This window comes from Ambystoma mexicanum, chromosome 6q (assembly GCF_040938575.1).
Source record: "Ambystoma mexicanum isolate Mex_15411 chromosome 6q, UKY_AmexF1_1, whole genome shotgun sequence".
NCBI classification, from domain to species: Eukaryota; Metazoa; Chordata; class Amphibia; order Caudata; family Ambystomatidae; genus Ambystoma; species Ambystoma mexicanum.
This window is the reverse complement of record NC_090937.1, coordinates 956,650,446-956,794,624: the sequence shown is the minus strand read 5'-3', so window position 1 is coordinate 956,794,624 and position 144,179 is coordinate 956,650,446.

The following is a 144,179-nucleotide window of genomic DNA, read 5'->3' as shown; positions in this document are numbered from 1 at the left end:
TATTGGAGCCCACATTACCCCTCTGCTGAGGCAGCTCCACTTGCTTCCGGTGGACAAGAGAATATTGTTCAAATCCTTGTGTATGGTACATCGGGCTTTCAACGGCCTCGGGCCTCAGAATATATTCAAGTAAAGTTCCCCCATTACGTACCAACACGATGTCTCCGCTCCCACTCTGCTTTCTTGGTTAAGGTCCCCCGGTTTAAATTGATGCGTACTGGTGGCCGGGCCTTTTCTGTGGCTGCCGCCATGGCTTGGAATACTATTCCCCTGCCAATGCAGATGACAGCGGATCACCTTACCTTTCGTAGTATGCTAAAAACATCTGGGTTCTAATTATTGTTATATGGTAGATCTTTATTCATCCTAGCTCCAGGGTGCCTTTGGGTATTTGAGCAACCTATAAATGCTTATTACATAACATAACATAACAATGACATGGAGCTAATTGAAAACTAGCATTTTTTACTTGGTTAGATGTGCCCGGTAGGTAAATCTCTATCCAGTCAAGTGCATTTCCCCGAATTCCCATGCCACTTTGGAGTCTCTCAAAGAGATGGTGATGATTGGTGATTTCATAGGCTACAGTGAAATACAGCAAAAAGAGCACAGCATATCTATTTTGGTCTTATGCCTCTAGAATTTTCCCTCTCTCTAATAAATTACATGCAGCTTTCTGTATACTCCATGAATTGATTGGCAGTGGACTTTTTCAATTATTTTCCAACAAAGGTGATATTTCATATACAGAAAAAGATAGCATTTTCAGTAGGATCACTGTTATTTTGTTCTGTGATAGTTCCTGCTTTGAGTGAGTGCTTTAGGAAGTATGCTTCTTCACAGGCAAGCATTACAGAGTTATATTAAAGCAATAGAACTCAAGGAGGGGGGCATTATGGTTTGCTCAGGCTTTAAGGAACCCATAGGGTTCTATTGCTATTGGTGCCCTGGCATTTTGTACCAGGGTACCAATAGTATTTTTCTTGGGCTGAGAAACGGTGTGCAAACAGTTTCTGAACTCGAGAAAAAAATAAAAAAATAAAAAAATAAAAGGGATTGTGGAGAAGAGACTACACCCAGTCACTTCTCCCTTTCCATGGTGGCCATAAAAAAGATATTTTAAAAAAGTAAACAAAGAAAATTGCCACCATGGATCGGGGTGAAGGGACTATATGTAGTCCCATCTCCTGTTCCATGGCGGCCAGTCGCAGCAATGGAAGGAACTACAACGAATGCACCACATGGAACTGGAGCAGGTGAGCTTTTGTTGGGCTGTTAATGACCTGGCGAGGGCCGATCAGATTGACTGTCACAATCTGATTGTCCCACGCTGGTGTAACATCATTGAAGTTGGGGATATTATCATGAAGGTCAGGGAGGGAGCCGGAAGGCATGAGGAGCGGGTGGGTGGATAAGGAGGAGTCAGTGAGAAGTAAGCTAAGGATCAATAAAGATGTGTTCAAGCAATATGGTTGTCTGCATGTAATTGAGTGGCCTCTCAAGTAGCACTGTCAGCGTTATGCCTGCCATCATGAGTCAGATGCACATTTAGCACAGATCTAGCTACTGGGGAGAATTCTCAGAGGAGATATCTGCATCTCATAAAGAACAAAGCAACAGAAGGCATGTCTCACCAAGATAACCGTACAGTTCCTGTCACACCACAGGCTGCTTTACCCTCAAGGCTGCAGGATTCCCTGACAATGTAACTGCCGATCCACTTTGACCTATCAGAAACCAGCAACCTGGGGTGCAGTTGGAAATGGTGGGCTTGAGACTTTGATGTTTACATCAGGGCCATAAGACCTTTGGATGACAAAAAGAAGCATGACCTATTGACACTGGCCATTGATCCAAACATGAGGGACATCGTAGATGAATTCCTGACAGGCTTATCAGACTCTTATGTAGGTCTAAGAGCTACACTTACTGAATACTTAACGCCTCATTCCAACATAAACTATGAGTGCCACATGTTCCACACGGCGAAGCAACTTAAAGGTGTATTGATGGACACCTTTGTGATGTGCCTCTGCATCCGCATGAAATGCTGGAACTTGAACAACTTCTCCAACAAGGATGCCTTAAGGTCCTAAATTATCCCAGGGTGTGAGTGCACTGACTTCAGGAAGATACCACTGCAAAATCTGTGCATGCTAAAAGAGATTTTGTATTGGGCAAGGTTGGATGTGGCTTTGCCCTGACAGGTCGAAACAATGAGCATCGTAAAAGTAAGTGGAAGGCAGATGGTTACGGTTAATAAAATGGAATCTTTACTACCAAACAAGGACAATGGTGAACTGTTTTATTTTTGCTGTGGTTATGAATTCCCACATGAGGGTGCATGTCCTGCCACGGGACAGTAATGTGTGGCATGTGGTGAAGATAACCACTTTAAAGCCGTCTGTAGGTCACACCAGTTGATTCCATTGCAGTTGAAGAGAAGACCCCGGAGAATCAACAGCTATTTGGTTGGAAAGTCGCAGTGCGAGAGCGGATACAGTCAGTCATCAGTGGAAGTACTCAAAAACGAAGCGTTTCTCCACACACTAGGGAATCCTATGGCAAAAGAGCAAAGCCCAATACTGCAAAAAGAGGTCAATGACCTGTTGGCTGAATTTCTAGTGGACACAGGAGCATCCATCAACGTCATCAGTGAGGAGGTCTATGGTGAGATATCACAGGCTCCAAGACTGCTTCCGGCAGAGGTAAACATCTATCCATATGGATCTAAGACCCTGCTGCCATGTAAAGGGTATTTCATGGCAGAATGTAAATATAAGATCCTGTCAAGGAAGATTCTCATACATGTACTGGAGCTGCCACAGACAGTGGATGTATGCTAAGCTTTAGAGTAGCATTAGTAGCATATAGTAGCATAATACACGTATTATACCGGCTCATGGCTCACAAGTACATTGACACGTCAGCAAAAATATACCATGTATTCCTCACCCTATTCATAGGTCTAGGAAAATTAAAAGACAGACAGATCACCCTTCATAACAACCCAGAGGTGTGCCCCATAGCACAGTACTACCAAGGCATCCCTGTGAACATCCAAAGACAGGTGGAGGATGAACTGCACAAGCTACTGGAGCAGGACATCATAGAGCCTGCAACAGCACCTATCCCATGGGGTCACACCAATAGTACCTGTTCCCAAGAGAGACTTGGATGCCATCAGGCTATGTGCATACATGCGCCGCCCATAAGAGGCCATAATGGGAGAGAGACACCAAGCACCGAGGATTAACGACATGATCGATCTATTCATTGGAGCCACTGGGTTCTGCAAGCTGGATCTGAACAGAGGGTACCACCGGTTTGTGCTAAGTGAAGAGTCCAGGTATATAACAACATTTGTCACACACATGGGCTTGTATCGATACAAGCGATTCAATTTCGGGGTGTCTGCAACAGCTGAAATATTTCAGGTGGAAATACTCAACTTCAAAAAGCACATTTCCCAGTTTCTCAACTACAGTGACAACATCCTGGTATTTGGGAAAGACCAGGATCAGCAAGACAACACGCTGGCTAGAGTGTGCATGGCACTAGAAGCGGCCCACCTCACACACAACAGAGAGAAGTGTGAGTTCAGGAAAGGGACACTCTGCTTCTTTTGACACGTCTTTGCAGCCCAAGGGATGAGGCCTGACACCGAAAAGCTGCACTCCAAAACCGTCATCCAATGTTTTGGACATGCACTCCTTCCTATGGTTCACTAGCTACTGCACATATTACACTTAGGACTTTTCATCAGTGAGTGAGTGAGCAAGTGAGAGATCTCATGAAAAAACAAGCCATGTTTGTGTGGTTGGGGGTGTGCCAGCAAGCATTTGAGACCAACTGACAGCGCATCTCACAGAAATCATGGCATACTTCAACCCAGTGAGGGAGACCAATATCATTGAGGATGCCAGTCCAGTGGGACTAGGGGTCATTCAGACACAAGTGGACCCAGATAGTGTGGGAAAACAACACTAAGTGTCATATGCCAGCAGAAGTCTATCAAAAAATGGAGCAAACATATTCACATGCCGAGAAGGAGGGGTTGGCCGTAGTGTGTGGGAGCAAGGGGCCAGTAGGCCCCTCTGTGCCTTCACTTCTCAGTACAAAACTTGGACCAAGTTCCTCCAGTAGTGGGTTCGCCCCTTGCCCTTATGCAATGTTAACTTTAGTTGACTTTTGTGTAGATGGGACCACTGAGCAGGACACAGGGCATCAATGTTTTGTGCCCCCTTTCGACTCCATCTTGGTGACCAGTCCTCACTGTGATAGTATGAAATGCTTCTCTCCCTCTCCTCACTGCGGTCAGGCACACAGAGCACATGGCCCCCACCTTCGTTCCCACTCTGACTGGAAAACTCTGCGGCTCCATTTGCACGCTGAAGCCGGAGGTATTTGCAACAACTAATAAATGTATCACATTAGTCTTCCTCTGAGATCACTGTCCTGCATGTGAACTAGCATGAACTAAGCACATAGCTCGTTCATCTCCACAAACATGTCCTTGCCCCCGCACCCTCGCCGATGGAAACTTACTGCCATTCTGACCCTGTGCCCCCGCGAGATATTATATTCCTTTCATGTGCCAGACCACTGACCATGCTATGATGCCCACCTAGCAGACTCCCAAATAACATTAGACCCCTCCTGCAGTATATCGTGCCTAATACCAACAAATGCCACATACCTGAGATTCTTGTGAAACTAAACCTACAGTTCAATTAGTGTATTATAGTGGTCAAGACCCTTAAACTGTGACCTGTATAATCCAAATGTTATAGATGATATAAACACCTGTGTGATTTGTATAGTGACATGATATCTACTGAGAGTCTTTTGAACAATTGTTATTTAGTGCATGCATTATTTAGAATGTATTCATTAGTTTAGATAGTGACACCCTGCTTCACAGCGACCTGACCTTCACCCATTCGGAGCACAGCTATCTGACGTCCATCCTCCCACCAATCAAACAACCAACCAGGAGGAAGAGATAATGCCCACACCTAAGACGCCACCTTGGCTGACCAATCCGGGTCCAACGTAGCATCATATGTTAGACGTATCATTGTGCCTATATAATGTACTGTAATGTTAATTTTGCCAGAGCTCTCTCAGAGATCTAGATAAACTTTTCCTTGAACTCTCGCAGCCTGCTCTCTTTGCCTTATTCACCGTCCGGGGAGTGACCGTTTTATTCTCTTGCACATTGAAGATGGGGAGGGCACAAACAGTGGTATGGGCCTGCAAGCATTTTCACTTGTTCTTGTACGGCAAACCTTACACAGTGGTCACCAACCATCAAGCATTGTTGTTCATATATGGAAATCCACAGGCCTAAATGCCCCCAAGAATCGCATAATGGGGCCTGAGTCTTAAAGGCTATAACTTCTGGATTATTCATCGACCAGGGAAGAAGTAAAACCCAGCAGACTTCCTGCCCTGTCATCCAATCGCCTCAGCTGAATGTGGATTGACCTCCCAAACGTTGTGCAAGAGATAGAAAATGGCCAGGCAATTCAAATCATCATTTGGTGCCTTGCAATGGTCTGCTGGAAACAGGCTAAACATGCGGGAGAGGGTGCTTGTACCGAAGTACAAAAGGATATTGGAAGTTTGATGCTGGTTAAATAAGAACTAACCCTAACGGAGGAAGGCCTGCTGCTCAAAGGAAACAGGTTTGTCATCCCAAGAACACTGCAAAAAAGGGTACTAGATGTGGCCCATGAAAGTCACAAGGGGACAGCATCCACCAAAAGACTACTGAGGCAAAATGTGTGGTTTACCCAACTGGACACACAATTGGAAGTCCTCATGAACTGCCTCACATGCACTGTAAAAAACCTCACACCAGGCTTGAACCATTGTGCATGACTGAGCAGCCAGGAAAAGCATGGAACAAAATTGCCATTGACTTCTTTGGGTACATCAGTGGGGGGGAATACATTTTAGTAGCATTGGACGAGAAGTACTGTTTCCCAGAAGTCCAATTGGTGAGACCGACAGCTGCTTACCACACAATACGAGCGCTGGACAGAATGTTCCCCATGTATGGGGTATGAGAGACAGAACAAGGTTTTAAAACATTTTCAGAATACATGGGGTTCAAACACTGGAGGGTCACACCCCTACGGCAGCAAGCAAATGGGACGGTGGAATGTTTTATGAGCAACATAAAGCAAAACGCCCAGATTGCTTTTCTAACTGGGGATCCCATCAAAAAGATGTTGTACCAGCTGCTTCATGACTATTGGAATAACCCCTCACAGTGCTACCGGGAAAGCTCTGTCGGAAGTTATGTTTGACCGGAACATAAGAACACGGCTACCCCACATCACTCTCAAGAATGAGAGCTACACAGGTGACAAGCAAATGAGGGATCAAAATGCCCTCACAAAAAAGAACATGAAGCAACGGGAGAATGTGGTCAGGAAAGCCTGTGAGACCAACCTACTGCCAGGGGATACCATGATCGTCCAGCAACCCCACACTCACAAACATAGGGCAGCGTTTAGCAGTGATCACCTAACTGTCATCAAATTGAAGGGGTTCATCATCATGTCGAAAGTATAGCCTGGAAGGAGACCCGCAGCTCATCACATTTCAAGAAGATGCTTGGGGTCATCACAAGCAAGTGGAGTTAAAGAGACAGATCCTGAGTCATGGGACGCCCCATACGAAGGAGATAGTGAAAAGTCGTCTGAGGATCAAGCTGAATCTTCACGCAGACTGCTCCCCGACCGTGGACAGGTGAGCAGCCCTGGTCGGCCTCAGAGAGCCTGCAACAGACCCCATAGACTAATTGAGCATATGGACTAAAAGTGCATATTATATATAAAAAAGGGGAAGGTTGTGATGTCGTTGAAGTTCGGGACATTGACACGCGGGCAGAAGAGAGCTGGAAAGCATAGGGAGCGGGGTGTGTGGAAAAGGAGGATTCAGTGAGAAATAAGCTGATAAGCTACAGAGGAATAAGGATGTGTTGAAGCAAAATGATTGTCCACGCATAATTGAGTGGCCTCACAATTCGTGCCATTAGGGATGCTTGTGCTAAAGGTTGGTGGCCCAGTGGGATGTTTTTACCCATGCATCCAAGCCCTACAATAAAACTGTGCAGTACTGGCATGGAAAACATCATGATGGCCAGAACTCCCCAGAGAGTGCACAGGGAAAACATGAAGAATAGGCTGCCACCCATTTTTGCCTATGTTGTGAGCACAGGAGGGCACTGCCTAAAACCACCAGTGGGCTACACACACAGTAGCCTGAAACCATTGGGAATGGCAATGCTGATTGCCAAAAAAACAACTCAGAACTGTGGGGAATTCATTTTCTTAACCCCTAAATGGTTACATTACCAGTACTCACCACTATCAGAAAGCCGGCGTTTTAAAACCACCAGACTTTTGTGTAAAACTGCACAAATGAAACAAAACCAGACCAAGGAAAGACTTGCTAAGAGGTGGAAGAATGTAAAACTATATTCTGAAATGACTTGAAGGAAGTAATTATTTAATGTATATGTAAAAATTGTCAGTTTGATTTGAATGTAGAAAACTGGGAACAAAAAGTGACATTTAGCTGAAACCTGGCTTAATGAAACTGGATTCTGCCTGACAACTACCCCCGACAGGAGTTGAAACCTGCTCAGCCGCTCCCCTTGCCAAAAGGAGTTGTCACCTCTCTGATTAGATTAGGGGTGGAGCAGCTGGGGACTACAGGGAGTTGAACAAAGGCCTGTCCTGGACTCAGGCAAATGTTATATTGGGGGGCCGTAAAGTGGCTTCCTCTTAGGGGAAACTGGGAGGGGCAGTGCCTCTGCTAGCAGCTGAGCTTGGGCGAAGTGGATAAACCAGTTATTCCACCCTGTGATGTGGGAAGCCACACCCCTTTTTGACCAGGGCATAATTTTAAAAAGATAGATAACTCATAGTGCGGACTTGTCAGAATTATATAAGTAATATCATTATTTTTGTGATTTTTCTGTGAACATTTTGAGAGGCGTTAGGACCCTGTGGTGTATTCTGGGGGGTTGCTAGCGGAAAATAGGGTCTCCCTCCAAATGTCTGCATGTTAAAAATCTGACACTTCATCAATTAATGTCCAATCTCCTTGCGCACATGTGTGTAATTTTGGGTAAATGTCCGATATTGCAAAACCAGTTAAAAAGCGCAAAATGTTGTAATTTTTGAATGAAAGCCCCAAGGAAGATCAGAGGCGGACAAGCATGGACCATAAGGAATATATAATGTGCACATGTGATTTCAACAAATTGTATATCTGGGAAGGATGTATTTGAATCAAATATAGATTTGTGGGCAAACTGACCAGGGGAGGATCCTCTGACCCATAAACAGACTTCATCATGCTGACAATCCATTTCCTTCCCCCAATCATGGGAGAGGGAAGAATTGGGCCAATGAAAAGTAGAGAGGGGCAGGCTTAGCTAGGCCCAGGCACACACCCATTTTCAAAACACATAAAAAGAGACTGCTGGGACAGGTAGAGACATTCAATTCCATTTGCTGCAGAGCATGCTGACCGACGACTTCACATCCAGAGATCCAGACTTCAAATCCATCAATCTCCAAAGAACAGAACTTTACTTCCGAACTTAAAGCAAGGACCTAAACCCACAAACTGAGAACCTTTCTCAGCAGGCCTCAGCAACCTTAAAATCATTTGCAAACTATTCCACAGCCGGGCGAGCTGTTTGAATTCTTTGGCCAAGAACAATTGCCAGAGACCAACCAGAGATCCAGAGTGACCCAGACTGCTGTGAGCAGAACCAGAGAGCTGACCCAGATCACTGTGAAGTGCCGAGACCAGAACCGGAGTCCAGTCCAAAACCTGACCAGATCTGTGGCGAGGCCTATTTCAAATTTATATTATGAGTACCTAGCAGAACTGTGCAGAACCAATCTCTTAGTTAAAATAATCTAATCCAAACTATTTTAACCTAAGTAGAACTGCCTCCTAGAAATCGTATCATCTGTCATTTTTAAAGCTGCACAACTGTCACCTGTCAATTCTGCAGCTGCAAGCTGTCACCTGTCATTTTGAGTTTACTTTAAATCCGAAAAACTACCTTTATTTAATCACTGTATCTCTGGAACCGTTTGTGCTAGGAACGGAATTTAACTTTCATCTGAAAGCTTAGAATCTAGGCTTTCCAACGAGCCGACTTCCTACTCCTTAGACTTTTTCCGCAATCATGATTTACGCACTCGCGAAATTTACCGCGATTTGCGAATTTGGCTCAATTTCTCCCCTTTTCAAAATAGCAGCTCCATTCTTTCTTTTGTTAAAATCCGTTGCAACTTGGTAATAACTCATAGAGCATTGCTAAAGTGAGCCTGAACTAATACCAACACGCATCTCCCACTCACCCTGAATCTCTAGAGGGAATTAAAATCAGTTGGCACATTTTCCCATCCATTGCCATCACATTTAAAAAGCATTTTGGGCCTGTGTTTCAAACTCCTACCTGTTTTCTCTAAGCTTGCTGGGGGGGGGAACTGAATTTCGTATTGTATTTGATTGCATTCCTGAGAACTGTGTGCTTCTCTTTCCAGCTCCTTCCATTTCTTACATTGCATAGGGGAGGGGGGTGAATTGCCAGAGAAAAAGTGATTATCTTATCTTTTGCTAAAATCATATCAAGTATTTCTGTACTGCATTTTATTCCTCATTGTTTTTCCCTTGAAATCATAAAAGTACTTTTGCTACTTTATCCATCCTATACTAACTCATTATTGATTGTAAAGAAGGGTGCTAGTGCCAGATTACCCATTGTTGATCAACATCATATGTCTAAGAGTACTATCAGATATTAATTTATTATAAAGTGTGATATATATATATTGTTTAAATTCTCAAATAAACCTTTTAAGTTGCAAAACAAACCTACTTCTTGGCTCAGTGGGGTCAGGGGGATTCTCAGAGAGGGGTGTTATACAAGGGTTCATCATCCAGATTATAACTTGCCATAAAAATATATAAATAAGGGTTTCCATCAGCATTCCAGACTAGGCATTGACTTAGCTGTAGTGTTGATTGAATATCGCTTACAAAAGTGGGGGCTCGAGCCGGGGTCTTCTGGGTTAGATTTACCATTTGTGCAGATTAATACAGTGTGCCAACTGACCAGATACACATATCCAGTTAGATCACCACGCTGTTTTACACTGTGAAAGCACCCCTCAAAGGAACGCTCTAAGGAAACGGTCTGTTTTGCAAAATAAAATACAAACTTCTGTAAGTCAGGAAGGAACTCAAATTGCAGAATGACGAGCTTGGTAGATATAAAAATAGCCAGAGAGCACTTCTTACATAAGCTATTTGTGAGAGGTGAGTGGACTCATCAGGACCAAACGTTCTGGTTGCAGGCAATCGCGCAACAGGTCACTGAAACAGGGTCAGATATATGGAGAGATCACGGTCCCCTACATGTGGCCCTGAGTGAAATATATATGGCCCCTAAAGCCAAAGATGAACATAATAAGATTGCCAAGATAGCGACATATTTGCATCTATATATTGGAGCCATGCAGGACAAATGTGCTGAAGGCCAAGATCTGGCAAATAGGCAACAGATGGCGTTAGAGGAGACCCAATCTGATCTGGACTCTTCTGAGCAGAGGCTGCTCAGGAGCCAGGAGTCAGAAAAGGACAGCAGACAGTACATCACTAAAATAAAGGAGGATATTGATGTGCTGCAACAGGAAAAGGCGGACCAGGATACCAGATTTCTGGCCTTGCAGAAGGAGTACCAAGAAGGTTTGGACTCCCTACTGCAGATCCAGAAAAAGCTGGAGCAACAGTTAGACTTCAATAGGGCATGTGCTGAGCAGGTAGTCACCCTGCAAAGCCACCTAGATAGGGAGAAGGCAGAGAGCAATAAACTGATTTTGAAAGACCTGGATACCCAGGCAGAGTTTGACCAGGAGCGCCAGAAAGCTGGTGCCTTCCAAAGGCAAAAGGACGACCTGGCTGCACAGATGCAGGCTCTTAGTCAGGAAAGGGATACCGTAGGCCAGGAAGTCTGCCACTTAAAAAGGAAAATGGAAGAAAATCACCTGGCCCTCCAGGGACTGGGTGACCTCCAAAAAGAACACCAGAACTTGTTAGAGCACAACAGGAGGGTGGAGGATGCTCTGGAAAGAAAGGAGCAGGCCAATAGGGACACAGCTCAGGAGGTAACCCTCCTGCAGCAGAGACTGGCACAGTACTCCAGGACCAATCAGGAGGCACAGAGAGGAAATGATGCTCTCTGTCAGCACAATGATAGGCTCCAGCAACAAGTAGCCATGCAGGAGAGACTGATAGAGTTTAGTAAGGCATTAACTGAGGAACTGAAAGCGAATGCTCTTGCATTGCAACAAGAAGCAGGGGGGATAGAGATGAGGTTCGCTGGGAAAGAGAAACTCCTGAGCATAACCTCAGGAGCCCTAGTACCAGAGGCCTTCATCTCTCCCAGTCCCTGGACTCTGCCACCCCCATGTCCCCTCACGCACATGAGCCCAGGGCCACGGAGATGGCAGAGTACTATTCAGCTAGAAGTATGGGGCTCATAGGCCAGTACCTCCCAGGAATGGATGGGCGGGCATCCGGGTATGGGCACCAAAGCACAGTGCAATTTAGTGGGGAACCCCAGGAGAGTAGGCCCATTAAGGGCATCCTGAAAACCTCTGCCCAGTTAGGTCAGTGGGGGGGTACCCATCAAATCCTGGCAGCAAGGAGGGGTCTGAAGACTCCTCTGAGCATTACAGGACACAGGAGACCAGATCCCCACATACTGCCAGCCATTCCCAGGCTTGCAGAATCCGGGAAAACCTGGAAGATCAGACGGGCACCTCTGGGAACAGCGCTTCTGAGTCGGAGGATGAATGGACCAGGGTTACCCGAACCAAAAAGGCCAATAAGGCAAAAAGGGCCTTGCTTAAGGACCCATTGAAACAAATAAAGGCAATAAGGAGTGTCATCACGCCTTATCATAAGAACGCCAAGTATTCTGTTTGGGAACACTTGGAGCTCTATGAGCAAATGATGGAGACTTTCCATTTGAAGGACAGCCAAAACTGTATTCAATATGTAAAGTGGACCTTCTCACCAGAATACTCCAGTTTCTTTGCGGGGCTGGAGGATCAAAACCATTCAAGGTGGTCCACATACAGGGTGGCCATCTTAAAACATTTTTCTGTGCACAGAAATCCTCAAGAGGCTCGCAAGGCAGCCTACAATTTGCAATGTGGGGAGGATCAGGCCCCACAAGAGTTTGTGCAAGAATTAAAGCGTGCTTTTGCGCAGACCACCAGAAGGGTGCGCACGGATAGCAGAGAATTTATCAATACGTTTTTCCATGCCTTACCCAAATACATAATGACCCAGCTTGTGAGAGATTTTCATGAGAAAAGATCTTTAGACTGGGTCATTGAACAGGCTACCCGGATCTATGAGGTGCAGAAGCCCATCGAAAATAAAAATATCGCGCCGAAAAACCCCAAAACCAACAGCACCCCTGCTGCTGCAAAGGTAGCAGAAGTAAAGGTTGCCCCCGTTTTAGATTTGGAGATGGGGGGGCCTAAAAACCTGCCTGCACCAAATAATTCACAGCCCAGAAGGCCCTCAGGCCAGTCACAGACAGGGAGCCGAGAAGGTAGTCCCACAAATGGGGTCTCCTGCTCCCCTGACTATGTAAGTCACCGCTACAAGGGAAACCGACCCATCCTGGGTTATGTGTGGACTCCTCCAGCCCAAGGGGGGGGTCCGGCCAAGCGCCTAACCCGGGGAACTTCCCTCCTAACTTCCCCCAGGAGGGCAGAAATTCACCAAATGCTGGGCAGAACTTTTTTCCCAGGTATCCACCCAATTTCCAACCCCAAAACCATCCATCCTTCTTTCCCCAATTCCCTGAGCCCAGACAACCTAATCCGGGAGAGGGGAGGCCAAGGGTGGAGGGGTACCCAAATCTTCCCAATCCGGGGTATTATCAGAGAAGGGATAGCTACCCTTCCCGGGATCAGCCCAGGGGAGAAAATAGAGCCCCGTATCAGCCTGAGCAGGTTTCAGCATCTTGAGCGCCAGGTCCAAAATATGGCACGGGATCTGGGTCACATACTGAGGGCTCAACAGAACCCTCAGATGAGCATGCCACCGCAGAATGCCCCAAACTCTGGACCTGGTGCTCCAGAACAATGACGGGGAAGCACCCCGATATCCCACCGGTTCCCAGGAAGGAGGCACAAGGGGAAGGGGGGTGTAAAGCCTTGGAAGCTTCCTTCCCAACTTGTAAACAGCCCCTGGAAAACCAGGAACCGGAAACAAAATCTCCTACCCCTGAAAGTCTGCCACCCAAGGAGCAGAGAGGAGGTAGGAGAAACAAAGGACCCAAACAGACCCACTTTGTGGAGGAGGTACAGGTCTTCCAATTTGAGGGAGAGAGGATCCTCAGAAGATCCTGGGAAAGGATCCTGGGAAAGTATCTTCTCCTTCAGAGATGGGGGAACTCCTCCCAAGGAAAAATGGGTCCCAAGGGATGTCAATTCAGACTGGGGAGATGTGGAGACTGAGCTACCACCGCCCATCATCTCATCCCAGAACCGAAAATACCGAAATCCCCTGGTTCAAACCCATCCTGCTTACTGCCTCCAAAAAGGTGGGGGTGGCCCAGATCCGGAACCAGGGGAACCCACAATGGCTCTCCAGTTGCCAACTTTTTCTTTCAGATTCCCAAGACTCTCCACCGAATTCTGCCCAAATCTCTTCTCTTGCCATGTCCAAAACCAGAAAGTTAGCCCACCAGTTGTCCAAAAATGTGCATTATCTGTGCCCCCTTAAGGAGAAGGAGGGAAGATACTATGCCCTGGTACAAGTACAGGGCCAGGGTACAATTTTGGCACTGGTGGACACTGGATCCCAAGCTACCCTTCTGTCCAAAAGGGCCTTTGAGGAACTAAATGTAGGAAGGGGGAGAATTACCGAATTCCTCTCACCTCTCTTCCTGGACAACTGCAGAACTTTGACGGGAAGGAAATTCCCGTTGAGGGGACTGCAGACTTGGACATTAAAATTGGGCGACACAAGGTGAAACACCCGGTCATAGTAGTGACTCCAGAGGGCACCCCTTGTTTACTAGGGAATGACCTCCTGAGAAGGTTGTCACCCCTAATAGATTGTGTAAACAAGGTCCTCTGGACCCAGACTAGCCGACCAATAAAATTAAAACAGTGTCAACCATGTTAGTTTAAATGGCACCTGCCACATGGTTGAACAAAAATCTGACCAAATAGAATTTCACTTCCAGAACAACCAAATTCCAGACGTGACAGTAATAGCAGTAGGACAACAGACTGGTGATGGGGGGTCCTCTCTATTTCTGAAAATCAACCTTCCTTCCAGTTTAAGGTGGTATTCCACACTGGAAGGAAACACCCTGAAATTCTTTACTAATCCACAATCAGAAACTCCCACTCCTATAGTCCAGAAAGATGTGAAATCAGCTCAGAGCCTGGCTGATATTCAGCAAATTGGAGAGCAGTTGTTCATCCCTGTCCAGTTAAATGATTGGAAGGACTCTGTTCTCGCTCGAGTGTGTGTGAACAACGGTAAGAGCTTCATCAGCGAAGCCATGTTCCGCCAACTCCCAAAAGATCCAGCCATTCCCACATTCAAACTGATAGACAAATGGGAAATGGACCTGGAAGCACCTAATTCCAAACATCTCCTGCCAAGCAGGTGTAATCTCAAAATCTCCATTGGCAACAAGAGCATAGTCCATAATTGTTGGGTCGTGCGAGACGTCACTGCAGCCTTTTACTTAGGCAGTGACCTTCTCAATCGCTTTGCCATTAGTTTGGACCTAATACACTTCAAAGCTTGGTCCCGATTAGCGGATAATCCCATGGGCTTTGATGATCCAGAAAAAGCATTTAGGTCAGCTCAATTGCTACCTTATGCAGTTGAAATTCAGATCAAAGAGGAAGTCACCATCCCAGAAAGGACCCGACAATTCTCCCTGGAAGTGAAAGTTAAAAGAGGACAAAAATTGCAAAACCCTGATGCTTATATACATCTAAATGCTTCTCTCCAACAGCAAGGGTTGGGGGTAAACCCAACTCCATTAGTCAACATAGAACATGACACCATTCCAATAGAGGTGGATAACAGCGACTTAAAGAGTATTACTCTAGCCACAGGCACCATTATTGGAATGGCGGTTGATGACCGACATTTCTCCATTGATCTGGGAAATGAACTGTTAGGACCAATCCCCAAGGACTGTTTTGACAGTGACAGTGATGACAAAACAACACCAGACATGATCTTGACCCGGCATGGGGGGAACTTCCTGGTGTACACTTCTTGCCCTTACGGTAAGGAAGATGTGACTTGTGACTTCAGGAGGGATGAGGTGATTTTCCAGGTCCATGAGGGCTGCCTTTCCCACCTGAAGCCTCCAGTCCAAATCAGCACTCTGACCAGGGACTTCTCCACCCAGCTGGAGGAGGCCGCTGAGATAGCCAAACCAGAAGTCTTTCCAGGCTTCAGGCAGATGGTGGAAGAGAGAGTCAACCTAGCTGATGCCTGGATTTCCAAGATTTCTTTGCGGTAGACTCATATGACTGTGGTCCCACCGACATCCACACTACAACAATTCCCACGGACCCTGCAATGACTCCAGTGTTTGTGAAGCAATATCGCTTGCCTCTCGCATCCATGGAGTCCCTTACTGAAATAATTAAGAACCTAGAGTCCCGGGGAATAATCTGTCCAGTCCACAGCACTTTCAATAATCCGGTGCTGGGAATATTGAAGCCAAACGGCCAGTGGAGACTCTGCGCCGACCTTAGGGAGCTCAACAAACGGGTCCATACTTCCCGATGGCCTCTGCCCTACATTGACCAAGGGCTGTCCCAGATTCAGGGGTCACAGGTATTCACAGCAATAGACCTGACCAATGGATACTGGACCGTGCCTGTCAGTAGGGAGGACCAATACAAACTGGCTTTTACCTTTGGGGGCCAGCAGTACACATGGGCCTGGACTCCCTTCGGATACCTCAGCTCCGGCAATGAATTCGACATTTTCCTACATAAGGCCATGCCCGACCTGGGTGCGAGGGGTAACCTGGCTTATGTAGATGATGTCCTCATCAAAAGTTCATCTGTGGAGGAACACATAGCGGAGATCCATTATGTTCTGACACAGTTGAGGGCCGCCGGAGCAAAACTTTCCTTTCAGAAAGCACAGTGGTGTAGAACCCGTGTTAATTTCTTGGGGCATGAGATTACTCCTCAGGGTCTCTGTCCCCAAGAAAAGAAAGTGGAAGCACTCCAGAAACTGAAAGACCCCACAACTCTGCGGGAACTAAGGAGCCTCCTTGGACTGACTAATTACAGCAGAAAGTTCATTGAAGGCTACGCAGAGATCACTAGACCCCTGATTCATCTCTTGAAGGGGGGTCAAGTGGGAATGGGGTCCAGAACAATCCGAGGCGGTAAGACAACTCAAAAGAAGCCTCTCACAAGTGCCTTGCCTAGGTTACCCTGTCAGAAACAAGGAGTTCTTCCTGGAGACGGGGTTCTCTAATACGTGCTTGACGGCAGTATTATACCAAAAGCATGACAAGGTCAATAAAGTAATCTCCTATGTGAGCAAAACTTTATCCTCTGTGGAGGAAAAATGTAACGATTGTGAGAAGGCACTCCTGGCAACGGTGTGGGCATTGAAGAATTACCTCCCGTTTATCCAGGGGGAAAACATCATAGTGGAGACTCCACGCCAGCCTCTGCAATATCTCCAAAGTGACAGAATCCGGGCCGGAAATGTGAGTAATTCCCGAATTACTTCCTGGATTCTGTCAATGCAAGGCTTTCCTGTAGAGGTCAGATATGGCCAAAACAAGAAGAGTCTCCTCGCGCAAGGTCTGGCTGACTTGCATGATTGTGCCAGAGAAAACTGTCTCGAGGACGAAAGTCTAAAAATCAAGGACAACATGGAGGCATACCTTAATTCCCCCCACAAAGTCTTTGAAGAAGACAAGTGTGAGGGAATGCCCACTGTCTATGTGGATGGATGCTCGTACCATGTTGACGACAACGGGGAGAAAGAACTGGTGGCCGGCGTAGGGAATGCATGGGTGAATGAGTCACCAGAACCCTCCGCTGGATACAAAATTGGTCCCCGAAGTAGTCAGGTGGCAGAATTGATGGCTGTGCATCAGGCCATCCTCACTGCTGTCCAACATCAACTCCAGGAACTAGTCATAATCACAGATTCGGATTATGTACGCAACGGGTTCGTGGAGCACCTGGTCAACTGGAAAACCAGATGCATGTTATGCGCTAATAACAAACCCTTGAAACATGGGAAGTCAATCCAAAACATTGATGGTCTGGTCACATCGAATGGGATGACCATCTACTGGAAAAAGATCAAGGGTCATTCCAAAGTAGAGGGATCAGACAAAACTGGAAATGACTTAGCTGATCAGCTGGCTAAAACCGGGGCCATCCAAGGGGATCTACTAGAAATAGAGTCCCTATTGGGGGAAATCCAGGCCACTGCTATCACTAGGTCCCAGACAAATGCTCTCAATGATCTTTCAACTGCACAATGGAGTAAGGAGACCCCTGATGCTGATTTAATTACAGCTCAGAAGTGGATCCAATTATTGGTAAGTTTTACCAACACCTTGAGGACCCTGAGAACTTTCCCCTGACGGATACCGATTACATTGGGAAAGAGGACCTAAGAGTGTTGATGAAATGTCCAAAAATGTTCCGAATCCAAGACGGTTTGCTGGTAAGGAAATCCAAAGCTGGCCACGATCAGTGGGTGGTTCCTACCTCATTCCGAAGCCTGATGTTAAGTCACGCCCATGATGCGGCCACCGCCGGTCATAGGGGGTTTCACACAACACTGGAAATCTTAAGAGAGGTTGCATACTGGCCACACATGGGGCAGGACCTCGACCAATACTTACTTGAAGGGGTGTCTTGTGTGTGCACAATTTCAGCCATCATCCCTCACACACTGTGCGCCTCTCCAAAAGAGGGGGATGACACTGCCATGGTCAGATTTGCAAATCGACTTTTTAGGCCCTGTAATCCGCTCGTCTAGAGGAAACAAGTACATGTTGACCGTTACATGCTTGTTTACCAAGTGGGTGGAATGTCTCCCAGCCCCAAACTGCAAGGCAGAAACAGCAGCTGCCCTGATGATTAACCACATCTTTTCCCGTTTTGGTCTACCTCAAAGGATTGAGTCAGACAGGGGTAGCCACTTCACCAGTGAAGTAATGACAAAGATGTGGGAGATACTGGGGGTCAAAAGAAAGCTACATATTGCTTACCGGCCAGCTTCTTCTGGAGCAGTAGAGATATAACCGAACCATTATGAGCATCTTAAAAAAGTTTGTGGCAGATTCTGGGCCAAGTTGGGATATCCGATTACCGCTGGTCCTAATGGCCATCAGATCTACCCCTTCATCTGCAACCAAAATGTCACCATTTGAGTTGATGACTGGACGCAAGATGGTGCTTCCCCAGCATTTGCTCTACAGAACCCAAGAGCATACGTTGATAAATGCCTCCACAACTCACGAGTATGTGGAGAATTTAAGGAAACACCTTCAGCATGCTTTTGCCTATGCTCAGCGGAATCTAGAAAGATCAGCCAAGAGCATGAAGACCCACTTTGATTAAAAAACTTCCCGAAAGGAATATAAGGTGGGTGATCGGGTCTATCTATACAATTTCAAAAGGAACCAGGCCAAACAGAGAAAATTCTTGCCTAGATGGAAGGGACCGTTTGAAATTATAGACAAGATCTCCCCTGTTGCCTATAAGATCTGCATCCCCAAAGGCAGTCTGGCGGAAGGGGAAGACAAGTGGGTCCATATTAACCAGCTAAAGTGTTGCCATCCCAGGCACACTTTGCAGCAACTGGAGGAGCCCTCTGCAATACCAGAGGGGACCGCTCCAGATTAATTCAGTTCCAACCCTAAAATATCCCACATATAGTCTCTAAAATATTATACTCTTGTAAGCCACTGTCTTTGAATGATAACTTGTATCTCAAAAGTAAAATGTTAGGTATGTAAAATGTTAGGTATGTTAAAGAGTGACCCAGACCGCTGTGAGCAGAACCAGAGAGCTGACCCAGATCACTGTGAAGTGCCGAGACCCAGAACCGGAGTCCAGTCCAAAACCTGACCAGATCCGTGGCGAGGCCTATTTCAAATTTATATTGTGAGTACCTAGCAGAACTGTACAGAACCAATCTCTTAGTTAAAATAATCTAATCCAAACTATTTTAACCTAAGTAGAACTGCCTCCTAGAAATCATATCATCTGTCATTTTTAAAGCTGCACAACTGTCACCTGTCAATTCTGCAGCTGCAAGCTGTCACCTGTCATTTTGAGTTTACTTTAAATCCGAAAAACTTCCTTTATTTAATCATCCGTATCTCTGGAACCGTTTGGGCTAGGAACGAAATTTAACTTTCATCTGAAAGCTTAGAATCTAGGCTTTCCAACGATACTCCTTATACTTTTTCCGCAATCACGATTTACGCACTCACGAAATTTACCGCGATTTGCGATTTTGGCTCAATTTCTCCACTTTTCAAAATAGCAGCTCCATTCTTTCTTTTGTTAAAATCCGTTGCAACTTGGTAATAACTCATAGAGCATTGCTAAAGTGAGCCTGAACTAATACCAACACGCATCTCCCACTCACCCTGAATCTCTAGAGGGAATTAAAATCAGTTGGCACATTTTCCCATCCATTGCCATCACATTTAAAAAGCATTTTGGGCCTGTGTTTCAAACTCCTACCTGTTTCCTCTAAGCTTGCTGGGGGGGAACTGAATTTTGTATTGTATTTGATTGCATTCCTGAGAACTGTGTGCTCCTCTTTCCATCTCCTTCCATTTCTTACATCGCATAGGGGAGGGGGGTGAATTGCCAGAGAAAAAGTGATTATCTTATCTTTTGCTAAAATCATATCAAGTATTTCTGTACTGCATTTTATTCCTCATTGTTTTTCCCTTGAAATCATAAAAGTATTTTTGCTACTTTATCCATCCTATACTAACTCCTTATTGATTGTAAAGAAGGGTGCTAGTGCCAGATTACCCATTGTTGATCAACATCATATGTCTAAGTGTACTATCAGATATTAATTTATTATAAAGTGTGATATATATATATATATTGTTTACATTCTCAAATAAACCTTTTTAAGTTGCAAAACCAACCTACTTCTTGGCTCAGTGGGGTCAGGGGGATTCTCAGAGAGGGGTGTTATACAAGGGTTCATCATCCAGATTATAATTTGCCATTAAAATATATAAATAAGGGTTTCCATCAGCATCCCAGACTAGGCATTGACTTAGCTGTAGAGTTGATTGAATATTGCTTACAGCCCGCACCAAGAGCGCAACAGCCGTGTAATAATAAAGGATAGCTAATGTAAAAAATGGCTATTTTATTAGGATAGCTGTATATGGGTAACATTTTGCCGACACGACTTTGGGCTTGATTTAAAAAGTGTTTGTCAAAGCATTGAAAAGCGTTTTAGTAAATTAAGCCCACTGAGTTTCTTTGTCACAGTGATGAATTTATCTGAAGTCATTGGATTAAACTTGCCAAATTGTGCTGTTGTCTGACTGGTAGGGAAAGGAGTTGTGTTGATTATTATTCCAAGCACACCGCAAAATGCAAAGACATTTAACATATAGTTCCCTTGTTCTAGCATGTTTGTTGAGTAGCTAGCTAGGGTCCAGTGACCAAGAGGCATATTTCAGTCCTTAAACAATTTGAGTTTACAATTCCGTATTTGAATGTTATGATGCATTTGGTCTGAAAGTTTGTTTGCATACTTTCATAAGAGGACAGCAAAACATATGAAATAAGTACAAAGGAAGAACTCCAAACCTGTGCCCCACAAGCTACAAATTTGTGTTTTGTATTGGTTTTCTAAAAAAAAACGCCAACTGTACAATTGAATCCATTTCACTTTATCAAACGTAAACTTCATTTCAGAGTCAGTCTGTCATTTACATTGTAGACAACATAGTTACATTTTCCATTAGTCATATTTATCAGCAGGGTATTGAGGAGTACTGTTGATGTGGCAGGATCATAATGCTATGTTATGCAATGCAATGCAATGCTATGCTATGTTATGTGATGCTATGCTATGTTATGCAATGCAATGCTATGCTATGGTATACTACATTAGGCTCTACCATACAGCTAGTCCTCAGATGCTCCATGTCACCTCCCTCTCACTCCCTCTGCTTTCTCTGCACACAGCACCCCGGACATGCCCAAAATCCCCTCCTGTGGCAGATGACATGATAGACCTTCTCTTCTGCGTATTCTCTACAAGTATAATATTAGCACCATATATGGGAGATCACAGTAGGGTTTCTGTGAATACTGCTTATCCACAATACAACACAATGGGCCTCATTATGACCCAGGCGGTAAGGGGTTAACGGCACTGTAAAAGGTGGCGGTGCCGTTAACCCCTTACTGCCTAATTACGAGGTCCCTTTGCGGGTTCCGACCTTAACGGCTGGTTTTACCAGCCGTTAAGGATTGGACCCGCAAAGGGACCTTGGAGGTAATTACGGTACCGCAATTTGCGGTACCATAACTACTGCCTTCCCCATTTCCACTGAGCCACATGGGGGCAAAAATGGGAATGGGGAAGGGCCAATGGTGAATGGGGAATTACTGCCCCGCAAACCTTGGAATGGGGCGGTAATTCTGCCATTCACCATGGCGGAATCGGTAAAATACCGGCGGCCACCATGGTGCTACTAGCGACATGGTTACCGCACGGGTCGTAATGAGGCCCCATGTCCCTACAGGGCTACGTCACAAGGTCACAAGTGAGATGTCAACAGTTCTTGCCAAATGCAATATCATGCCAAGTATAACACCCATTGTGAAAGTGCTATAACATGTTAGTGTTTGCTTATGATATGCTATATAACCAGCACTCTATGGCCGGGCCCCTAGAGAGCTCTATGTGCTGACTGCATGAACACTTGTCCTGCTGTGTTCCCTGCTGATCAGCTGATCACTCTGCATGCTGTGTATTTGCCATATAATACAAGAAGCTTGGTTTACCACCAGTCTGTGTCTGATCTCCTTATTTGCTGCAAACTGAGGCTGGCCGAAGGTGAGGGGGAGCACCATCGGGAAGGGGCCTTATCTTGGCCACCACACTATGATATTGAAGCGATGTTCATAGTGGCAGAACAAGGTATTCTATATCAAAGGGTGCCACAAAACATTCTGTGCAGTAAGGCTGACTCTATATAAATCAATGATACATAAATATAAAAATCTACTCTGATAATGGACCAATAAATATTCCCTTTTCCTCAATGGGCATTGTCTACTTGACCATTTCCATCTTGAGATGTAATGCATCATCAGAGCATTTTGGTTGAACTGCAATATGTTTGATCAATGTAACTTGTCAGGTGTATGCAATGGGTCATCACAGCCATAGCATTGAGTCAATACATATAATGTAAAGGTGTCATTGAAATAAGGTCTGCACTATTAGAATATCTGCATTCATGGGCACTTTCAAAATAATACAAAGGACCGGTTTTACTTCCCACCTGCTCCATGTTCCAAAACTCTGCAATTCTCCTTGAGAGATCAACATAAATATCTGCGTATAAAATTAATGCACACTGGCCGACCCCAAGCAGAGTATGCCTTTTTGATGCATCTAATGTTTACCAGTTTTAAAACGAATGACCAAGGCTTATCAGTGTTTCCCATACGTTGACATTTGTCATCTCATGAATGAAGCTCCACCAGTAAAGAGCACGTTCGATGGGACATATTGCACTCATGCAAATACAGTAATTCATGTATGCTTTCGAGTAGTGATTGCCTGATGCAAAATCAGGGCAAAGGTCTTTAGGTAATGGGGCCTATGCACTCGGTCATAAGAAGACGACAATGGGACCTTTCTTCACTGACCTACAACAACCCCCTAGTCTCCTCTATCAAACGTATGCACCCTACTTTATTCACCCCTAGCACCATGTATTCAACTAATGTCACAATTACGAGTGGTGGAATTCCCTAGCAGAATACAGCATGCATTAATTTCCCTTATCATATGAGGAATGTTAAGGGCTCCGCCTGCATATGGCTTTACTACTACTATGGTGGCAACATTGTGCTTTTGTTTGCATCATGCTTTCGATTCTCTCAATTTCATTTCTACTCCCTCTAATTCCCTTCCTTCTCTTACTACTTGCTCTGCTTTTGATGTTGATCTGGCTGCTTCTACTGTCTCCTCTGCTAAATATCTGGCACCACTATCCCACTAAATACACTACAATGCACTCTCCCTCCTTCGAGACCTTTTCCTCCATCTGTTTAACCTCCTCAGCTTTGGCATACTCGATCCTTCCTCTCGTTGGTCTTCACATCACACAGAGCGCAAATGGAAATGATTGAAAACTGTTAAGCTAGCTCCCATGGTTTTCTCTTATATACCAATAAACAATACCATGGAAATCGCATTCTGATCTTTGTCAGCTGTTTCATAATGTCAATCAACTGTTGTCCCCTCCTTCTACTGATACTCTTTCTTCCTCTGTTTCTGCTACCGATGTTTCTTATTTTACCTCTATAGGTAACCCCCATGTGTTATTTTATGCTGCGACTCTATCTTCCTCTTCCCTCTTGTCATATATAGATAGTACTGCATTTCTAAAGTGTGCTCCCCTTACTTCTATTCCTTCTGATCCCCTCCCATCAGTGATTCTTTAACAAATGTCTAACTGTTTTTAATTACATATTTAACTATTCTTTGTCATCCTTGTATTAGTTCTGGTATCTTTCCCTCCCATAAGCATGACAAAAGCCCGCCCATACTAAATAAACCTCTTGATTCTGCAGTTGCTTCTACATGTCACCCTTTATCTTTGCTACTGTTTGTTACAGACTTCTAGAATGAGTAGGTTATTCTCAACGTGCATCCTTTCTTGACACTAACTCTCTTCTGCCCATGTTTCCATCAGGATTTCAACCTTTGCATTCTACTGAAACTGTTCTTCTGGATCTTATGGACCTGTGCTGTGCCCTAGAATGGTCAATGCTTTTTCTCTCTTGCTGTTTGTACTCACCTCTTTCTGCAACTATGTTCTCTTTTTATCTGTGTTATTGCTTTTATGCTGATGATTCTCAAGTCTTCTACACTTTTGTTGTTACTTTTTATGATTCTCTGCATTCTACTCATTCATCATGTCATTCTACAATCAAAAGCTGGATACTAACAAACTCACTCTAATCCCTCCAAAAAGCAAACTTAAATACTTCTCTGCATGAATTCCTTCTTCTTTCTCTTCTTTTGCTTTAATATTTGTCCTCCATCTAATCTCCATGGTCTCCTAATGCTTGTAACCGTGCTGTTGTATTTGATCCTTCACTCTCTTTCTCACTTCACATATTGCCTTCTTCATATGCAGCTTGCTTTTTCTTTTCAACGTTTCATGATTTCATATTTTTCTTATGCTGCATGCCACTCATCTCCTAATAACTACTCTTCATGATCTGAAACTTGATTATAGCTCTGCTCTTCTTGTCAAGTCTACTGTACTTTGTTGGTTAATCTTTAAACGTGTCTGCTGTCTCATCTGCCATCTCATTTATCTATATCGTCTTCTCTGGCTTCACTGCTTCCCTTTGATTCTCTTATACGTTTATATTTTCTTTGAATTGTTTTTAAATGTATGAATGTGCTGGCTCCCCCATATGATTATATATTGGTCTTCTGATATTCCCTGGCAAGTTCTTTTGCTTCGTTTAGTCTGCTTGCTCCTAAACATTGGAATGTACTGCTATTTCTTTAGCTATTTTTGTTGTGTGCCTTAAAAAACATCGCCTTTCCTCTCCTCCATCTTCTTCCTGATTGACATGTTTAAACACAGCTTTCTATGCTTCATTAAATTGCCGTATTCGTTTACAATTGTCTTCCTTTACACTTGTACATAGCTTTGGCAACATGCCTTTATACTTCCAATAAACTAAACTAATCCATCCATCATGGTAGCCGTGCATTTCTTTAAGCAATAGCATGGGCAGTATTTCTGCAATGCCCTAGATCCTGCTTAGATCAATAACCATTACTTTTTGAGGCGTGCACATGTGCCTAGGTCACCAGTGGTTCAACCATCTGCTTTTAAGAGAAGTGCACCGAGGGGTCAGCAATTACCCTCCTGTACAGAATGCAGTGGCAATGGGGACATCTGGGATGTAACCAGGTACCAAGTAACCACCGTCTGAATTTAATCTTGCCTGCTTACACTTACTTGTAAAAAGCGCCTCAATGCCTTTTGGCTGCAGTGCGCTCTACAAATGTAAAAAATAAAATAAAAAAAATATCACGCTTGTTGGAGGTTCTCAGGCTCAGTTTTATAATTCACAGTTGTCATTCATTTGCAGCCCAAAACCTTTCTAGCATCATGAAGAAAGTAAACATGTTTAACCTTCATCTAATTTTTTGAAGTACAACATGTTTATTTTTTAATTGATACTTGATATTTTCATCATAATGTTTTTACTTCATACACAACTATACCACACGGGGAAAATGCCTCACGCAGCCATATCAGAGTGATGGTTAATAAGGTGGTATTTGAAAGTCGAGCTGTTTTTAGAAGTGCCACAAGTCAAGATTTTTCTGTGAGATCTTTAAATCTGTGACATTTGCTACGAAGTATTTTTACTCGCTAACGTACTCATGCTTGATGCCATAAAAACGAATGAGATAAAAAAAAAAGCTAGACTAAGAAAAACAGAAAGAATACAAAGGATTGTCACTATTGTTAACATCTGCTAACTTAAGTAATGACAAAAAATGCTTCAGTTAAGAGCATGGCTTCTGTTTCTCTGCAGAAAACACACGATTTGCTTCTGAAAGAGATGCATTTTGCTTTAACATTCACCACGGTTACCCTGCCAGTGCTAGTTTTACATCCACGAGCTCTGTAGTAAACATCGAGGGTGACGTTTGATCTGCTTCAGGGTTCTAAGTCAAGTGTCTGTGCCAGATGGAGGCACGTACCGTTTAAGCAATCTTGAACTGGAATTGAGTATTGAGTGAAATGGCGTGCATACATTTCCTATAGGAATTAGTGAACATGGACATTTTGGTACGTTTCACATATGAATAACTTAATGAATCCACAGAGACGAGAGTAACTGCCTTGACTGCCGTCCACACACAATTTGGCTACAATCTGCCCAACGGTATTGGTTTAGTAGTTTCTGCCCTGGAAGTATTAAGTATCAAATACCTGTGATAGGCAGGCAATACATAATGCCCAATGCAAGTGAACAGATAGCCTGACCTGAAGAGTCTACAGCTCTGCGTGTGCCAGAGATTTACAGATGCTGGCTTGCATTTTACCAGTGACTTTAAGGGGGAGATGAAGTTTTTACAAACATAAAATATGTTGTTCCTATCTGTTAATGTTTTATCTTCTGCCTATGTTTGGGTGAATAGTTGTTTCCATTCTATTTTGTTTTACACATTTTTCTTCATGGTTTTCTAATTAGGTTCGTCCTTCATTTTGTAATCTGCTTCCAAGTCCTTATACAGAACGTGACATCACAGAGGGCTACTAATACAATGGCCAGTAGTAATAGTAAGACAACTATCAGCAGACGCGGCAGCACTAATAATAGTAGTAGCGATAGTAGTAGCAGTAGTAGTAGTGGCAGGAATAGTGGTGTTGGTCGTAGTAGTGGCAGTAATAGTGGTGTTGGTAGTACTAGTGGCAGTAATTTTGGTGGTGGTAGTAGTAGTAGTAGTTTTTGTACTAGTAAACAATGTAGCAGGAGCAACAGCAGTAGTGGAATTACTATCAGCACTAACACTGCCAGCAGCAGTGCTATTACCAGTACTAGGAATATGGACCACCATTAGCACCACTATTATTATTGTCAGTACTATGCCCACCAATATCAGCATTACAGCCACTATCAGCAGAAGTACCATTACTACTACTGCTACCACCAGCACAATACTGGTAGAAGTAGTACTATCAGAAACAGTACTACTGTTGCTATTACCACTACTGCTGCTGCTATTACTAACAGTACTACTACCACTTCCACTACTACTATTACCACTACTACCACTGCTACTATCACCACCACTTCTGTTATGATGATGTTAGGAGTAATACTATTAGACATAGTCCTTCAATTAGTATTACTATTACTATTATTCACATGGCAACAACTACTAATACTACTTACTTTTACTATCACTACTACCAATATGACCACTACTACTATAATATAGAGGTAGATACATCAGAACTAGTTATAATACTAGTGCTACTACTAATAATGCTACTACTACACCACTATATCTGCTGCAATTAGTAGCCATTAGTGATTTAGTAGCAGTTGTACTACTGGTAGTGCAAGTAGTAATTATACATGTGATGCTGTTAGTACTGCTACCACTGCTACTACAACCTCCACTACAGGCAGTACTATAACCACTCCAACTGGTAATAACTCTAGTAGTAATGGCACAATTAGTACTACTGGTTTCTGACCTACCACTGCTACAAGTACAGATGGGAGTAGTAGAGCTACTACAACTGCTGATAATAATTCTGCCCTGGTGTGTATTAAAGCTAATCATTTAATATATTAATATAAATGTAATTACTAGTAGTAGTAGAAGCAGAAGCAACAGTATTAGTATTACTTACAGCAAAATAACTAGCACTACTACTATCAGTAGTTTTACTACTGGTAGTAACATTACTGTGACAAATAATGGCAAATAAACTAGAGGTACCACTAATTATACTACTAATTTGACTGGTAGTGCGACTGGCAGTAGTACTAGTACATTTACTTACATAATATTTATTTGCTAGAAGTACCAAGTGGCATTGCTGTTGCTGCTAACTGTGCTGTTATTTCTAGTAGTATTGTGTCTGCTTTTGGTAATACTGAGTGCTACTACTAATAGTAGCACTACTGCAATTGGAAGTAAGAAAATGCATTGCAAAAGAACATGCAAACTTATACTTCGTCTCTTTACTGTGTTAATTGATTTTTAGAGACCTCACGTTCTCCCTTCCTGTGATATCACTTCCTGTTTACATGCTTTAAAGCAGCTCCCAAAACGAAGGACTACCACAACAAGAACAATTCATAAAAATATTGAAAATTAGATAGATGGAATTCATGTTTTCACATACGAGAACCAGAAAATAAAATACTAATGTTTATGATCAATAGATTAAAAAAATACTCTATGCCCCCAAACATCACAACGTTCACTATCCAACCATGTATGATATTCTTAAGGAAAGAAACAAGGATGTGCATCTGCCAACCACCCACCAAATGCTTCTTTTATGGGGCGGACCTTCAGGCAGAGTTGGCCTTTATTTAAATAACACTTCTGTGCAGACCTAAGGACCCAGACTGCCATGTGTCAGCACACAAGTACAAATATCCAATCAGGTTTTAGATGGACCAAAATAAATACACCAACAATGCATTGAAACTCATTCTATGCAAACAATCCCCATATACATATGCACACTGTGAAAAGCCTGAGGGTATCGTCACATCTGCTTCCCTGGATCCTCTGGTAAGGTCGCCAGGGAAGGGCCATTGTTCTTGGATCCTGACCCTGCGGGCGGACACGGGAGCGAGGATTACCTGGTGGGTCCTTTGGAAGTGGAAAGACGGTAACTGATGGCGAGACAATGTATCCACCCTTTCCTGAAAGTAACCTACCCCAACCCTAGTATTTATGGGCTATTGTCAGTACTATTCCCTTATCCCTTACAAAAACCACTTTAGCAATAAGAAGCAGAAAAGACAACTAGGAGTAATGCAGATTACCCACAGCAAAACCCATTTAGGTACTGTGATGAAGAAGAGAGGATTAGAGTGCTATAGCAACCAAAGACAGGCAGTTCACTTTAATAGGTATAGGTGAAGTCAGGGAATTGAGGGTGATTCGAGTCACCTGCAGCCCATTGATAATCAGGGAGTGTATACAAGGTGGGAGCATACGGGAAGGAAGAGGAAAGGGCAGGAGAACGACTGTGAGCAGCAGGAGACTCATAAGGAGAGGCAGTAATGGCGGTCTAGGAGGAGCCAAGACGTCAGCAAGAGACCCAGAGGATTTGGGGGACCCAGAGGAGCTGGGCGCAACAGTTTCTAGAGCCCGGAAACCTCTCAGATTTGGAACTGGTAGTAGGAGCTGCTGGTGAATGCAGAGTCCCGAGGATGAGTTCCATGTTTGAATGCCAGTGACAGAGGTGCTGGTGAAAGAAAGAGTGAGAATGAGAGAGAAAAGCCACACATATGGAGCAGGCACCTTTGTGAGCATTCCTGCTTCGAGAGAGAGAGAGAGAGAGAGAAAGAGAGAGAGACAGAGAGAGACAGAGAGAGAGAGAGAGAGAGAGAGAGAGAGAGAGAGTCCAGAAGCAGCTGATGAACTCCAGTGAGTTATGAACTGTAATGCAATATCCAAAACACATATATTGAATGCCGAAGTAAAAGGAAACAATGTATTGAACAAATTAACAACAAATGCACATTTATAGAATACCAAACTAAACAGAAGCAATACATTGAAAGTAACACAGCAACGTGAATAATGATCCACCATTTAAAACCCTGAATAAAGAATGTCAGAAAGAGTCTGAGGCTTTGACTTTAAGGTTGCATGTGACGAACAGGGCTAGTGAGTCCACCCTGTGAATCTTTTGGCAAGAAGGGCTGACATAGCCCACCCAATTGCTATTGAATCTTCCTATTTTCTTGCCAAAGGAACAGCTCAAGGAAGATTTTAACTTGTAAACCATTGAACATCAGCTGGGGGAACCTATGGTTGCGTGACCTTTGATGGGTGGACCGTGTGGTCTGACAACTGCTCTTAGACCTGAAGCCACAAGAGAGTTGACAAGTAGCGAGAGGTGTAATGTTTTGGTGATACTAACCAAAGGAGGGGTCAATCGGACCCTATGTTTTCTGAAAACCTGTGAAGCAACTACTGTGGGAGGGACTTTTGTGGAAGAGAACCATGAGAGGTAAAGTCTGGAGAATCTTTGCCTTGAGGAAGGGAGTCCCGAGACAACATCATGGTATGAACTTTTCTATTGCATTTGAACTTGGGGAAGGGAGACCCCTGAATCTTTCTTTTGATATGAACTGTGATATTTACGGGTCTACGAAAAGGTAACTTCAGAGTTGGTGCAGTCCTTGTCTAAACAAAGCTGCATTGGAACTGCATTAAACTTTAATTGAAGAAATTACAATTCACGGATATCTGAAATGACATTCTTTGAACATTTTGGTTTTGGAACACTGATTTTTGTTGAGAGCATTGCCCCACTAGATGTGTTATAGTTGTGAGGACAGCATAGGGTTTTGTCACACAGACAGAGGTTTACTTTTGGACTTCCTGACAAAGACTTTCCGTAGATTAGTTAGACAGGGAAATCCCGCCATAGGATAGGGTTAATTAGCCGTTACACCATCCTGAATCTTAATAAAGTTATTGAAACTACAGTTACGTTTTCTGTGTCATCTCTCTTGGTACCATGTATGTCTCAAAACACATAGTGGATGCCGAGAACTGTAACCTGTTTGTCATTTAACAGTCCACGGCTTCTTAACACATGTTGAGGACTACAGCGAAACAAAATATGCCAATGTTTGAATTTCCTTTTCAGATCTGCCAGAACACCTGCAGACCATGAAAATGGCAGCCGTGCACGGTATACATCACAATAACATAACATGTACGAATTACACTAGCTGGACATGGATGTTTCTTAAACCATATCTGCAGTTTTGTGGGAAAATATAAAGAACAGCAATGTAATAACGAAATGCAACTGTGTCGTCCTGAATCATAATTCTTTTTCGAATGAACAGCACAACAAAACGATACATGCCTCTAACATCTGCCAAAGAATGTAGTTAGGCAATGCATTTAGGCCTCTTCTCCTTAAAAGAAAATCAATTCGGAAGCAGAAAAGACGTTGTGCGCTGCCAACACCAAAGAGTCATGTAGCAAGCTCTCCTGTAGTAACATTTGGAAAGGTTTGATTACATATATGCTTTTGTTGAAAGCATATTTGCAATAATGCATGCAATACTGCCACCTCCGACCTCTCACACACTCATAACACGATGCAACGCTTTCATCGTTGCCTTGATCCATATTCGATAATCGTCATATGGAACCCAAAATCAAAATGCAAATGTGGGCATTGGTTACTACAAGAAAGAACTCTACTTCACAACAATATGCTGCAATCTTTAAATGAAAACATGCGAGGTTCCCGCCAGAGAGCAGGTTATTAAAACATCTGCCATGCTATCTGTTCTTCGCCATTCCACGTGTTCTTTTCTACTTCACTAGACAAAATTGCCCAATCTAAATTTCAGCTCAAGTGTTTGATGGCACCCATGCTGCGCTCAGACTATTAGCACTTCCCCGAGAGAATAGAATTGAAACAGGCTTTAATCTAAAACAACAAAATAGAATAAAGGTTTTACATATAAATAAGTAATGTGCTGTATACTCCTATGCAAGTTTCCCTTCACAACGGTTTTTCTCATGCAGAGAAGCTAAATTGTAAAATGTATTGTTGAGCAGAGCTGATTGCCTTGGGACACAGTGTAGTCTAGTCGCATGTGCCATTGAATGAATGGCTACATGTCAATGGGAAATCAAGCTCTAAGTATTAGCAGATCAGCTCGCGGCCCCTGGTTATGAACCAAACAGTGATTTCCCAACACACAGGACAGCTTTTTACTGTTACCTCTGATCTCAGCTGTTGCATCAGATACTTATCATAACTTGGGATATTTACTGTGTTCCATAATATCAGTAGTAATTCCCGATGCTGTGCATGACCTATTGTTTCAGCAGCAGTTTCGGATATCAGTGGTGCCCTTTCATAGGGGAGTCTGATATCCCTAACATGGCCCATTGTCCGTGACATTGGACAAGTCTCCTGATGTCAGCTGTAGCCTCTGATTCCAGTCAAGGCTCCGGGTCTTTGGTAATGATCCCCATCCTCCTGATACCAATCATGGGCTGCCCTATTGGTTGTGTCCTCTGACAAAGGACATGATCTCTGATATTGTTCCCACTTTGATGTCAATAGTTGTCAATTGTAAACAGTTATATGTTGTGGGTACTGTTATTCGTCATGCCCTCTGATATAAGTCAAAGGATTTTAACTGGGATGCCAAGCACAGATAAAATGGTGCCTTCCTTGTAGCTAGCGGGGATACATTTACTGATTATATATGTTGTTGAACACAGTTGACTGGGTTTGTTGTGAACACTCTTAGTGCCATAACGCTCAAGTGCTTGCCTTAGCATGAAGGTTAATGAGTCCACGTGAGCAGAGCTTCATAAAACGTTCTATTATTCCACTCAAGAGAGATGTGGTCTACCATTGACGTGGCTCTAAAAGGAATGGATTCTAATCCCAGCATCCCAAACGTTCTGCTTGGTCTGATCCAGGTTAATTGACTAATCTTTTCTTTTACCCAGTTCGTATATCAGAAAAAAAATATGAAAGCACTTGGGACTTATTAATATGGTGGTATGACCATCATACAGGTGTGGTGTTTGAATTACCTTACATTTTCAAGATACCTCCCAATTATAATTGTGATTACATGGGACATTTTCCACTTGAGGTTCATAAAACTTGCTGCAAAGGGATTATACTTAATATTTCCTGCATGCAGTACTTTCTACCTTCCCCAAGCAATGGATATCCCACACAATCGCAACTGACAAGCATATGGTAATGGATTGCAGGGGATATTTACCACCTGGGTAGAAAGAATGTATTGCATGGCACGACATTAGCCATATTTACCCCACAAATCACAATCTATGCACCTCAAGTAGTACATATTACTTGCAATCTAAACTCATAATGATGTAGTATTTTTAAAAATAGCAGGTATAGATAATTGTAGATATTGTTGTGTTTAACAATGCAATCATAATGATGCCCTTTCGAGCAGAATACATGGTGTTATGGAGCTTTGTGCATTGCTCATTCCTTTTTAACGTGATGGTGAATTCAATGAGAATGTTTTTTCTGGATCTTTGTCCCATTTGAGTGATATTCTGCATACATACTTAAACTTGTGAATGGTATGCACAGCGGGAGAGGACCAAGAGGACACACCACCTTTTGGGAGATATCAGGGCAACACTAATTCCATTTTGTTTCCTATCCACTGATGGTGCCACTAAGTTGCTGGAGGCCATTATTAAGGGTGTGGGTTAAGGCAGACACAGATATTTTGCCAGCTCACCTACGTGAGGCATGCATTGGGCAGTAGATATTATCCCGCACACAATGAATGTTTCAAGTATGTATTTAAGTAATAAAGCTCCTACCCCTAAACACTGTAACTTACACAAACAAATGTATGAGTAAAATAAAGTGCAGTAAACATAAACCAATATTAAGATTCTGAAGAGGAAAGATAGAGGCTCAACAAAGAGGAAAGGTAAAGTGATCCAAAGCATGGAAGAAAGGAACCAAGCAGAAATGGCCTTTGGGACAGAGTTGATATTAAAAATAAGGAAGAAGAGACCAAAGAGAGATCTTGGGTCCATATAGAAATGAGTGCCACGTCATAAGGGTGAGCCATCCCAGGCATACCTTTAAAGAAAATGCACACACAGTAATGCAAACCAATAGAAAAAGAGATCAAGCCCAAGGAGCCTAGTGAGGATGATATACAGGAACACGTTGGTTAAAATGGCAGATGAATTGCGAAATTGATAATAAAGGAGCAAGACCTTAAGTGAAAGACAAAGTAGAAGAGAAAAGCAATAGTCTAGTCAATAGACAATTGGAGTAAGAATCAGAATATTCATGGCTGAGAAAGTGGGAAAGTAAGAAAATGGAAATTAAAGAGTTTATAGCGGCAAGAACAAGGAAACACAGAGATGTGAAGACAAAAGAAGATGGAGGGATCAAAAATGAAACCAAGATTACATGCAGAGGACAAGAAATAATATCACGGCCAGTAGAGATGGCAGGCAAGGATAGCCATGATGCAGAGGGGGAGAACAGAGAGGAAGCTCAGTCAGTCCTGGACAGATTTAGATAGAGTGATCGTACAATCATTTAAAATATAACAATCAACAGATATCCAGAAACAGAAGAGTAAAGCTGCTTATTAAAATAAGTTATTGACATTAAAATCAAGTTTCATCAGCACCAAGAAAGACAGAGATGGCAAAACACGGGTTTATAGCGTACAGAGGATTTGTGTAGAGAGTGAATATAAACCCATGGACAGATTTTCCTGACAATACACACACATATCTCAACCTCATACAGTTGCTACTTATGGGGATTCCTTAAATTAATATTTTATCACAAGTAATTATATATATGATTTGTCTTCTCAACAGGCACGGCACATTCCAACATTCAACAATTGCAAAGTAAATGTGAATGTACTCTTAACATGGACAGAAAGAGGCACAGAGAACGTTAGAGAGAAAGAGAGAGAGAAGATAGAGGGAGAGACAGTATGATAGAGAGAGAGAGAGAGAGAGAGAGAGAGAGAGAGAGAGAGAGAGAGAGAGTCAAAGAGAGGGAGAGAGATAGCAGGCCTGATTTACAAAAGCATGTTCCAGTGGTGCAATCCCATTGGCAAGATTTCATTTTGCCCATTTTATTGTACGTCTAGAACCTCAAATGGAGACCTCCACATTTTAATAATTACTTGCCACAGATTTCCAAGAATTGTGGAGATCAACTTTAAGTTACACTGGGCCATAATCCCTTTCAATTCTAGTATTGACAGTTAGCCCAACACACACATGCCAACATTGCAAACCAATTGATGAAAAGTCAGTATGGGATGATGAATTACCCTTGCTATATGTTGACTTGGTTGGGAAATCCGCAGTTAAGTGCCAATTTTCAGGTCGTATGCCTAGCTTCACGATTTTACTAGCCAAATTAAAGGCATCCCTGTAATGTTGCTTACTCGCCATAGCTTTCATGACTGGGCTATTCCAATTTGCATCATCCTCACCTGCAAGATCTTTGATCTTTAATCCCTGATATATACCATAAGTTAAATGTGACATTGATAGCTTTTGCCTAAAAGTTGGCCATTAGGCATATAAATTGGCAGGTGGGCAATCCTGTGTCATATACTTACAGGGTAATTCATAGAATTTTGCAGAAAAGTGTCGCAAGCGGCTGGCGCAGAGTGTCCGCGTGCGATTGTCTGCGCCAGGCACGTGCGCCAAAACCGATTTCCGCGCACAGCGTATTCATGGATTTTAGGCTCCCAAACCAGCCGTGGCGCAGAGTATCGCAGCGACCCTGGAGCAGCGCCAGTAACGCCCCCAAGAACGCCCTCGCGCAGGGAAAAGCCATCAAAATCGCTAAATCATCGCAAAGGGCTGCGCTAACCCTGGACCAGTTTACAGGGCTGCCAAACAAGGAACGCAAAGCGGGTAACGTTCATATCAGGGGTACGCGGGAAGTTTTACATGCGATTAGCCAGGGAACGTGTATGACAGGGGTATGCGTGAAGTTTTACATGCGATTAGCCAGGGTACGTGTATTATAGGGGTACGCGGGAATTATCACACGCGATTTGGCTGGGTACGTGTATGACAGGGGTACGCATGAAGTTTTACACGCGATTAGCCAGGGTACGTGTATTACAGGGGTACGCGGGAATTATCACACGCGATTTGGCTGGGTACGTGTATGACAGGGGTACGTGTGAAGTTTTACACACGATTAGCCAGGGTACGTGTATTACATGGGTACGCGGGAATTGTCACACGCAATTTGGCTGGGTACGTGTATTAAAGGGGTGCGCGGGAATAATCACACGCGATTTGGCTGGGTACGTGTATTACAGGGGTGCGCAGGAATTATCACACGCGATTTGGCTGGGTACGTGTATTACAGGGGTGCGCGGGAAGTTACACACGCGATTAGGCTGGGTGGGTCCTCACAGGTGTTCCCTGTACACCCTCCACGGCCCCTGCAGGCAGCCCACAAAACAGGGGACTACCGTGCACACCTGCTCATGTCTCCCACACCCACCCCCCCCAGCAGTGTGGGGCACCCTCCACCAGGCCCCCACTCATGTCCCCTATCACCCCCACCCCCCAGCCACCATGGGCAGCCCCCACCAGGCTCCCACCCATGTCTACCACCACCCCCACCCCCCAGCACTGTGGGACTGCCTCCACCAGGCCCCCAACCATGTCTCCCACCACCCCCACCCCCCAGCCACCATGGGCAGCCCCCACCAGGCCCCCACACATGTCTCCCACCCACCCCCACCCCCCAGCCACCATGGGCAGCCCCCACCAGGCTCCCACCCATGTCTACCACCACCCCCACCCCCCAGCAGTGCAGGGGCAGCCTCCACCAGGCCCCCACTCATGTCTCCCACCACCCCCACCCCCCCAGCAGTGTGGGGCACCCTCCACCAGGCCCCCACCCATGTCTCCCACCACCCCCACCCCCCAGCCACCATGGGCAGCCTCCACCAGGCCCCCACTCATGTCCCCTATCACCCCAACCCCCAGCCACCATGGGCAGCCCCCACCAGGATCCCACCCATGTCTACCACCACCCCACCCCCCAGCACTGTGGGCCAACCTCCACCAGGCCTCCACTCATGTCTCCCACCACCCCCACCCCCAGCCACCATGGGCAGCCCCCACCAGGCCCCCACTCATGTCGACCACCACCCATCCCCCCAGCCACCATGGGCAGCCTCCACCAGGCCCCCACTCATGTCTCCCACCACCCCCACCCCCCAGCCACTATGGGCAGCCCCCACCAGGCCCCCACTCATGTCTCCCACCACCCCCACCCCCCAGCAGTGTGGGGCACCCTCCACGAGGCCCCCACCCATGTCTCCCACCACCCCCACCCCCCAGCCACCATGGGCAGCCCCCACCAGGCCCCCACTCATGTCTCCCCCCCCAGCCACCATGGGCAGCCCCCACCAGGCCTCCACTCATGTCTCCCACCCCCCCAGCAGTGTGGGGCACCCTCCAACAAGCCCCCACCCATGTCTCCCACCACCCCCACCCCCCAGCCACCATGGGCAGCCTCCACCAGGCCCCCACTAATGTCCCCTATCACTCACACCCCCCAGCCACCATGGGCAGCCCCCACCAGGCTCCCACTCATGTCGACCACCCACCCCCACCCCCCAGCCACCATGGGCAGCCCCCACCAGGCTCCCACCCATGTCTACCACCACCCCCACCCCCCAGCAGTGCAGGGGCAGCCTCCACCAGGCCCCCACTCATGTCTCCCACCCACCCCCACCCCCAGCCACCATGGGCAGCCCCCACCAGGCTCTCACCCATGTCTCCCACCACCCCTACCCCCCCAGCAGTGTGGGGCACCCTCCACCAGGCCCCCACCCATGTCTCCCACCACCCCCACCCCCAGCCACCATGGGCAGCCCCCACCAGGCCCCCACTCATGTCTCCCACCCACCCCCACCCCCCAGCCACCATGGGCAGCCCCCACCAGGCTCCCACCCATGTCTACCACCACCCCCACCCCCCAGCAGTGCAGGGGCAGCCTCCACCAGACCCCCACCCATGTCTCCCACCCATCCCCACCCCCCAGCCACCATGGGCAGCCTCCACCAGGCCCCCACTCATGTCTCCCTCCCACCCCCACCCCCCAGCAGTGCAGGGGCAGCCTCCACCAGGCCCCCACTCATGTCCCCCTGCACCCCCACCCCCCAGCATCCAGGGGCACCCTCCACCAGGCTCCCACCCATGTCTACCACCACCCCCACCTCCCAGCCACCATGGGCAGCCCCCACCAGGCCCCCACTCATGTCTCCCAGCCACCCCCACCCACCAGCCACCATGGGCAGCCCCCACCAGGCTCCCACCCATGTCTACCACCACCCCCACCCACCAGCAGTGCAGGGGCAGCCTCCACCAGGCCCCCACCCATGTCTAACACCACCCCCACCCCCCAGCCACCATGGGCAGCCTCCACCAGGCCCCCACTCATGTCCCCTATCAACCCCACCCCCCAGCCACCATGGGCAGCCCCCACCAGGCTCCCACCCATGTCTACCACCACCCCACCCCCGAGCACTGTGGGGCAGCCTCCACCAGGCCCCCACTCATGTCTCCCACCACCCCCACCCCCCAGCCACCATGGGCAGCCCCCACCAGGCTCCCACCCATGTCTACCACCACCCCCACCCCCCAGAAGTGCAGGGGCAGCCTCCACCAGGCCCCCACTCATGTCTCCCACCCACCCCCACCCCCCAGCCACCATGGGCAGCCCCCACCAGGCTCCCACCCATGTCTCCCACCACCCCACACCCCCAGCAGTGTGGGGCACCCTCCACCAGGCCCCCACTCATGTCCCCCTGCACCCCCACCCCCCAGCCACCATGGGCAGCCTCCACCAGGCCCCCACTCATGTCCCCCTGCCCACAGGCCCTGACAATCCTCAAGCATGGGCCTCATGGCCAGCCACCACAGCCCAAAGACACAACCAAGTATTACATGCGCCCATGATACTACTCCAATGGAAACAATGTAAATCAACACATGTGTCTCACACACACACAATGGTTACAAGTGAACCTGAAAACCCATATCATGACATGCATGAAAACAATGAGATGAAACCACACATTGAAGAATGAAAAAATCCAAATAATGTATTAAAAACAACAGTAATGGCAATCAAAATTAAACAAAATACACAAGTAAAAAAATAACAAAATTAAGCTGGCTGTCCCTTTTCAAATTAAAATCAATAAATGATAATCCAAAAAAAATGTCTTCCAAAGTTCAAGTCCATAAAAAGGAAATGAAGGGAAAAAAGAAATAGAAAACCATTGCTCCATGGGAAAAAATATTCATAGTAAAAAAAATATCCAAATCCAAAGTCCAACTATGTACAAAGTATTCAGGGTCCATCATCCCAACAGAAGAAATGAAACCTACCAAAAAACCTATCTAAAATGGAACTATATACAAAAGGTGGAGCAGTGTCCGTCGACTCCAAATAAAAATAAACTATAAAGGAAACCTATCACTAAATAACTATATACAATGGCGGCGGGCCAGTCCAGCGGCTCACTTAGTGGTGTTCCGGGCCAGGGCATCATCGAACTCCTCGTCTATGTCCCGGAGGCGGTCCTGTTCCATGGCCCGAGGGTCCGCAGGGACGCCGACATGTTCACCTCCAACTCCCTGCGGATTGCCTCGAGGCACTCGGCCCGCCTCAGGGCCCTCTGCATGGAGTTCTCCGCCCTGACCATCGTGAGCCGCGCCTCTTCCGCCCGCCGCCGCTCCGCATCTATGGCGTGGCCCAACCGCAGCCACACGGAAGACACTTCCCGTCCAGGGTCCTCCTGCCCTCCGGCCGATGCCTGCCCCTCCGATGTTGAAGGCCCCGAGCTATCGTGGCTCCCACCTACAGCCTCCTGCTGCTGCAGCTGCTGCTGTGTATGTGCCCTGTCTGATGGTGCCTGCACATCCTCCTCCATCTGGGGTGCAGTCGTTGATGTGGCCACCCCTGCTGGTCGTCCGACTCCCGACTGTGGCAGGGATCTGTTGTCCACCAGCCTGGCTGCACGGTCGGAGGCAGCTCCACAGGGCACCCAGGTGACACATGGGTGGGAAGATGGCATGGAGGACGACTGGGGCATTGGGGGTTCCGTGGAGGAGGGGGTCGGAACAAGGTCCAGGAAACCGAGGAATCCATCCCTGGTGAGCTGTCCCAGTGGGTCAACGCGGTCAACGAGCCATGCGAGAAGACGTGCAGACTCATCATGAAAAGACTGCAGGTCAGCTCGCATGGCCCGTTGACGCAACGCCACCCCACCCTGGACAGGCTCAACCTGGTGCAGGATAGCCACATCCGCAGGGAGAGGAAGGCCAGGTGTTGTAAGCCAATCCTCTCCCTGAGAACGGGTCTGGAGGTAGGCATCCCCGCTGGTGCAAGATGATGCAGTGACAGGAGCAGGGACAGGATTGCACACAGGCACCTCCGCAGCGGCCTGTGCTGCCTCCTGTCCCTGATCCTGCACTGCACCACCAGCACCAGTGGAATCCCCACCTCCAGACCCCGCCTCTGTCGCTTGCACGGCCTCCTCCTCCTCCAAACCCCCCACCAACCTGGATGACTCTGTGCCATCTTCCTCTGTTGGGCCCTGTGGGGTCCCAGCTGCCCCTTCTGCTGCCGAGGAGTCCAAATCCAACCTCCGCCTCTTGGACCTCCCCTCGGCAGCTGCGGCCTGGGACACGGCACTGGACTCCTCACTGCCCGACGAGATCACAACCTGGGAGGGGATCCGGGCCTTGCGTCTCCGGCTGGTGGTGCGACCCCTGCCGCTGTGCTCCACAGCACCTTCTCCGCCCTCTTCATCAGTTGACGCTACAGATAGGGAGAAAGAAAAAACAGGCATCAGGGCACTGTACAATGGACTCATACACACATGACAGTCATACATGAGTGGCATTGGTAAACCTCAGACATATTGCAACAGCCAGCACCATCCATTCACATACAACAGCATGAGCAGCCAAAGGTCATCCACACATCACATGCAACATAGGGAGTACACTACACATGCACACACACCACCAAACTTGCATGCATGTGTACACCTCCGCCAACTGTCGCAGTGTTCCGATCGACATCCATGTCACACCTGACAATCATTCCTCCACATCCTGTGCCATGCAAGCCCACACACACAAGCACCATCCATGTGTCACACATGAGACCCCTCGCATGTGTCACCCTCACAACCCTGCACACCCCCCCTACTTGCCCACATAAAAATACATGTTCAACCTGCACACTCCTGGCACACCACACGCACATCTTACAATCAGTATGCATGTACACTTACCGCTCGACTCCAGACGGGTCTGCCTCTCAAGGACCTGGACGTGGAGCGCTGGGGATATGCATTCCAGGACCCTCATCTGATCTTCCGACAAGTGGCCCCGGCGCCCCTTAGCATCCGCTGCCTTCAGGAGGCGCCGGGCCTTGTTGAGGGTCCTGGACCTGAAGTCCTACCAGCGCTTCCTGACACGTTTGTAGTCGCGGACTGCCACCTCCTCCGCGTTGATGGCAGTCACGATGTCCATCCAGATCCGAGTCCGTCCTTCCTTGTCGGCGCGCAACCTTCCGAAGAGGGCATCATACTGCCCCAGGATATGCTCCACCAGGACACCAACTTCGGTGGCAGTGAGGCTAGTGCCCCTCTGCCTCCTTGGCAGGGGGTTGCCACTGGTGCCAGATGTTGCAGTGCCCGACATGGCAACCCCAGAGGCAGGAGTGGGTGGGCAACTGGGTCCTGGCGCTGGACTGTGGGGCGATGGAAAAGCAGTCGGGAGTCTTCGGTTCCAGCAGGGGTGGTCACAGCAACAGCACCCCTGGCTGATGTGCAGGCAGCAAATGTCAGGGCACGTGGGCAGCAGGCAGTCAGGCAGCAGCAGATGGCAGGTGGGAGCGTGCTCAGGGCTCTGGGGGGCAGTAATTTGGCCTGGGCAGGAGCGTGGTCTTCCATGTGTGAACACGTGGCCAGCTTGATACGGAGTGATTTTGCACGTGAAAATCCAGCACGTCTGCGTGTAATTCGAGGAAAGGCCCTAAGCGCGTAAGCGCGTCAGCACACGTCTGTACATTCATTGGCCCAAAGGCCACCAGCGTATGCGCATCTATGAAGTCACGTGCACGTTGAATATGGCACACGTTTGAAATGTTGCGTGTTAAAGAAATGAAAGACACGTCCGAGTGTCAAAGCGTGTAATTGGTGGAAATGGCCCTAGCGCATACACGCGGAATTGACAAAGCGTGTAATTGGTGGAAATGGCCCTAGCGCATATACGCGGAAGTGACGCTGGACGTGTGGGCCTGCATAAAAGGTACATGTAGAACACCATTTCCTTGTACGTGCTTTTCGTGGAGAGCGAGTGGGTGAAATCTGTACTTCTTGTCGTTTCACACACGATTTACTTCACGGCGTTTCAAGTTCGTACTTCCTGTTACCTCTGACAGCTTTTTCTCTTTTTTCTCTTTTTCTGGTTTTCCTGGGCCTGTTCCCTCAAACAGCGTTCCCTTCTACTGTTGTCCTGTCTCCTCAGACAGCGTACAATTCTTCTTTTGGCGGGGGTGTTGCCAACGCGCACACGCGCTTCTTTTTCACGCTCTTTTTCCTGGCAGACGGTGAGTTACGCACGTATCTAACATCTGTGCTTGCCCCGTGTGGAGCCTACCCCTTCAGAGGTCATTCTAGGCTGCGTGTGACACGCATACGTTCATTCTTGTGTTACTGGGTGCCACAGCGTAGTGCAGGTTTTTTTTCCACACACGTGGTCTAGGAGGGGTTGCGTGCACGTCATCTCCCTTTTTTGGGCTTCCTGTGTGTTGCGTGACCCCTCATCTTTCCCCAGGGGTCACATTCAGCCTTGCTAGAGCACTAGGGTACAATTACCATCTGGTACCCAACCCCTTTGACCCCCAATTGCCCAGGACAATAGTTTATAGCCACTCCCATACGCACATTAACATCAGTGCCATGGTTGGGAGGCGAGGAATCCGTAAGGGTGGCAAAGGTGGACGAGCCACAAGTGGTGGCCGTGGTGGATCCGGTAGGGGACATGGTCGTTACTTGCAGGGTGACCCTGTCCCCCCATGTGTGGAGGACCAGTCAAGGGCACCCATAATCCCCCCTCCACCCCCCCCTGGTTGAGGGTGATGTGGCTGACACCATCCATGCTCAGCCCTTGTTGGACCAGCCCATTGTGGCACCAAACCTGGCTGACTCCATGGCTGACTTCCAGGTCAGCAGGCCTATGACACGTGCGCTGGTGCACGTTGATGTCATCAGGACACGTGGATCAGGGGCAGCAAGGTCATCTGCTGCCCCAAGTAGGCAGGGTGGAGAGGCTGCAGGGGCAGCTGCGGCTCCATCCACCCCAGCTCTCACACACCCAGCCAGGACAGTGTCGGTCCTAGTCCATCCTGCTGACATTCCCCCTGACACCATTACACTTGAGCCAATGCCTGCACCAACTCCCATGCTGAGTGTGCAATCCCACACTCCTGATACAGAGTCCACCAGGGCTCCTGCCCCTAGTGTCCAGAGTGGCGTAGGACACTCAGGATCACCACCACCTTCCAAGCGGAAGAGGAAGAGTGCTCGTCCGGCACAGGCTGATGCCCCAGACACGGCTACACAGTCCGGCCCTTCGAGGAAGACCAGCTTCACGGATGCCGAACTGAATGCACTTGTCGAGTATGTGTCCGCACATGATAACGAAATGGTCATTGTTGCAGGATCCAAGACCACACCTTCACAACGCCAGGCACACTGGCAGACTGTTGCAGACATCGTACGTGCCCTTGGAATCGTGAGGCGCACAGCCAATGATTGCTATAAGCGCTGGAATGACCTAAAGCGCACGGCAAAGAATAAGCTGGCCTCAAGTCATGCCGCAACTCTAGTGACTGGAGGTGGGTCTCCAGTAGAAGACATGGAACTCACTCCACATGAGTCAGTCGCTGGGACCTACGTCACGGAGGAACAGATCCAAGGCGTGGGAGATCTGCCTGATTATGAGGCATTGTCCGGTGAGTGCACATGCATGTGTGTGTCATCCATGTGCATGGTGTGTGTGTGAGGGCTTCTGTTTGTGTGCCAGGTGAGGGGGTGTGTGGGCCTGAGTCGTTTGGGTCACCCATGTGCTTCATGCAATACATTCTGCGCAGCAGCATTTGGCCATAGCAGTATCCCTTCTGCCAACAGTAGACATCTAGCCCAACAGCACGCCAGTTGCCCTTGAAGTGTCACCTTGCCACAACATTGTTGCTTATTTTTCTCTGTTCATTCAGGCAGATTGTTTGCATTCCACCACTTTTACTAGGCATTTCTCAGTCCTCTAGTCACATGTCTGACATGGCTATGGTAAAGTGGAGTGACTTTGTTACCTGGATATCATTTGTTTAGACATGTCCCTGTGCAATCGACCATTTTGGACTGGCAGCTCCAGGTGAAAAATCAGACCTGTTTGAATTAGAAAAGCTATTACATGAGGGAACTGGACTGAATGAATAAGTGCTGCCCTCCTCTCCATCTTCACTCAATAGCAATGGTACATGCCATCTGTGTGATGGCATGTGTATTTCACCTGGCAATCACAGGCCAATGTGTGATGCCACTGCTAGGCAGCATGCAGAAAATGTGTTCATCTTCCATCTTGGTGTCATCAGTGTGTGCCATTTGCCTACCCTTCATACGCAGTGAGGGTGCATGCATGGGAGGGTTTTAGTCATGTGGGACATGTGTCAATCACGTACTGGTTCTGTTGCTTCTCAGCCCTCATTGTGTGCCATGGTGCTAATGCATGTTTCCATTTGTTTGCTTTTATGTCTTTGCGGGGGAAGACGCACCTGATACTGCTGGGGTTGTGGAGATGGTGCAGACCCAGGAGGGGTCTGAGGGCCGACCGACGACCAGTGAGGGACGTGGTGTGGTGGTGGGTGAGAACCCACAACTGCTGCAGGTCGTGCTCTCAATGGGTGTCTCTGGCTGCACCTCCCCCGAGCTGTACTCAGGTGTTGATTCGGATGATGAGACCTATGTGCCGTCGCAGGTGAGTGTTCCTGGGAGGGATTCTGTTCTGTCCGACCCACCTGCACCAGGGTCAGAACCCTCAATGGGGATGTCAGTGTTGGCAGCTACGCCATTGGTGGTTACGGATGCAGGGTCACACTCCGCGACATCTGATCCTGTTCCTGGGCCAGCAGATCAGAGGGGGAATGCAGTCCTGCAGCCTCAGGCAGTGCCGGCACAGCAAGGCGCAGTTTGCCTTGACCCAGACAGGTGTGGTGACTGCCGACGTGGTGGCCGTACGCCACCTGGCAATACCGCATCGGAGCAATCCATTTACGGTATGGCAACCCAACAGGCAGCATCATCAGAAATGATGCTCAGGCCATGGATAGGGTGGCCACTTCCATTGTCCCCCCCGAAAGGCTGATGGAGCGACTACAGCAGGCAACCGACTCCATCTGCCAGTCACACAGGGAGGACATGTTGGCGTCCAACAGGGACAGGCGGCCGGCACTGGCGACTCTGCAGGAAGCCATCTCCATAGAGTCCCAGGGCCACAGGGAAGCCCTGAGGCTGGAACTCCTTCACCTCAGGATGACTCTTGTTGAGCTTGAGGCTTCAACAAACCGAAGGACAGAACAGCAGCTGGAGCGTCTCACCCGTACGCTCTCAGCTGAGATGCAGGCAACTAGGGCGGAGGTCCAGGCATCCCGTGAGTTGTTGCATGGGGACCTCCGCACACTCATCCTCCAGAACGAGACCTACCACACCCGCATGCTTGCAGCCATGGAGGAACAGACTAGGGCCTTGCGTGGGCTGCCTCCCATAGTGCCACCACCTCCGGAGCTGCACAGGGTGAGAATAGCGACAGCAGTGATACTCCCACAATAGGGTAGCCGTGTGGGCCATGAGCCCATGGAGGTGTTTTTTTTTCGCAAGATCCACACAGGTGGGTTTTGGTGTGCACCCTGTCCTCGGACATCCTGGGTGGCCTCCCCAACCCCCCCGGGCCCATTAATGGCCATTTTTGATTTTTTTTTTCTTTTTTTCCTTTTTTTTTTTTTTTGGGACAGTGTGTTGCCTTGTGTGGCTCCCGTGGGCATACGCTGCATTGTGGCTGGGCACATGCAGGCTTGTCATGTATTTGGTTCAGATGCTTGGGTTTTTGTCACACACACCCCTCCTGCTTCCCGTTTCCATGGGCTTGCAATGGGTGTGCCCAAGTGACATTGCCGTACATGGTGACATTGGACTCCCACTACATGTGTGGGTAGTCTAGTCAATACTGTGTATACATTCCTAGTGCATATTGCTGTTGTGTTGTACACTGCATGTTGCATTGATGTGTAACTCATCATCCATGTCTACCTCCTAATTTGCAGGTCCTTTCCTCATGTCTACACAAGGCCCTCTACTTTGGAGATGGGGTCCATGTTGGCAGCAGTGCACCTACAACTCTACATGGCGGCAACACTGTACAGTTGGAAGTGGTGGGAGTGCAGGCATTTCCAGGTGGTGAGACTACTAATTCCTTACATTCGTAATGTCATGTTAATGGTAGTTTTGAGGGTCAGTAGCTGATAAGTGTTATTGCTAAATACCTGCTCAAGTGTGTTGTTGGTCCTGCATTACTGTGAGCATTTCAGGTGTTGCGAGTTTCAATTAGGGACACTGTACTTTGTGACACTTGTGTCATGTTGTGGGGATTACTTTGTTTACCTGCACATAGCATGACATGGCATGGTGTGTCGTGTGGCGGTGCTGGGGATGGGTTGGGTGACATGGCACTGTCCTCATGTTGCATTTTGCAAGTGGGTATTCATTTTAGCTGCATGAATGTGTTTTTTTCACGAAACTGCATTGGTGGTGTCTGTGTAGGTAGGGATGCACACATTGTAACACTTCCAGGTGAACAATATCAGGCTGATATGGTTTTGACGGTTGATTCTCCAGACATTCAGGATCAGTGTCAGGTTGAGTCATCATTGATTGTCAGATGGTATGTGCCAGGGCAGTGTGCACTCCACAGGGGTGTGATTTCTATGTGAAGTAATTAGCCACTAGCTGTGTACAGGCTTCCTCCCCCCGTGCCCTTTCCCCTCCCATGCGCAGCGGGCGTGCATGTGGTTGGGGATGTGGGGGCACCACCATGTCCACGGCCAGGCCCCGGCGTGTTGCAACGTTGTGCAGGACACATGCTGCCACTATGATCCTGCACACTACTGGGGGAGCGTATAACAGCTGCCCGCCAGAACTGTCAAGGGAGTGAAAGCGTGACTTAAGCACTCCGAATGTGCGCTCCACTATGCCCCGGGTTGCTATGTGGGCTGTGTTATATCTTACCTCGGGTGGCGTGGTGGGGTTCCGAATTGGGGTCATCATGTGGGGGCTGAGAGGGTAGGCACTGTCCCCTGTGGAGGTGGTGATGGGTATCATTGGTGGGGTTGTGACCTTGCTCAGTATCTGACATGACATTCATACTCACCAAGCAGCCATGTATCGCCATGCCGCCCAGCTTCTAGGTCCCGGCTTAGGGTGGAAATTCGGTAAATGAAGCTGTCGTGGGTGGACCCGGGATAGTTGGCATATACTGAGGTGATGATTCCCTTGGCATTACATACTACCTGGACGTTGATGGAATGCCAGTGCTTGCGGTTCCTATAGATGTGCTCAGATGCCCTGGGGGGACGTAGAGCCAGATGGGTGCAGTCGATGGCACCTAGCACTTTGGGGAATCGTGCCACACCGTAAAAATCCAGGGCGGCCGCATGCCTTTCTGCAGGTGTTCTGGGCAGGTATATGTACCTGCGGACTGATGGGCGTGCAGTGATGATGTTCAAGACCTGGTGTAGGCAGCGTGACTGCGTGGCCTGTGACACCGCACCCACTATGGCACTTGTCCGCTGAAATGATCCAGTGGCTAAGAAGTGCAGTACATTGAGGACCTTCTCCAGGGGGCTGAGTGCTTGGGAGCACAGGGTGGGTGATGTGAGGTCATCCTCCCACTCACTCACCAGGTCCAGTATTATGTGTGGTGGAAACCTGTACCTCCCATACACCTGGTCATCAGGCATCCCGAAAAGGCTGGTTCTGGGTGTGAAAATTCTGGCCCTGACTATCCTCCTCCTCCTCCTTTGGTAGCCCACGGCCACTGCTGCTAGGAACGGTATATTCATCCTGGCGTCTGAGCTTGTTAGTTTTTTGCGCGCAAATTTATGCGTCGCAGGTCTACGTATGCCTGCTTCCTACTGGCGTACATGTTTCTTTGCGCATGTTGTAAGCGAGCGTGTGAAACTTCCCGCGCACCCCTGAAATCCAGTACCCAGGCCAATAGCGTGTGGAAATTCCCGCGCACCCCGGAATACATGTGCGCTGATGTACTCGCTTGTGTAAGTGCCCGCGCACCCCTGAAATACACGTACATAGGCCAATCGCGTGTACGCGCACTTTTGTCCAATTACACACGATGACACTCTGACGTGCAGTCTTTCCACGTGTGCTCCGTCATCACGTGCTATGAGGGAAACACCCGTGCGGGTCACGTCACAGACGCGCTTACGCGCTGAGGGCCTTTGGTCCAATAGAATCGCGTATGCGTGCTGACGCGCTTACGCGCTAAGGGCCTTTCCTCGAATTTTACACTGACGTGCAGGATTTTTACGTGACAAATCACTCCGTATCAAGCTGGCCACGCGAAAACACACAGAAGACCACGCTCCTGCCCAGAAGGCCGAATTACTGCCCCCCCAGTGCCCCGAGCAGCCTCCCATGTGCCATCTACTGCTGCCTGCCTGCCTGCCTGCTGCCACCGTGCCCTGCCATTTGGTGCCTGCACATCAGCCATCTGCAGGGGTCCAGTTGCTGTGTCCACCCCTGCTGGAACAGAAGACTCCCGACTGGGATAACATCGCTCCACAGCCCAGCCCCAGGACCCAGTTGCCCACCCACTCCTGCCTCTGGGGTTGCCATCTCGGGCACTTCGACATCTGGCACCAGCGGCAACCCCAGGCCAGAGGGGCAGAGGGGCACCAGCTTCACTGCCACCGAAGTTGGTGTCCTGGTGGAGCATGTCCTGGGGAAGTATGATGCCCTCTTTGGATCGTCCCGCGCCAGCAAGGAAGGACGGGAGAGGATCTGGGCCGACTGTGTGGTTGTCATCAACGCGGAGGGGGTGGCAACCCGGGACGTCCAGAAGATCAAGAAGCAATGGGAGGACTTGAGGTCCAGGACCCTCGTGAAGGCCCGGCGCCTTGTGGAGGGGGGCCGGGGCCGCATGAGTTCCATCCAGATGACGGTCCTGGAACGCATACGCCCAGTGCTCCACGCCCAGATCCTTGAGAGGGAGACCCGTCTGGAGTTGAGCGGTAAGTGACCAAGCATTGCTGTGTGAGACAGGGCATGTTGCGGTGTGCTGGTTGTCTGATACTTGCCTGTATGTGTGACATAGGCCATGTACGCATGTATGTGTGCAGGGACATCATGGTAATGCATGTGCGACCAGTGATGTGTGAACCACATGGTCATTGCATGTGTTTAAATGCGACATGAGGAGCCCTATGCAGATTTTACACATGAGAGCATGCCAGTCTCTGTTCCTGGACATGGGTGGGGGTGAGGGATGGGTGCTGATGCCAGGTACATATATGGTAGCCATGTCTGTGTGCTTGACCTGCGTGTCTGTGACTTGTGAATGCCATGGATGCATGACACATGTGTGTGACAATGCACAGATTCACTGATGCAGCCTAGTTACCCTTGTATCCGCTGTGTTTGGGGTGTATGAGGCCAGAAGGATGTGACTGAGGTGAAGTGTGTGCATGTGATAGGCATGACCCATGATGCATGTGAGTTCCATATCATTGTATGTTTCAAGAGTCCATTGGACATGTATGGAAATGTCCATGGCATGCACCATGCCTGTTACTGTGTGTGTTTTGCCTGGACTGACCCATGTGTTGTGGAGGGACATGATGGAAGTGTACTTTGACAGTGGTACTCATCTGCTATTGCTTCCTGTCTAGGGGACCATTGTACAGTACCCTGATGCTTGTGTTCTATGTCTCCCTTAACGCAGCGGCTAGTGAAGAAGAGGGCGGAGACGGCGCTGTGGAGCAAGGTGGCGGGGATGCCCCCACGGCTGTAGCGGAAGGGGTGGGTGAGCCCCCACAGGGGCCTGCTACGGCGGAAGACGGTGAGGAGCCATCCAGGTTGGTGGTTTCCACAGAGGAGGAGGAGGCCGCCACTGAGGCACATGGGGCCTGATGGGGGCATCCCTGCTGATGCAAGTGGTGCAGTCCAGAGGCAGGGGCAGGAGGCAGCACAGGTCACCGTGGAGGGGCCTGTGCATGTCGCTGTCCCTGACCCTGTGAGTGCACCACCATGCACCAGCAGGTATGCTCCATCCCAGGCCCGTACGCAGGTAGAGGGGATGTCCATGTCACCTGACTCCCCTCCACCTGTGGACAAGGGGACCCGTGGCCGTATGGAGAAGGTCCTGATTGGGGTCGAGGTGCAACGCAGGTGCAATTCGTGATGACGTGCGTGCTTCCCGGAAGGAGCATGCACGTCATCATGAAGAGCACCGTGCCGTTGTGGCCCAATTGGGATCTTCCATGTTCGGGGGTTTCCTGCATGTGTCGGCCAATCTGGCGGCCCTCTCCTCCTCTGTGGAGGCTATACCGCGGTCGTTCTCCTTGCCGTATTCCGGCCCAGATGCCACCAGGGCTCCCTGTGGACCTGCCCTGACCATTGCAGCCAGCTCGGTGGGGATCCCATCCCTGCCACAGTCGGGAGTCGGAGGTCCAGCAGGGGTGGACACCACAGCAACTGTACCCCAGCAGATGAAGGATGTGCCGGCATCATCAGGCAGGGCACGTGCACGACGGCGTCAGTGGATTCCATCAGCCTGGATGCCGTCGTGCTGGCAGAGGAAGTTGCGTCGGAGGCAGCAGCAGAGTCAACGTGGGAGGCATCATGGCTCGGGGCCATCAACATCGGAGGGGCAGGCATCGGCCGGAGGGCAGGAGGACCCAGGACGGGAAGTGTCTTCCGTGTGGCTGCGGTTGGGCCAGCAGATAGGTGCGGAGCGGCGGCGGGCGGAAGAGGCGCGGCTCACGATGGTCAGGGCGGAGAACTCCATGCGGAGGGCCCTGAGGCGGGCCGAGTGCCTCGAGGCAATCCGCAGGGGGTTGGAGGAGTAGATGGCGTCGTCCCTGCGGACCCTCGAGGCCATGGAACAGGACCGCCTCCGGGACATCGAAGAGGAGTTTGATGATGCCCTGGCCCAGAACACCACGGAGTGAGCCGCTGGACTTGCCCGCCGCCTTTGTATATAGTTCTTTAGTTTTAGGTTTCCTTTGTTTCTTCTTATGATTTGGAGTCGACGGACACTGCTCCACTTTTTGTATATAGTTGCATTTTAGTTAGGGTTTTTTGTAGGTTTCCTTTGTTCAGTTGGGCTCATTGACCCTTGGATGTTTTGTACATAGTTCTTCATTGGATTGTTTTATTTTTTTTGTTTTTATTTATTCACCATGGAGCAATTTATTTTTCTCTCTCGGATTGATTTTATTTTTAATATTTTTAATGTGACTTGGGACAACATTTTTTTTGAATTTGGATTTGTAGTTTTAATTTTTTTTGACGGACATGCAGTTTATCTTTTTTTCATTGCCATTGTAGTTTGTTTCATTTCATTTGCATTCAATTTTTTTTGTTTTCATACTTCACTGTGTGGTATTATATCATTGGTTTCATGCATGTCATGTTGGGTGTTTTCCCATTCAATTGCAACCATTGTGTGTGACGGACATGGGTTCATTTGCTTTATGAACATTGGGGGTGTAACATGTAATTTCCATTTCCATGTGGGTGAATGGGTTACTTGGTAGGGCCTTTTGGCTGTGGAGGCTGACCATAACGCACATGATTGGGGATTGTGAGGACCTGGGTGCAGGGGGACATGAGTGGGGGCCTGGTGGAGGGTGCCCGGCACTGCTGGGGGGTGGGGGTTCAGGGGGACATGTGTGGGGGCCTGGTGGAGGGTGCCCCTGGATGCTGGGGGCTGGGGACGCAGGGGGACATGAGTGGGCGCCTGGTGGAGGGTGCCCTGCAATGCTGGGGGGTGGGGGTGATGGGAGACATGAGTGGGGGCCTGGTGGAGGGTGCCCCTGCACTGCTGGGGGGTGGGGGTGATGGGAGGCTTGAGTGGGGGCCTGGTGGTGCTGCCCCTGCACTGCTGGGGGGTGGGGGTGATAGGGGCCATGAGTGGGGGCCTGGTGGAGGGTGCCCCACACTGCTGGGGGGGTGGGGGTGGTTGGAGACATGGATGGGAGCCTGGTGGGGGCTGCCCATGGTGGCTGGGGGGTGGGGGTGGGTGGGAGACATGAGTGGGGGCCTGGTGGAGGCTGCCCATGGTGGCTGTGGGGTGTGGGTGGTGGTAGACATGGGTGGGAGCCTGGTGGAGGGTGCCCCTGGATGCTGGGGTGTGGGGGTGCAGGGGGACATGAGTGGGGGCCTGGTGGAGGCTGCCCCTGGATGCTGGGGGGTGGGGGTGCAGGGGGACATGAGTGGGGGCCTGGTGGAGGGTGCCCCTGGATGCTGTGGGGTGGGGGTGATAGGGGACATGAGTGGGGGCCTGGCGGAGGGTGCCCCTGGATGCTGGGGGTGGGGGTGCAGGGGGACATAAGTGGGGGCCTGGTGGAGGGTGCCCCTGGATGCTGGGGGGTGGGGGTGCAGGGGGACATGAGTGGGGGCCTGGTGGAGGGTGCCCCTGCACTGCTGGGGGGTGGGGATGGTGGGAGACATGAGTTGGACATGAGTGGGGGCCTGGTGGAGGGTGCCCCTGGATGCTGGGGGGTGGGGGTGATGGGAGACATGAGTTGGACATGAGTGGGGGCCTGGTGGAGGGTGCCCTGCACTGCTGGGGGGTGGGAGTACAGGGGGACATGAGTGGGGGCCTGGTGGAGGGTGCCCCTGGATGCTGGGGATTGGGGGTGCATGGGGCCATGAGTGGGGGCCTGGTGGAGGGTGCCCCTGGATGCTGGGGGTGGGGGTGCAGGGGGACATGAGTGGGGGCCTGGTGGCGGGTGCCCTGCAATGCTGTGGGGTGGGGGTGATGGGAGACATGAGTGGGGGCCTGGTGGAGGGTGCCCCTGGATGCTGGGGGGTGGAGGTGATGGGAGACATGAGTGGGGGCCTGGTGGAGGCTGCCCATGGTGGCTGGGGTGTGGGGGTGGTGGAAGACATGAGTGGGGGCCTGGTGGAGGCTGCCCCTGCACTGCTGGGGGGTGGGGGTGGTGGGAGACATGAGTTGGACATGAGTGGGGGCCTGGTGGAGGGTGCCCTGCAATGCTGGGGGGTGGGGGTGATGGGAGACATGAGTGGGGGTCTGGTGGTGCTGCCCCTGCACTGCTGGGGGGTGGGGGTGATAGGGGCCATGAGTGGGTGCCTGGTGGAGGGTGCCCCTGGATGCTAGGGGGTGGGGGTGCAGGGGGACATGTGTGGGGGCCTGGTGGAGGGTGCCCTGCACTGCTGGGGGGTGTGGGTGGTGAGAGACATGAGTGGGGGCCTGGTGGAGGGTGCCCCTGGATGCTGGGGGGTGGGGGTGCAGGGGGACATGTGTTGGACATGAGTGGGGGCCTGGTGGAGGGTGCCCTGCACTGCTGGGGGGTGGGGGTGATGGGAGACATGAGTGGGGGCCTGGTGGAGGGTGCCCTGCAATGCTGGGGGTGGGGGTGATGGGGGACATGAGTGGGGGCCTGGTGGAGGGTGCCCCTGGATGCTGGGGTGTGGGGGTGCAGGGGGCCATGAGTGGGGGCCTGGTGGAGGGTGCCCCTGGATGCTGGGGGGTGAGGGTGCAGGGGGCCATGAGTGGGGGCCTGGTGGAGGGTGCCCCTGGATGCTGGGGGGTGGGGGTGCAGGGGGACATGAGTGGGGGCCTCGTGGAGGGTGCCCCTGGATGCTGGGGGGTGCAGGGTGATGGGAGACATGAGTTGGACATGAGTGGGGGCCTGGTGGAGGCTGCCCTTGCACTGCTGGGGGGTGGGGGTGATAGGGGACATGAGTGGGGGCCTGGTGGAGGCTGCCCCCGGTGGCTGGGGGGTGGGGGTGATAGGGGACATGAGTGGGGGCCTGGTGGAGGCTGCCCCCGGTGGCTGGGGAGTGGGGGTGGTGGGAGACATGAGTGGGGGCCTGGTGGAGGCTGCCCCTGCACTGCTGGGGGGTGGGGGTGATAGGGGACATGAGTGGGGGCCTGGTGGTGCTACCCCTGCACTGCTAGGGGGTGGTGGTGGTGTTAGACATGAGTGGGGGCCTGATGGAGGCTGCCCCTGAACTGCTGGGGGGTGGGGGTGATAGGGGACATGAGTGGGGGCCTGGTGGAGGGTGCCCCACAGTGCTGGGGGGTGGGGGTGCTGGGTGACATGAGCAGGTGTGCAGGGTAGTCCCCTGTGGTGTCTGCTGCCTGCAGGGGCCGTGGAGGGTGTACAGGGAATACCTGGGAGCACACAGCCAAATCGCGTGTAGAATTTCCCGCGTACCCCTGAAATACACGTACCCAGCCAAATCGCGTGTGGAAATTCCTGCGCACGTACCCAGCCAAATCGCGTGTGGAAATTCCTGCGCACGTACCCGGCCAAATCGCGTGTGGGACTTCCCGCGCACCCCTGAAATCCACATACCATGCCAAATCGCGTGTGAAACTTCCAGCGCACCCCTGAGATCCACGTGCCCAACCAAGTAGCGTGTGGAAATTCCCACGCACGTACCCGGCCAAATCGCGTGTGGAACTTCCCGCGCACCCCTGAAATCCACGTACCCTGCCAAATCGCGTGCGAGACTTCCCGCGCACCCCTGAAATCCACGTACCCAGCCAAATCGCGTGTGGAAAATCCCGCGCACGTACCCGGCCAAATCGCGTGTGGAACTTCCCGCGCACCCCTGAAATCCACGTACCCTGCCAAATCGCGTGTGAAACTTCCCGCGCACCCCTGTGATCCACGTACCCAGCCAAGTCGCGTGTGGAAATTCCCGCGCACGTACCCGGCCAAATCGCGTGTGGAACTTCCCGTGCACCGCTGAAATCCACGTACCCTGCCAAATCGCGTGTGAAACTTCCCGCGCACCCCTGAGATCCACATACCCAGCCAAGTCGCGTGTGGAAATTCCCGCGCACGTACCCGGCCAAATCGCGTCTAGGAACTCCTCGCGCACCCCTGAAATCCACGTACCCTGCCAAATCACGTGTGAAACTTCCTGCGCACCCCGGAATACACGCACACATTATTTTTCAGTCAGCGGGTGTCCGTGTTTGTGGGTACCCCTTTGCACGTCATTTGTCCTGGAGGGCCACAGTATAGGACATTCATCATAGCTGTATATAGGTGCTATTTGTTGGCGCACCTTTTGGCGCACATTTATTACAGGCGCAGAGACGCTACCGCCTGCTTTCTTGTGGCGATCGTGTTTGTGCCTGTGCGCTGGTTTGACCGTGCGCTTTTTTGCCCTATTCGATTCCATGAATACGTGTTGTAGGCGAGCGTGTGGGCGTTCCGTGCACTTGCACCCTGTACTTCCCCCATGACGCCCACATTTTGGCAAGTTGTTCCCCATTCTGAGTGTTACGCCCCGTGTTACGCCTACTTTTGTTGTGTGCGCCGCGCTATGTGCGATCTTCGCTGTGGCCTGTGCGATTTTCGCTGTGACCTTGCGCACGCCGTTAGATGGCCTGTGCGCCAACGTGCACCGCGCACTTTTTTAGCACACATCCAATGGTTTTCTCGCGCACGGCCTTCCATGAATCGGTGTGCGCTGCTTTTCATGCGATTTTCGCACTTGCACTGCGATTTTCGCTATTCCACTGCGAATCGCACGTTTTTGGCCACTTGCGCCGCGCTAATTATTCCATGAATCGGCCTGTTAGTTGTCACACATGGTTTTGGAATTTTTGTAACATTTTACATGTTTTGATTTTATTTTTATTTTGGGTATTTGTAACGCGCTCAAGGCAGACTTAATCGTATAAATGCGCAGTTGGATCTCTCGAAAGATGATAACACAGATGTAGTAAGGGGAAACAAACCACCAGATCAGCGAACATACCACTATTTAAACAGGACTGTTTTGAGTGCCTTTCGGATCTGGGCAAGAGTCTGACACCCCTTATCTCCAAAAGTAGATTGTTCCAAAGTCTGGGGCCAAAGACGTCAAATCTTCTGTCTCCTCTAGATACACGCTTTGAGCGAGGAGCACTCAGTAGCAGCTGATCACTTGAGCAGAGTGACCTAGCCCGTTTATACACTTAAAGATCAGGCATGCCAACTTGAAGTTAATACCATCCTCCATTGACAACCAATGCAGGGATCTGCGCAGTGGAGAGACATGACTATTATAAACCAGTGGTGGGATTCTGCATGCATCATTTTCTTTGTTATTAATAGTTACCTGATTTGTATGGGTCTCGATCTGTAGATTTAGATCACCTACCAATAAGAACAACACATTCTCTTTGAGCCCTAACCGCATGTTACTATTATTCAAGTAATCCCAAACCATTAATAATAGAATGTAAAATTCAGTAGCAAATGCAATCATCAAGGAACAGGGTGAATGACTATCTGACTACCAGGTAGTGTACACTAAGGATAAAAAAGGAATAGACTGAAGTACGTGACACCTCTGGAAGGGAAAGGCCTGATTTGGTTGTCTTTTTTGAATATTCAATGATTTACTTTAGTTCAACCTGATACCTTAGCATTTCTAAAATACAATTGAGACCCAGGCGATTGTTTTAACTGATATAATTCACAGAATAATGGACAGCGAGATAAAAAGCCCCCTCTAGGATTTCCCTAGTCTCTCAGAGGGATATTCACCCTAGTATGTGCATGCCCAAAAGAGAGACAATGCTGGCCCTTTAACCTGCAGACCTATACTTTCAATTAACGTTTTATCCATGGATGCGGCATAGTGGTAAACCAATTTCAAGAACATTGTCTTACAACTCGCCTGGGTTCTTCATCGTGTCAACGCCCATTAGTTACTTACGTGTGAATAATGTGGATTGTGGTTGACAACATTCATGCAACACTATCTTTTACACTGAAACTTTACACAGCAATGTTGGCTGCAACGGCAATGACTTTATGAATGAGCTACATTATGACATGTCCTAACTAAAGTTCCACTAGTTTTAGCATTTGATTTGCAACATAGGAAACAGCAGTGTTACATACGATTATTTGGGGTGTACACCACCTGTCCTGGCAAGATAAACACTTCATTTGGCACCAATAAGGTGCAAATATTTCACACATAGCAAACAAAATAGCAATGCAAAGGTATTTGTTATATGTAAATATGCATGGCCATACATCCCATAGGTTGGGAAAGCGACGTTACATTACTCAGGCAAAAAATAACTATACTTAAGAAACAATAGCAATGATACCATTTTTATTTTATGTTTCAAAACTTGCATTTAAACATGGCTATGATACTTTCAGAGGCCATTAGTTGTTGGCCCCTCTACAGGCCGTGTGATAGGCCCCCAAATAATCACACGGGAGCCAAGCATTCCATTACTTCACTTTATTATCTCCTTCTCGTGACTGCCTTCCTTCCTCCTGCCTCCTGCTCCCTCCCACTGTCCTGTGTCCTTTTCTCCTTAAAGGGGTTCTGCCCTTATTCACTCACAACACCCCCCCCCACTTAACATGAGACTTTCCAGGCTACATCTGTTCAATCAGCCGTTAGGGTCTCTTTATGGTTCGATGAGGCCTGTTCGGTGGCTCTCGTGGCTCGCCTGCATTTTTACGTTGCAGTGCTTCGTATCTCTCTCAGTGCTCTGCTTCTTCCATCTCGACCGTTCCCTCTTTAGTTGGTTCAGGTTCCTCCAGGTACAATTTGTCGAAGAGGGAGGCTTTTGGCGTTATCTCGCTGTGGTCCTTTATCATGGTTATCCCTGGTTCTTTGTCCCCTGTGGCTAGGAGGGGATCTGCACGGTATGTCCTTTCTTTGGCTTTCCTTATCTATCCCATATCTTGCTCAAGGCGTGTGGTCCATCATCTGGGTGATGTTGATGAGGGCGCGCTGTAGTGCCTTCCGATGGCTGGGATGGCAGTGCCCTCTAGCGGAACTCGGTATCATGTGGATGGTGGTGGGTACTCTGCAGTCTCCCTGGTTTGGGTCACAGTGTGACTGCCCTTTTGGCTGTACCATCTGCGCTGTTCTCCACTGCAATAGGTGGGCTTGGGATTTGTCCAGGGGGCATGCTTCCACTCCTGTTTGGTAACATTGTCCATTACTGACATTTACTGTGGCCTTCACGTTCCCCCCAGTACGACACCTCGTAGGGTCCTAGGTGTTTGCGTGACTCGCAATCGTTTCAAGGAACGGGTGGTGGTTTTGTGCTGTATTCCTGCCCCGGTCCGTATCTCCTTGGGCAATGTAATTCTGGGTAGAGTGGGTGTTGATAGCCGCGCGGCCTGGGTGGGTTAGTGTCCATGTCCTCGATGCTCTACCTGACGTCTGGCCGTGCTATCAGTTGTAATGGGTATGTTACTTGGGGCGGTGGTACCCGGATCCTCCAGTGCATTGGCCGGTCGTGGGCCCTCTTGATTGTCCAGGTTGTCTGGTCAGGCTCGGTGTTGGTGTAGGTCAGCGTGTACGGTTTGTAGGCTGTTCCTCTCTACACATTGCCTGGAAGCAGTCTGCTTGGTCAAAGCGCCGGCATCTCTGTCCTATGGCCGTGCATGGATGTCTGTGTGGAGCCTTAAATCCACACCTTTGGCATTGCATGTTGGCCAGGGTTTGGTGCCGTGGGCTTCGGGGTACCCGTTTCCTCCAGGATCCTATCGGCCTTGAGTGTCCCTGCTGTCTTGCTGCGAGGGCCGCGATGGAGTCACAATAGTTTTTTTTTTCAATGGCGGTTGCTTGTGCGTCTGTCTGCTCGTGCGTACTCACCAGGTTGAGTATTTCTTGTAGGGGCAAGGGCTTTCTGAGGAGGTGTTTCCTGAGTGTTGACGAGGTGCACCCTTCAATGATCCTCAGCTGTTTTGCCTCCTCCTCATTGAAGTTGTCGAAGTCGCAGCTGCTTATTTTCTGCTGCAGATGGATGACAAATTCACCAATGGACTCATGTGGAAGCTGCACGCGTTGATTGAATGTGTAGCGTTCATAGTCCTTGTTGGGATATATTATCAGTTTGTTGTTGAGTGCAGTGAGGAGGCATTGGTACGTGTCTCTTTCCTGTGTGGGGATCATTTTCATGATCCCTTTGATCTCTTTGCCTGCGAGGTTGGTGAATATGGCCATTTTGTTTGGTGGGTCATGGTCTCCTAGTTCCTGCATGAAGTCCTCAAATTCTTCGACCCATTCCTCCCATCTTTGTCCTTGGTTGTGGTGCGGGTGTAGGGCGAACGGGTTGGGTCTTCGTAGGATGAGGGCGTATGATTCCAAAGTAGCAGTTATGGGGGTCTGGGCACCGGCATCTGCTGCAATTTGCACATAGTCCGTCATGTTGATGGCCTGACATTGGTTTCCTCTGCCAGCGTGCTCTCACCTGTTTTCCTGTGCAGCTGTCAGCATGGGTGCTGCTTCAGCGTTCCCAGTCTGGGGTGGGTGAGGTTCTGGGTCTCACTTCGAGGCGCAGTGTGGGCCCAGCAATTGCAGGTTGTCTCCTGTGCCCCCCGCTGTGTGGCTGTGCTAGGAATGCACGTGACCCATCTGGATCTGTCTACGGCATGGCCTTTGGGCCTGTCCTAGTGGTGTCACTGATCTGTTTCATCTGGACAGATAGTGGTTTGTAACGTGGCAGGCCTTGTGTGGAATTGCGGGCCACCGGCAGAGGTGGGCACCATATGTGGTCTTGTGAACAGCCTTGTGTGGCCTTACAGGTCACTTGTGGGTGTGTTGCTGGCAGTGTTCAATTGTAGGGCTGTATGCAGCCTTATCAGGCCGAGGTAGCGCGGGCCCTGGAGGCCTCAGGCCAGGTAGTGAGGTGAGGGCAGCATATCTATGCGGTCTGTGTGGGCTGTTGGTGTTGCGGCCGAGGGTTTACCCTGTATGCAAAGCAGAGGGGCCTTGTCCCCTCCAGTAGCTGGTATGTCAGTGGCACCTGCAATTGTGTGGCAGCATTGCGAGTGGTGCGTAGGCTCTCCGGGGCCCATTGTACTGTGACGGGCCTCTGGTTTGTTGTCAGTAGGTGCTGCAGGTCAGCTGAGCAGTGGATCCCGATTCAGGAAACATTTCTTTGACCGAGCATCCCAGTAGGACGACTAATGGAACAGCTGGAAAGTGCACCCCGGAGATCTCCTTAATTAAAACCAATATAGTTATACAGAATGAATGAATCACAGGGCAAGACCAACACATGTGGAAGTTCCTCCCCCATATAAAGAGCAGGGTTCATTGTGTGTAAAGTAAGAGGGGGTAAACACCATCTGCATACATTCTCACTTAGTGATACATTTTGAAGACGTATGATTTCTGGCACAGATTTCCTGGCAATACCGTCTATGAAGGGCATTACAGCCAGTTTACACTGAGAATTGGCCTGTTCCAGGACAGCCCATTTGCAGAGGTGGCAGGTTCTCTCCAGGTCACAATACAGGAAATCTGGGTAGCTAAATTATACCTTATGAGTTCCAAGGCACCCATGCATCCCTTTTTAACATCAACCAGCACAACTGCCCTAGGGATCCTGGGTTTCTTGCCTGCCCTGATAAAGAATTGGACCCTGCATTGAAGCGTTAGCATTGTGGAAGTGGGAACCTTGACTGGAAGGGTTTGTCACAGATACAAAAATCTAGGCAAGAGATACATTTTCACTACAGTAATCCACCCTATCCAAGATGGCCATAGAATTGTTGTTTAAATATGGAATTGTATTATAATCATTTAGCTCTAGAAAGCTATATATCCATCCACTAATTACACGCAGTAGAACCATGATATGGACCTAGGGCTCCATTGCCAATCTATCTGTAATGGTGGCAAGAACTGATGAAGCCAATTGTCTTTCTTGGCTGTTGTATATAGAAAACATTTTCTACACACTAAGGCAGATGGGGAAATATGCCATGGGACATGTAGACGGAGTGGAGATATGGTGCATGAGGGGTGTGTGAATGCATAGAAATTGAGGGTATGGTGCTGGAGTGATGAACGATTTAGAAGATGAATGGATACGACTTTAAGGACATACAATATTGTGTGGATGGATGGACATATATATATACATAAGTCTGATATGAAAAATGGGTAATCAAATAACCATGTAGTAATAGATAAATATATGTGAGGATGGGTGAATAAATTAGTGTGATCGAAGTTCAGTGTCAGGAAGTTCCTTTTGTCACATAATAAATACGAACAACAGTGTCAGCTAAGATCAAATAAAAAAGTTTGAAAAGTTTGAGGGAGGGAGTTCCCACTGAAAACATCTTTAAAGTAATGGTTTTAAATGGAGCTTTTACTACACAATATTTGAAACAATTGGGTAAATTGTTATACAATGTATAAAATTTCTGTAAAGTATTACAGAAATAAATGCAATAGGTGGATGTCATCTCGACAAATGCACACAGGAACATTGTATAACATGTGCATGTTCTGTGTGCTCACAATATATGCCAGCACTGACCCTTTAAAGTATATGCTTACAATACATGTGTCTGTAATATTTGCCAGCAGTAACATGTAAAGTACTTGTCTATATAATATAAATTGGCTTAATGGAATACACTATAAGATAAATTTTGCCGCTTGTTTTCGCCTCACTGTGCTTGACTCTCTAAGAAGTAGGGGGTGTGTGGTAGCGGGATACAGGCAGGGGCAGATGAGAAACGTGTGGTGTTGACTGTTGAAGGTCGGAGATACCTAGTTTATGTGTGCCTATTTGCTTTTTTCGAAATGGGTGGAGACATACGAGAGTGAACGATCTGATAAGCCAGAGCACTATGGGCCTCATTACACGGAAGGCGGTAATGGTTAACGGCCACCGTTAATGGTAACGGTGACCGTTAACCATTATCGCCTTACTACGAGGTCCCTTAGCGGGTTGGTGCTTTAAAGCCTGCTTTTTGCAGGCGTTAAAAACCAACCCGCTAAGGGACCTCAGAGCTAATTACGGCACCGCAAAATTGCGGTGCCGTAATTAGCGCCTTCCCCATTCCCATAGAGCCCTATGGGGCAGAAATGGGAATGGGGAAGGGCAATGGCGGAAGGGGGATTTACCGCCCCACCAACCTTGGAATGGGGCGGTAAATCCCCTTTCCGCCAAGGCGGTGCCGGTAATTTACCGGCATGGTCCAGGGTACTAATAGCACCCTGGATCACCGCCTTCCGTGTAATGAGGCCCTATGTGTTGTATTAACTGCTCTGTGGGAGAGCATGGCAGGGTTAAGGAGGAAATGTTTAGCCATGCCTCCATACGTGTTGATGTTCTAAGAGCTAGGGCTGTAGCGGCTCTCTGTGGGGTATTTTTGGAGTATACTGTACGGTGGTATGAGATCTTAGAGTGGAGTTGGTAGTCTGGGTAAAAGTCAGTTACCTTACAAGGCAAACTAACCGGCGACTTTTCACTCCTGCCACTTGCCTATTCCAGATTCCCATTTTAGTTTCACACATTGCCACTGTCAACCCCCCTCTTTCTCTCTGTTCCTCTCTGTTTCTTTCTCTTTCTTTCGCTCTCTGTTTTTTTACTTTCTCTCTCCTTCTCTCTTTAAAAGCCGATGAGGAAATGGGGGCTGTCTGGAAGCTCCAGCAATTAGCATAAGCTACATTTTAAAACTTATGTGACACAAAAATATTTGATTCAGAGAAAGGGCTGCTAGAAATTTGAAAACCACAGGCACACATTACACCTTCTTTAATACAGTGTTGTGCAGGCAAAGAGATGCCTCAATCCTCTTTCTAACATGCCATGGTGCTTCACTCATTGGCTAGCTGGGACTTTTTCCCATCCGGGCAAGGCCTATCGGGGCAGGGAAGAGCACATATTCCTGAAAGATCCTTACAAAGCCTAAGGGGGTTATGGAAGTGTCAGGAAAGGCGCTGTACAACAATATATGCCTGTTTACTACTGCTTATTGAAAAGTACACTCTCATGGGTCCTCAAATCTCAAACTATTTGTGCATATTCTATACTATTGTTGATGCTGGTTGCTCCCAAATATATGCCAGGCTGCCACTATAACACGTTTGAATGCTGGTGCTCAACAAATATTACAGCATTTCACTGTAATCAATGCCTAATCTTCAAACTGTGGAACAGACGGGTTGCTATCAAGCCCCCATAAACACCCACACAGTCGTTGGGTATGTCTTTCAGCACATGGAAAACAGATGGCATGGCCTTCCCCAAACAGGTGACACTCTCATGTAAGCACCTCACATGGTGTGCAGTTTCATATTGATGTGCTGAATCCTACACTGTATTTCACTCAAACAGCCGTTCTATTGCCACACACTGGGGAGGCAGGCTTTGAGGATGAGGAGGACCCAGGTATCCAGTAGCAGAGAGCTCACTCACATCCTCTGTGAAACAGGTGCTAATTTGAGGTATGTGTCTTTTATCAATGGAATGCATTTCAATTTCTATTTCAGGCTCTGTTATGGAGAAATGTCACATGATATATAGATTATCACCACGAAAACCCCACCCCAAAAACTGAAAAGTACAGGCTGATGTTAATCTGAATATTCTGTTTGATTTAACATCATGAATGGAAATGAAAGGATGTCACTTAACTTTGAATGCACAAGACTTCACCCACCATATTCCACAACAAACAGGCAGCCTGTCTACGGGAACGAAACGCAACAAACATGATATTATCCTGCTAATATTTACATCCAAAATGCATACAAATAGCCATTCCTATGAAAGGAAATCTGAATATCTATTCTCGACACATATTTACAGTCTCCTCATAAATTAACATTCAATGTTCACTGGCATTGAATTTCAAGAAGACAAAAGTATTACGAGAATAACTTTTCAATATATAATTATTCTCTGACACCATTTTCAGTTTTGCCATTAGAGAAACTATTGGCCTCACATATGACTCCTATCATAGGACTGATTTAAAACGCAGCATATTATTTGTTTCAAGCTTGGGCATAGATACACAACTATGTGGTAGGGATGATGGTAGGGATGATTAGCCTACTTTGTTGACAGGCTTGGCTTTCAAATAGAATCTTCAATTCTAGAGAGCACAGTATCTTAATTTATGAAAGGGTATAACATTGACATAGACAAGGAATCAAAGCCCATTTGATTTGGCATTATGAGCCCATCTAATGCAGAATCTATCTATTGCTTTGCAATATGATTTGTCAAAATTGTGTTGGTTAATCAAATTGGCATTTTCTTGGGAATAAAGGGGAGGAATAAAGATTTTCCATAATAACTTACTAGAAATTCTTGATTCTATTAAAGACACGGAGGCGAGCATTATGCTTCTCTTTCTTTTATTAATATATAAATAGAAAGCTCAGCAGCAAGTGTTAATGCACCTTATTGAAAGCGCAGGAGTGCGTGGCAGACAAAAGGTGCATGAAAAAACACAAAGAACTTAGTAAATATTAACGAAAACAGTGTAAGTCCAAGAAAAAACTCCATTTCCCAAGATGCTTCAGGAAAAGGTCCAGCAAAGGGTCACTAACATGTGACTTAGCCCACCAATGAATAACTGGCTGTCCATATAAACAGTCATACAAATTATGTCACTTCCTCTTTCGAAAGCTGCGAACTTGAAAAAAACGGTGAAAAGAAGAACTGTAGCTGAGGTCATCTCGAGACTGAAGCCGAAGCAGAGCTGATTAGGCGATCAGGAGGGCTTGTCTGAAGCCGCTGTCAGAGAAGAGAAAGTAACTAGAATTAGTTTATGCATCAGAGAACCCTAGTTCCCCTTACGGGGGTGGGAGAGAAATTTCTAGTAAGTTATTATGGAAAATCTTTATTCTATGTCAAGACCGGAGGCTCCCATTATGCTTGTTTAAAGCTTACTAACCACGATAGATGCTGGTTGTTCTAGCGGTTTCAGGTAGAATTCCTTGAATATTGATTCACCTGACCAATCCGCCATTCTCATGATATCTTCCAGGCGTACTCCGACCTGAAATGCTTTGGATGCCATGGCTCCTCTAACGGAGTGGGCCCCGAAATGCAGGGTATCTATTCCTGCTTGAGTCAGAGTCCAGCGCACCCAGTGTGCTAGGGTTGGAGACGAAACTGCCTTGTGCGGTTTACGCAGGGCTATTAGCAATTGCCCGTTAGGGGAAGTCCTAAGCGGGGCAGTCTGATCCTCGTAAACTTTTAAGCATTTAACTAGGCAAAGCTTAGGATGATCTTTGAAAGCGGGGTACGAAATAACCCTCGAGTTACATTTCGTTCTCCTGTGCAAATGGAATACCACCCCATCAGGAGAAAAGGTCCTGCCCGCCAGATCGAGAGCTCTAACGTCAGAGACCCTCCTGCAGGAGACTAAGCAGAGCAGTGTAGTAAGTTTGCCTGACAAGGCAGTCCGAGACAGGTCCTTGTTATGCGGCCATGACAGAAAAAGATTCAGAACCTTGTTGACGTCCCAAAGCTTATCATAGCGAGACGGGGGCGGAATTGTAAGTCTTATTCCTTTAAGGAGTCTGCAGACGAGCTGATGCTCTCCAGCTTGAAGCCCCTGAATGAGATCATGCCCGGCGGAAATAGCTGAGCGGTAGGCGTTAACCGTCCTATAGGCGAGGCCTCTTTCCACTAATGAAGCCAGGAAATTTAGGATTTCCTCTATAGGTGCTGAAACTGGATGTGAACCGTTCCTACGGCACCAGTTATTCCAGGCGTTCCAGGAGTTAGAATATCTCTTGAGGGTAGCAGGGGCCCAGCTTTCCTCAATGAGGTTGATTGCCATGGCTGATATGCCGGGAATCCTCCACCTTGACCTGAAATCCTCCAGGCTGCTAGGTTCAGTGATCCGTTGAGGAGAAGAGGGTGACGCTGTCCTGACGGTTCCAGAAGGAGATCTGGAAATTGGGGTAGAAGGATTGGAAAATCCAAAGAAAGTTCCAGAAGAACTGGATACCAGGTCTGAGAGGTCCAGACCGGGGCTATGAGGACCAGGTCCGTATGCTCCTGACGGGCCTTCGGCAGGGTCCTCGCTATCATTGTAAATGGAGGAAAGGCATAGTGAATCCCCTGGGTCCACTGCTGTAGGAATGCATCGGTCGCAGCTGCTGCTGGGTCCGGCCTCCAACTGTAAAAGATGGGTAGCTGGGAGTTCAGACGGGATGCAAAGAGATCTACGGACATGGGGCCCCATGTTTGCTGGAGGCGGAGAAAGACTTCTGTCGAGCCTCCAGTCGCTGAAATCTGTGGAGTGACGGGAATGCCAGTCTGCCACTACGTTTGTGAGCCCTGGGAGATATTCCGCTGTCACCGAGATCTGGTGTTCCAGACAGAAATGCCAAAAATCTTTGGCTAATTCCGCTAGAGGTCTTGACTTGGTCCCTCCCAGGTGATTGATGTACCGTACTGCGGAGATGTTGTCCATCTTTAGTAAGATACAACAACTTGCTTTGCCTCTGGCAAAGGAGCGCACAGCGAAAGAGCCGGCGAGAAGCTCCAGACAGTTTATATGCATTTTCAGCTCCTGGGGTGACCAGAGCCCTCCTGTGGCTACAGAGCCGCATCTCGCTCCCCAACCAGAGCGACTGGCGTCTGATTCTATGATAATATCGGGGGTGGATCCGAAAATGGCTCTGCCATTCCAAGCTTCCATATGAGTGAGCCACCAATTGAGCTCCGTGCGCGCAGAGGTCGACAGTGTCAGACGTTGAGAGTAGGAGAGGCTCTGTCTCAGATGCTGACCCTTGAGCCTTTGCAATTCTCTGTAATGAAGAGGACCGGGAAAAATCGCTTGAATGGAAGACGACAGGAGACCGATTACTCTTGCCAACTCTCGAAGAGATATGAGGTCTCTCTGTAGAAGTCCGCGGATCTCCCTCCGTGTCGCATGTATCTTGGCCACGGGAAGATGAAGTTGCGAGTTCAAGGTGTCCACCAAGAATCCGAGAAATTCTAGATTCTGGGATGGACGGAGTACAGATTTCTCCCAGTTTATGAGGAAACCCAGACTGTGCAGTAGGTCGATGGCTATTCTGGCCTGATGCACTACTATGGCTTGAGAATGAGCCATGAAGATAATGTCGTCTAGATAGACTATTAATCTTACTCCCAGTTCTCTCAAGCGAGCTACTAGGGGTCGCAGAAGTTTGGTAAAGGCCCAAGGCGCTGAGGAGAGCCCGAAGGGTAAACTCGTGCACTCCCAGTCTTTGTTTTTCCAGGAAAATCTGAGATAGCTTATGTGGGCCTGGTGAATAGGAACTGCTAGGTAGGCGTCTTTCAAGTCCAGGCGCACAAGCCAATCGTTTGGCCTCAGGATGTCCCTGAGCATGTATATCCCTTCCATCTTGAAGTGATGGTAGACAATGAAGTCGTTGAGAGCTCTCAAATTTATAACTGGGCGTACTTTTTGCTTCCTGCGAACCAAGAATATGGGACTGAAGAACCCGCCTTGGCTTGAGCAGGGGCGAATCGCTTGTTTTAGATGTAGACTGCGTATTTCGCCATCTAACGCTTCCTCGTCTGCTGTGGACATAACTAATGGTGCAGGACGAGTGGTTTGATGAGGTTGAGCGAAAAACTCTAAGCGCAGGCCGCGCGCTGCGTCCCTGATCCATGCATCTCCTGATAAGGAGTCCCATGCCTGCGCAAAAAGAGCTAACCTCCCCCCTACGGGTTTCTGTGGCGCAGGCGCTGCTGTGGGTACACTGACCTGTAGTTTGCTGTTGGGCTGGATATCTTGCACTTCTTCTCCATCCACGACCTCTTCCCCGCCCTCTTGAGGGGAAGAAAGTGTCTGAGCGGTCCTGCCAAGAATTGTATTGGTCCCGGGATTGCTGAGGTCTTCGATCAAAGGCGAAGCGGCTGGAGGAGCGACCTCTGCCTCGTCCGGCCCTGGAGAAAACCTTAGTAGCAAAAACCCTTCTGATGGAGGCTTGAGCCTTATCCAAGGCTGTAAAGGTGCCGACGAATTTCGACATTTCTTTCATGAATGGGTCTCCGAAAAGCAGACCTTGGGCTGTTGCTCCTGATTCTGTATCTGCTAGCTCGGTTAGTTTGCCGTCAATTTTGTATAAAATACCTTTACGGCGTTCAGCCGAGATGGCGCAACTGGCATTACCCAGTAGACAGAGGGCTCTTTGCGCCCAACCTGAAAGGATTGTTGGATCGATGGGATCACTGGAATCAATGGCCGCCTCGGCCAGGTCCATAATCTTGGCTAGAGGACCAGTAATGTCCAGGACTCTGTCCTGACAGGACTTCCAAGCGCGATCGATAGTCTTTCTCGGGTATTTCACATTCTTGCCTAGAAAAGTGATCATCTTGGAGTCTAGCTCCGGGGTGAGGGCTACTTTTCCAGGAATATTGGGACGGGGGCATTCTGCCTTTAATCTGGCCCTTACTTCCTTATCTAGAGGCTTGCAGAGTCTGTTCATGATGTAATTGGTTGTTCTGGACGAAGGTTCCCAGTCAGAGGATCTGGGGTGCACAAGATCTTCTGGAGCTAACATCCCGCTGGAAGTGGGGGGTTCCTCCATTACCTTCTTGGGGATGGGGACTGCCACAATCCCAGAGGTAGAGGGTCGCGACCCTATAGTTTGAGAATCCTCATCAGAGGATGAAAGGGGATGGTAGTTATCATAGACCCCTCTATCTTCATCATCAGTGCCCTCTTGTTCTCCCTACGGGCTTGAGGGTCTAATACCCCTGTTGTCTTCCTCGGGGTAAGAGGGTCTTTCGAGGGAAGGGGTGTCCTTCCTGTCCATGAAGGCTTTTTTAAGCCTGGAGAAGGTGTCTGAGACGGCAGCGGTGGCAGGAGTAGGCTGGCTCGGGGGGGTCATGGAGTCTTTGCTCCTACGAGCCGGAGTACATCCCCCATCTATAAGGTGCTTTCTTTTGCGGGTTTTCTTTCTCCCTGTTGGGGAGGTCTCCTGAAGATGCTCCTCCATACTGTCTAGGCGCTGCTGGATAGGCAGGAGCATCTCAGATACTGCCTTCTTGATGGTGGTCTCCACTGAGGATCCCAGCACCTTTTTGAGGCTGTCTGCCATTGCCACCTCATCTATGTGATACTCTTCCTCCTCATGATCAGACCAATCCTGATCTGCCTGGGGAAAGTACTGAGCTGCCATAATGAATTTTAAATGCACCTTTTTTTTTTTTTTTAAATATAAATGCTCTTAGTGGGCAACAGACAGCCTTCTCTCAGCCCACTCAATTTCAGACAAGGAAGGTGTGGAGCACGATACCTTGCTGAAAAGAAAAAATTAATCTGTTTCTGTGAAGTTATATGTGATACTTCCTTCGATTTCGTTTTCTTTCTTTTTCCTTTTTATAACGTTGAATCAGAAGAAAGGAAAGGGGGCTCGTGATTGCAGCTGGCGCTCGCTTTCAAAATCCGTTGTAAAAGCAACGGAAATGACAAGCGAGCGCCAGCTGTTCGAGGAAAGGACTCAGGGAGCAGAGGCTCCCTCTAGTGGCCACGGAAGGCCATCGCAGCGAAATGCTCTCCGTGTGCTGCGTTCCCGGGCTCTGTGGGAGTGAAGAGCGAGCCGGAGGCCGCGCACGAAGGGGTGAATAAATTAACAGGGCCGCTCGCGAACGCGAGGGCTCCTGTCAGCTGCAGAGATCCTCCCGCGGCAGCGAAGCTGCTAACGCGGAGGATCGAGTGCAACTGACAGACAATGAAGCGCGTTACGCGCGCGTATCTAATTATAGATACGAACGCTAAATAAAGTATGCAAATATATCATTCACCTTATTAAAATATATTTAAATTTAAAATTCTAAAATTTTTTTTTTTTTTTAATGAACAAGGAGATAAAAAATGGGTACTTATCTTTGCTGTGAGCAGCAAGAAAGAGGAAGTGACATAATTTGTATGACTGTTTATATGGACAGCCAGTTATTCATTGGTGGGCTAAGTCACATGTTAGTGACCCTTTGCTGGACCTTTTCCTGAAGCATCTTGGGAAATGGAGTTTTTTCTTGGACTTACACTGTTTTCGTTAATATTTACTAAGTTCTTTGTGTTTTTTCATGCACCTTTTGTCTGCCACGCACTCCTGCGCTTTCAATAAGGTGCATTAACACTTGCTGCTGAGCTTTCTATTTATATATTAATAAAAGAAAGAGAAGCATAATGGGAGCCTCCGGTCTTGACATAGAATTAACCTCCTTCCTATTCCACTTTGAAGGGCAGAGAACTCTTTTCAATATGTTTAATTTTATGCAAAGCAAGGTTTTCACAGGTCCAGAAGTCTATCAATCCCTTAGATATGCTGTACATCATTCTCACAAACCCAGATATGAATTGCACCTCTGAAACCTTGGTAATTATCTAATAATTGGCTTACAGATATTTTCAGTTGCTATCTGGGTTTATTGTACTCACTTTTAGTCTGTCTTTTTAAGGCCCAAGACAGGTTGGCACAACATCTGCTCCAGGCAACTGCGCCAGCTGAGCACTTCCTTCCAGACTCTCCATTGCCTCCCAAAATCCCTCTCAGGCAATCTGGCTATCTCTTGTGAAAGGCTTCTGCATTTGGCTACCTATGGAAAAGGCCTTCTTAAAGAAAATGTACATTTGCTATATGCTGGTGGTACCACACACAGTTCTTCCATCGCATAAGCCAACTAACTCTGCAACTTTAACAAATGTTTCCCATGCAGCATCATTTGACACAGCTAGTTCACATCGCACAAGGCCTATGATAGATTCCCTTCACACAGTGACACTCCCAATGATCACCCCCTTTAGTTGTATGTGCCTAATATATTTTGTCTTTTTACAAGAGGATGCATTTCATGGTTATATGTCAGTTTGTCATTTTTTTACGAAAAAAAGGCATTGAAAAACCTCATTGATTTTCTTTTTTTTTCTTTTTGGGGGGTTCCCCCTCAAGCCCCTTTAACTATATGTTAAACCCTGACCTCTAACCAAGCCCTCTCCTTACCTCTTTTATCCCCTTACACCCTCTACATTTAAATTATTTGTCAGTAAAAATGCCATTAAACAACTCCTGTCGGCCAAGCGATGGTATAGTATTTCTCTTCTCCACTCGGAAATTGTGAACTAATTGGACTGACATATAACTTATCCCTATAATGTCTTATATGGACCTATGTCATTGTTGAGGCCTATATTGGCCTTGATTTTCGTTACTGAAATAAAATCCAGAATATGTAGGCATCTTTCAAGAATGTGTATTTGCAAGCATAGAAACGGTATTTAAGAATTTACATTTATTGATTATCTATTCTTGATTTTTTTAATCAAGCAAATTGTTCAAAAGTTAGAGTCAATAATGTGTTTTAATTATTTAATACCTTTAAATGCATTCCATTGGAGTTCCATAGTGAAATCTATATACATATATTGTTACAATTATTCTGAAACAAAGGTTGTGAAGTAGGCTCATAATGGATGATGGTTTATTGCTCTGTGTAGTTTACGAGCTTATGTTGGCAATTGTGCTTTTGAAGTGACCATCTACAGACTGATTTCCCTCACTAGCCAGTGGAGCAGTAGATCCACCTAGCTGCACCTGACCCTGCAGGAGCAGCGGGAACACAAGATGAAGGTTCCGTGTCAAGCCTTCATAAAGCGGCAAGCGTTGCAGGCACTGCGCTAAAAATAGCAAAATCAAATGCCGAGCCTCAGCTTTACTACATATAAGCACCCGGAGGATCAGTTAAGAAAAATCCTTCATTCTGGCACCATTCGAGTATTAGTGGCAAGTTCATGCTCACTATCTTCATTGAACTCCACGAGGTCCCAGCTCACTCCAAGATGGCCATCCGCCATTGATGCCTGACTCCCCTCTGCCGAACTAGACCCAGCTGACCTCACCGAACCCCGATTGGATTCTGGACCAACTTCCTTCACCCAATCGAGTGCTGGCAGGTGATGCCGGCCCACTTTCAACAAGGCCCAAGTGAATCTAGGCCAACGCCTGTCTCGAGCCTGTCTTAGCCGCATCTGCCATCTGCCACCCCCCCGGTTCACGTATCCCGGACACTTTAATAGGTAACTCACACTCTTTATGCAGCCGCCGCACTTTACTACGTATAATTGATGTTGCTCAGGTGCATACTGTCTCGCACGCCTAGTGAAATTGCTGATGGACTTTTTGTCGACCTGCCCACATGTACCCAGTTGCAAAAACTGTATAATATGGTTCAGCTTAAGCATATACCTTTTGACCTGCATCTAGTGTCCTACCCACCTCAATTTGTGCACACACTGCCCACAAATAATCTTGCTCAAGCGGCAGTAGCAATTATAAGTGCACCCACTTCTGATTGACTCATAACAACCCTACTTGAACGCTAGACGGCGGTGTCCTACCTTGTAAGCGTGTAAGCCCTAAGCAGTCCTGCTCCTGCCTTCTATGCGGCCTCTGCCCCGTCCAGTCAATGTTAAATGTAAACTAGCATACAGTAGGAAAGTGGCTTCTAATGTGTTTCCATTACTGTCATACTCCACTGCTAGGAAAGTCGTCCTAGCTTGTTTTAAAATCTGCTATATCTCACTGCCTCTGCAAATATGCTGTACCCTACAAAAGGAAAACAACTCCTAATCTGCTTAAATTGTTATTACATGCCACTATATGCCATGCAAATACGTTCTAGCTTACAAGAGGAGAGCTGCTCCTAGATTGTTTCATATTGTTGTACTTCACTGCTCTCTGCAAACCTGCTCTAGCCCATAGTAGAAAGTTCATCCTAATCTGCTTAAACTGTTATTATATGCCACTATATGCCATGCGAATACGTTCTAGCTTACAAGAGGAGAGCTGCTCCTAGATTGTTTCACACTGTTGTACTTCACTGCTCTCTGCAAACCTGCTCTAGCCCATAGTAGAAAGTTCAACCTAGTCTGTTTAAATTGCTTAGCTCCTTGCCAGTGCTATTATAGTCAAGCCTACAGTAACTGTACTATCCTAAACCCAGTTGTTACACTGTGCTGGCGTGAACCTTTGCTGACCCCCACTGTACTGCCCCAACCATTCCACAGGCTATGCCGGCTACCTACCTGCCCTCCATAGGCTAACTCTCTTACCAACACCATTATGACATCTCCTATGTCTGCCACACCCATGTGCTACCTAGCCATACTCTCAACATTTACTGCCTTATTGATTATGGCAATACCCCTCCTCAATCTACCCACTGAAAGGGAATTAACTAGAAATATGTACACACAACTGGCACCCCAACAGTCTGCTCCTCGTACCCAAACTCAAATGAATCTGGCCTGTCCCACTGAAGTAAGGAACTATAGACTAGGCACCAGACTTCCCAAGCCACCATGTGCCCACCGGCCTCATAGCCTTCCCAAGACAGAGCCAATTCACGCCAGGCATAACAAGCACAATAGGAAACCCAGCTGTAATCAAAAACCCTGGACCAAATCCTCTGAAACCCTCCCCAGCAATGCCCATACCACCGTTAGTCCAAAAGCAACACACAACCTCAAGAGAGGCCTCATTAACGTTAGATCTCTAATAGCCCACGCCTCTGAAATTGCTGTCATCATTACCTGCAACCAACTTGACTTCCTAGCAGTTACCGAAACTTGGCTGCACAAAGCTGCTGGCCCAGCCTTAATGCTAGCCAGGGGCGTTGCTAGGGGAGGGCTAGGGGGGCTATAGCCCCTGATCTTTTGATTGTAGCCCCGGATAGAATCTCAGGAGCTACAGCCAAAAGACTAGCTAGCCCCCAGTCCCAACAGTTCCGACATCAGCTTAGCCCCGGGTCTTTTCCAGACCTAGCAACTCCCCTGATGCTAGCCATACCCCCAAACTTTACCATCTTTAGAAAAGACAGAGAAACTTCCAAAGGAGATGGCATAGCCTTTATATGCAGAGATAACCTTACCATCAAAGAAATAGATAGCATTACCATGCCGTCAGCTGAATTATTCTCCCTAAAACTAGAAATCTAAGCTTCACGGACTATCATGGTGCACCTTATCTACAGACCTCCGGGTCCAGTAGGCACTTTCGAAGAAGACTTAACCACCCTCTTAAACAGTAATGCTAAACCAGGAACACAAATCATCCTATTAGGTGATTTCAATTTAGGCTACAATGACCTAAAAGACATTAATGCCCCCACCATAGCCAACACCATTTCGGAAGCAGGCCTCACCATACGGAATAACGGCCTTATGCATTCCAAAGGGCGTACACTGGACTGGGTCACAGACATTAACTGTGTGTCCCTCATAACGGCAATTGAACCGTGCATATGGACTGATCACTATCTGATCTCATTGACCATTTCAGATCTTCCCCAACCTAAATATACTAAATCACATGCTTCTCCTGCCTTCACAGGCTGTAAAATATAACACTATCAAACCTCCTCCCTCTGATTCAACCTATCACTAACCATTCCAACCTGATCACCAATCCTAATGATCTAGCTGACCTGTACAATAACACCATCTACTCAGCGATAGACGCCATTGAGTCGTTGAAGCTCACCAAATCCAAACCCTTCGCCTATCTCAACACCTGGTTCACCCCTATGCTAAAAGCCCTACGCAAAGAGAAACAACATGCAGAAGCCTGCTGGAGAAAAAAACCCTTCTCCCCACAATAAAAACCTCCTTACTGCCCTGACCAACAGTTAAAAAAGCAAATCATTCAGGCAAAAAAAGAGACCTCAATGACAGGATCAAAAAAGCGAATTCTAATACCAGGAACATCTTCTCCATCCTGAGATAACTAGAATGCCCAATTGCTCCCATAGACTCCTGCATCAAAGACAAAGCCTGGTGCACAAACATCATTCAAAATGCCTTATGCAACAAAATCACAATGTTACAAGACAAAATAGCAGCAAAAAAATCCTCCATCCACAACATTGCCCTCTCAACGCAAGAAACCATCCTTCAGGAACTTGCCGCTAACCAAACCAAACCTCTCAACCAATTCAGTTTTAGAGCCATTTCTATTCTGTAAACCAAGAATATCATTACGTCTCTTAAACCGTCTCAATGCCTTGGTGACACATGCCCAGCCCCTATCATCAAAGAGGCTGTACATGAACGAGCCCCCTTCATCACATCATTTATCAGCACATCATTCAAATCATGTTCTGTGCCAACAGACCTTAAAGGTGCTTGGATATTACCTCTCTTAAAAAAAGCAAACCTGGACACTAATATCCCAACAAACTATAGGCCCATAACAACTGTCCCGTTCCTCCTCAAAATCCAGCAAACTCAACAAATTATCCTATTTATACAATTCCATCACTATCGATGGCATCAAAATCAAGGTAGCTAAGGAAGTTAAAGCTTTAGGATTCTACATACATTCAGCTCTCACCCTCGACAAGCAAGTAAATGCTACAGCCTCAGCAACTAGCTACACCTGCAAACTTATTCATGCATGCAAACCATTCCTGTCCACCGACAGCTGCACCACCATATCGCGAGCCTTTATCCTCTCCAAACTAGACTACTGCAATACACTGTACCTAGGCACCAGCAAACACAACACCACAAACTCCAAACCTTGCAGAACAATGCACTCAGAACAGCAATAGGTATTCTTAAAAGGCCACACATATCTGACCAAAGAAGAGCCATCAACTGGCTTGCCATTAAAGACCCGATCAAACTCAAAACTCTCAATATTACACACAACTGTTTGAATAATAAAGCACCTGCATATCTTACAGAGAAATTCACAAAGCACACCTCTGAACGACCTATCAGAAAGGCCCAGGCAAATAGTATCAACATGCCCAACTTCAAACTGAAAAGAACTGGAGGGTCCAGCTTCCCAGTACTAGCAGCCTACCTCTGGAATTCCATCCCAGATTCACTTAGAGCTACCTCTTCCTTTCATGTGTTCAAAGCCAATGTTAATCTCTGACTTCATACCAATGGCTGCTAAAGCCTCAACTGTACGTACCTGAACACTCTGTATATTTAATGTAAAATATTTGAAACAGGAACTCCTCTCTTTGAAAACTATGTGACACTGTAACATAAAATATGCTGTATATGTCATCCTGTAACATAAGAAATGTATAATATTTATGTACTTGTAACCCAAGAATCTGCAAGCACCCAGTTGCTTAATGGCCCGGTGCGCTCTATAAATAAATAAACAATACAATACAATACAACCAGATATATCACCTGCAACCTGCCTCACCTTGTAAAATCTCCCACTCTATAGAAAATTCTGAATTTTGAATGTAATGGGATTATTTTCGTGTATCCTAAGTAAGCATTTTTGCTCTGAATACCCACAGCTATGTCTGTTGGTCTCTGTTGCTGGGTTAGTTACTAATAAATAGGATCTGTTTAAGAGAAAAGTGAACTCTGGTCCACCTGCTGTGAGAGCTGAGCTCTGGACAAACAGAAGAAGTTTAAACTATTTCAAAGTGGCATGCACACAATGGAAATAGATTAATTGGTTTAATTCTCACTGGTAGTGACCATTTAACAAATGTATACCTTATCAACAAATTTAATTCAATCTAAAGAATTCATAATGTGCATTCTGTCAACTTCTCAAAGAATAACACAATATCATGTATATAAATCTATAGATTTGTTTTGTTTATTTTATTGGAAATATGTATGGCACATATGCACAAGTGTTTCCAGGTGCCAAACATGGCGTAACAGGGATGCTTAAACTAAGTAAGTTTGCATAGGTTGTTTTGCAAGGAAAAGAAGCCCTTCTACCTTTTTACCTTTAACAGTATAGCTATGTAACAACATGCACAATGAATCTTGTTTAATGCAACATATTACATTTATTACAATAAGCATTTATTTTATTTTATTTACTTCTAATGCACAAGCAGCCAGCAGGCATTGGGGCACACAATTGAACTGTTGACAAACATAGAGGACAGATTCCAGATCCTAAAGAGGCCTATAAGTGGGTTAAATGATCTATTTACTAAAAGAGTTAGGTTGTAAAGCTCTGTTGAAAACCCTGTAGTTCTCTTCCAATCTAAGTTTGAGAGGAAGGGCATTCCAAAATGTTGCATCACAAACAGGTAAAGATCTTCCTAAGCCATTAGTACATTTGAATCCATAGGAGTTGATCTGTGCTAGGTTGGAGGAGTGTAATGATCTGGTTGGAGAGTACCGGAAGCCTATGGACTTTAGATAGAGTAGAGTAGCCCCAAAGAGGCATTGATGAACAAGGGTGCCTACTTTGAAATTAATACGGTCCTGTACTGACAACCAATGGAAGTCTCTCCTGTGCTTGAAGATTTGTTAATTCCTCTGAATTTTCTTAATGATACAGACCGCATCATTATGAATGACTTGAAATTTCTGTAAGCAGGTGGTATTTGCTCCCGTCAGCAGGGCATTGCAATAATCCAATCGCAATAGCATGGTTGCATGGGCAATAGTGGCACAGTTCTTTTCGGTAAGCAAACGGCAGATAGTCCTCAGCAACCGAAGATTGTAGTTGCAATTTCTACTAATCTGATTGACATAAGTGTTGGCACGCAAGGAGGATTCAAAGAGAGTGCCCAGAGTTGTTACTTTGTTCAGAAGTAGAATTGCACAGTTGTTAATTGTGAAGCTTTTGTAGTTTAGATTCAGTATGGCATGGGCCTGTGAAGAGCCACAGATCCAAAACTCAGCCTTGCCTCCATTGAGGAACATCCAAGTGTTTGTCATCCACAGCTATATTAAATTGTAGATGTGAATGAGATTGGATGAATCCTATGCATAGCCCCCATTGACAGATTTAGCTGTGTGTCGTCCGCTTAGTTTGTAAAAAATATACCTGATTCCTCCTCAAGCATTCAGAGGGGTCTTATGTACAGGTTGAATAGCACAGAAGACATGCAGGCTCCATGGGGCACGCCACATTGAATGGAGGCCGGAAATTAAAATCATTGCCCCAAGAAATTCTGGACACACAGTGGGACAGGAAAGATTGCATCCATTCCTAAGTGAATGAAAGTGTCTAGCAGGCGGTTATGGTCAAGCAAGTCGAAAGCCACTGACAGGTCAAGAAGGGCCAAGAGGCCAGCCTTTGATTTTTCGATGGTACCTAGCATGTTTGTTTGGACCAACACGAATTCCGTACTATGAGCTGATCTAAAACCGGATTGTCTGTTATGATGAACAACTCCATTAGTTTCCACAAAGGATTGAAACTGTGTTGTTACAATCCTATCGAGTATCTTCAAAAGAAAGTTACAGTTCGTGATGGGTCTGAGATTACCTGGGTCTTTGGGATCACTTCCAGGATTATTAAGAAGTTGGTTGACTGTAACCGCCTTGATTGATTTCGGGACATAGTTGTCCTAGAAGGAGGAATTCATCAGGCAGGTGACAAAAGGGTTGAAGAACACTCTGTGTTCCAGGAGAATTTTGGGCAGAAGAATGTTTTCAGGACATGACGTGGGATGCATGGTGGTCAGTAGATTCTCCATGTCTGAGATAAAAATTGGCAACAAATTAGATTTGGAAACATCCTGATTCCTAGCAACATGGACCAAAGGAATTACCCTTGATGAAATTGTGACTACAGCATGTTTTATTTTATCCCTGACCTTAGTTATTTTGGCTTTCAAGGCTGCCTGTATTTTTGTGCAGTTCTTCCGAGAGGGTGCAAATGAAATGGTTTGCGCTATCTGCTTCTCTAGATAGTTGAGGATCTCAAAGAGTTTCCCTGGACTATTTGTTGTCTCAATAATCTGGGTATTAAAAAGTAATATTTTTAGTTTCTATTATGTTTAATTTGTAAAGCTTTTCCTGTACTTTCCAATTCTTCTTATTCTCAACAGATGGACATTTCAGCCACCTGGCTTCCACAGTAGGTTTTTCCCCGTTTTAAGGGCATGAAGCTCGGCCGTGTGCCATTTTTAGTGCCCAATGTTTGCCCTGACGAGCTTTAGCTGCAGTGGTGGGACTCTGTTTAACATATCCAAGAACAAATTAGAGTAAGTGTTTACTAGAGTACACTAGAGATTCTGCAGAGTCACTTTCGGCTGCAGAAGGCATAATACCTTCCAGGCAAGTTTGAATATCAGCTAAGAGCATTTTTACGTTTTTAGACATTTTCAGGAGAGGTGCCTGAGGCTGGGATTCAAATTTGACTGCATGGTGGTCTGACCATATACACGGATTAGTATGATCAACAAGTGCTGTAAGATTTCTAGTCATGACCCAATCTAGCATGTTATTCTTGGCAGTGGTGGGTTCACTGGTAGTAACTAGGTGTTCGATGTTGATGAGGGCCTGTTGCAGGTCAATGGCTTCTTTGTCACTGGGGTTTTCCCATCAGCAATTCAAATCCCCTAAGAAGAGAATGGAACAGATTAGGCCACTAAATTTACTCAAAAACTGAGTGATTTCTTCATTGAAACCTGACACAACAGATGGGTGACATTAAAGCAATATGAAATTAACGCAACTCTGGTTATTAGGTGTAATTTTGATATGGAGAATCTCACACAGCCTTGACATTGACAAGTCTACTTTTTTTTTGTTGCAATGAAAGACAATGCTCCCCTCCGTGGCCCTGTTCCCTATTTTTACAAAAGATGGTGTATCCCTACAGGACGGCCATATTCATAATTGGACCATTGACATCCGTGATCTATGTTTCCGTGATGCACATAACAGGGGTGGCACAGATTTACTGCTGCAATCCCATACAGGAAATGCAAGGTTTACTGTTTATGGTTACACATGTATTGGGATGTGTCCTGCCTGCTTACACAACTTAGTATACTCATCTGACCTCTGTCAGCACATAATGTTGACATGGAGGGACTGGCAGTACCAATACTTCCTCCCACATTCCCATTCACCAGGTTGTTGTGACCTATGACTCCCCATGTGCCCATATTTAGCCATTTATCCATGTGCCTCTTTATTCGGGTCACTGGAAATTGTGGAATGACAGTGGGTGACCCCTTGAATTTGCATACAAAACATCTGAAAATATGCTTCATAGCATTGTACACCAAAGTAGCCCAATAGAAACAAGGTACTTCAAGAGATTCTAGGTCACGTCGACCCCCTTGCTGCTTGATTTTCACTCAACAGGGGCAGGGTACTGCATGACATCCCAGGGCAGATGTGCTCATGGCTGCCGAAATCCCTGTCTCCCTTACACGTGATTAATCAGTGGCATATAGGTGAATCTTGCACTGACTGTAATTATGCAATTTCTCCTTCATTTAGGCAGTGGCTGTATTTCAGATGTGCCACCTGGTGGTGGTATGCGTGTTGCACAGCTCCTCCTGTATGGTGTTGACCTCTCCCAAGATGTCAGACTTGCCACATTTGATGATGATGGAGCCTGCTGTAAATGTTACACTGATTAATTCTATTAGTCCAGCACTCTAACACCCCTGTCCAGTACACAATTAGTGGCCTCCAAAGGCCATATAAAGGATTCTAATGGCACAAATGGCTTGCAGGAAAAACCTTTTTGATGAGTAACATTATGGAAACACTACCTCCTCTATTTCAAAGATTGCCCATGGTCTTTCCATGATTGCTCCAGAATGGTCATGAGTGCCACAGCGTTAAACAGGGAAAGGTTGTGTTGTGCTCACATCAGTCCTGTTGTTTTTCTTCTCTTGGTCCACAGAATGTGTTTAAACGTCTAAAATGAAGATGTTCCCCTCCTCACCGCAATTGAACAGTATTTGTATTGGCAAAACTGATGTTGTTGAGTCTCACATTGGTTAATTTCAGCCTTGTGAATAGATTTGAGGTACATCATAGACCTCTTTTCTCTTTTTCTCTCCTTTTCTGTTTCTCCGGCTCTTTACCTTCTTCCCCTCCCTGATTTAGCGGGTTGCATACACTAAATGTCCTCATCTTGGAAGCAACCTGGACTTTGAGACATACTTCCGCTTCCGTGAAAGTTTTTCAACGTATCTTGGATTATGTTGTACTACTGTGTATAGTGGGAGTAGTTTTGGATCCCCTGATGAAGTTCTCACAATTTGTTTTCATATGTATTGTGAACAAAACATGTTGGGCATATAAGCACCCGAAAGTGTAGGGTGCGTGTTTTATTTGCCAATTTAGTTGCTACGGTCACCCTAATAGCAGTTCTTAAATATAGGGTAGACAATCAACAGGTATGTGATTTATTACACACCTCCAAGAAACAAAGATTAGTGGTTGTTTTTCTGGAGTTGCTACCTACGAAAACGTTACTATACACTAGGGATACATTTTTTTGTGTGTTGCTCCGTTTAGATTTGTATAGGCAGGAGCTTTTTTTGTTGAGTGTATAGGTGACACTTAGGCAGGTTGATGTTGTTTTTTATCAGTTTTTTATCATTAATTTAAAACTGATTTTGAGTATGTATTGTGTTTTTGTACTTGATGTTTTAGTAAAAGTGCACTATGTTTTACACTTTTTTACAATGTTTTTTTATTTCATTTTAAAAGAAAGTTGCACATTGTATTTAAATAAAATAGTATTTTGTTACATTTATCTTTTCAAAAAACCTCAGACTCAGTCCTTATTTGGTCCATGGACCGAGAGTGGGATGATAGGTTGAGCTTTATGAGGAGAGAGACGGCTGGTTCCTTTTTTGTTTGATATTGTCCACAAGGCTTCCATAGGAGTGTGGAACAGGCGTCTTTAAACTACTCTGCTTGTCTCTTGTTGTTGTTAGTTACTACAGTGTGATGGTCATGATGCTACTTGATTTAAGCTTGGATCCCATTGTATCTACTACGCAGTTTACTCTGTTTATCATGACATTGGAGAATTCCATCCTGCAACTGCACCTGATGTTCGGCTGCCAAGGCTTGATGAGATACCTCATGTTGGCTCTCCAACAACATGTCAATGTGATTACAGATGCCACCTTTGTCTAGTGGCTTTGGTGTGTTATCGGGTGCACATTGTTGGCAGTTTGGTATGGCAAGGGTAACTTGAGTCAGGAAGGTATAGCAGTTTTATAGGTTGAGGTGTCTAGTGTCCCTTTTGCTCCTGGCCTACCAACTGATGGTGTTCCCATGTCAGCTGTTGCACGCCCAGCTCTGTTCACATGTGTGGTGTAATGAGCTGTCTAACTTGGTTGTTAGAATGTGCCGGCAGAAGTCCTCACCGGAATATGGTGTGTGGCTCCCCTGGCCTGAGACCGACTTGTATATCCACCAGGACTGTTATCGGTTTCCTGTGAACGGTGCGTGGCATTAATAGTGGTGGTGTTGTCTGGGCCAGCTGCCCTCTTGTCAGCCTTTTAACCCAGTGTCTCCCTTTCTTAGATACACACAATGTGCCAGATAAATCCTGAGAGATCATGCCTTCCAGAATGGAGATTTAGACACAGTTGCCATCATTTGTGTAAGGCATACATCTCTGTGTCCCCAGCACCATTCGCTACCAAAAATGGTATGGGTTCTGTGCATGCAATGGTACGTGAACATATTGTGGCATGTGCCTGCATGAATGTGTGTGAGTGGAGGCGCTTCTCCTTGTCATGTGTGTGAGTGTACATGTGCTGTACAGCTTCAGAGCCAGAGTCTGTTATATGTTTGTCTGATTTGGTCTGCATGCATGGTCATTGTTGAATTAATCGTTGCGTGTCCACATATGCTGTAACTGGATGTGGCCTGTGTACCATGTATGCGGTTAATGGCTATAACGTGCTTGTCACATTTACCTAAATGTCCCCCCCTCCAATCCTTTCGCACACTTCAGTATCTTGGGAGGATAGCTCAGGGGCAACGCGCAAGCCTTGGAAGCTAGATGACACAAAGCAACGCAGGTTCGAGCCCCTAGTCCACGCTTAGAAACCTCTGGGTATAAAGCACATTATAAACGTATAATTATAATTATAATAATGATGGGGAACACTTTTGCTCACAGGCTCTCCCAATGATGGTGTCTGTTCCCCCTTTGCCCATTCTGCCTTTGCTTCTGGCCCTTACAAGCACTTTGTGTGTGGCATACTTTGGATGAGTCCAACACTTGCATGGCCCATCCTTGTCTCGTGGCATAGTGGACACCTCTGACAGCCTCTACAATTGTGGCTCAAATGTGCCTCGTTTAAGGGGATGTGGGTGTATGAGCTTTAGGTCCTTGAAGCCTTGCCACCACAGCCTTCATCTTCTCCATAGGCCTGTTGAATCTGAGTCTGTGAAGTGGGGGGCATGGCCACCTGACACGTTTCCTACTTCTAGCTGTGTGCAACTTGTTCCGATGCTGGCTTTCTAATGACATGCCTGGTATAATGCCCTGATCCCAGTGTATTTAGTGGTGTGTAGCTTGTTTGCCTGTGCACACTCTGATGGCAGGAATAGGTCGGATGTAGCCTTTGACGGCATACACATCAATGCTGGAAGCGGTCCGAAGTAATTTGTGCGAGCAGAGCACGGAATGGCATCTGTGAATCCGGCGGCATACGGTACGACGTCCTTTCATCGCCTACCTTTTCATCCCCAGGCTTTTCAAAGTGCACATTCCATTTTTAGGGGGGGTGGGAAAGGGCAGACAAGGGTTTGGGCGGGTGGGCAATTGCAAAAAATAAGAGTTGGAGGTGGGAAAATGACGATGAGCACATTTGATGGAATGTGCACTTTAAAAAGCCTGGGGATGAAAAGGCGGCGATGAAATGACATGGAACCCAGCATACATGTGTCTGCTGTCTTATTGCACATTGGCGTTGCTCCTCTGTGTATACATGCTGTTATTTGGCAAATGTTCTGGCATGCCATGGGAATGGATGGTGGTTGGTTTTGTTGGTGGTGGTCTAACAGTGCAACCGCCACTCTCATGCTGAGGTCCCTTGTGATTTGAGAAGTAGGGAATGTTTTACAAACACCATCAACATTTTGAAGGGTTTAAAACATGCTAGAATAAAACATTCTCCCATCTAATGTAAGAGTAGAAAATGTAATTCTGGTTAGCAAGCCACCCATATCATAGCAATGCTTAGCAACCATCTTTCCAGGACAGAGATAAAAAAAACTATGCATTCAGGGTATGTGCCTTAAATGAAATGCTTGACTTTTCTGTTGTTGATGCATATGAGATCTGCGTGACTGTCTTTTAGGACAGTGCTATTAGATTCATAGCTTAGTCAGCACAACACAAACTCCTTGCATGGATGCAATCACCATGTTACCTCAAAAAAGGTAATCTCCCAATATGTTTTATATAACGGGGGATCAATTTCTCGAAACGGGAGAGCAATAATAGACTAACTATAACAAGGTGAGAAAAAGATTACCCCTCTCTATGCCGATAGAGGTCGGGCTTGGTGATGTTCTTCTATACTATAACAGGGGCCGTGTTTGTCTCATTAGATCAACACACGATTTTTACACAATTTGGTTTGAGCTTCTACACAAAATCGGACACACTATTTTTGAACCATATATCTATTAACCAGTCTTATATTTAAAGTACACATTTTATTAAATACAAAAAAATTCATATATGCATAAAAGCAATACACAATATTTTAAACACATTGAGGGTATGCAAATATGTAAGGTTCATGCAGGAACCTCCCTTTACGAATATTATGAAGGAAGGAAACAGCAAATTAAACTACTCTCTGTCTTCCCACGAAGACAACAGGGCATGTGTGTCAGACATTGCAATTGCCAATTTTCAGCCAAAGCTAAAACTATAAATAGCCAATATTTCAAATGCCTCCTATTTTTCCCATCTGATCATTTATGGGAAGGAGATTTTTAGGAACACTGCCTACAGCAAATAACCCCGATGGTGACGTTCAATATCTCCAAATAATAGCTGCCAACATTTACGTAGAGTTAATCCATTAAACATTCTTGTAGTATTTTTTTCCTCTATGGAGGACATTTTTCGAAAGTTATACAAATATGCCATCCTAAAATACTTAAATATTGCAGGCATTATTTGAGTATATCTACCACCTGTGCAGTCTGTATTCTAGTACCTAGGTTAAGATGCTTAAATTGCCACATGTGGTAATGGTAATTACCGTAATGTTTTAATCCATGATTAAAATCCACCAAACATATAATGGTCCCTTGTTTCTTACAAAAAAGGTTCTTATTCTTGAAAACAAGCATAGATAAAAAATGTGAATGCAGAGGTTTCACCTTTTTTATTTGTACATGTTTGGGAAACACATAAATCACCTTATTCTTAAAGGTGACCTGCACATTTCTGTGGGGTTGGACATTCGATGTGCTGCCCCGTCGCTTTACATATATTAGTGTTGGGAACGCCTCCCGACATTAATTTATGACATGCTCCCAGATTCCTTGAGCTTGCTGGGAGCACATTTCAGAGTGACAGGCCCTTAAAGGACTTGTCATAGTGAAATGTAAACGAAAAAAGATCATGTCTATCCCTATTTGAAGGATAGAAATGCAAGTTTGATAGCAGCAGTTTAAGAAGCTGTATGTCAAACTTTAAAACTAATACATGATAGGTTCTGATATGACCTGTCATGTGGCGTGCATCCCTTTGCACCTGTAACAATCAGGCACAGCGAAATGTGAATATGTTCTACACATATCAAATTGCATCACGTTTGTGGATTTGGAACACACATCGAAATGCACAGAAATATTCCCTTATTTGTGCACATTTTCAAAGGGTTTGGAAAAGGCCATCTGAATGGGCGCACCCAGGAATAATCCATTGCTATGCTTTTTGTTTTATTAGGGTGCACCTTGTTTTGGCTCTAGTGATGAGCTGCATTAGCACATCTCTATACCTGCACCTGAAACTATCCAGAATCTAGCCTGATGTATATGGTGCATATGTATCAACAGATCTCCTTTGCAAAATCGTGTACTATTCAATTGTTTCTATTAGAAATAATACATACTGTTTAGTGCACTTTGTTCTTCTATATTCTCTATTGTTTGCAATTTGACCATAGCAGTATTTTTGTCAGAATGGTGCATATATGTTCAAATATTGTGTTGTTTGTTGGGTTCTTGAATGCTAGAGTCATTTGAGTTGTAGGCCTTTTACTGTAAGTGGGTACTTCGTGCTTTGGAATCTTGTTTTAGCAACTTTTGAGTTATCAATAGTTGCCCTTAGATTTTGTATTAGCAGGCACTTGGCACTTTATTCCATGTGTTTCTTGAACATGTTTACTATTCTTGTGCACTTGAATATTGCCGTAGGCACTGCATACGCTGCTATTTAGATCATTATGCACCGGGCACTTTATCCGACGCTCGTCGACTTACAGGTTTTATGTTGCTGGCAATTTTGCACATTGGCCCTCATTACGACCCTGGCGGAAAGTGACTGACCGGAGCGCCACAGCGTAAATAGCGTTTCCGCCATTGCACGAAGGAGCAAAGTGCGGCCCATTCCGACCCATCGGGCACGAGCACCACGCCACGGCGGAAGTGCAAAGTCCGCGATGGCGGAAATGACCCCAAAACGGCCCACACCGCCGCCGTACGGCGCCCTAGGTGCAATACCGCCACCCCTCTTAGCGGTCACCGCAGTGTGCGCCTACCGGAAAGTACGGTGACCGGAAATATACGGAAACGGAAGTAAAAACATGGGCCCGGAACGGGAAACATCCCGGCGTACACCTATAAAACCACTAAAACCACACAACCACTAAAATCACTACCCTGAAACACACCCCAACCCGTCACCCACCCTAGCGAAACCAGGACAAATGGGAAAAGTAGCGAAGAAAGCGTGCGACCGCAAGCGGCAGGTCCACTTCTCCCGCGAGGAACTCACCGTGCTAACAGAGACCCTCCAGGAGAATGCTGCCGTCGTCTTCTCCACGCAAATGACCAGAACGGCACTTGCAAACAAGAAGACCATATGGGCTCTGGTGGCACAGCGGGTAAGTGCGGTGGGGACCGCACCCCGCACCCCACAGCAATGCCGCAAGCGATGGGACGACCTGCGGATACGCGTCCGCAGCATACTCTCTGCCAACCGCAACATTGCCACAGCCACCGGGGGAGGTCCTGAATCACCCATCAAGTTGACCCCCTGGGAAGAAATCTGTGCCTCCACCATCGGAATGGAGAGCATAGAGGGAGTCGGAGGGATGGAGAAAGGAGTGCAGACATCCGAAGATTCAGGTAGGTGTACCAGATAAAACAATGCCAAATCCACACAGTCCATCCATGTGAAGTACCATGCGTCCACATAGTGCAACAGAAACACATGTCCAGGAGAACGGCCACACACATCGGCCTGATAGCGCACGTTAAAACCCACAATAAATACATAAATAATTAAAAACCCCTAATACACGCACTACACGTGCAGCAGGCACACCCTAACTGCAGGCTGCCAAACAACTGCACCCTCACTCCACACACAAATCAAAGCACCTCCAAGGACCCGACCCAAATCACCCTCAGGTACCACCCCAAAGCATGTGATACAATGCCATTCCAATTCCCACAGACCCATCATTAACCCTCGCCCTCCTTTACTCCACCACAGGGTCCGATCCAAACGACGAGCTACAGGACACCCCTACCAGCACACCTGCAAAGAGGGCCAAGACCAACGGCCAGAGACCCTCCACCTCAGCTGCACGCATCAAGACACGGCAGCAGCACAAATCAGGTGGCAGCACAGAGGAGGGAACATCAACAGGCACCCCAGCAGCCAGCATGCCCACAACACCACCACCACAGGTCCCCCCAATGGATGCCACAGAAGGCACTGCCTCTGGTGGCAGCAGCACCATAGGTGACACCCCATTGATGGCAGCATGCTCGGACACAGAAAACGGGGATGTCGAAGTCAGATCCATCCATGACCTGTCCCAATCCCCCTGTCTGTCCCATCCCGTACAACATGAGGATACCACGCAGGGGCACCCACAAGACGACGACTGGCCATCCCCCACAAGCCCTGTGGCAAGGCAACATGAGGACAACAGCCCCTCTGTGACACCCCCGCAAATGGCCATGGCCCAGCAGAGGCAACAGTCCCTCGACCAGTTAATCGTGCAACAGCAGCAAATGGCCACGCTCCTCAAGGACCATGCCGATGAATGTGGGGGCACTAAGGCAGACATAGAAACATCAACTGAGACACTTAGGGCAGAAATGGAGAGAGGTACAGAGACGCTAAGGGCACAAATGGAGAGTAGCACCGAGAGCCTGAGAGTCCAAATGGAGAGTAGCACCGAGAGCCTGAGAGTCCAAATGGAGAGTAGCACCGAGAGCCTGAGAGTCCAAATGGAGAGTAGCACCGAGAGCCTGATAGTCCAAATGGAGAGAAGTACCGAGAGCCTGAGGGGGGAACTGCATGCGACGTCCAAAGACGTATGTGCCGAACTTGCCGCAGTGCGCCGTGTGCTCACTGAGCTCTCGCAAACCCTTAGGGACATGCATGGACGTGAGCAGGCAGACACATCATCCGTTGCAAGTTCCGTCCAGGGCAGCCCCCAACGTAGATCTGGAAGGAACCTGCGCTCCACAGGCAGGGGTGCCCCTGATACCCGCAGAGGGGGCTTGCAATAGCGACAGCCCACTGACAATGAGCATCTTTGGACACTGGTGTTCGGGGGGGAGGTAGGAGGGTGGAGGGGGTGTGTTGGGCTCACTTGGGTGGCGGGTCGATAGGGTGTTCAACATGACATCACATATGCCATAAAAAGTGCACGATCAACCAATGAGATGTGTGGACATTGATTTTTGTGTACTAGGCCATCATAGGCGTACAGTCCATATTGTGCATGTCCCAGACACACGCAGTGCCACGAGTCCCGTGTCCATGTATCAGCCACCAGGCGTGAGTGCTAGAAGCATACATCAATGAGATGCTGACGAATGTCACGGGCCTCCGGTGCCTCGCAGACTCCATGAGGTGCTGCCACATCCCCACCCTCATCATGACCATCATCAGGTGCTTGCAGTTCTGCGTCAGGGGGCATGGGCACATTTCTACGTACGCACATGTTGTGGAGCATGACACATGCCATGACCATCTTTGCAACCTTCTCATGGCGGTACAGGAGTGCCCCGCCAGACCTGCTGAGGCAGCGGAAACGAGTCTTCAGTAGGCCGAATGCCTGTTCAATGACTACACGGGTACGTGAGTGGGCATGGTTGTAGTCCTCCTCATGCTGGTCCCGTGGGTTCCGGACTGGTGTGAGGAGCCATCTCTTCAGTGGATATCCAGCATCACCTGTATGTGGACGAGAAACGTATGATGTGGAATGCCATTGCTACGTACGCACACCCCCCCCCCTTCCTGCCAGGTCATTGCCAAATCACATACCCCACATAATCATGCATGTAATGAGACTCACCGAGTAGCCAGGATCTGTTCCCTGCGTGTCGCTCCATGTAGCGTGGTATTGTAGAGTTCCTCAAGACCATAGAATCATGGGTTGATCCAGGGAATCGGGCACAACAATGTGTAATGATCCTGTTGGAGTCACACACCATTTGTACATTCAGGGAATGAAATTGTTTTCGGTTGCGGTACTGGGCCTCCATGGCATGTGGGACGACCAATTCCACATGGGTGCAGTCGATGGCACCAATGCAACCCGGTATGCCGGCAAGTGCATGGAATCCCACTTTTGTGTTGGTAATTTCCTGCTCCGAGCGTGGTAGAGAGATGTAGTCGTCTGCGTGCTGCAGGAGGGCATCGAGCACTTGAAATAGTGTCCGTGAGAACAGTGGCTGAGAAATGCCATGCAACTGTCCGACTGTGTGCTGGTAGGTGCCTGTGGCCAGGAAGTGGAGTACAGACACCACCTTCAGTAGGGGTGGGATGGCGGTTGGGCTATCTATCATGCTGACAAGGTCAGCCTGTGTCATGTCCACAATGGCGGCTATGGTGTCCCGGTCCAGACGGTAGAGGGTGTGGATCTGCTCATCAGTGAGGTTGAACGGATGTGCTCGGAGGCGTGGGATTGCGGGCTGCCTGCGTGGTGGTAGTGGCTGTGCTGGCGGCCCTTGCTGGCCCTGCCTTGGCCTCCTCCTCCTCCTGCGTCTCCTTCGTGCGGCCGGTTGCAGTTGGTGTTCGTCTTCTTCTTGGAGTTGGAGTAGTTGCAGTGCTATCAGGTCCCCCAGGGCCAACATCGCGAGTCCTGCCGGTAGCATTTCGGTGTGGTTGTGGGAGGAGACTGGCTGTGCAATTTATGTGTTTTCAGGCTGTATGGCCTCCACCTGTGGTGATTAATTCCACCTGTGCAAACTGCTCTCCCCTTTGGCCGAGCACGTCCCGCGCACAACGCTGCAAATCGGGGAATGGCATCTTGCTATTGCAATCATGTATTTGTACCCGATGGCCGTGTAACATTGGTTGACATGTTCATTCTGCTGTGGTCCCATTGTTGCACATACTATCTGTGCAGTCGCGAACAGACTTGTGAAGGGTCAGTGGAACGTAGTACTCGAGTAACGGTGGGCCCTCATGCATCACTGTACCGAGTTGCAACGACGGGCGGGGCGTCCCATTTGTGGGTGAAGGCAGTTGCCATTTTCACACACAGCCGCACTCGATGGAATAATTAGTGATTTCAAACGTCCACAGATGCCTTTTCGGCGTGATGTTGCAAATGTGGAATTCAAAGGGCGGCGCTTTCGGTTTCCAGCTAGCGGCGAGGAGATGCCCACAGGTCTGACTGCAAATATAACGTTCTATTGTTCAATGTCCTTGAGACAGGGCCCATGGCGAGGAAGCAATGATTGATATGAATAGTTTGGGATGCGCAATTGCTACGTGGGCGATGAGGCCGGCCGTTCCCAAATACATGTTACTTCACAACACTGGAATTACGGGCTGGGGCACTGTGGATTTTGCAGGCTGCATAACGCACAGACTCAATGGATGTTTCTAATGTTATGTGAGTAATTATTCAGGCGTTTTGATTCCGGGATGAGGGAATGATGAATGGATGCATGGGCAGGTGATTTGATACAGAGTTTGCCATGTACAGGGCTTCTTGGGATCTATCCGCCTCCCCTACGCTATGTGATGCAGGGCTGCCATGGTGGGACCATCGTCTATCTGGCCTTGTTGAGCCCTCCCTGTCTCGACACGCCCTCAGACACTTGTGTCCATGCACGTTAACATTCCCATCTGATGGATTCTGTTTTGACAGACGCATGCACAGGTACACTCGTTTGTGATGGTGTTTGCACCTCGATATAGATGGTTAGGAGTCGCAAGTGGTTTTGGGGTGGTGATGATCCTTTGGAGTGGGCTAGCATGCATATGGCTGTGGATTTCGTGTGATCATTGAAGTGAGTTGTTGGAATGTAGTTCTGATGGCCATTCTGTTCTTTTTCTTTTCTTTTGGTTGACAGGTATCTCCTCCCCTTTTGCCACTGCCATCTGTATGCCACTCCTGCAGATGGGTTTTACTCCCGACACCTGCTGCTTCGTGTTAATCAGTGGAGCAGCATTACGATCTTATGGGACGATCGCCAATGGCCCACATGCCCTTACGCAGTACTGGTGGCTCGGAGCAACATTTCGGCCTTTCAGCTGGACTAGTGCCTCCCCATTGGGACGGCCCTGCGGTTCTGTGCGCTTCCATGTTGCCTTTTCGTACGTGAATGTGGCTCTGTGTACCATGAGGGAACAGGGCGACACACAAGTAGTGGCTGGTCATTTCTTGCGGATGCAGCCCACAATGGTGATTAGTGTTTAGGAGTTCATGGCCTGATGGCTGTATGGGCTTGGTGACTTTGATGTGCATTAAATTTCTATTCTGATTTGGCCCGTGTAGCGTTTTTCTTTGCAAGTGATGTGGCATATGCCTATTTGGGGGGCGATGTATTGTGAGGAGATCTGCATTGGGTTCCAGCTTCGGAGTTTAGTTGCGTGGTACTGTACTGGGCGCGTTTGCCTACTAAGCCCGTGAGGTCAGGGATGGGGGCTGCCAATATGACAGTTTGAATGTTGTCATGCTCAGGGGCGGGGGATTGGGTTTTGTGTAACAGATGCCGGTCAGCCAGGTGGACTGGTGGAATGATGTGATTCTCGGAATATTGCTGGTCACAGGTGCCTGTGTTTGCGTGCGTTTCTTGGTGGGGGACTGTGGTCATGTCCATTGGGATGGCTTCTGTATTCGTGCCATCTGTGCCCTGCAGCTCCCATTGGCCCCTCTTGTGTTTCTTTTGTTCGTTGCCATGCATGGGTGACTTGTACATTTCAATGGTTGCATTGTGACTTCATTGCACCTACGGGGAGTTGTACTTTGTGGGCAGGGAGCGGTGTACAGGCACTCAGTGGGGCCGTTTACGGTTGATTCGCGATGCCGTACTTCTCACCATGGCGGAATGGTACATTACGCCATGCCTGATGGCGTTAGGTACATGTCCGCTAGGGTCGGAATTGGCGTACCGTTGCGCCATGGTGGTGTTTGCGGTTTCGCATGGCGCGCGCGCGCGTGCTTGGTGCAGTTAGCGTTGGCGTTCACTACGGTGTCGCTAATGGCTTCGTACTTTGCGGTGACGGGTCATAGTCGCACCGAGCGCTATTCGATGGCGGTATTGCATTTCCGCCATCGTTTTCCGATTTCCGCAAGGGTCGTAATGAGGGCCATTGTGTGTAGCACCTTATTCCATGTGATTTTGCACACATTGATCATTCTTATGTGCTTGAACATTGTTACATGCTATGGTTATGCTGCTTTCTTCAAGATCATGTGCTATGCACTTTATTTGATGCTATGTTTTTGTGTGCTATGTTGCTGGCGATTTTTTACAATGTGAGCATTCTTGGTATGCTCTATCATGATCTGGCATTTTGCCAAATGTTGTTAGACGTATGTGGTAATCGCTGCTTTTTTTTGTATCTTGAATGTATTGCTTGTTTTTGTTTGAATATTTATATATACATATATATGTGTTATGTTATTAATTTGGTTTGCAATAGTCAGTTTATCAGATTAATTTATAATCTCTTATCGTTGGACTTTGGGTTGTTTGTGTCATTGTGGATTGCTGATGATATGTTTGCAATATCATCTCATTGGTATCCACAATCGTATCACTAACCACCGTTTATACCCTGGCATTTTAACATCTGCTGACAACCTTGTTTTTGATTGTCATTCTTTCGCTTTGAGATTGCAGTCTAGGGTAGTAGATGTTTTATTTACAAGAGGTTTCATATTGTAAGTAGACCATTTTAGTGGCTGTGTTTTAGCTTATTTGTGGAAAAGCACCTTTCAGCACTGTGCACTTTATTTTAGGATTGGCTATTTATTGATGTCTATGTCCTTTTTATTCGGGTCACTAAACCATTGCATTTGCATTTAGATATTTTACTTGAAACATTTGTCTGCAGCAGTGGAGCATTGTGCATTAGAGCGCGTACCACTGTGTACACTTCAAAATGGCTGCCACAAGTTCCCTTCCCTTTAAAGTTTGGGTGAAAGGAACATTCCATAGAGTTTTATATATGTGTGTGGGGAACTCTCTTGTTCTTTGAGTGAACACACACCAGGTTTTGGTTTGTGGTTGTTCTAGTGCCTGCAGGGATTTCCCTATTAAAGATGTGGACTTTACATCTTTTGTCCCTGTGCTGTTATTTTCGATGCTGCTGTTTGCGATCCTGACACTTTTTGTGCCTTTTGATCGTCAATATATGTTCCAATGGCTGTTTTGTTTTCCCCTTGTAATTATGTGTGGATTTCTTTGGATGTTTTAATTATACTGTGCACAGATGTTGGTTCTGGGAAATGCTGTTCATGGCCCATTGATAATCCTTTAAGTGAACCATCCTTGAAATTCTCATCAACACTTTACTGCAAAATAAAATGCGTTGTTTCAATTAAGGTAACCCTTGGTATGTGTCCGTCATTTGCATGTAAACCAAGGGTGTCCTGTGTTGAAATGGATGTATCTAGCTAATTGCATTACAGGAGAAAACAGGCAATTTAAAGGGCCTTGTGATGCGGTGACAAAGTGAAGCAAGGAATAAGGGGTTACTGCATAATATACCCGCTGATCCGAATAGTCAGTGAGGGTGGATTACACTCTAAGGTATTGCAAAGATGGATCATGAAAATAAGGGGAATTGGTCACTCACCCCATGAAATCTGTCTATCAAATATACTAATACAACATTCCTATTATCCATATAAAATGCAGAGGAAGCAAAGGGGCTATTTCAAATTGAATACATATGTTATACTTGCAAATATGACATACACGCAAAACCCCTGTCACAATCGCTTAGGACGGTGAATGGCAGAATGTTTGGTAGCCGAGTGACCTTGGTTTTCTTAAATTAATGTGTCTTCTAAGTTCAACTACCTGAATTCCTTTGTATATGTGCTCTATGCTGCTATATTGCCAGCCTGTGATATTTGTGAGTGTACAGTCTGTACCTTTAGAGTTTTCCTAGTTTTGTACAGCCAGCCATATTTTATGATGTTAAAACTCGCTTTCCCTGCCCTTACTCAACATCTCATGAAGTCTCGGTATACGTCTGCAGACAGCATCCTTCTGTGGAAACCAATGTCATTTTACTCTGAGTCTGTGGACATATATAAGCCTCGGATGGTGCAGAGCAAGCCGCCATCCTTGTGGCAGGATCATAGAGACCGCATCCATGCTAAAGGGTATTGGTGCTTGAGGATTGCCTATTTGCCGGCAAGTGCATGAGTGCCCAAAAGGCTATGTGAGGATGAAGTGAGCTACTCTTGAAGCCCAGGTACACCTACTAATAGACCCTGCATTAGACCATGATAGCAGATTTTAGCTGCCTGAGATCCAGAATAGCAATGATTTCACTGCTAAGTCTGCAACTTTTCTACCATTGGGTACGATCGAAAGCCCCCGGAGAGTAGGTCATCTGCGTCATGTGGATGGACTGAGCAGTATTACATTGAGGTTGGATGGTCCTGTAAATTCATTCCCCCAGGATGTACTGTTCGGAAGTCCATTGTTCATTTAACTGACTAAATGTATCATACTGATTTATTTTTCTGTATGGGATTCTGACGTTTTTCTGTTCTGGGGCCTCAATATTGAGGCAGGGATACTATGAAAGTTTCCTAACCAATTTCAGCACAGATGTATGGAATGCAAATCCGTTTTTGCCTTTTCTGCCTTTTTCTCTTTTGGATTAATTGCTATTGAGCAGTTACATATGGAGTACACATACTCAGTGTCTCACAAGCACCGGTGGGTACTAACATGCATGTGGTTATTTTTATGTGCACCGCCGTCTATCGTTCTTTCAAGGACTTCCAATTCTAACCATTACCCAGCAGACTACTCTGCACCTCGATTAGCCTCCCAATGCACTGACGCCAAATCTGCACCGCCTTCGGGCCAATTGATGCACGCAAGGAACCAAGCAGGATTAGAAACACATGGGGTTCTCCTCTGGCATCGCAACCACATATGTCCTAACCCAACTCACTTAGAATCCTATTAGCACAAGGGGTGCTTATATTTGGCTTGCATCAACACAACAGACTTTGCATTTTGACTTTCCCCCTTTCCACACTTACTCTAACCATGCCCTAGCTCTTACAGTATGTAACCAAAATAGGGCACCCTAACCTTAAGCATCCTACTGTACAAAACCCAGTAACATTTAATGACACCACATCCTATCCTATTCACAAGCTACAAAGAAATATATTGCCCATAGTCATTTTTGCCTAGATTGTAAGAGGTTATTTTGATGCCACCCACGACTTTAACAGAATGGTATGGTTAATTGACAGTTTCTGTGCTTTTCAGGCAGACAGCACTTAATAGTTACAGAAAGACAGACAGATAAATATAATCGTTTTCTAAAGCCTCAAAATGCCATTTGCAGCCACTTTGGAGGTCCTAATGTCGCCAGCCCTACAGCATTATGTCCCTCATTCCGAGTTTGGTGAAGCAATAAAAAATACCACAATTTGTATTGCTATGTCATGTTTACCGTTGAAGTGGAGAATATACTTCCAGCATCATGCTGGTGGTAAATCCTATCATTTAATGGCAAAAATCATCAGAATTACTGCAGCAGAATAACTGCTTCTAGTAATTCTGCCACAATCCCCATGTAAACCTATCGACTCCAAAAACTGGGAACCAACACCACCTTACCCTCACTTGTAAACACATAGCAAATCTGCAGGACCAGGCAGCAGTTACGGTTACCGATTTTGGTGGTAATTCAACAAAATTGCCACCAAATTACCACCAAACTTTGACTGAGTCCTTGTATGTACACAAATATGGATCTTCTTGTTCATGTTAGCATCTTGACATCAGAACATATGCCTGGTCCCTTCTTGGAGAAGCAGCTGGCTTTCTAGCTAGACACGATTTACGGCCAAAGGCATCCTTAAAAAAGGCATGTTGCAGTGTTTTCTTGAAAAATGACAAGATTGGTGGGGCTTGGTAAAATCCAGTGCATTTCATTGGAGAGAACCCAGAACTCTGATGATTTGGCCAATGTATTTCATGTAGATTAGTTTGGTTAGACTGACAGATATCAGAGAATAAATCATGTGTATACATTGGTGTATAGGCGGGTTATGAATGCCATATCATATCATGTCATGTGTGCAGTCCATTGAAAGATTCAACGGTTGGGCTCCTGGTTTGGAGCCTATTCTACCCAGGAGGGTTACTTAGGAAACAAAAATTACAGTTGAATAGGTGCAAGGACAATATGCTCAAAGTATACTCCTAATCCTTGTCACCCTCTGCATATATAAAGAAAAATCGCTTTTTCATACGCTTTTTGTGAAACCAATCTCGTTTTTTATATTTAGAGTTGTGTGAATCAACATAAAATCGACATTTAAGAGATATGACATCAAACGGTATTTAACCGGAAATACAGACAAAAATATTTACAGCACACAGAACCAAACATTTTTTGGCAAAACAGCCAATTTGTGTGTGTAAGACAAACTTAATCTCAATAGTGGTTAGAAACGGAATTCACATATTGTTGTATACACATAAACAATTCAACATTGTAACATCACATAGACAATTTAAAGACAAAAAGAAAATATTTTCTTTGTGTTTGGCAGTGTCAATGCACTGCGGTTGGGGGTAGTGCGTCTACACCAAGGGTTTTCAGCCATTTTAGGTGGGCTTGACGTGCCTCATCTTGTACATGGCCTTCATCAGGATGGGAATCTGTACAATATGACATCTGTGTTGCAGGGGAAGGGAGGCTATTATCAGGGGAGTATTTGAGCACATATTATTTAAAACTGACTGAATCATGCACTGTGTTGTTTTAAGTAAATATCAAAAACACGCAGCTTACCTATGGGTAAACTGATTTCACAGGCACTTCTTTGGAGATCCACTGGCCTCGAGGGCTGATGTCTACGTGGTCCTGTTGTGAAAGACAGAAAATAAAGGGTCGCTAAATAATTTAGGTATCCCCCTACAATTGTCACAGTAAACCAGAAACACGCGGTCAGTACGTGAATGTAAAAAGTCTTACCTCTCACTGGAGGTTGTTATCTATATATTTACAGCCTGTTCGAGTAATTTCTCTTTTTCTCAAGGGGCCCAGCAGGAAAATCCTAAAGTGAAGGAGGGCGTTCACCCGTGTGATGACTCCACCAGAACTAAGACTCCTCGGCAAGGGTCTATCCTTCGTCCCTGCACAGAGGGCACGACCCTTTGAAATCGAGTTAGAGCTACGAAAATTTTACCGGAACATACGTTTGAAACATTTCTTTGAAGTATACTTACCTTCATGTAGAGAAATCGAACAAGAACAACCACAGAACAAATCGGACAACACCACAGGACTAAAAGAAAAATCAAATTTTTATCCCCCACCATGCTCCACCCTGGGCGAGATTATAACTTTTGAGAAAGTGGTTACCAAGACCATAATGGCTGGCTTTAAAAAGGATAACTTCTATAGGGATAACCTAGACCAATAAGAAAGGACTGCTATGAGAAACTTGGAAACCGATAGATCAATAACTATAAAACCCGCGGACAAAGGGGGTGGGATAGTTGTCTGGGACACTTCCGACTACAACACAGATTGTCTACTACTATTGAGTGATCGGGAAGCATATCGACCCCTGGACCACAACCCCACGAAGGACCTCCAAGAAGAAATTGCAAGCCTCACACAACATGCCCTCATGCAGTGTTGGATATGTGATGAAGAGAAGATGTTCTTAAACAAAACCAACCCACGCATCCCGGCTTTTTATATTCTGCTGAAAATGCATAAAGACTCGGAAAGACCACCGGGCAGACTGATAGTATCGGCATGTGAATCCCTTCTGGAACCACTATCCCTTTACCCGGACCATTTTTTAAAACCTTTTGTAATCAAAATGCCATCTTACTTAAAGGACACTACGAGCACTTTACATTTACTTGACAACATTGCCCTTACTACTGACAGTCTCCTTGCAATAATGGATGTAGAGGCGTTATATACATCGATACTGCAACAGGAAGGGCTAGAAGCCATACAAGATATTCTGAATACCAGAGAAGACATAAACTCCACTCCAACCAATTTCATTCTTGAGTGCACGAGACTGGCTATGTCTGAAAATGTCCTTTTGTTTCAGAACCAGATCTACAAGCAGACTAAGGGTGTGAGCATGGGGGCCACATTTGCTCCGGACATTGCAAATCTATATATGTCTAGTTACGAAAAGAACAATGTATTCACAACCGAGAACCCTTTCCTGGAGAACATCTCATTGTGGAAGCGGTTCATTGACGATATCATCATCGTATGGAAGGGACACCTCTTGAACTACAAAATTTCCACAGCTGGATAAACTCAAGGAACACGCACATCAAGTTTACAATACATTGGGACCATCACCAAATAGACTTCTTGGTTCTCCGTATCTACAAGACAGGCGATCGACTCAAGACTGAGCTATTTCAAAAACCTACCGACCGCAACAGTCTATTACATTTTCAAAGTTATCACCCGATGGGGTTGAAATACAATTTACCCTATGGGCAATTTCTGCGTATACGAAGAAACTGCACAGATTTTGACAAATTCCAACAACATGCAGACAGATTGACAAAATGACTAACGGAGAGAGGCTACCCTCAAAAATCGATAAGCCAAGCTAAAAAGAGGGCCAGACATACACCAAGAGAAATCTGCCTGGAGAACATACCCAAGAAGGACCTGGGGAGGATAGTTTGTGTCACAACCTTTGGACCTCTAAGCCAATTGATTCAGAAAACCATTATGAAGAACTGGCACCTTGTAAAATATCCTGGCACATTAAACAGTGTGCCCTGTTTCGCTTTAAAAAAAGAACAAGAATCTAAAAGATGCATTGGTACACACGTTTATAGAGCCATCTCCACAAGTACCTAACACACTATGGGATCTACCTCCGATAGTTGGACACCACAAATGTGGTCATTGTGTTGCCTGCCCTTTGACCTTACAAAAAAATCTTTCGAACATGACAAAGTGAAATGGACAATGAAGGATTTTACCAATTGTAACACAAAGGGTGTTATATTTGTAATACAATGCCCCTGCGATCTCATCTATGTGGGAAAAACGATACGTGCAATTAAAATGCGTATTTCAGAACATCGCTACTGTATCAGGAACAAGGTAGCTGACAAGCCCCTATTAGAACACTTCACCAACAAGAACCACAGAGACACTGACCTAAGATGGTTAGTTCTCCAAAAGGTAAAACCAGCAAAGCGTGGTGGTGATTTGAACAAAACATTAACAAAACTAGAACAACGCTGTGTTCATAAACTTAACACTGCACAAGCTGCGCTGAACATTTCGGTTGAGTGTACATTTTTCCTGTGAAACCAACTAAAAGCCACTGTTTGGGTATCTTTGATTACTTCACTAACATCTGTATATATATTGCCTTTTTGTAACAGCTATGTAAAAACGAAAAATTTGGTCTTCAAATATTGAATGTTGCCCACAATACCAAGTTCATCCAACCACCACAACTGAATGTTCATTGTTGGCAATACATGCAAAGCCTAAATACTCCATTTGTATAACGATATACAACCCTGACTTGACCTGTTGTGAGGTATAACTATATCCCGTTGTTCGGGACTGTATATGTATAACCATAACCATATGCAACTATGGTCTGACACATCAAGAAATGTAATTATGTCTGCTATTCAGTCACATTACCTAAAAACACGACTCAGACACTTAAGATTTGGTTGACTAGGCACACGTGAGCCTTCTAAGTCTCCCCGTGTGTCTCTTTAGCCTCCATTTAAAAAAATATGATTAGGGCAGCACATTGATCAGTTAAATCATTTTGCCCAACTGCGCCCCGAAGGCGTCACCCACACAAGTGTTGCCTCGACAACCAAACATATACTCTGGATCTTAAATTATATCTCCAGATCCATTAAAATCGTGGATTACAATGGAATTAGTTTTTCTCAAACCTGATCCTGAATATGTCTACAATACGATTGGTTGCCATAGCAACAATATAAAAACAATGGGTTCTAAATTATATATTTAGATCCACATAGTCGTGGATTATAACGTAAATTGGTTCATTTTCAGTTTTGATCCATTATTGAGCAGACAGCATCGCTCTTTCCTCACCCGACGGCCCGGGATCCCCACCCAAGATGGCTGCCATATAAATAGCCGCGGGGACCTAGCAACAGCGTTACCAATGCTTTGCAGCCAAGCCCCCACCAACTCCTCAGTGACTCAGCATTTTGAGGCAAACCTGCTAGCTCGAGCGGCAGACGGTGTGCGAGCTCCGCAGCCGTACAGGTATTACTGCGCAGCTCGCGCACACTCCGCATATCTTTGGGATTGTGAATCTCTTTCGCCTTAGTATTAACTAAATGCCCTCCTTCACTTTAGGATTTTCCTGCTGGGCCCCTTGAGAAAAAGAGAAATTACTCGAACAGGCTGTAAATATATAGATATCAACCTCCAGTGAGAGGTAAAACATTTTACATTCACGCACTGACCGCGTGTTTCTGGTTTACTGTGACAATTGTAGGGGGATACCTAAATTATTTAGCAACCCTTTATTTTCACATAGAGATCAGCCCTTGAGGCCAGTGGATCTCCAAAGCAGTGCCTGTGAAATTAGTTTACCCATAGGTAAGCTGTGTGTTTTTTGATATTTACTTAAAACAACACAGTGCATGATTCAGTCAGTTTTAAATAATATGTGCTCAAATACTCCCCTGATAATAGCCTCCCTTCCCCTGCAGCACAGACGTCATATTGTACAGATTCCCGTCCTGATGAAGGCCGTGTACAAGATGAGGCACATCAAGCCCACCTAAAACGGCTGAAACACCTTGGTGTAGACGCACTACGCCCAACCGCAGTGCATCGACACTGCCAAACACAAAGAAAACATTTTTTTTATCTTTACATTTTCTATGTGATGTTACAATGTTGAATTGTTTATGTGTATACTACAATATGTGAATTCCATGTCAAACCACTATTGAGATTGAGTTTGTCTGACACACACAAATTGGCTGTTTTGCCAAAAAATGTTTGGTTCTGTGTGCTGTAAATATTTTTGTCTGTATTTCCGGTTAAATACCGTTTGATGTCATATCTCTTAAATGTCGATTTTATGTTGATTCACACAACTCTAGATATAAAAAACGAGATTGGTTTCACAAAAAGAGTATGAAAAAGCGATTCTTTCTTTATATAAGCAGAGGGTGACAAGGATTAGGAGTATACTTTGGGCATATTGTCCTTGGACCTATTCAACAGTCCATTGAAAGAACATTTTATTTTCGATAGCTATGATAAACATTTTGGCCTACCCTACTATTCACTGGATGGGTGGGGGCACCTCCGCGTCACCTTCACCCGATATACGGCAATCTGTGAGGAAATGGAGTCAGTGTTTAAACAATAATTCCAAATTCCCTCATATCTATGGACCAAACCTCCCAAAGCACACATTTAGGTGAGGCCCATGTCTGCACACTGTGTCAAAAACATGTTTGGCAGGGTCCCCTTTTTCTGGGTTTTTTCAGATACAGCAACAGCGTGCTTTTAAGGCAAGTTTAGGTGGAGTGGCTCTGAGTGGCAGTGACTCCAGGAGAGAATTCTGCTGGTCTGTTTACTGTGGTAACTGTTTGGAGGAGGAGCATCATGTTAAAACCCCCTACATTCCACGGAGCGACGCAGAGTGGCTCTGAGTGGCAGTCACTGCAGTCTGTGTGGCCACGTGGTGGGGAACATTTATACATCTGTCCAACAGTGTCTATTTATGTTTAGACTGGCTGGTATTCACACCGGAGCACAACAGAGCAAATTGGTGTAATTGATCCATTACCTTCGACTGATTGTTCAAAGTGGTGCTATCAAGTGAGTAAGTGAACTGTCGTGGTCTGTTGGAGGTGAGGAGGACTTTTTTTCTCCTCTTTCATTGTGCTTTAGCAGAAACATTATCCATCGAAGTAAGCACCAGCCAGGTGATCAACTCTCCAGAAGCAAGGTGAGACTAGTGGAGATTGTGTTTTCTAGCCTGCTTTCCTCTACATAACCCTGTGTAAGTTGCTAATGTTTAAACCTGTCAAGAAAAAGCAGATGAAATCCCAAGGGCACTCTAACCCGACACCTTGTCTGAAATCCAAGGTTTATGCCCTCAGATCTGGAAAAGGCACCCTCCCTCACTCTTGAATACCAGTGAAAAGGGGAACATCCCACTGGAAGCTGACATGTTGAGGAATAATGGCTACCCGGAAACTGTACCAGTGAATACAGGAGGTGGGAGGGGAACAATAAATGCTTATTTCCCACCAAAGACTGGGGGTGGAGGGCTGGAAAAACCGTCAAATGTGTCTATTGTAGAGGAGGATGTGGTCATCAATCAGCCAGAGCTTATCGCTCCATGAAATTGACAACTCATTATGGAAGTTATGCTATGCTTAACATGAAAGCTTAGAAAAGATCTGCACCAAGGAAGCAGTTTCTTTAAATACACCTTCCTTGGAGAGGGAGGTGACTAGTACTGACTATCAGGAGGCCTTGAGTGAGGGGGGATGTGATGATGGTACTGATGCTTTCCATGTTGAAAGCCTTCAAGAGAGAATATCTGGACGGCCCAAAATGGTCTATGAAACAAACACGAATGTTGTAATGTCTCCAGTCAGCAAGGCCTGCAAGTTACTTTGGGAGATGACCCCAATAGTGGGTTTGTGGTCAAAATTCTGCTGAAACTTTTTGGGGCTATCCATGAGGAGCTAAAAATCGAAGGGGGCATTTTGTCATTACTTTTTGATCCGACTTGTACAAACAAACAGCACCCCATCAACCCTACACCTCACACTGATCCTTATGAGTCTAAAGCACAACCGTGCTCTAACATTACGCCTGCTGTGCTTAAAAATATAAATGAAGCGAAAAAAGTGAGCCAAGCTACGCAATCTAGCCTACTCACCCATAAACAGCTTTGGGGGAAATAGCACCTACATATCTTATTAGCAAAGGCAAAAAAGGGCCATATGTCCCAAATGGTTATCATCGACACCCAGCCCCTTAATTCTACGGTGAGACCGGATAACATTGCAGACACTAAAAAGGCAAGGAAACTAGTGGCCCGCCATAAAAGGAGAACCGCTGAAGGAGCCGGTACCTTGACCAGATGAACGAAGAAGGCCCAGAACGGGCAACCATTAATGCTGTGCCTCCTATTCTTATTAGCCACCTTACAGGTCCGCAGGAGAGAGTGACCAAGCCTGTAGGACCTGAAAAAGAGGATCTAATCTCCGTGAATTACGTGTCATACAGTGTACCTGCAGTGAAGACACAAGAGGTATGAGTACTTGACTCTAAAGTTCTCACAATTGGCCCAAAGTCAGTCAGGAAGGGAAGTCAGAACCTGAATAGGTCGACCCAAATGGCGCTACTTTGTAAAGTCCCTTCTCTGTAATTCTTTAAATCTTGCGACTTTGAGTTCATTGAACCCCTCACTTTGACAGTGGGCAAGTCCACCAGCATCCACCATTGCCTGCCTGAAACAGCATCCATGATTCGACAACATCAGGCATCACTGAAGTACCTGGGTTTTGAGCTGGGTAAAAAGGAACACACAGACACCGTAGTTGTGTGCTGCCCACAGTGCAAGGCTTAAGCCTTATGGCTGCATTTAAGAAACAAATGGCAAAGTAGGGGACTGTGTGCTTCAAATTGCGTGCATTAAAGAGTCATACTGTTCATGGTTAAGAAACCATAAAGATATTATCAAAAGGTCGAAATGGGAACAGTTTGGCCAATTATATGCAAGAACTTATTCGGGATCCATGTTGAAACTACTAGCAAAAGCTAGGGCAGCTAAAGATAAGTACTGTGTTAACCCGATTTCTGGAGCAGAATGGTGTGCCCACATTAACAATACATATTTTGACCCCTTGGGCACATGCTAATTCCCACGGGCTGATTTTTGCTGGCCTCTGGTAAGTAAGTCTCTTGTTTTAGATATAAATAAATTCAAGATCTCCCAGGCCCAAGGGCCTTGCTAATGTGGTTTTAAAAGGGAACCCAGAAAACTGGGCACATGTTATACTTATCTTGTTTGCCCATTTGTTCAGAGAGTGTAGGCAAGTCCATCCTCATGGCAGCGGTCTGTTTTTATACCCATCTATAATAAAGGGGAGCGTAAGGATGTTAATAACTATAGTCTGCTGTCCATGCTGGATGTTACTGGCAAATTGTTTGCGACCATGATCCTAAAAGCATTGCAGAAATGGGTTGAGGTGAATAATATCCTTTACCCTTTTCAGACAGGATTTCACCCAGGGTTAGGGACTACCCATAACATCACAACATTTGATTTCCTTATTCAATATACTTGTGGAAATAGTTCAGCGTCACTGTATGTGGCCTTTGTGGATTTTAAAACTGCTTTCGACCAGGTAAATTGAGAGATCCTCTGGACCAAACTTGCCAATTTGGGCTGCCCGCCATGGCTGTTGACAATATTAATTCAGCTCACCAGTAATAAGAGGGCCTGTGTTAGGTTGGATAATGGAGGGTCAGTAACATCTTTGATTGGAGTCAACAAGGGTGTCAAGCAAGGTTGTACTTTGGCTCCCCTGTTGTTCAATGTGTACATATTCAATTTTATCAAGTGTTTGTAAGAAAAAGCCAATTACCCCATTAAGATTGGTAGGCTGTCAGTAGTTGCAATATTATACGCTGAGGACCTGGTCATCTGCGATATTACTTTAGTGGGCATGACGAACTTGCTCAATCAATTGACAATATATGGTAACAAGCATTACTTGGCCATTAACCTGGACAATACAAAAAACTTGCTAATTTAAGGAAGGAATGTCCACAAGTTTAGGATGGAAACAACTCTGGGTACTATAGGCTATGTTCCTTCTTACCCCTGTCTGGGTCTGGAATTGAATGGCTTGTCTGGGTGTGATCAACTAATTGCAAACAAAGTCAGGAGGGCCAAACAACTGATCCTACAAGTACGAAAGTTTGCACATGAATATGCTGGATACTCTATTAAGGGTATAATAACATTGTACTAGCAATGATTCTGCCCCACTGTCCAGTATTGTCTTGACGCCTTTACCATGCAAGACTTTGCCTGCTTAAACAAAATAGAGGGCTTCGTTTGGTGCACAGTTTTGAACCTTAGTTCCTCTTGCCCATTGAACACCTACAACTTGAATTAGGTTTAACATCACTCAGGGTTATTGCCCTCAGGGCTCGTGGCTGTATTTTTCTTAAAGGCCAAGGCCAACCCGCACTGTGCTCCATTGGCTCTGCTGGGAATCGGTGGTGACAAAGAAGTGGTCTTTAGGGGCAGCAATTTTACGAATTTAAATCTCAACATATTTGGAAAGATCGATTGGGCTCCTAATTATGACCTGGAAACCCTATTTGACTCACTGAAGGAGGCTTTTGTTAGGCGTCTCAATAGATGGGATTGGTGTGGTAATCATACTAAAGGGATACAAGACATTTGTTAATGTGATGCACAGGAATAGGAAAACCCAGCCTTACTTCTTATTATGCCCAGATAGAGAAATTAGTTGGTTCATCTTATTCTTAAGAATGAACCAACTTTAAGAATGAACCAACTTCCTGTCTTGGATGTGCTTGCCCCACGTATACAACGTGCCTTAGAAGCATGCTATTGGCGTATCTGTAAAAACCCTGAAAAAAGGGAGACTGTCAGACATGTTTTGGCACAGTGTGCAGACATGGACCCCCCATATATGTGTGCCTATAGAAGTTTGGTACATAGATATGAGGCCTTGTCTGGGTATGATCAAATAATTGCAAACAAAGTCAGGAGGGTCATAAATCCAGCAAAGCCTACATTTTAGTGGTGCATGTTAAATGGTTGCAATTTCATTAAGACCCAAAAAAGAATCTGCAACAGATTTACCAAAACTTGAAATGAGGCCCCAAGAGCCTATAAGAGTTACTAGTATGCTTTTTCTTTGATTTTTAAAATGTGTATTCAATACAACATTGTATATTAGACTGTATGGTTGAATTGTGCGTCACAGGAAAGTGGTTTTAACACTGTGTACGTTGCAGGATATTGGTAAATTGACTTAAACTGCTCTGCTCTAAATTGGGTTGCACTGTGCCATGGGTTCATAAGAAAGAGTCTAGTGGTTTTGGGACCTTTTTTCAAGTTATTTGTGGTCTGCTTCAGTGTATGATCCAAACATCCATAACTACCCTCAGCCTCTTTTGAGTTGTTATTGTTGATTACTTTGAACAAACAGATGACATCTATTGGACAAGGAGGGGTCAAAATCCCTAAAGAAAGTCCATGATGGACGGATGCCTCTTTTCCTCCTTTTGGAGGGCAACAAATTGTTGGTCAAAGTGCATGTATTCCACTGAGACAATTGAGTGGGGAACCCCAAGTTGAATACATTTAAATAAGTATTTACATTGATTCAGTTGCCTGTATTCATTATAGTTACCGAAAGTGGTGCATTTTTGTTAACCATACTTATTAAAAGGAAGTTATTCATTATTGATATTTGACACACTGGTAGGTACTAAGTGAAGAGTATTAAGGAAAAATTGCACTTTGAGTGTAAAGTCTAAAATGAATTGTAAGCCACCAGCGACAGAACCTGGTATGAAATGAAATGTCACAAAAAGTGTGGGTTTATGTAATGAGTTTGGCAATGTGTGCGTGGACCCTGGACAAGTTGCAGATATGGTGAATATAGGGATAGTGTTGGTTCTGCAACACCTGCTCGAGATTTCAGCTATGAAGACTCAGTGCTGTCAGAATAGGCACCTTTGCATGAAATACATATAAAGGCAGCATGACAAGGTATTTTCCCCCTGAAAAGGTTACAGTAATGATAACTTTACATTGCCCCAGAAGTGTGCACCAGTGCACTGGCATTAATTAGTTCAGAGGGACCTATGGCAGAAAAGAGGAGCATTGGGCTCCAAATATACAGTTAAGAAGAGCGAAATAGAGCACAATGCAGGAAAACACCAGGGAATTAGAACATTCAAAATTGAAGAGGCAAAGCACAGGCATGTGAACACAGAGTATGGCAATGATACACTCAGGGGTGTTGCTAGGTCTGGAAAAGATCCGGGGCTGCGCTAATGTCGGGTCTGTCGGGTCTCGCGGCTAGGTAGCCTTTTGGTTGTAGCACCTGAGCTTCTATTCAGGGCTAAAACCAAAAGACCCGGGTCTATAGCCCCGTGAGTCCCTTGCTAACAATGACTCTGATACACCTTAAGGTGATTTAAAGAAACCAGGTTTCAATAAAGTCCCTGATGAGATTTGAAAAAGCATGATTCAAATGTGAAGGACAGGCATATCATGTGTAGAAGGGGATTAATAAAATGTTGTATCTAACAATGAGGAGAGGTTTCAGTACATTTCGAAAAACGTATTTGTAGTTGTAAAGCAACAGTAACATAGAACAACTATGTCAAACATTGGGCGGTGTATGGTCGGCAAAAAGTACAATAAAGCTCAATTGGTTTCAGCACCTGAGAGATAGGGATAATTGAGTGTTCAGCAGGGTAAAAGAAGGATGAGTAGCTGTATGCCATCCATGGGAGTATGAGGAACTATGTGTAGTGCGTGAAGTAGAGATATTAGGAGGGAGAGAAAGGTAAAGGTGAACATTTTGGAAAATGAGCATATATTATGTTAAGTTATGTTATGTTAGGATTTTTCAATAACGAGGTACAGTGCAACCAACACTAATAAAGGCAACCATTGCTCTAAAGTCTGAAGATAATTTAGCAGAGCAAGAGAAAGAGGGAGCTAAAAATGTAGGGTTTTCACAGCTTTCCTAAAAAGAATGTGGCCCTCATTCCGAGTTGGGCGGTAAGGGTTAACGGTCACTGGTAAGGAGACCGGTGCCGTTAAACCCTTACTGCCCAATTCCGAGGTCCCTTAGTGGGACCCGCAAAGGACGTGTGGTCTGACCACATGTCCTTTGCGAGTCCCGCTAAGGGACAAGGGTGCTAATAACGGGGCCGCTATTTGCGGGCCGGTAATTAGCGCCTTCCCCATTCCCATTGAGCCCTATCAGGGCTCAATGGGAATGGGGAATGGTCTACAGAATGGGGACTTACCAGGTCCTCCAAGGTCGGAATGACCCGATAAGTCCCCATTCTGCAGACCGGACCCGGACTCGGGTTTGGAGGCAGCCATGGTGCTAATAGCGCCATGGCTACCTCCAAACTCGGAATTGGGCCCTATGACTCTGACAGGTCCGAAGGGCAATCGGCAAGGCATTCCAGAGCATGGCCGCTCAAACCGAAAAAGCACCCTCCCATTCTTGCACGCTCGACTCTAGGGATGACCAGAAGGGTGGGGTCATCTAAACGTAGTGCATAAACAGGAATATAAGATCGAAATTTCAACTGTAAATACTGCGGGCCAGCCGCATAGAAAGCCTTATGCACTAGGCAAAGGGATTTAAAAGACACATGCTTAGCCACTGGAAGCCAATGGAGAGACCTAAGGACCTGTGAAATATGCTCCCGATAAGGAGTACCAGTAGCAAGACCAGCAGCAGAATTTTGTAACACCTGCAAACAATGGATTAAATAATCAGGTTGAGCCAGATATAGAGAGTTGCAGTAGTCAATCTGACTGACAACCAGAGCGGAAACTACTGGGGCACGCAGACGGGGCAGAATATAAGGCAAACCTTCCTAAGTAGTTTGAGCTGGAAATAAGCAACCTGGCAAACCGAGCCAATCTGAAAAGCCATGGAAAGGGAAGCCAATATTTTTACACCCAGATTTTTAACAGTAGGAACTGCCACTGGAAAAGTACCCAGCACAAATGGCCACAGGGATGGTGCCCAAAGTGAAGAGGCAGTATTGGCTGCCACAATCAGCACCTCTGTTTTATCTCTGTTGAATTTCAGCCAATGTTCACTCAGCCAGAATCCTACGGCAGCAAGGCATCTGAGTGGCATTAGGTGGATTGAGTAAATCAAGCCAGTCCAAGATCTGTGTATCATCAGCAAATGAATAGCATCTAAAGCCGTGGGATCAGATTAGAGCAATCGGAGGCTGAATGTAGATGCTGAACAGTTTGGGGGACTGGGCAGCCCTGGGGAACCCCACACAGCAAAACCACAACTGCAGAGAGAAAAGGTCAAAGTAACAATTGCTGATACTGGTCAGACAGAAAAGAGCGAAACCATGAAAGAACAGCAACCGACATGCCAGCAGCTGACAGCCGACTGATCGGGATGGCCTGATCGATAGTATCAAAAGCGGCCAAGAGATCCATAAGGATCAGGGCCGCCACTCCACCCTGATCAGCAATAAGCGTCAGGTCATCAAGCACAGACAACAACGCTGTCTCAGTGCCCCGGCCTGGCCGCCAGATTGGAACATGTCGAGCACAGCCATGGAATTTGTTCAATAAAGGGGATACCAAGTTCTCAAGCAACTTCATGAAGAAGAGTAGAAGAAAGATCGGACAAAAATTAGCATGAAGAAGTGGATCAAGAGTAGGCTTCTTCAGCAGGGGAATGACTGTAGCACACTTCAACACCGAAGTAATGGTCCCAGAGGAGCATGAGAGATTCACTGCAGCAGTAACCCGAGGCAGGAGAAGTGGAAAAATATCTTTTACCACAGATAATGGAATAGCACTGAAGGGGGATGCCAACTTCATGCCGGCCACCGCCAAAATCAAATCAGCCGGAGTGAACAGAGGAAAAGAGTCCCAACAGGTAACCGTATATGCAATGTGGAAGGTACAGGGCTCACCATGCAAATTCACTCTCTTATTAGGTTCCTTCTACTCGTCTATGCATCCATCATGAACCGATCAGTTCACTGCACTCCTCTACCTCCTCCCACTTTCTATTTCTGTATGTGCACTACTCTACTGACATGCTCTCACCCTGGACAGCCATGGCAGCAGTGAATGAAACCCCACCTAGCCTCTGCACCCTCCTATCAAACTAACCACTATCCACCTCTCCTGCTTTCTGCCCTCAGGATTGCCCTACACTGTGTGTAGATATGCAAATACTGGCCTAAATGTTCAAAATGGTGTTATGAATGTTACTTCCTCCATTCGTTGTCCCTGGTATGTGTTCCTATACATACCCCTTCACCACCTGGTGCACATCATTCAATACAGCAATGCTCTTGTATAAAACACATGTTATCCTAGGCCTGTCTCTGCTCTCTGTTATTGCATATTTTACAAGTCATTTCTCTTTCAACTGTAAGTCTTCACTAGTTGTTATTGTACTTGTCAGTTTAAAGTCATACCAGACTTTGAAAGAGAAACAATTAATATTGGCTCTACATTCAAAAAGGCATAACATGAACTTACATGCATACACGCAAAGTCAATAGGCATTCAATTTAAATGTCTGGATGTATTGTCTAATCAATGCAAATACGGAACCAGGCTCCAATGTGACTGCTATTGCCCTAATTCCTCTTAATACAGTCACACATGTACAGGAACACTGGCTTGACCCTACTAGACATTTTTGAGCATATATCCCAACATGGATACACCCTTTAAAGGTGCAGTCTGCTCAGGTGCAGTCTGGTCAGGTTCCTGTCTGGTGTTCTCTTTTTTTTTTATGGGGTTCTCATTTTATTCTATTAGAAAGCATACGTGGCTGCGCCTAAAAGCTCCAAACATGTATGTTCATGCTTTTAGAAAGCTTTCCCCTGTACCCTTATTTCCATTCTTGCCCATTAGTGATCCTCAAATAAATAGTCGTGAATTAATTTCAGTTAAATGTTACATTGCTGCCGTGAATGTAATCCCTTACACCAAAACCAAATTGAGCTTTTTGGTTTTCAGAATAATTACAGGAGAATGTCGTGTAGTTTGGATTGATGAACACAGTGTTCAGCTTCTACAGGTTCAGAAAATGGCATTGAGCTGCAATTAAGGATGATATGCACAATGTCTATTTGAAAAACAAATATAAATATTGTTTGGATTATCTTATTATTTTAGTGACTTAATTTACTCTAATTTATCAACATGGGTGTTGTATGTTGTCTTATTTTTCAGCTTGCAACTCCACTTTCATAGTGCCATTTTTTGTTATGTTCCAAATACTAACTTGCAGGGCTATGGTTTAATATGAAAAGCATCTACACTCAATGATGTTTCCTGTTTAATTACACCCTCTAATTGCTAATGCTCTATTCCAGTTCACTGCAATCTGAATCAATTTGTGAAGGTTATTGGTATGAATTATCCTTTTTTAACAATTAACAAATACAATATCCTCTTGTTTTTAAAGGAAAAAGATTAATAGTTTGCTTGTGCCGTTGTTACAAATACATGAAAACGATGTTCATATACAACCACTGAAGAAGCCATTGCTTGTGTAATTCTTTGTTTGACTGAGCGTATTCTTCGACTTTTTAGTATCTCTATCTTTGTGAGATTCTAGAAATAGAGGATGCTAGCCAAGTCAAATATTATGCAGAAGGGCAATGAGGTAATTCTGTCAGCATGCTTATAGCGCAACTGAGATAATTCTGATGAAATTGACCAATGCCGGAGGTGCAGCACTGCTGATATGACTGGATGCTCAGTCACCGTCAACACAGTAGGTCATCATTAGCATCTTTACCGTGGGATTTCATGACACTATGCTTGCTTGGATGTAGTTCAGGTCGGTCAGCTTCCCATTCCCATTATCTTGCATCTATTCAACCACTGGTCCATATAGATCTTCACTGGTCAGTTGTGTCTCCTCTTTAATTCATATGACTTTACTGGTATCTCTCATTAAATTTCTATAATCGTATTGGTGTCACCCAAATACCTCAAACTCATCATCACTGACTGACTTCGCGAGTGGCCGGTTGAAGAACTGCCACACTCATGACCTTGAGGAATATTTGAAAGGGGAGTGGTATTTGCTCTCCGTGGCTGTTTTATCCATTGTGTACAATGAGGCTCTTTGTACCCTCCTCCTCTACCTCTGTCCACAACTTCTCCTCAGGCAGGTCTGGCACCTGCTGGATCACCACCATAGGCTGGTATGCATTGGGGCTCCTCCCTAAAAAGATGCTACTCATGGGCACTGCCTCCCCTGATTTCATTGCTACCTCCACTACAGATCCTGTCTGCTTTACTTACCCTGCTTCTGTGATCAAGACTTCCCCAATAACCTGACCATTTCGCAAACCCCTTCATCTTCTCTTTAGGCAAAATAAATGTCTTCTTTCCACTTTTTCACAGGCCCAGTGTTGCAACATAGCTCATAGCAGCGAGTGATTACCAACGAACAACACAAGGTTCTCACCTACCAACTGTAAACGTTGTGTTAGGCTCTTACAGTTTCTTTCAGGTCAAACAAAAGGCAAAGGACTTAGAAGAAAAATGCAGATTTTGTTTTGTTTTCTTTTTTTAAAGTTGGACCTTACACAACTGAACAAGCATTAAACAATTAACAGATTAATAGTCCAAAAACAAACTCTAAACAGGAAATAATCCCGCACAAACAACCACAAGCAAGCACCCAAACCCCACATTTATCAAAACGTGTACAATGTTCAGAAAACTCTCAAATTGTGAGCCTGCACTGTGTCAGTCCTTCACTCACACACTAACAAAACACATAAAAAGATGTCAAAGTTGGAGGGAACTAAAGGGCAAGACGTCTCCTTCGTTCTCTGTGAAATCCGCCTTAGTTCCCTTACTTTATGTGACTTGGTGTACTGTTCCAGGACGGTAGGAAAGGGGCACTTGTTTTTCTAAATGTAATACATTTTCACCTGCTGGGGATTTAAACCTAGGTTATGTGTTGTAATGTTATTCGTCGTGTCATGGGCAGCAAGGTATTTGGAAGGTACCTATGTCAGTGTGTAATGTTGATGTGTGTGTGGCTCTTAGAGTTCCAAGTGTATGAGTTAAGATCTTTAAGCTGGCTGGATGGGATGTGCCAGTGTCTCTGTACCAAGTTACATACTTGGAACAAACTGACCTATGAAACGTACCTGCTGGCTCCGACATGGTGTCTTACAACCTTGCTACTTCTTTCTGCCTGTAATAACCCTGTATCAAACCTCATTGTGCTATCTCGAAAGTCGTTTATAATCTGTGTTTATTTCAATGGACTGCTAGCACATGATGCCCATTCCAAAACAGTCAGGCAAACTGTGAATTGCTTTAGGTGTAGGGGAGCCTGTATAGACACAGAGGTATTTGCAGGTAATGGTATGGGGTGTGTCAGTGGCTATGATCCTGGACATGTCCCTTGAGAGTTGCAAATGGAGGGTGATTTCAAGATGAGACTGCATAAAACTACATTCTGAGGGAGACAATGGCACACAAATAGTAGTAATTTAAAAGCAAATTCGTTTTTCTTCAGTCTTCAGTCTTGTAAGAAGTGTTTTTGTAAAACACAGCATTGTGGGTTGCAGGGAAAGGAAGGACACATGGACAGGATTTGAAACAGTGGGGTGGAGATGATAATGAGTGAATGGATCATTAAAAGGGGCAGAGCAAAAAGGGGGCTGAAACAGGGAACATTGTCCTACTGCTTTTTTTTGTACACTACAACGACTGCACACAAAGCACAAGGAACGGTCATTTCTTTTTTCATTTGAAAAAAAAAATAGATGTACCAACTCCCCTTATAAGAATCAAGGATACTGATTGTATTGTATTGTAGTTGTCATTTATATAGCGTCTTTTCCCATTTGTACAACCTCAACACACTTTGTGGTAGGGACGCCCTCAGGGACCGAAGGTATGGGAACATTCTCTCGTTTGGACAAGATTAGGAATTGGGGGGCTGGCCAGACTCCAATAAGCAACCCAAGATGTCAGGCATGTAGATGGGTGCGGGGGGAGTCACGACAGAGCGCTAGTGCCAGAGACTTGTTATGTGTCCAGCTAGACCAGGTTTTCATAGATTGTCACTGTGTTCTAATGGCAGACATGCTGAGGCAAGTCTGGTGTAAGGAGGCAAAGACGTAAGATCCAGCTAGACCGACTTTGTCATAATCGTAGCTGCATTCTAATTTGTGTGGATGGATAGCCATGCCTGCGACAGATGTCCACCGAAATGATGCCTTATACATACTTTAAGCTCAGATGGAGTTTATCTGTGATCTCTCTGTTTGTTCAGATGGTCTGTGTGAAAATCTCCTAGGCTCTTCTAGGCACTATAGACAGGCTATTCTCAAAGTCTTCTAAGTGCACTAGACCAGCTAACTTAGTAAATCTTTTAGGCATGACAGACTGGCTACAATAAGATCTTGGAATCATAGGATTCTCTAAATGCAGCAGACAGGCTAGTCTTATACTCTTGCTATACATCTTCTAGGTTCTATAATAGGACATCTTTGGCATCTTCTAAGTTCAATGTCAAGGATATGTGCATATATTGTTGTGTGTTACAATGGCTATTTTATAGATCTTCTAAGTGCAATGGATAGGTTATAGTTATCTAACTTTGAGAGCGATGGACATGCTAACATTATAAAGTGCAACACAAGTGCCCTCTCCCAAGTCCATCTAAGTCCAGCACACTGCCTACCCTCAAATCGTCTAACCTTCACTGCTCTTCTGAGTGTGATAAATGTGCTACCTTCCCAATTTCTTCTAGAGCAGTACTTGTGCTAGACTTCATATTTCTTCACATACAATACATTTGTTAACTTACACAATTTCTTCTAAGTGCAACACATGTGTTAACCTACCCCCAAATCCATCTAAGTGTGACACCTCTCCTATCCCGAAATGTGAGTGTGACACGATTCCTACCCACAAAATAAAGCTTAGTGCAATACATTTCCTACCCCCAAACTTAAGTGTAATACATTTCCTACACCGCAAAATACATCCAAGTTCGTCACCTTTCCCATTCCCAAACTTCATCTAAGTGCAACACATTTCCTAGCCTCAAAATATAGCTGTGTGGCACCTTTCCAACTCCCAAAACTCAATCCGAGTGTGACACATTCCCTACCCCAAACTACAGCTAAGTGCAGTGTTTTTGCCCCTTCAAAAACTCCATCTAAATGGAATACATTTCCTACACCCCAAAATCCATCCATGTGAAGCACCTTTCCTACATCCAACTCCATCTAAGTGCAATACATTTCCTACCCACAAATGCAGCGACCAACATAGGCCATCCAATCATATGGAAGGGAGGTGGGCGGAGGGCGAGACAAGCACAGTGGAGGGTCTGGGAGGGAACAGGCACTGGGAGCAGGTCCGGGGAAGCAGGGGAGAAAGCAGAAGAGAGCGAGAAGAAGGAACTAAATGATAATGGAGGGGGCAAGGAGGGGAGCACTTACCTAAGGCTGGTACCATGAACGGAAGCAGCAGGACCTGCTTGCAAAAAATCAAGCGGCAACATTCACATTATGAACAGGAATGCACACCCCCAGTGTGATAAATCATTAATGAGTCTGGTCCAGTAACAGTCATGAGTCTTTGCTTGGACGTGCCTGGGCTTGGACATGACTATGTCTTCTAGCCCCACATACTGATAATGTATGTCACCATCCTTAGCACCATGTTCTCAGAAACATGCTCAAAAAGTGGTTAACAGAATAGCGTTGTCGCAGCACAGTTAAAGGAGCAACTCGTAGGGTAACAAATTCACATTGTAAAATGATGTACTTTCAAGAATTGTCAGCACAGGAATAAGTTGTAACTAAGCCCACCATTGCTGCATGCAATTTCTCGGCAGTCAAAATGAAAATTAGTGTTTAAGTCACTTAATAATTCACATACTCAGCACTGGAAAAGTAGTGCCACACATTAGGGGTGGTTAAATGACAATGGGCCTCATCACAAGTTGTTTGGTATCCCTGCGGTAAATGTGATGGGATACCGACCAACGCAAAAAGGGTTAACACAACTCGGTCCGGCGCTATTAGTGCCGGATCCTGAGTTGCAGTGTGGCCATAATTCCCCATTCCCATTGGGTTCATTAGACCCACTGAGGCTTTCTCAGTGCTATTGGCACCGGTGCAATTAGTGCTGCGCTAATAGCGATGTAAATGGACGGAATGTGGTGGTTTTGACCTCCAGAAAAAACTGGAGGTAAACCTCCCACTTTCCACCCAAACTCAGGATTGGGTGGATCGGTAATGCAGCAGTAATAGCGCTACTGCCACATTTTTACTGCTCTGCCCAAGCCGTGATGAGGCCCAATATCCAATACATACCCGTTCCATCTCTTCCATAGCATATTGCTCCCATTCCAAACCAGACACACCAAGGCCTGCACTTGCAGTTGAATTTAGGAAAAGTTCAATATAACAATGTTGCATGTTACCTTGGCTGAACAAAATTGACAAGTCAACACACATTTCCATCTGAGACTGGATTCTTCAGAAAGGACCCCAGAATGAATGCAGCACTCGGGAACCTGTAGCAGTATTTGACCTGGGATGCAACAGCGCCGAAGCTCAACAGTATTCAAGTTAGATAGGACAAAAGAGCCTCATAGCATCCAAGGATCGCACCAGCCTCATTTTACTAAGCTATGACCTTGGAAGGTATTAATGGCTCGCTATTTGAAGGAGTGTTGCTTTTTCGTGCTTTTTATCTGGAGTAACACTTGAAGGCATTATAAGGTATGATGTAGCGCACACCAACAGATTTTCACAAGTATGACTGCAAGTCTATTGTCAAGTCTGCATGTGCTGCTTTGTCAAGGCATTAACATCTTATAATTGAAGGCCTCCATGCCTTGCCATAAAATGAAGATTGCCCCTGGTATGAAAGAGATTCAGGATTCCAGCTATGCAACACAGGTGAACAGTATTACTCTGTTCTTATCCTCACTGATTTAATAATCTACCCAAAGCAGTAACAGAGAATTTCACTGGACAACAATGTTTCTAATACAAAAGCCTGATGTTCTGGGGTTTGGATCCTGTGCATTGTGGTATTTCTGTCCCTTCTCCTAAGAGTGGTGTGTTACAATCTTGGGTATGGTTGTTTCTACTGTGTATTGGTAGTCAATGGAATGCCGTAATGTCAGCTCAGCGTTGAGTGTTTGGTGTGTAACTGCTCTGTGTGTTCTAAAAATGTGCAGAAAAATCTGGAAGCTGGCTGGGGTGAATGTGCCGGTGTCTCTGTCCACTGTTCTTTCTTTGTATGTCACTTATCTGCCGTGTGACACGGACAATACACCTTCCTATATGAAGCTTGGATCAGAGTGTCTTCTTAAACCAATGAGGTTACTTCATTGATGACAAGGCGGTCTTGTGCAGCAAAGGTATTTGGAGAGGAGGTGCTGATGAGGGGTCAGCAGATGGACAGGACACTGTCCTCCAAGACACAAATCCATCTTTTGTGTTGCCAGTTGGTGTATGTACCACGCAGAATGATCCAGAAGGGCCTTCAGGCCGGTCGGTGCAGGTACAGTGCCTGAAAGGTGATAGTAGGCGTTGGAGCCCAAGCAGGATGGCCCTGAATGTGTGCAGGCCGAGTGGTGCAACTTGAGGCAGGGAGCCTCAAGCCAGCCATTCACCAGAGGCAGTGTGACAGGAAGTGGTGGCCCAGTTCATGGAATGGTCCCTGGGTAGTCTATAGGCCATCCAGCATAGGCACGGAGCCATCAGGAGATAATGGATGGTGGAGGACCAGGCAGGGCAGTCTGGTGGAGTCTGTGGGTTGGGTGGCACAATCACTGTGCCAGCGGGAGCTGGAAGTTGGAGGTTGGCTCGGAAGAGCTTGCTGGCCAGGTGGGGCATGAGTGCAGGATGCCAGCTATCTGGTGTGCTGAGCACCAGTGTGCCAGCCATTTTGGATAAGCAGTGCTGAGCAGCTGGTGGTGGAGTGTGAGGGTTGTCAGGAGCCCCTGGGTCAGTTGTTCATGACCGTTGCTCTAGGTCAGCAGGAGTAGCAGAATGCGTCCATCTGCATGCCTCAACGGGCACTGGAGACAATGGCAGGAAGCCTGTGAGACCATGGAGATCCTACTGAGTCTGCTGCAAGAGATACACTGATGATGTGGGCAAGTACTGCAATGGCAAGCATTGGTCATGTGACCACTTCTGTCTACGCCGGACCTGAGGACGCAGCTGTGCATTTGGCTCAGACAATCAAGAGGCATCAGTGGTCTCCGGCTATGGGGAATGGCATTACAGAAGGGCAGTGTGGATCTGTGAGTGGCAATGTGGAGGTGCAGGGAGTTTTTTTTCCATGAAGGTGATGTTGAAAGGAGGCGTGTCTCTGTGTTATCAAATGGACACCGGGAACTACTAAAGTGCTCAAAATGGACGGTGGGTGCATTTTCCAGCACACTGTTCTGCCTAGGGTGTTACAGATCTTTGGACAATCTAAAAGAATAGGATGCAGATCTAGAGCTCGGGGCTCTGGAGGGCAGTAATTCGGCCTTTTGGGCAGGAGCGTGGTCTTCCGTGTGCTTACGCGTGGCCAGCTTGATACGGAGTGATTTGGCACGTGAAAATTCTGCATGTCAGCGTGTAATTCGAGGAAAGGCCCTTAGCGCGTAAGCGCGTCAGCATGCATACGCGATTCCATTGGACCAAAAGCCCTTAGCGCGTAAGCGCGTCTGTGATGTATCGTGCACGGGCGTTGCCCTGGCAGGGCTTGAAGATCCCACGTGGATTTCCATTGCTCAGTACGTGGTTTTTCGTGGGGTGCGGTGTGTGTGTTCTGCAGGCGTTGGGGTTCATACGCTATTACTTCACAGCGGGTGGGTGTTGGCTACGCGTTCTTCTACACGCAAGGCAGAAGGTGAGTGGTACCCTGCTCCCCCAGACCCGATCGCGTGTTAAACAACCCGCAAGCCCCTGAAATACACGTACCACGCTCCCCCATGCCCGATCGCCTGTTAAACTTCCCGCGCACCCACGAAATACACGCACACACTATTATTCACACAGCGGGTGTCCGTGTTTGTCGCGTACCCCTTTGCACGGGTACGTGTATTTCAGGGGTTCCGGGGAGTACTACACGTGAATTGGCCGTGTGGGTCCTCCCAGGTGTTCCCTCTACACCCTCCACAGCCCCTGCAGGCAGCCCACACCACAGGGGACTACCCTGCAACCCTGCTCATGTTCCGCAGGCAGACCATCCACCATGGGCATGCCCCCCAGCCAAGCCACATGTCACCCTGCACTACTGATCACAATGCATGTCTCCCAGCACCCCCACCCCCAGCACTGTGGGACACCTGCCAGCAGGCCCCCACTCATGTCCCCCTGCACCACCACCCCCCAGCATCCAGGGGCACCCTCCACCAGGCCCCCACTCATGTCTCCCTGCACACCCACCCCCCAGCATCCAGGGGCACCCTCCACCAGGCCCCCACTCATGTCCAACTCATGTCCCCCTGCACCCCCACCCCCAGCACTGTGGAGCACCCTCCACCTGGCCCCCACTCATGTCTCCCAGCACCCCCACCCCCCAGCGCTGTGGGACACCTGCCAGCAGGCCCCCACTCATGTCCCCCTGCACCACCACCCCCCAGCATCCAGGGGCACCCTCCACCAGGCCCCCACTCATGTCTCCCTGCACACCCACCCCCCAGCATCCAGGGGCACCCACCACCAGGCCCCCACTCATGTCTCCTTGCACACCCACCCCCCAGCATCCAGGGGCACCCTCCACCAGGCCCCCACTCATGTCCCCCTGCACCACCACCCCCCAGCATCCAGGGGCACCCTCCACAAGGCCCCCACTCATGTCTCCCAGCACCCCCACCCCCTAGCAGTGCAGGGCACCTGCCAGCAGGCCCCCATACATGCCCCCGCAACACCTCATGATGATCCATAATCAAAGCCCCCATGCCCCCTCAATACACTGCCTACGCCACCCCAGTCCGAACACACCACCAGCTATGACATCCACCCCACAAAGAAATCACCAGCACATGATGCATCCCAAATGGCTAGTCTGCACATCAACACATATCCGTCAAACCCACACAATGACAGCATGTGAATGATAGAACACACATTGTGACATGCATGAAACCCAAGAGAGAATACCACACATTGAAGTACCAAATTATAATGTATTAAACAGAAAAGCAAGGCAATGAAATGGAACAGAAGAAGATGGAAATAATAAATGAAATCCAGCATGTACAATAAATGAAAAAGATGCATGAAATCCAAATGAAAAGTAATCCAAAAGCAAGTCTCCAAAGTGTCAGTCTGAGAAAATAAATCCAAGGTTCCAAAATAAGAAAAAACCATTGATCCATGGGAAAAAAAAATCAACAATCCAAATCCATTGTCAAACTATGTACAAGGTGATCATCCAGGGTCCATGTGCCCAATCCTTTAAATGAAACCTATACAATAAAATACTACCTAATGAAGAACTATATACAAGAAGTTGGGGAATTGTCCAAGCGCCCCAAAACAAAACAAAACCGAAAGGAATCTTAACACTAAAGAACTATTTACAAGGGCAGCGGGCTAGTCCGACGGCTCACTTCTGGATGTTCCGGGCCAGGGCATCATCGAACTCCTGCTCAATGTCCCGGAGGCGGTCCTCCTCAATGGCCCCGAGGGTCCGCAGGGCCAACGACATGTTCTCCTCCAACTCCCTGCGGATTGCCTCGAGGCACTCGGCCCGCCTCAGGGCCCTCCGCATGGAGTTCTCCGCCCTGACCATCGGGAGCCATGCCTCTTCCACCTGCTGCTGCTCTGCATCTATGGCGTGGCCCAACCGCTGCCACACGGAAGACACTTCCCATCCTGGGTCCTCCTGCCCTCTGGCCGATGCCTGCCCCTCCGATGTCGAAGGCCCCGAGCCATCATGGCTCCCACCTCGTTGCTGCTGCTGCTGTGCATGTGCCCGTGCCCTGGCTCCTGCTGCCTGCACATCCTCCACCGGCCGGGGTGCAGTCGTTGATGTGGCCACCCCTGCTGGACATCCGACTCCCGACTGTGGCAGGGATGTGTCCTCCACCAGCCTGGCCGCACCGTCAGAGGCAGCTCCACAGGGCACCCAGGTGACAAATGGGTGGAAAGATGGCACGGAGGACAACTGGCGCATAGGGTGTTCAGTTGAGGAGGGGGTCGGAACAAGCTCCAGCAAACAGAGGAATCCAGCCTGGGTGACTTGTCCCACTAGGCCGACGCGGTCAACGAGCCATTCGAGATGAGGTGCAGTCTCCTCATGAAAAGACTGAAGGTCACCTCGCATGGCCCGTTGACGCAACGCCACACCAGTCAGGACATGCTCAACCAGTACCTGGATAGAAACGTCCGCAGGCAGAGGAAGGCCAGTTGTTGTAAGCTCATCCCATGCCTGAAAACGGGTCTGGACGTCGGCATCCCTGCTGGTGCAAGATGATGCAGTGACAGGATAAGGGACAGGATTGCACACACGCACCTCCGCGGGTGCCTGTGCTGCCTCCTGTCCCTGGTCCTGCACTGCACCACTAGCACCAGTGGAATCCCCACCTCCAGACCCCGTCTCTGTCGCTTGCATGGCCTCCACCAAACCCCCCACCAACCTGGATGACTCCGTGCCATCTTCCCCCGTTGGGCCCTGTGGGGTCCCAGCTGCCCCTTCTGCTGCCGAGGAGTCCGACTCCGACCTCCGCCTCTTGGACCTCCCCCAGGCAGCTGCGGCCTGGGACGCAGCACCGGACTCCTCACTCCCCGACGAGATGACAACCTGGGAGGGGAGCCGGGCCTTGCGTCTCCGGCTGGCGGTGAAATCCCTGCCGTTGTGCTCCACAGCACCTTCTCAGCCCTCTTCATCAGTTGACGCTGCAGACAGGGAGAAATAAAACACAGGCATCAGGGCACTGTACAATGGACACATACACACATGACAGTTGTACATGAGTGGCATTGGGAAACCTCAGACATGGCATCACAATCGCCAACACACATGTCATTTCAACTCGCACACATGAGCCATACACAGCCATATCGCAACAGCCAGCACCATCCATACACATACAACAGCCTGAGCAGGCAAAGGTGAGCCAGACATCACATGCAACACAGGGAGTGCACTACACATGCACACACACCACCACACTTGCATGCATGTGTACACCTCTGCCAACTGTTGCAGTGTTCAGATTGGCATCCATGTCACATCTGCCAATCAGGCTTCCACATCCCGGTGTCACATGCATCACTGTTGCACCCTTGTCAAATACACACACATGCACATGTACACAGTGCTGATACATGCAGCTGAAACCAACATCCATGTGTGACATCACAAACATGCCTACTTACATACACATTCATCCAAACATGTGTGCCCACACATCTGCATTTGGCATGCAAGCCTACACACACAAGCACCATCCATGTCTCACACATGAGAGCCCTCGCATGTGTTAGCCTCACAGCCCTGTACACCCCCACCCCATACTTGGCCCCATAAAAACACATGTGCAACCTGCACACTACTGGCACACCACCACACGCACAGCTTACAATCAGGATGCATGTACACTTACCGCTCGACTCCAGACGGGTCTGCCTCTCAAGGACCTGGACATGGAGCGCTGGGGATATGCGTTCCAGGACCCTAATCTGATGGTCCGACAAGTGGCCCTGGCGCCCCTTAGCATCCGCTGCCTTCAAGAGGCGCCGGGCCTTGTTGAGGGTCCTGGACCTGAAGTCCTCCCAGCGCTTCTTGACATGATGGAATAGTCGGACTGCCACCCCCTCCGCGTTGATGGCAGTCACGATGTCCGTCCAGATCCGAGTCCGTCCTTCCTTGTCGGCACGCAAACTTCCGAAGAGGGCATCATACTGCCCCAGGACTTGCTCCACCAGGACACCCACTTCGGTGGCAGTGAAGCTAGTGCCCCCCTGCCTCTCTGGCCGGGGTTTGCCAGTGGTGCCAGATGTTGCAGTGCCCGACATGACAACCCCAGAGGCAGGAGTGGGTGGGCAACTGGGTCCTGGGGCTGGTCTGTGGAGCGATGGAATCCCAGTCGGGAGTCTTCGGTTCCAGCAGGGGTGGTCACAGCAACAGCACCCCTGGCTGATGTGCAGGCAGCAAATGGCAGGGCACGTGGGCAGTAGGCAATCAGGCAGCAGCAGATGGCAGGTGGGAGCGTGCTCGGGGCTCTGGGGGGCCGTGTGCTTACGCGTGGCCAGCTTGATACGGAGTGATTTGGCACGTGAAAATCCAGCACGTCTGCGTGTAATTCGAGGAAAGGGCCTTAGCGCGTAAGCGCGTCAGCACACGTACGCGAATTCATTGGCCCAAAGGCCCCCAGCGTGTAGGCGCGTCTAGGACGTTACGCGCACGTGCGTTTTCCATGGCGTGTAGAAAAAATAAGCATGTCAGAGTGTCATAGCGTGTAATTGGTGGAAAGGGCCTCAGCGCGTATGCGCGTCTGTGACGTGCATGCGCGAGTGTTTCCCTGTACACGGGTGCATGTTACACGTCCAATGACTGCACGTCAGAGTGTCAGCTCGTGGAATTGGAGGATAGGGCCTTAGCGCATACACGCGGAAGTGACGCTGGACGTGTGGGCATGTTTAAAAGGTACGTGTAGAACGCCATTTCCTTGTACGTGCTTTTCGTGGAGAGCGAGTGGGTGAAATCTGTACTTCTTGTCGGTTCACACGCGATTTACTTCACGGCGTTCCAAGTTCGTACTCCCTGTTACCTCTGACAGCTTTTTCTCTTTTTGTCTTTTTCCTGGGCCTGTTTCCTCAAACAGCGTTCACTTCTTCTGTTGTCCTGTCACCCCAGACAGCGTACAATTCTTCTTTTGGTGGGGGTGTTGCCAACGCGCACACGCGCATATTTTTCACGCGATATTTGCTGGCAGATGGTGAGTCGCGCACATATTTGACATTTGTGCTTGCCCCGTGTGTTGCCTACCCCTTCAGAGGTCAGTCTAGGCTGCGTGTGAAACGCATGCGTTCATTTTTGTGTTTCTGGGTGCCACAGCGTAGTGCAGGTTTATTTTTCCAAGCACGTGGTCTAGGAGGGGTTGCGTGCACATTATCTCCCTTTTTTGGGGTGCCTGTGTGTTGCGTGACCCGTCATCTTCTCCCAGGGGTCACATACAGCCTTGCTAGAGCACTAGGGTACGAATTCCATCTAGTACCCTACCCATTTGACCCCCAATTGCCCAGGACAATAGTTTACTGCAACTCCCATACGCACAACAACATCAGTGCCATGGTTGGGAGGTGAGCATGCGGTAAGGGTGGCAAAGGTGGCCGAGCCTCAAGAGGTGGCCGTGGTGGATACGGTAGGGGACGTGGCCGGGACTTGCAAGGTGCTCCTAGCCCCCCATGTGTGGGTGACCAGTCAGGGACACCCATGCCCCCCCTGGTTGAGGGTAACGTGGCTGACACCATCCCTGCTCAGCCCTTGTTGGACCAGCCCATTGTGGCACCAGACCTGGCACAGGGTGACTCCATGGCTGACTTCCAGGTCAGCAGGTCTAGGCCACGTGTGGCGGTGCACGTTGGTGTCACCAGGCCACGTGGATCAGGGGCAGCTATGTCATCTGCTGCCCCGAGTAGGCAGGGTGGGGAGGCTGCAGGGGCAGCTGCGGCTCCATCCACCCCAGCTCTGAGTCTCCCAGCCAAGACAGTGTCGGTCCCAGTCCATCCTGCTGATGTACCCCCTGACTACATCACACTTCAGCTAATGCCTGCACCAAGTCCCATGGTGTTCATTCCCACACTCCTAGTCCACAGTCCACCGGGGCTCCTGCCCCTAGTGTCCAGAGCGGCGTAGGACACTCAGGATCCCCACCACCTTCCAAGCGGAAGAGGAAGAGTGCTCGTCCAGTACAGGCTGATGCCCCAGACACGGCTACACAGTCCGGCCCACCAAGGAATCCCAGCTTCAATCAGGCAGAACTTGATGCACTTGTGGAATATGTGTCCGCACATGACAGCGAAATGGTGATTACTGCAGGATGCAAGACCACACCTGCACAACGTCTGGCACACTGGCAGACCATCGCGGACATCATAAGTGCCCTTGGATTCGTGAGGCACACAGCTAATGATTGCTACAAGCGCTGGAATGACCTGAAGCGCAGGGCAAAGAAAAAGCTGGCCTCAAGTCATGCCGCTACTCTAGTGACTGGAGGTGGGTCTTCAGCAGAGGACATTGAACTCACTCCACATGAGTATGTTGCTGGGACCTACATCACGGAGGGACAGATCCAAGGCGTGGGAGACCTGCCAGATTACGAGGCATTGTGGTGAGTGCACATGCATGTGTGTGTCATCCATGTGCATGGTGTGTGTGTGAGGGCTTCTGATTGAGTGCCAGGTGAGGGTGTGTGTGGCTGAGTGGTTTGGGTCACCCATGTGCTTCATCCAATACATTCTGCGCACCAGGATTTGGGTATTGCAGTATCCCATCTGGCAACAGTAGACATTTAGCCCAACCTCACGCCAGTTGCCCTTGAAGTGTCATCTTGCCACAACATAGTTGCGTATTATTCTGTGTTCATTCAGGCTGATTGTTTGCATTCCACCACTTTCACTAGGCATTTCTCAGTCCTATTGTCACATGTGTGACATGGCTATGGTACATGCCATCTGTGTGATGGCATGTGTCATGTATATGTATTGGACATGCCAATCACAGGCCAATGTGTGATGGCACTGCTAGCCAGCATGCAGCAAATGTGTTGGTCTTCCATCTTGGTGTCATCAATGTGTGCCATTTGCCTCCCCTTAATACGCAGTGACGGTGCATGCATGGGAGGGTTATAGTCATGTGGGACATGTGTCAATGAAGTACTGTTTCTGTTGCTTCTCAGCCCTAATTCTGTGCCATGGTGCTAATGCCTGTTCCCATTTCTTTTCTTTCATGTCTTTGCACTTGATACTGCTGGGGTTGTGGCGATGGTGCAGACCCAGAAGGGGTCTCAGGCCCGACCGGGCACCAGTGAGGGACGTGGTTTGGTGGTGGGTGAGAACCCACACTTGCTGCAGACCATTATCTGAAGGGGCAGCTGCGGCTCCATCCACCCCAGCTCTGAGTCTCCCAGCCAAGACAGTGTCGGTCCCAGTCCATCCTGCTGATGTACCCCCTGACTACATCACACTTCAGCTAATGCCTGCACCAAGTCCCATGGTGAGTGTTCATTCCCACACTCCTAGTCCACAGTCCACCGGGGCTCCTGCCCCTAGTGTCCAGAGCGGCGTAGGACACTCAGGATCCCCACCACCTTCCAAGCGGAAGAGGAAGAGTGCTCGTCCAGTACAGGCTGATGCCCCAGACACGGCTACACAGTCCGGCCCACCAAGGAATCCCAGCTTCAATCAGGCCGAACTTGATGCACTTGTGGAATATGTGTCCGCACATGACAGCGAAATGGTGATTACTGCAGGATGCAAGACCACACCTGCACAACGTCTGGCACACTGGCAGACCATCGCGGACATCATAAGTGCCCTTGGATTCGTGAGGCACACAGCTAATGATTGCCAATCACAGGCCAATGTGTGATGGCACTGCTAGCCAGCATGCAGCAAATGTGTTGGTCTTCCATCTTGGTGTCATCAATGTGTGCCATTTGCCTCCCCTTAATACGCAGTGACGGTGCATGCATGGGAGGGTTATAGTCATGTGGGACATGTGTCAATGAAGTACTGTTTCTGTTGCTTCTCAGCCCTAATTCTGTGCCATGGTGCTAATGCCTGTTCCCATTTCTTTTCTTTCATGTCTTTGCACTTGATACTGCTGGGGTTGTGGAGATGGTGCAGACCCAGAAGGGGTCTCAGGCCCGACCGGGCACCAGTGAGGGACGTGGTGTGGTGGTGGGTGAGAACCCACACTTGCTGCAGACCATTATCTCAAGGGGTGCCTCTGGGTGCACCTCCAACGAGCTCTATTCAGGTGTCGATTCGGATGATGAGACCTATGTGCGGTCGCAGGTAAGTGTTTCTGGGAGGGATTCTGTACTGTCCAACCCACCTGCACCAGGGGTAGAACCCTCAATGGGGATGTCAGTGTTGGTAGGTCCGCCTTTGGTGGTTACGGATGCAGGGTCACACTCCGCAACATCTGATCCTGTTCCTGGGCCAGCAGATCAGAGGGGGAATGCAGTCCTGCAGCCTCAGGCAGTGCCGGCACATCAAGGCGTAGTTCGCCTTGCCCCAGACAGGTGTGGTGCTTGCCGACGCGGTGGCCGTACGCCACCTGGCAATACCGCATGGGAGCAATCCATATATGGTATGGCAAACCAACAGGCAGCATCATCTGAGATGATGGCTCAGGCCATGGATAGGGGGGCCACTTCCATTGTCCCCCAAGAAAGGCTGATGTAACAACTACAGCAGGCAACAGACTCCATTTGCCAGTCACACAGGGAGGACATGTTGGCGTCCAACAGGGACAGACGGGCGGCACTGGAGACTCTGCGGGAAGCCATTTCTATTGAGTCCCAGGGCCACAGGGAAGACCTGGGGGTGGTACTCCGTAAGCTCAGGGTGACTCTTGTTGAGCTTGAGGCTTCAACTGACACCTGGACAGAACAGAAGCTGGAGTGGCTCACACGTACGCTCTCAGCTGAGATGCAGGCAACTAGGGAGGAGGTCCGGGCATCCCGTGAGTTGTTGCATGGGGACCACCGCACGATTATCCTCCAGAACCAGACCTTCCACACCTGCATGCTTGCTGCCATGGAGGACCAGACTAGGGCATTGCGTGGGCTGCCTCCCATAGTGCCACCACCTCCTGAAGCAGCTGCAGAGGGTGAGGAGGTGTTTTTTTCCCCAAGATCCACACAGGTGGGTTTTGGTGTGCACCCTGTCCTCGGACCTCCTGGGTGGCCTCCCCCACACTCCCTGGCCCATTCATGGCCATTTTTGATTTTTGATTTTTGATTTTTGATTTTTGATTTTTGATTTTTGATTTATTTTACAGTGTGTTGCCTTGTGTGGCTCCCGTGGGCATACGCTGTATTGTGGCTGGGCACATGCAGGCTTGTCCTGAATTTGGGTTAGATGCTTGGGTTTGTGTGACACACACCCCTCCTGCTTCCCATTTCCATGGGCTTGCAAAGGGTGTGCCCAAGTGACATTGACGTACACTGTGACGTTGGACTCCCATTTGATGTGTGGGCAGTCTGTAGTCAATACTGTGTATACATTCCTAGTGCATATTGTTCTTGTATTGTACACTGCATGGTGTATTGATATGTGCCTCTGCAACCATCTCATCCTCCTAATTTGCAGGTCCATTCCTACTTTGGAAATGGAGTCGATGTTGTAAGCAGTGCACCTACACTTTTGCGTGGCACTAACACTGTACAGTTGGAAATGTTCTAAGTGCTGGCATTATCAGGTAGTGACACTACCAATTTTTTAAATCCGTACTGTCATGTTTATGGTAGGTTGGAGGTTGTGTAGGTGATTAGTATTATTGCTAAATATTTGGTAATGTGTGTTGTTGGTCCTGCATTACTGTGAGCATTTCATGTGTGGCCAGTTTCCATTAGGGACACTGTACTTTGTGACACTTGTGTCATGTTGTGTGGATTAATTTGTTTGCTCTCACATAGCATGACATGCCATGGTGTGTTGTGTGGCGGTGCCGGGGAGGGGTTGGGTGACATGGCACTGTTCTCATGTTGTATTTTGCAAGTGGGTATTCATTTTTGCTGCAAAGAAGTGTGTCTTTTGATGACACTGCATTGGTGGTGTTTGTGTAGGTAGGGATGCACACATTGTGACACTTCCAGGTGAACAATCTCAGGCTGCTATGGTTCTGACAGTTGACTGTCCCTTAATTCATCAGAATTGTCAGATTGAGTCATCATTGATTGTCAGATGGTATGTGCCAGGGCTGTGTGCACTCCACAGGGGTGTGATTTCTATGTGAAGTAATTAGCCACCAGCTGCGTACGGGCTGCCTCACCCCGTGCCCTTTCCCCTCCTATGCGCAGCGGGCGTGCATGTGGTTGGGGATGTGGGGGCACCACCATGTCCACAGCCAGGCCCCGGCGTGTTGCAACATTGTGCAGGACACATGCTGCCACTATGATCCTGCACACTACTGGGGGAGCGTATAACAGCTGCCCGCCAGAACGGTCAAGGGAGCGAAAGCGTGACTTGAGCACTCCGAATGTGCGCTCCACTATGCCCCGGGTTTCAATATGGGCTGTGTTGTATCTTTACCTCGGGAGGCGTGATGGGGTTCCGAATTGGCGTCATCATGTGGGTGCTCAGAGGGTAGGCACTGTCCCCTGGGGAGGTGGTGATGGGATCATTAGTGGGGTAGTGACATTACTCTGTATCTGTCATGCATCCATGTGCTGTGGCTTTTCTACTCACCAGGCAGCCATGCTTTGCCATGCCGCCCAGCTTCCATGTCCTGGTTTAGGGTTGACATCCTGTAAATGAAGCTGTTGTGGGTGGACCCTGGATAGTTGGCATATACTGAGGTGATGATTCCCTTGGCATCACATACTACCTGGACATTGATGGAATGCCAGTGCTTGCGGTTTCTATAGATGTGCTCAGATGCCCTGGGGGAACGTAGAGCCACATGGGTGCAATCAATGGCAGCTAGCACTTTGGGGAATTGTGCCACCGTGTAGAAATCCTGGCTGACAGCCTGCCTTTCTGCAGGTGTTCTGGGCAGGTATATGTGCCTGCGGACTGATGGGCGTGCAGTGATGCTGGCCAACACCTGGTGTAGGCACCGTGACTGTGTGGCCTGTGACACCCCCCCCACTATGGCACTTGTCCGCTGAAATGATCCGGTAGCCAAGAAATGCAGTACATTGAGGACCTTCTCCAGGGGGCTGAGTGCTTGGGAGCACAGGGTGGGTGATGTGAGGTCATCCTCCCACTCACTGACCAGGTCGAGTATTATGTGAGGTGGAAACCTGTACCTCCCATACACCTGTTCATCAGGCATACCAAAAAGGCTGGTTCTGGGTGTGAAGATTCTGGCCCTGACTTTCCTCCTCCTCCTCCTGCGGTATCCCACGGCCACTGCTGCTAGGAACGGTATATTCATCCTGGCTTCTGAGCTTGTTTGTTGTTTGCGCACACTTTTATGCTGCGCGGGATGTGCGCCTGCTTCATGCTGGCGTACGTGTTTCCGGATTGGACCTTTTTTTTTGGCGCGTTGTAGGCGACCGTGTAAATCTTCCCACCCACCCCAGGAATACACGTAACACGCTCTCCCAGGCCCAGTCACGAGTGAATATTCCCGCCCACCCCAGGAATACACGTAACATGCTCTCCCAGGTCCAGTCGCGAGTGAATATTCCCGCCCACCCCAGGAATACACATACCCCACTCTCCCAGGCCCAGTCACGTGTGGAAGTTCACGCGAACCCCGTAATACACGTACCCTGCTGATATTGCGTGTGGAAGTTCACGCGAACCCCGTAATACACATACCCTGCTGATATCGCGTGTGGAAGTTCACGCGGACCCGTAATACACGTACCCTGCTGATATCACGTGTGGAAGTTCACACGGACCCGTAATACATGTACCCTGCTGATATTGCGTGTGGAAGTTCACGCAGACCCTTAATACACATACCCTGATGAAATTGCGTGTACGACTACCCGCGCACCACTGAAATACACGTACCCAGGCAAATCGCACTGCTGGGGGGTGGTGGTGCAGGGAGACATGAGTGGGGGCCTGGTGGAGGGTGCCCCTGGATGCTGGGGGGGTGGGGGTGCAGGGAGACATGAGTGGGGGCCTGGTGGATGGTGCCCCACAGTGCTGGGGGGTGGGGGTGCAGGGAGACATGAGTGGGGCCTGGTGGAGGGTGCCCCTGACTGCTGGGGGGTGGGGGGGTGGGAGACATGAGTGGGGGCCTGGTGGAGGGTGCCCCTGACTGCTGGGGGGTGGGGGTACAGGGGGACATGAGTGGGGGCCTGGTGGAGGGTGCCCCTGGATGCTGGGGGTTGGGGGCGCAGGGAGACATGAGTGGGGGCCTGGTGGAGGGTGCCCCTGGATGCTGGGGGTTTGGGTGCAGGAAGACATGAGTGGGGGCCTGGTGGAGGGTGCCCCTGACTGCTGGGGGGTGGGGGGTGACATGAGTGGGGGCCTGGTGGAGGGTGCCCCTGACTGCTGGGGGGTAGGGGTGCAGGGGGACATGAGTTGGACATGAGTGGGGCCTGGTGGAGGGTGCCCCTGGATGCTGGGGGGTGGGGGTGCAGGGAGACATGAGTGGGGGCCTGGTGGAGGGTGCCCCTGGATGCTGGGGGGTGGGGGTGCAGGGAGACATGAGTGGGTGCCTGGTGGAGGGTGCCCCACAGTGCTGGGGGGTGGGGGTGCAGGGGGACATGAGTTGGACATGAGTGGGGACCTGGTGGAGGGTGCCCCTGGATGCTGGGGGGTGGGGGTGCAGGGAGACATGAGTGGGGGCCTGGTGGAGGGTGCCCCTGACTGCTGGGGGGTGGGGGGGTGGGAGACATGAGTGGGGGCCTGGTGGAGGGTGCCCCTGACTTCTGGGGGGTGGGGATGCAGGGGGACATGAGTTGGACATGAGTGGGGCCTGGTGGAGGGTGCCCCTTGATGCTGGGGGGTGGGGGTGCAGGGAGACATGAGTGGGGGCCTGGTGGAGGGTGCCCCTGGATGCTGGGGGGTGGGGGTGCAGGGAGACATGAGTGGGGACCTGGTGGAGGGTGCCCCACAGTGCTGGGGGGTGGGGGTGCAGGGGGACATGAGTGGGGGCCTGGTGGAGGGTGCCCCTGGAAGCTGGGGGGTGGGGGGTGGTGGCAGACATGAGTGGGGGCCTGGTGGAGGGTGCCCCTGGATGCTGGGGGGTGGGGGGTGTGGCAGACATGAGTGGGGGCCTGGTGGAGGGTGCCCCTGGATGCTGGGGGCTGGGGGTGCTGGGAGACTAGCGTTGGTGGGCAGTAGTGCAAGGTGACATGTGGGTTGGCTGGGGGCATGGCCATGGTGGATGGGCTGCCTGCGGGACACGTGCAGGGGCCGTGGAGGGTGTAGAGGGAACAGCTGGGAGGACCCACACGGCCAATTCATGTGTAGTACCCCCCGGCATCCCAGAAATACACGTAGGTTGCTGGATTCACGTGTGGAATTTCCCATGCACCCAGAGTACACGTACCCTGCTGAAATCGCGTGTGAAACTTCACGCGCACACCGAAATACACGTACCCTGCAAATTTGCATGTGAAACTTCCCGCGCACCTTGGAATACACATACCCTGCTGAAATCGCGTGTGTAACTTCACCCGCACCCCGAAATACACGTACCACGGACAATCGCGTGTGGAACTTCCCGCACACCCTGAAATACACGCACACGCTATTTTTCACACAGTGGGTGTCCGTGTTTGTCGGTACCCCTTTGCACCTCATTTGTCCTAGAGGGCCACAGTATGGATCATTCATCATAGCTGTATATAGGTGCTTTTTGTTATCGCACATTTTGGCACACATTTATTTCAGGTGCAGGGACGCTACCGCCTGCTTTCTTGTGGCGGACTTGTTTGGCCCTGTGAGCGTCTTTGACCGTGCGCTGGTTTGCCCTATTCGATTCCATGAATACGAGTTGTAGGCGAGCGTGTGGGCGTTCCGCGCACTTGCCTCCTGTACTTCCCCCGTGACGCCCATATTTTCATGCGTTGTTCCCCATTCCGAGTGTTACGCCCAGTGTTCCGCCTACTTTTGTTATGTGCGCCGCGCTATGTGCGATTTCGCTGTGGCCGTGGCGCATGCCGTTGGATGACCTGTGCGCCGGCGTGCGCCGCACACTTTTTCAGCGCACATCCAATATTTTTCTCGCGCACGGACTTCCATGAATCGATGTGCGCTGCTTTCCCTGAGATTTTCGCACTTGCACTGCGATTTGCACGTTTTGGCACCTCTGCGCCAGAATTTTCGGCACACATTAATTCCATCAATCGGCCTGAAAGACTAAGGCATCCGTAAGGGTCAACTACTGCCTATATTTTAGAAATACACATGTCCTTAAATAATATATGTACATTGCACTTCAGTCATAAACCACCCACTTGGCTAGAACCAGGATATTCAATGAAAAAATGTACTTTAATACATTAAGTTGCAGCACATTAAGTGCTGAATACATCTGTTTGCACCCATGTACACGGAGACACAGGCGCCTGCGAGCATTCAGTACTGCCTACTTTCTACGTACTATTTGTGCAATGAGCATGTTTTAAGTAATTCATACATTTTTGACAACATTTGCACATTGTGTTTTATTAGTAGCTTACCCACAGGGGATAATGTCTACGAGCGAATGGGAAATGCCAATCCAATGCACAAAGTGCGATTTGTCACACAGCTCACCCATTCGGGAGAATGTTTGTGAGTTAATGGGATATTCCTTTTCAATGCACAATACAGCCAAATGTCATGAAAAAACAGCTCACCTAAATTAGAGAGTATATTGTCACTTTGTATTTTACATATTGAAATATCGATTGAACAACTAAGTGGTCATGTAATGTCTTTGCCTCTACATCTTGAATATTCCTCCTAGGTTGTATTAGTACTATTGTATAATTTACTATTACTGTAACATTTAATCATTAAATCTTATGTACTATATATATTTTTATAATGCTGAAATATCAACATTGATACTCTTTGTACTTCCTAACACATATACACATAGAACTTTTCAGGGAGCATGTTAGTGGCCTTTTGCTATGAACAGGGATGATGGACCAATGAATACAATGCTTTTCATAAATGTACAGTCCTCTTTCACTTATACCAGACAAAGCCTGTGTAGGATGAAACACGTTGTTACTGTGTGTTTTCTTTGCTGCTGCCCTCCATGTCCAATCTATATACTAAGAAATGACTGCTTTTTTTGCACAGCAACAATGCCTTGGATATGGATTGATTTCTCATTATAACAACCTTTTTGCTGGAGTGCCGCTGCGCCTCAGACTGTGTATCAGTCTACATTTTGTCTTTCATATATATGAATAGCGGCTATTTCTGTTCCCTACACATGTGGTGGGGAAACATTACATAGCAAACAAACAGAGGAGCCGGGGATTCCATACCACTGCTATTTTCCTTCGAAGGGATATTCAAACATGGCGAACTCCCAAGTGCACAAAGAAGCAACACGACGGGCACAAGCCCTCACATTATTCAATGAAACATTGAAAACAACGAAAAAAGATTTACCCACTGAAGCAATACCCAGAAATGATAGTGAGATTGGCCTGCTAAAAGAATTAGAAAAATTACAATTAAAGAAAGTGAGTAAATGGTGGGAAGAGCATTCTCTAAAAAATTATACAGAAGTTGGCAGAATACCAAGGGGTCTGAGGATTCTAATAATTCCATCCTTTGAAGAACAGGACCCACTGATGTTAGAAGAATGGAGTGAAGCCACAAATGAATGCTCCAAAACTTTCCTACTCTTGCTCATTAAATATCCACACAGTATTGCTAGAAAAAATAACAGAAGTGGAAGAGAAACTGAGATGGGAGGAATCTGAAGGGCACAATGGAGAAAAACCTGTCAGAATACGAGGAAGAAATCAAACAAAGGAAACAAAGAAAGTTTCTGCGGGACAAGGAAGACTACAAAACAGGGAGAGGTTTGATCAGCTGAGACAAGCATCCCTCAATAAACCACTGCCAACTACTCAAGCAATAACAACAAGCGCAAGTGAAATTTCCTCAATGTCAGAATCAGACCTAACTGGGAGTGACACAGAGGAACCACAAATCCGTTTACATTTTTTAGACGAGATGCACTTGCTGCGCCAAGACGGCAAAAAGAACAAACAAAAAAGAGGTGGAAATGCAAATCGGGACAGAGGAAGGGGCAGCCAAAACAAATGAAGAGGGGACAAAGGAGCAGGAAGCTCCCTGAACAATATCCCGGCCAGATCTCTGCACTCTGGCAAATGAGCGAGGCTGATGAACAAATTGATAGCAGCTTTAAAATAATAAATCTGTCAGATCACACTATAACTGATTCCCAACAAAAAGTACTAAGTTTGGGACTAAAGTTCTGTCCTAATGCTAAAAATAACTATGTGGAGACGAGGATAGATTTGGATCACTTAATTGGAAAGGTTCGACTCAAGAAATTTTTTGCAACCAAATGTTGGCAACAACGCAAAAGGGCGGCACAAACAGGAAGAACAGAAATTGAAATAAGGGAATTGGACATATTATCAGATCTTATGGAGCTCGAGAAAGGTACTGACATGGGAGGAGAAACTCTTCCCATTGACCTTACAGAGTAGGGATCAACACAGATTGGATGGCCAAAAGCAATTTGAAATCCAAATCGAGATTTAACCCCGACCATCAATGCTGGCAGTAACATTGAAGTGTTTCAAAGCCTTGTTATAGAGGTCTTAAAAAGTTTACGCAGAAGATCCAAAAACCAAACACCTAAAGACAATCTGACAATCAATGAAAGAAAAGCCCTGAAAGAACTTCAGGAGCCAAAGAACTGTATCATAAAACGTTCGGATAACGGGCAGAACATAGTCCTACAAAACAAAAATGAATACATTAAGGAGGCGTACAAACAACTCAATGATACCAGCTGCTATGCAAGACTGAAAACTAATCCCATGAAAGAACTAGAACGGATGGTGAAATCATTCCTCGAGAATTATGAACAAATGGGCAATTTATCAGAAGAAACTTCCACATTTTTGTGGATCAATAATGCCATAACACCAACTATATATTTTCTATCTAAAGTCCATAAGAATTTGAAAAAAGCACCTGGGAGACCTATAGTCTGCCTCATAGGCTCAGCATTGGAGAATGTGTCCAAATACATCGATAAGGCACTGTTTCCCTTCGTTTCTGTACTTCCCTCATATATAAAAGACACTACAGACTTTCTGTGTAAAATAGAAGGCATCCCTTGGGAAGTAGAATATTTAATGGCAACTATGGATGTTGTTTCTTTATACACATCCATTGGACATGAGGATGGCAAAAAAAGCATGTTTACATTATCTAAACACCAAATCATTGAACTTTTTAGAACATACCAAAATGGAGATGGAAATGATCGACCTATGCCTAACAAACAACGTCTTCCTCTTTAATGACAAGTATTTTAAACAGGTACAGGGGACTGCAATGGGAAAGACTTTTGCGTCTGCATACGCCTATCTGATGATGGGTGCATGGGAAGAACTAGAGACATGGTTGGATGTCAATCAGCTACATACACGGAAAGAAAAATGTGGTTTTGTGGCCCAGATACATTGATGATTTATTCATTATCTGGAAAGGGCCTGCAAAGGGTTGGTTGGAGTATGTCAAAAAGCTGAACCAAAATTCTAAAAATCTAAGATTCACCGAAACTCACAGTCGGACATGTATTACATTTCTTGATGTGAATATCAGAATCGTCAATGAAAAAATAACCTGCAAACTGCATAGGAAAAAGATTGGCTCCAACACACCATTACATGCACTCAGTGGACACCCAAAAAATCTGATTTGGAGTGTCCCCTATGGTGAATTTGTGAGACTAAGAAGGAATAACACCATCCTAGAGTTTTAGGATCCAGAAAGCAAGATAACGGCCGCAGGTTTTAAACGACAGATGTAGCCTAAAAGAGTAATCGAAAGAGCCTTCCTCAAAGCAAGATCAGTAGAGAGACAGACCTTATTGGCTGGCAGTCACAAGAAAGAAAAATCAGAGGGAGAAAATCGTACATGTTTTATACTCACGTTTGACAGCCAAGCGAAAACAATTAAACGCATTCTGCAAAAACATTGGAACATTTTGTTAGCTGACCCTGATTTGGCCAATAGCCTCAAAGGCCACCCAGAGATCAGCTTTAGGAGAAATAGATCTTTTAAAGACATTCTGGTCTAAAGTTTTATGGCCAAAGAAGAAGAGATGACACAAACAAACTGGTTAACTATTAAGAAGAAGGGCTTTCATAAATGAACACGTTGTAACATTTGTAAATATGCGACCAACGGTGGAACATTTACACATCCAGTGACAGGACACACAGTTGCGATCTCACAGTGTATCACCTGCGAAATTGACCATGTGGTATATGCCCTCACATGTGCTTGCCAGAAATTGAATATTGGCAGCACAAAGTGCAAATTAAAAATGTGCATACAAAAGCATGTGCATGCCATCTTGTATAATGACGCAAATTATCCAATGGCAAAACATTTTTATGAATGCCACGACAACGATATAGACAGCTTCAGATTCTTTGGCATACACAAAATAGAAATGGGCCCGAGGGGAGGTGACACGGAGAAGTTGCTCAGATAAAAAGAAACCCGTTGTATACTTGACTCCGAAAGCAAACAGCCCATCGGGCATAATATTGACAAAGAGTTGTATACATTTCTGGGTTGCTAAAAAACATTCATGTTCTCTAAAAGATAATTAACTGTGACAAAAAATATCAGACAATAACCATGTGTGCCAACTTAATTTGTTTCAGCTTCCCCATCATAGGTGTTTGATGTGGATTTGTCAATCGAAAGTAATGTTTGAAGGCAAAATTTGTGATTTCGATTAATGGCAAATAATTGGTTGTTTTAATGTTTTAACATAGATTTTTAATGTGTTATTGGTGATTGTTTTTAGCACACTTTTGCGAATGAAGTAACAATTCAACAAAATTCATACAAGGGCAAGATGGAAATAGATTAGGGGTAGGATGTCACACTCATACACTAATGAGTGGTGACTCACACATTGTGGATAATGTTGATAAATAGCGGTAAACTGCTGAGTTTCTTAAACATTGTGCTGTGTATAGCTGATGTGGCAAACTTTTACATGATTGGGACAGTAAAGTGAGATACTGGAGAGACGTTGGCAACCAAGATTTGACTGTGTACTTTATTGAACACTTTTTTCATTGTATTGGGTATCAAAAAGCTGGTATAACATTAAGCAATCTAATGATGCATTTGATACAAGTACCTAGACATGATGGGATTGAGATATATGTCACTGGAGAGACCCTGACTATCAAGATTTGCACTTTTCACCTTATTTTGAACTGCATATGCTGCTATTGCACTTGTCACTTTAGATTTAGGAGTAAATGCTGCTAATGCACTAAGCACTTTAAAGAGGCACCTTATGAAAGGAGTTCAGATGGGTTCCAGATGACTACTTTAACAACGACAATCTGCATCAAGCACCCGATCATAGATTGTAAGACGCAACATGCTGCGAGAATAAGCCACACTAAAACGCTTGAAACATCAGGATGTGAGCATGATAGAGTACATATGATAAATACAAATACACAGCACTTTAAACTCTAAAGCACACTAGGCTAAGATGGCCGACACACGATTGAGCCCTTAGTAAATAGGACAAACTGGTCCTTTTTCTATGTCCGCCCCAAACCTCCCTCCTCCCCCTCCTTCCTGTCTTTCCATCATGTTTTAAATGTTTTACTGACAATGAGGCAAATCGTTGTGAGCAAGCGGCAAGTTAGCCACCGAACGCGTGAACGTCTCAGCACTAGGATTGCTGCACTTTTGGGAGGACCTACATACTTTGGTCTTTTTCTATTTTTGAATGGATTTCCATGTTTTTAGTAATGCTGCGAATTTTCCCTGGAGTATGAATAAAGGAAGAAACTGAAAGAATACATTGGTGTCGACCCAGATTTTCTTTTCCAAATTTGGATGGGCACAAATAGCTGTGGAGAGTACAGCTCGAACTCTTTACCCGCAAGGTAGAACTGTCAAAAAAAAAAAAAAAAAAAAAAAAAATATATATATATATATATATATAATCATTTATTTTAGAATTAAAATGATCCCAAAGGAGTGTGACATAGCAGCCTCCTCCTGAATTAGTTTATATGGTTCAATGTTACAAATGTTCTAATGTTTTGAGTAGTGCTCTAAAAAATGTAATGTACACTAATGAGCGGAGGCCACAACAGATGATCTCCTTTCTTTTGGATCAGCTGTTCACCATCTGCCTGCCACGAGCCACGCGGCTCCTAAGATGGCCGCTGCCATCCACCTGACTCCAGGAGCGTCCCTGCAGCCCGCGAAAGTCACCGCCGCAGGCCCGGATGCTGATTTGTTCCCCCGACTTGCTTGCCCCTCCCCTCCTGCCTTAAATGGAGGTAGAGGGTGCCGTGAGGCGAAGCCGGGAGAAGAAGGCCGCAGAAAAAGGCCAGCGCTCCTCTTAGCAGCTCCGCTGCGAGTGCATCTGAGAGCGGGGGCCACAACAGCTGATCTCCTTTCTTTTGGATCAGCTGTTCACCATCTGCCTGCCGCGAGCCACGCGGCTCCTAAGATGGCCGCTGCCATCCACCTGACTCCAGGAGCATCCTTGCAGCCCGCGAAAGTCACCGCCGCAGGCCCGGATGCTGATTTGTTCCCCCGACTTGCCTGCCCCTCCCCTCCTGCCTTAAATGGAGGTAGAGGGTGCCGTGAGGCGAAACCGGGAGAAGAAGGCCGCAGAAAAAGGCCAGCGCTCCTCTTAGCAGCTCTTCGCTGCTCGCAGTCTGCCGTTCGCCGTGGAATCCTGCAGGAATCACAAGGTAAGGAGTCCCGCACTCCTGAACTACTCAATTCACTTGCAAAAAGGCAACAGCGTTTACGCACACATACTCTCCCGAGCGTAATGCTCGCTCCACCCATCCCCACAAGTGCACGCAATACACGCCTACAGTCAAGAACCATGAAATCTGACACTAACCTAAAGGCTCCTTCCCCAGTACTGCATAAATCCCGTAGACTTAGCCACACAGCGAAACCGAGCCCACTAATTAAGCATTGCCTTGACCCATTTGCATTGGATACAATGTCTAAGACTCACGATAACGTGTCACTCACACGATTGAATGTAATCACTACAACCTGCAATTCTTCTACCACTGTCATGCTACCTAATGATGCAAATTCCACTTTATCTGTGTCTATGACCCCAGAAAATATGCCCCCCCACTGGTCTGAATGTAATTACCGCAATCTGCAATTCTTCTACCACTGCCATGCTACCTAATGATGCAAATGCCACTTTATCTGTGTCTATGACCCCAGAAAATATGCCCCCCACTGGTCTGAATGTAATTACCGCAATCTGCAATTCTTCTACCACTGCCATGCTACCTAATGATGCAAATGCCACTTTAACTGTGTCTATGAGCCCAGAAAATGCGCACCCCACTGGTTCGGATGTGCCACCCTCAACCATCAATGTCACCCCTGAACCGCACCTCAAATGCCCGATCCATCAATGCGCACGCGCTACACATCCACGACCTCATTACCACCCTAGATTTAGATCTTCTAATGGTCACCGAAACTTGGCTACACGAAGCCTCAGGCCCCGCCCTATCCCTCGCTCTCCCACCTGGCTATGCCATCACGAGACAAGATCGCCTGACCACTGGAGGCGGTGTCGCACTCATAGCCAAAGACTCGATCACCATCAGAAAGGCGGACAAAACTATTAACAATAACAGCGACTACCTTCAATTCAAACTCACCATCTCTCACCAATGCACCATCACCCTACACCTCATCTATCGACCACCAGGACCCTTAGGAGACTTCCAGGCCTCCATCACCCACCTCCTGGCGGACAACCTTAAAAAGTCTTCCAAAGCCATTTTCCTTGGAGACATCAACCTTGGCCTGAATGACGCCAAAGACCCCGCGGCCAAAGCTCTTGACACAGCCCTAGCCACTCTAGGATTCGTCAACACCATCACTAACACCACACACGCCCTAGGCAGATCACTAGACTGGATCGCCCACCACAATTGTCCCCTCACAGTCACAGGCAACACCCCCACCCCATGGTCTGACCACCACACCATCACCTTCAACATCCCCACCACGACAACCACTTCCCACTCCCCTCTACCTTACCTCCAGCCCTTACAAGGAGTGCCCGTCAAATGACCAAAGAAAGACTCTTTCCCTTCTTACAGGGACCTGCCTTTAGATCCCCATTCTCCAACGACCCAGAAACCCTGGCCAAAAACTACGATACTGCCATCACGGCAGCAATCAATACCATCGCCCCACTTAAACCTCGCAAAACCAAACCCACTAGACACGCTAATGCGTGGTTCACCCAAGACCTTCTAAAACTACGCATCGACAAACGAGCAGCATTAGCTCTTTGGCAAACATCCCGGGATGATAAAGACAAACTCAACTTCAAATCCCTTGCAAATAATTACAAGAAAGCCATCATTAAAGCCAAAGCTAAATCTTTTGAAGATAGAATCACGGAGGCCAAATCGAACACCAAGGAAATGTTCGCCATATTCAGGGAACTTGAGACCCCCACACCCACCCCCCAATACTTCACCAAGGATAAAGAATGGTGTGACAACATCCAAACAGCCATGCACAATAAGATCAGCTCCCTCCAAGCCAAAATCGTGAACACCAAACTAACACTTTCCACCCACATTACACCCTCCCCGCCACCACCGCCCCCCTCATCCACAGAGGCCCCACCCACCTTCTCGTTTAAAACCATCCAAGAAAAAGACATGATCAACATCATGAAAAACATAAAACCCTCCAATTGCAAAGGCGACCCCTGTCCTTCCTCCATCATCAAAGACTGCGCAGACACCCTGGCGCCTTTCCTAAAAGCCTTCGTCAACGCCTCCTTCACCACAGGGAGAGTCCCCGCATGCCTCAAGGAAGCATGGGTCCGACCCCTCATAAAGAAACCCACACTTGACCCCAACTGCCCTAATAACTACCGCCCCATCACCACTGTCCCTTTCCTCCTCAAGATTCTAGACAAAGCAGCCTACCTGCAGGTCCAGCACTTCCTTGAAGAACAGAACCTCCTTGGACTGAGACAATCCGGCTTTCGCCCCAGGCACGGGACAGAGACTGCCCTACTCGACCTCAAAAACCAAATGGACGATGCAAGGGACCAAGGCAAACCTGTCCTGCTCCTTCTCCTGGATCTGTCGGCAGACTTTGATCTTGCAGACCACGACATCCTCTGCCACAACCTCTCCTCCACAGCCAACTTCTCTCAAGAAGCCACCACATGGATCACCTCCTTCCTCCAAGGCAGGACCATGCAGGTCTTCTCTGACCTAGCCACGGCATCACCCTCCATCATGCTATGTGGGGTGCCCCAAGGCTCCTGCCTCTCCCCCACCCTCTATAACATCTTCACCCGCCCCCTCTTCCTCATCCTTGAGGCCATGGGCATCTCTTACACCAACTACACCGATGATACACAGATCCTTCACACTCTGACAGGCGACTATGACACGGTCTCTGCTACCCTCAACAACATTTACAACACAATCCAAATGTGGATGGCTATCAACGGCCTCTGCCTTAACTCCGACAAAACTGAGCTCCTACTCGTAGGCTCCCCTGACACCATCAAGAAACTTGACGCACAGTTTAGTCACTTCACTATTGACTCAATCAGGATCCCAGTACTAGACACAGTAAAAACACTAGGCGTCTACTTAGACTCCAACCTATCCATGACCAGAAAAGTAAACGCCATCACCTCCTCTGCTGCTTACCATGCAAAACTCCTTAACGCAATCAGACCTTATCTGTCAAAAGAAACATGCACTAACATAACCAGGGCCATAACTGGCTCGCGGCTTGATTACTGCAATATTCTCTTCCTAGGGACCTCCAACAAAAACCTTGAGAAGCTCCAAGTAATACAGAACAGTGCCCTGCGTGCTGCACAAGGCATTGCCAAGAGAGGGCACATCACTTCTGCCAGAAAAGCATCCCACTGGCTCCCCATAAAGGAAAGGATCTTATTCAAAGAGCTAAGCATCACCCACAAATGTGTCCATCTTGCCGCCCCAATATACCTTTCCCAGAGGATCCACCCGGTCTCCTCCGCAAGACCCACTAGGTCACCCTATGCCAGCATGCTCTCAGTACCCAGGGTAAAAAGAGCCAGAGCAGGGGGCTCCAGCTTCCCGTACCTCGCTGCCGTACACTGGAACACCCTCCTTAGCTCCCTGCGCTCTGAACCCTCACTGGCCGCCTTTCGGAAAGCCTTGAAAACGACCCTGTTCATCTAACAAACATATGGCCTAGCCCTCATGAATGTCATGTATGATGCATTACGTGGTATGACACCACCTATATCTGATCACAGGTCACTGCCTCACTGTAACCCAAGGCACAACCTGTACCCATTGTAACTAAGTTTTCCTTACAAGTAACAGTGCCACAATGCCCCTGGGCTGTCTGCGCACTATATAAATGTAATAAATAAATAAATAAATAAATAAATAAATAAATAAATAAATAAGACCTGTGTGCATATTGTATTTATTGGTTTGAGCACATACACCTTTATCACTGATTCTATTGTCAAATATAATGATTTGTAGACATCTTATTGTTCACAAATAGCTCTTTGATTTTATGCAAAACAGGCTGGAACCCCCACTGGTTTCATGTATCCCCTTATTCAAAGGGGTAAATCAAACATGTAAAAGAGGTGTGTGCCACACTGTCCATCTTTGAATGATAATCTTCCATCAGAAAATCATTTTATACATTTATATATGTTTTCAAGAATTTGCTAATGGGCCTTACTCAGTAAGACATGTGTAAAATTTTCATTTTTACTAGGATATTTACTTGAAGTTCTGATTAGAAATTAACACATATTTAAAACACAAGTTTACAGTGTTAGTAAAATGAAATGATACATTTGATTTTTTTTCTTTTTCTTTAACAGCTAATTTTGTAAAAGAACCGACCCCCCCCGCCCAAGTAAATATATATATGTTTGTACTTTTGTCATAAAGTTAACACCAATGGCTATGGAGGCTCTAGCATATGTACGCCTGAAAATGAGACTGTGCCCCATACCCATATAAAAAAAAGTCAAAGACATACAGTGAGACAAAGAGAGAAAGAGACATGAAGAGAATTCATAGACAAAGGGACACAGTCTAGCAGAAATATTTTCCATAATATTTATTACCATATTAGACAAGTTCACAAAAACCCTAAAGGTGACAAAAGAGAATTGGCAGACAAAGGCTTTAAACATGTTTCCATACT